Source organism: Rhinoderma darwinii, chromosome 9 (genome assembly GCF_050947455.1).
Source record: "Rhinoderma darwinii isolate aRhiDar2 chromosome 9, aRhiDar2.hap1, whole genome shotgun sequence".
NCBI lineage: Eukaryota > Metazoa > Chordata > Amphibia > Anura > Rhinodermatidae > Rhinoderma > Rhinoderma darwinii.
In genome coordinates, this window is record NC_134695.1 from 37,563,543 (window position 1) to 37,699,560 (window position 136,018).

The 136,018-nt window shown below is 43.8% G+C and overlaps 3 protein-coding genes across 7 annotated transcripts; 1 reads left to right on the forward strand and 2 right to left on the reverse strand.

Annotated features, from left to right (window-relative positions):
- Positions 1 to 41,571: 41,571 nt before the first annotated feature.
- LOC142660710 (uncharacterized) lies at positions 41,572 to 91,595 on the reverse strand. 3 transcript variants are annotated; one of them, XM_075837508.1, is made up of 12 exons: positions 91,496 to 91,595; positions 81,291 to 81,359; positions 67,339 to 67,368; positions 65,062 to 65,136; positions 61,816 to 61,898; positions 59,851 to 59,977; positions 54,224 to 54,423; positions 51,639 to 51,914; positions 50,609 to 50,797; positions 44,774 to 44,968; positions 42,871 to 43,008; positions 41,572 to 41,925 (listed from the first exon to the last, which is right to left on the reverse strand). In XM_075837508.1, the coding sequence occupies exons 2-12, from the start codon at positions 81,347 to 81,349 to the stop codon at positions 41,864 to 41,866; spliced, it is 1,434 nt and encodes a 477-aa protein (XP_075693623.1). In that variant the 5' UTR covers positions 81,350 to 81,359; positions 91,496 to 91,595; the 3' UTR covers positions 41,572 to 41,863. The 3 variants fall into 3 exon arrangements, with proteins under 3 accessions (XP_075693623.1, XP_075693625.1, XP_075693624.1); XM_075837509.1 differs by having other exon boundaries at positions 41,893 to 41,983; XM_075837510.1 differs by lacking the exon at positions 51,639 to 51,914.
- Positions 91,596 to 116,422: 24,827 nt separating this feature from the next.
- Positions 116,423 to 121,518, reverse strand: TIPRL (TOR signaling pathway regulator). Its single transcript, XM_075837511.1, has 2 exons — positions 121,415 to 121,518; positions 116,423 to 117,760 (listed from the first exon to the last, which is right to left on the reverse strand). Exon 2 carries the CDS (start codon positions 117,739 to 117,741, stop codon positions 116,917 to 116,919), a length of 825 nt encoding a protein of 274 aa, XP_075693626.1. The 5' UTR covers positions 117,742 to 117,760; positions 121,415 to 121,518; the 3' UTR covers positions 116,423 to 116,916.
- A 134-nt stretch (positions 121,519 to 121,652) lies between these two features.
- Positions 121,653 to 131,083, forward strand: CNEP1R1 (CTD nuclear envelope phosphatase 1 regulatory subunit 1). Of its 3 annotated transcripts, XM_075837514.1 has the most exons (7): positions 121,653 to 121,746; positions 122,614 to 122,736; positions 123,139 to 123,210; positions 125,446 to 125,519; positions 126,510 to 126,619; positions 129,549 to 129,603; positions 130,067 to 131,083. In XM_075837514.1, exons 1-7 carry the CDS (start codon positions 121,722 to 121,724, stop codon positions 130,106 to 130,108), a joined length of 501 nt encoding a protein of 166 aa, XP_075693629.1. In that variant the 5' UTR covers positions 121,653 to 121,721; the 3' UTR covers positions 130,109 to 131,083. The 3 variants fall into 3 exon arrangements, with proteins under 3 accessions (XP_075693629.1, XP_075693630.1, XP_075693628.1); XM_075837515.1 differs by lacking the exon at positions 122,614 to 122,736; XM_075837513.1 differs by lacking the exon at positions 121,653 to 121,746 and having other exon boundaries at positions 121,753 to 122,736.
- Positions 131,084 to 136,018: the final 4,935 nt, after the last annotated feature.

The window sequence follows — 136,018 nt, forward strand, 5'->3', positions numbered from 1 at the left end:
CAAACGAAAGGGTGGCTGTGTTCTGGGAGGGAAGGTCCCTTGAGAGAACAGAGGGTTTAAGTCACAAACAGTATCAGATTCAGTAGCAACAAGGTTTTCTCCATGATCACAGGGGTCATTCTTCAAGGTCTATGATTTGTGAGCCTTCAAAATGTATCTGGAGAACTGTCTATGAAAAAATGTATAGAGCGGGTAGTAGACATATGTAATTGTGTCAGTTATTCAAGTTTTACTGATGAAGCAGAGTTTTCATAGTGAACTTTCTACTTTGTATATTATAAAGTTAAGGGCATATAACAGCAATTCCCCATTATTCCACATTATCGGAAATATTTTTTTAGCTGTGGAATAGTTCCAATAATGACCTGCAGGGCTGCAAGTAATTTCAAATTACCACACCAGGATGGGATCCAACAGGAACGAGATCTATAATGGAAAGAAAAGCTTTGTACTTTTCTTCACTGTTGGATCCAATTTCACAAAAAAAAACTGCACTGTGTGAATCAGGGCTAAATGTATGGTTTCAAATTGTTCCTCCAATGCATGTAGATTCTTTGCTTGCAGCAATCTGTCGGTCACCAGTAAGTCACTACAAAGCCTCTGACAGAGTTTCCAATATGCGGCAACATCAATGATCTAAGATATTCCGCATGGTCCTGGGTGACATGGTACAGGCACCTTGAGTACCTTATTTGTTAAATGCAGTGCCCTTTAAGGAACTGTTCTTCCTGGACTTGAACTCTGGACTCATAAGGGTATGTGCACACACACTAATTACGTCCGTATTTGACGGACGTATTTCGGCCGCAAGTACCGGACCGAACACAGTGCAGGGAGCCGGGCTCCTAGCATCATACTTATGTACGATGCTAGGAGTCCCTGCCTCGCTGCAGGACAACTGTCCCGTACTGAAAACATGATTACAGTACGGGACAGTTGTCCTGCAGCGAGGCAGGGACTCCTAGCATCGTACATAAGTATGATGCTAGGAGCCCGGCTCCCTGCACTGAGTCCGGTCCGGTACTTGCGGCCGAAATACGTCCGTCCATTACGGACGTAATTAGTGTGTGTGCACATACCCTAAGACTTGCTATTCAGCCTTGACTGCTCTGCTACAGAGAGTTTTGCTTGCTTTAGGGCCTGTTCACATCACCGTTGCCCTTCCGTTGAGGGGTTCCGTCGGATGTTTCCGTCGGGTTAACCCCTCAACGGAAAGGCAAATGGAAACCTAAGCTTCCTTTTCTCTCACTATTGATATCAATGGTGACGGAAACGTTGCTAAAGGTTTCGGTTTGTCACGGTTGTGACAAGGTTCCGTTGTTTTGACGGAATCAATAGCGCAGTCTATCAAGTCCACAGAAAAGCAGCACAGGTAATGAAGGGGGGTGCACGTCCCAGGGACTTGACCGTAGTCCCCAATTCAATATACAATTTCAAAAAAAGACAGCACTCCCTGTTCAAGTGAAAAAATGAAGAGCTTTTATTAGCCCTGGTGCGACGTTTCGGCTCCACACACTAGAGCCTATCTCAAGCTTGAGATAGGCTCAAGTGTGTGGAGCCGAAACGTCACACCATGGCCAATAAAAGCTCTTCATTTTTTCACTTGAACTGGAAGTGCTGTATTTTTTTTAAATTGTCTATCTAAATGCAGATTTTTGTGTCATATAAATAAAGATTATTATTATTTATATCTATCTCATATATATTGATATATAATATAGTTTTAGGCTGGGGCTACACGGCGACTTTGGCCACGACACAGGTCGCATGGCCAATGTTCCGTAGCCTACATGGCAAGTAATGACAGTGAACGTGGTCGCGGTAATTTTACTTGCGATGTAGGCCACTGGACAAAGCGATTTCCCACCCTTGTAATGCTAGGCTACTCCTGCTATGATGTATCTGGCTGGTTCTGAAAAATGGGGGGGGGAACCCAAGTCGTTGTTCTGGTGCTGTATATATGTACTGAGCTTGGTTCTGGTGCTGTATATATGTACTGAGCTTGGTTCTGGGATGTATATATGTATTGAGCTTGGTTCTGGGGCTGTATATATTTACCTTATCTTAAGATAAAATTAGAAGTTAAATCTACTTTTACTTTAAGACAAGGTGAATGGGTCCGTGAAGACTACCTGGTGCCACTCAGATGCCTTCAAAAACGGCCCGAGTGGCACAACGGTCGTGTGCATGAGGTGTAAATGGTGCCAATAAAAGCTACAGCTCCTCCTGCAAAAAATAATCCTTCACACACCACTCCATTGACGTAAAAATAAAAAAGTTATGACTCTAGGGAGGCGGCGAGTGAAGATGAAAAAATAAAAAAATGGCTTGGACTTTAAAGGGGTTAAATAAGAGGGACTTTCTCTTTATATTTACGCACAGCAGATTTTTTTTCCCAGAAACCACCAACAATTCAAAGCTCCTGACCTCTTCAGGGTCTCAGTATTCTGTTTTTTCTCTTCTGTCTGCTTTTACAGCGAATTCAAAACCGTGCCAGATCTGTGGCCGCCTAAACTGAAATCTGAAAATATACGGTACAGCGTAATCAGATTGGGGTTGGGGAGGGGGGTGTGGCGCAAACTTTGTGAACTGCCCGAGGCCCATGGTACCCTTAATCCGCGATGGATAGATAGATACAAAAAGGTAGAGAAACTGCAGCACACACACGTTATCCAGGTATCAAAAAGAGGTGTCTTTATTTGACCATAAAAAGTGACGTTGCGACCCCAGTGAGGGTCTTTCTCAAGCAATAAACAAAGTGCTAATGTGCAGCTTATATATATAGGAAGTGACATCATAACTGTAATTGCAAATTTTAATACAGGTGCAGCATAATTATAAACAATAAACAAAATACATCAATAAACGTACATTACAAAACAATACATACAGTATGATCAATACCCTGGTGGATAGATGACTGGACCGTCTCACCGAGCTGTAAAAAAACAAAAACTCGTCGGTGTTAAATTTTAATGTATCGGCGTTCAGCCCTACTGCCCATCAGCAGAATTCAATACGCGTCACAGTGGCATTCCCGCTGCCTAGCGACCACTCATGTGACCGCAAGCAACAAGCCACGTCATCGAGTGCCGATCACGTGTCCAGACACTCCGAATACGTAGTAGCGTCGATTTAACTATTCATCTGCCATCATACTTGCTTCTTAATGTAGCATGCTCAATAAAGCATGTAGCCAAGAGTGTCATAGAGTAGAATACGAACGGAATTTCATGTTAATCTAGTAATTTAATAATTTGTTTTGATTATGAACACTCATTTAATAGTTTCCTTCTATATTTTAACCCATCTTTAAACTTTTGCCCATAATAGAGGGACATGGTCCATAACATTGAGATTAATGGTGATGCAAAGGGAAGCTAAGGTTTCCGTTTGCCTTTCCATTGAGGGGTTAACCTGACGGAAACATCACACGGAACCCCTCAACGGAAGGGCAGTGGTGATGTGAGCAGGGCCTTAGATACAGGGCTCATGTGCATGTATGATACAGTTTGTTGGACCCTGTATCTAAGCCTAAGGTAGGCTTAGATACAGGGTCCAGCAGACGGTAATCTTATACAGTATAAGCTGGGGCCCTGTATCTAAGCCTAACACATGGAAAACTTAAAAGGAGTTGTCCAGTCCCTAAACATTGATGGCCTATCCTCAGGATAGGCCAACAATAGCTGATGGGTCGAGATCAGACTCCCGGGACCCCCGCCAATCAGCTGTTTTGAAGGGGGTGCAGTGCTCGTACGAGCGCAGCTTCCCCTTTATTTCCCTTACTTGCTCACACTGTGAATCACTGACACGTCTGTGTTGGCGATTCAGCGTGAGAAAGTGAGCGGAATGAAGGAGAAGTAGCACTCGTACAAGCTCTGCACCCCCTTCAAAACAGCTGATTGGCTCGGGTCCCGGGAGTCGGACCCCAACCCATCAGCTTCAGCAAGACAGTAATATTAAACTTACCCTACTCTTCGGCTGCAGTGGAGGTCCTCGCTTCATCAAGTGTCGGGATGTTGTGCACAGCGCATAGTGTCGTGACGTCATGCGCTGAACACAGCGCTGTGATGTCAGAACCACCGCTGCGTTCCGGAAAGAGGGGGTAAGTACTGTCAGTGACTATAGTAACAGGGGCCCGTGTAGTTTATTACATAGGCCTCAGTTACTATAGTAACTTTTCATTGATGTGGTGCGGGGGGCTGCGGGCCCCCTGGCTTCGTGGCTCGGTCGCAATTGCGACCGCTCCAACCCCTATAGTTACGCCACTGACATAGCTCCCAACCGTCCCGCATCCAGCGTCCCGTCCCCTTTTATTAACCGCTGTCCTGGGAGGTCTGCAAAATGTCCCACTATGCCCAGTTGAGTAACAGACTCCGTCTCCCTGTGGCCAACCATGCCTCCTCCCCTTTGTAAGGTCAATGTAAACAGGGCGCATCTACCATGAGGCGAGTTGAGCCTCAGGCGGCAGCCTGCAGTCTCTCAGAGGAGGCAGCATTACAGAGCTGATGGCTGAGTTTCCCTCCACTTAGCAGCTGCAGGATGTGCAGCACATCTCTCCTGTGCCACCTTAATAACCCCTCCCTCACCCCCTCCCCTGCTCGCCACTCTCCTGTCGCCATTGTAATACGATCCTGCTCAGTGTCAGGACGGAGAGGGAGGTGCGCAGCGTGTCTGCTCTGCAACTGAAGGGAAATCCTGTGATGGACTCACCAACACTAAGGCCCCATGCACATGAACGTAAAAACGCCCGTAATTACGGGCCCATAGACTTATATTGGCCACGGGTACCTCCCCGTATGCTTACAGGAATGTGCCTGTGCCGTTGAAAAATATAGAACATGTCCTATTTCAGGCCGTAATTACGGCACGGGCAGGCCCATAGAAGTCTATGGGGCTCCCGTAATTACGGGTGACTAAGTGTGTGCACCCGTAATTACGGGAGCGTTGCTAGGCGACGTCAGTGTATAGTCACTGTCCAGGGTGCTAAAAGAGTTAAACGATCGGCAGTAACTCTTTCAGCACCAGGGACAGTGGCTACCGATCCAGTGGTTTCCTCCGGAGCCTCCGTGCACAGCAAGAGAAGATCCATATAGGCAGCAGCCTGCACAAAAGGTGTGTGTTATGTATGTATGTATGTATGTACTGTATGTATGTATGTACTGTATAGTGCATGTCTAGTGCGTATTGTGTAACGTATAGTATATGTATAGTGTGGAATGTATGTATTGTATAGTGTGTAATGTATGTAGTGTGTAATGTGTGTATTGTGTAATGTATGTATTGTATTGTAGTGTGTAATGTATGTATTGTGTAGTGTGTAATATGTGTAATGTATGTATTGTGTAATGTATGTAGTGTGTAATGTATAGTGCATGTGTAGTGTGTAATGTATGTAGTGTATAGTGCATGTGTAATGTGTGTAGTGTGTAATGTATGTATTGTAGTGTGTAATGTATGTATTGTAGTGCGTAGTGTGTAATATATGTATTGTAGTGTATAGTGCATGTGTAGTGTGTAATGTGTGTAATGTATGTATTGTAGTGCATAATGTATGTACTGTAGTGTATAGTGCATGTGTAGTGTGTAATGTATGTACTGTAGGGTATAATGCATGTGTAGTGTGTAATGTATGTACTGTAGTATATTGTGTATGTGTAGTGTGTAATGTATGTACTGTAGTGTATAGTGCATCTGTAGTGTGTAATGTATGTATTGTAGTGTGTAATGTATGTATTGTAGTGTATAGTGTGTAATGTATGTACTGTAGTGTATAGTGCATGTGTAGTGTGTAATGTATGTACTGTAGTGTATAGTGCATGTGTAGTGTGTTATGTATGTATTGTAGTGTGTAATGTGTGTAATGTATGTATTGTAGTGTGTAAAGTATGTATTGTAGTGTGTAGTGCGTAGTGTATGTACTGTAGTGTGTAATTTATGTAGTGTATAGTATAGTGCATGTGTAGTGTGTAATGTATCGTACACCGTGACTCATCAGCTGCCTGCGCCCAGTTTGATTACGTCGCTCGGTTGTGTGTCCGGAGTGAAGGACGTGCACTCAAGAGGCAGCACGGCACTGAGCCACCGGTCACTAAAAAACAGACAGACTACTGTGAGTAGAGAAAAGTGTGACAATTGGAGTAAAAAAAAAAAAGCACAGAGTACTCGGAGACACTAGCGGAATGAATGACATTTATTTTATGATTTTAGAAACGCAAGTTTTTTCAGGCACTGGCTTAAATATAAAAAGGCCTGAGTGGATCGTGCCCCATCTGGAGTTAAAGGGGGTTTCTCACAAACATGTTTCTCTAATCCACAGGATAGGGGATACATGTGTGATCGCTGGGGGTCTGACTACTGGGAACCCCCAGCGATGAGGAGAACGGGGAACCGAAAGTCCCCCGAAGTGCTCCATAAGAATGGAGCGCTAGTGCGCATGCTCGATCATTAATGGAGCGCAGGCCGTGCATGAGCACCAGCGCTCCATTCTTATGTAACACTTCGGGGACTTTTGGTCCCCGGTTTTCCTCATCGCTAGGGGCCCCAGTGGCTGGATCCCTAGCGATCACACATTTAACCCATTATCCTGTGGATTAGGGCAACATGTGTTTGTGGGAAAACCCGTTTAATTTGTATTATATGATGTTTCAGATCCTTAATTGGTCACGTGCCGCTGCATCCAATAGCTGGCCTCAGCGGTGATGCTGCCATGAACGGCACGTGACCGCTGAGGCCAGCGATTCACTGCAGCTATGGGGGTATTATACTGTATAGGGGCAGCTATGGAGAACTATACTGTACGGGGGCATCTGTGTGGGCATTATACTGTATGGGCGGTACTATGGGGGCATTAGTGTGTCCCACACAGTATATTGGGGTATTATACTGTGTGGAAGGCACTATGGGGTATTATACAGTGTGGAGGGTCAGCTATAGAAGTATTATACTGTGTAGGGGGTTCTATGGGAGCATTGTACTGTGTGGGCTGAATGGGCGGGATTAGAGGCGTGGCCTAACAGGGGAAAAATTTGCTAGGCGCGCCGCTTCCGTTGTCCCTCTTTATGAAACTGAAAAGTTGGGAGGTATGGCCACTGACCATTGCTCTCCAGTGTACAGAACTCTGCATACATTTGACAACTGATGATCTCTAGCCCCTGTGTACCAAGCCCTGAATACGACTGACTATGCCTGACTCCTATTTTCCGAACTCTGCTTACAACTGACCCCTGCTTATCCCTCTCTCAGTTGTACTACTTCACCTGCAGTCAAGCTGTCATTTGGGTACTGAGTCCCCTTGTAACAAACTCCAAGTTCAGGTTAAAGACCAGGGAATTGCTTAGACTGCAACCTAGGTAAGCCTGCACTAAAACAATTAGGGTATGTTCACACGCTGAGTCAAAAAGTCGGAAAATACGGAGCTGTTTTCAAGGGAAAACAGCTCCTGATTTTGAGAAGTTTTTTAAGCCACTCGCGATTTTCGCTGCGTATTTTACGGCCGTTTTTAGAGCGGTTTTCAATAGTCCATGAAAAACGGCTCCAAAAACGTCCCAAGAAGTGTCCTGCACTTCTTTATCGTGGCCGTTTTTTTACGCGGCCGTTTTTCAAAACTGCTTCTGATTTTTCGGCCGTTTTTCGTGCGTTTATGGCCCAAAAAACATCTGATAATAGGCCGTGTGAACATACCCTAAGGCTAAGTTCACACTGAGTTTTTTGACGAGTTTTTTGACGCGAAAACCGAGCCAAAAAAACGTCAAAAACGGCCCGAAAATACCTCCCGTTGATTTCAATGAGAGGCGGTTTTCTCCCACGAGCGGTAAAACGGCCTCGCGGGAGAAAGCAGCGACATACCCTCTCTTTGGCCGTTTCCGCCTCGGACCTCCCATTGACTTCAATGGGAGGCAGAGAAAGCACATTTCGCAGCGTTTTATGCCCGCGGCGCTCAATGGCTGCGGGCGAAAAACGTAGCGAAAATCGGCGTGCAGAGAGAGGAAAATCTGCCTCAAACTTCCAAACGGAATTTTGATGCAGAAATTCCGCCTGCAAAATACTCTGTGTGAACATAGCCTAATAAGGGTATGTTCACACGCACTATTTACGGACGTAATTCAGGCGTTTTACGCCTGGAATTACGGCCGAAAATACTGCTTGAAAGCGTCGGCAAACATCTGCCCATTCATTTGAATGGGTTTTATGATGTACTGTGCAGACGGTCATTTTTTTTACGCGCCGCTGTCAAAACTGCTCCGTAATTTCAGCTGTAACGGACGTGCACGTGTGAACATACCTAATAGTTCACATGCTTACTAAAAAATGTCTGAAAATACGGAGCTGTTTTCAGGCGTTTTTGAAGTTGAAAATGAAGCTTCTTTTAATTTGGAGCTTCTTTTGAGGCTTCTTTTCAGGCGTTTTTTGAGGCAAAATTCATAGTGTTCAATGGAAAATCAGCTCCAAAATACGCCTCAAGAAGTGACATGCTACTTCTTTTTACAGAGCGTCTTTTTACGCTCCGTTATTTAAAACAGCGGCGTAAAAAGACGCCCCGTATGAACTAAATCCTGTTTTTCCCATTGATTTCAATAGGCAGATGTTTGTAGGCGTTCAGCTTCCGTTTTTTCAGGCATTTTTTGAGGCGTAAACACCCGAAATTCGCCTGAAAGCACTGCCTGTGAACATACCCTAAGGGTATGTTCACACGGCCTATTTACGGACGTAATTCGGGCGTTTTTGCCCCGAATTACGTCTGAAAATAGCGCCTCAATAGCGCTGACAAACATCTGCCCATTGAAAGCAATGGGCAGACGTTTGTCTGTTCACACGAGGCGTAATTTACGCGCCGCTGTCAAAAGACGGCGCGTAAATAGACGCCCGCGTCAAAGAAGTGACCTGTCACTTCTTTGGCCGTAATTGGAGCCGTTATTCATTGACTCCAATGAATAGCAGCGCTATTTACGGCCGTAATGGACGCGGCGTTCAAGCGCCTGCACATGCCGGTACGGCTGAAATTACGGGGATGTTTTCAGGCTGAAACATAGCCGTAATTTCAGCCGTAACGGACGCCCTCGTGTGAACATACCCTTACATTTATTCCTCCTTCCAGCTTGCTGCATTACAACTTCTTACAACTTCTTGAAATACAACTCCTACAGTGCTACGAACGTTACATTATCCCTGACTATTGGATTCCAAACCGATAACCAACATCGCTACCGCCGTGTTCCTGGTGTCAAATTGTACGTCTGCATTAAAATACTAGAGGTAAATAGAATCATCTGTACCTGGCCCCTGTAGGTATAAGGTTCAATCTATGTCTGTTACCTGATGGTCATTAGTAAAGTCAACATCTGATTTCTTGCGTCTAGGGGATGTTTTTGGTCCCAGATAGTCAGCACCTGGATTTCTGCATTGATTACTAATAAAATGGGGTTTGATTGTTATGTAGACCACAATTATAGACTAACACAATCTAACTAAACTAAAAACACAAATACAGTTATACTGTTCATGTCTTTTATTGAGCACATTAAAGGGGTTATCCATCCTCAGGATAGGCCATCAATAGATGATGAGTCGGGTCCGACTCCCAGGACCCCCGCCGATCAGCTGTTTTGAAGGGGGTGAAGCTCTCGAACGAGCGCTGCTTCCCCTTCATTTCTACTTGCTCACTGTGAATCATCGACACAGTGAAGTTGCAGCAAGTCACAGGTATTGCAGCCCTTTCTCCCATTGAAGTGAACAGGAGAGAAGGCTACAATACCTGTGAATCACAGATACTTTTGTGTCGACGATTCACAGTGAGCAAGAAGAAATGAAGGGGAAGCAGCGCTCATTCGAGAGCTTCACTCCCTTCAAAACAGCTGATCGGCTGGGGTCCCGGGTGTCGGACCCGGACCGATCAGCTATTGATGGCCTATCCTGAGGATAGGCCATTAATTTTTAGCAGCTGGATAACCCCTTTAAGTAAACATCCAAAGTGCAGAGAGAAAAAGTTAATGAACCCTTGAATTTAACAACCTTTAGATCCCCCTTTAGCAGCAATCATTTCCACCAAACGATTTCTAGACCTGAAAACAAGTTTTGCACAACATTGAGCAGGAATTTTGGACCATTCCTCCCTCAAAGGTTTTTCAGTTCATCAATATTTTTGGGATGCCTTGCGTGCACAGCCCTCTTTATGTCATTCCACAGTAGCTTGATAGGGTACAGGTCAGGACTTTAGCTTGGCCAATCCAAAACACAAATCTGCTTCTTTTTCAATCATTCTGTAGTTTTTACTTGTTTCTTTGGGTCATTATCTTGTTGCACCACCCAACATTTCTTCAGCTTGAGGTCATGGACTGCTGCCCTTACATGCTCCTCTAAAATATCTTGATACACTTTTGAATTCATTGTTGCCTCATTGATCGCAAGTCGTCCAGACACTGAGGCAGCAGAGCAGCCCCAAACCATGATGCTTCTTTGGTCATTTTTCACAGTTGGGATGAGGTTTTGATGTTGGTGTGCAGTATTCTTTTTCTTTCAAACAAAACAGTTGCATATTTGTCTCATCTGTCCTTAGAACATTTTTCCAGAAGTATTGTGGAACATCCAGGTGATCTCGGGCAAACTTGAGACTAGCCACAATATATTTTTGGACAGCAGTAGCTTTCTTCATGATGTTTGTTGAGTCTTCAGTAGGTCTTTTGATGTTACCCTTGGGTTTTTTCTCACTTATTTCGGCATTAGTCAGAATTGTGCTCTTTTGTGACGATTTTAACAGCATGCCCACTCCTAGGGCAAGCAACAACAGTCTTGAATTTTCTCCATTTTTAGGCAATTTGTCAAACTGTGGATTGATGTACATCCAGGTCTTCAGCAATGCGTTTGTAGCTTTTTCCAGCTTCATGCATCATTTTTTCTTATTCTTGAAGCCTGGTCCACACTAACCAATCTTTCTTGAGAAAAACAGATTTGTCAGTAACCAGGCTTTGTGTGCCTTTATTTAATAGACAAAGCACCTGTGAAACTTCCAATCTCATCTTCCTAATTCAAACTTTTTTTTTTGCAAATTAGCTCTTGTAGAAGTCATTAACACAGATGTTCACTTAATTTGCACTGTGGATGTTTACTCAATGTACTTAATAAAAGCCATGAATACTACAACTGTTTGTGTGTTATTAGTGTAGTTAAATGTGTTTGTATATAATTCTGATTTAGATAACAATCAGACCACATTATATTAGCAATCAATGCAGAAACCCAGGAAATTCCAAAGGGTTCATTTACTTTTTCTTGCAAATGCACCTCATTGCAACTCCTATTGGAACCGACAGGTCCCTTGTAATCCCTGGTGATCTAGTGTAGTGAGGACGGTTTGCAATCCCTGTTGGCCTAGTGAAGGTGAGGAGGTCTTATAATCCCTGACTGTCTAATAGGGATTGTTTTAATTATTTTTGGTCTAATGGGAATAGGTGGATAGTAATCCCTGTTAATCCAGTGGAGTTGGGGGGTGCAGTGATTCTTGGTGATCTGGAGAAAAATCTTTTTATACTTGACCATGCATTGTAAAACAAATGTATGCTGTATGAAACACATAGGATTTAGAATATATTAGAAATTATATCCTACTTTTAACTTAAAGCGGTTGGCCATGGAAAAAATATTTTCTAAAAAGTGTCCCCCAGTTTTGGTTTGCCTTCCCTAAAACCTCCTAGAAACTTTCTAACCAGTTTCTGTTTGATCTCAATTGTCACTTCTGCTCTTTCTGTTTGTTTACATCCCTTGCTTATGGTCCTGGCTGTTTTCTGTTTTGTATATAACCCCCATCATCCCTGTGTATTACCCCCATCATCCTATACCGGGATGATGGCAGTTATATACAGGAATGATGGGGGTAATAGACAGGGATGTTGAGGGTAATAGACAGGGATGTTGAGGGTAATAGACAGGGATGATGGGGGTCACATACAGGGATGATGGGGGTCATATAACCCCATCAGCCCTGTATTTATGTAACCATTGGGGCACGCAGAGATTGAGAAATAACAATGCCACCCCCTCCTCCTTCTACATCAGAGAGTAGAAGGAGCAGGGGGCATGTACTAGGAGAGACGACGCTCCGTGTCTTTGATCAGCCAGCACTTCCGACTGAACAGAGGCACGGCGCGTCTTCAACTACGTCTACAGGCGCTGGGACCATGAAACATCCGCCCGGACCACTGCCTGTAAATGTAGTTGATGACACGCCATGCCAGGAAAGTCACCGGAATAGAGATATTTACTCTGGGTGCGGTCACGTGACCAAAAATTATAAGTAGGTAACGCTGCCATATATAAACAAATATTATGTTAGAAAAGTAATTGTACATGTCACATCAGGTTAAAATAAAAATACAATTTATTCCTGGCCAACCCCTTTAACATGTACATAGATCTGGGATAGTTAAATTCACAAACCTACTGATTCACATAGAACAGTTCATGACAAATGACCTTTTTCTCCATGTGCTCACTGTTATCTCTCTCACCACATAGAGCATCACATATAGAGAGAATTACCATACATTGTAATTATACCTAACCTTTTAAAGAAGGAAAAAAATTAAAGGGAATGTGTCGCGAATGAAAGCTTTTTTTTTTTAAGTAAGTTACTTATTTTTATTATATTTTTTACGTTTTTTGGTGTATTTTTTTTTTTCTTCCACACGGTGAAAAGTATTAAAAATTAAATAATAATTTGACATGTTTTCCTATGTCCGCCACCAGAGGAAGCACTTCCCAGAATTACAGCAAGGTGAATAAGGCAAAGCAACCTGACTCACAGCTGCCGTAAATGTGGGATGGAATCTCACAATTACTCCTGCAAGCCAGTAAAAAGTGTCTTCAAATTGCTAAGCAGTGTCCGGCTGCCATATTGTGTGTGATTGTACAAATGCAGCTGGCAGAAGCTATAGGACACACCAAAAGGCTAAGGGTATGTTCACATGCTTACTAAAAACGGGAAAACAGCTCCTGATTTTCAGCCATTTTTTAATCTAACTTGAGTTTTTGTGCGGCATTTTTTACGGACGTTTTTGTAGCTGTTTTTCTATAGAGTCAATGAAAAACGGCTCCAAAAACGAACCAAGAAGTGATATGCACTTCTTTTTGGCGGGCGTCTTTTTACGTGACGTTTTTGGAAATCGGCCGCGTAAAAAACGCCCCGTCGGAACAGAACGCTGTATTGGGCAGATGTTTGTAGGCGTTCCTCTGATTTTTCAGCCGTTTTTCGGGGCATTTGCAGCCCGAAAAATGACTGAAAACACTGCGTGTGAACATACCCTTAGAATGATGAAAGTGAAGTGAATGACTTTTCAGTTGACAGGTTCACACGGCGTGTATTTGACACGTTTTTTTTTGCGCATTTTACGTGACAAAAACCGCATCAAAAAACGCTTCATTACGCTTGATTTTGCATGTTTGGGGGCATTTGTGTGTGTGTGTGTGGGGGGGGGGGGGTGCTCACCGCTGATTGTTCAAAACAGCTGATAAGCGGCTATGAAGTATCAGCTGCGCCCATGCATACTCGGCTGCAAAAATATAGGTCACAGCTCTGCTGCGCACACTACGCACAAAGCTCTTCCGCACGAGCGCACACACACACACAGCACTGCTATATACAGACACACTCAGCACTGCTACACACACACACACACACACACACTCAGCACTGCTACACACAGACACACACTCAGCTCTGCTGCACACACACACTTAGCTCTGCTACATGCAGATACACTCAGCTCTGCTACACACACTCAGCTCTGCTACATACAGACACACACTCAGCTCTGCTACATACAGACACATACTCAGCTTTGCTACATACAGACACTCAGATGCGCGCACACAAACTCAGCACTGCTACATACAGACACATACTCAGCTCTACTACATTCAGACACACTTAGCTGCATGCACACAAACACACTCAGCACTGCTACATACAGACACATACTCAGCTCTGCTACACACACACACACACACACACACACACACACACACACTCAGCACTGCTACATACAGACACACTCAGCTCTGCTAAACACACACACACGCACACACACACTCAGCTCTACTACATAGAGACACACTCAGCTCTGCTATACACAAACACTCAGCTCTGCTACATACAGACACACTTAGCTGCACGCACACAAACACACACTCAGCAATGCTACATACAGACACATACACTACCGTTCAAAAGTTTGGGGTCACCCAGACAATTTTGTGTTTTCCATGAAAACTCACACTTATATTTATCAAATGAGTTGCAAAATGACTAGAAAATATAGTCAAGACATTGACAAGGTTAGAAATAATGATTTTTATTTGAAATAATAATTTTCTCCTTCAAACTTTGCTTTCGCCAAAGAATGCTCCATTTGCAGCAATTACAGCATTGCAGACCTTTGGCATTCTAGCTGTTAATTTGCTGAGGTAATCGGGAGAAATTTCACCCCATGCTTCCAGAAGCCCCTCCCACAAGTTGGATTGGCTTGATGGACACTTCTTGCGTACCATACGGTCAAGCTGCTCCCACAACAGCTCTATAGGGTTGAGATCTGGTGACTGCGCTGGCCACTCCATTACAGATAGAATACCAGCTGCCTGCTTCTTCCCTAAATAGTTCTTGCATAATTTGGAGGTGTGCTTTGGGTCATTGTCCTGTTGTAGGATGAAATTGGCTCCAATAAAGCGCTGTCCACAGGGTATGGCATGGCGTTGCAAAATAGAGTGATAGCCTTCCTTATTCAAAATCCCTTTTACCTTGTACAAATCTCCCACTTTACCAGCACCAAAGCAACCCCAGACCATCACATTACCTCCACCATGCTTTACAGATGGCGTCAGGCACTCTTCCAGCATCTGTTCAGTTGTTCTGCGCCTCACAAATGTTCTTCTGTGTGATCCAAACACCTCAAACTTCTGTCCATAACACTTTTTTCCAATCTTCCTCTGTCCAATGTCTGTGTGCTTTTGCCCATATTAATCTTTTCCTTTTATTAGCCAGTCACAGATATGGCTTTTTCTTTGCCACTCTGCCCTGAAGGCCAGCATCCCGGAGTCGCCTCTTCACTATAGACGTTGACACTAGCGTTTTGCGGGTACTATTTAATGAAGCTGCCAGTTGAGGACCTGTGAGGCGTCTATTTCTCAAACTAGAAACTCTAATGTACTTGTCTTGTTGCTCAGTTGTGCAGCGGGACCTCCCACTTCTCTTTCTACTCTGGTTAGAGCCTGTTTTTGCTGTCCTCTGAAGGGAGTAGTACACACCGTTGTAGGAAATCTTCAGTTTCTTGGAAATTTCTCGCATGGAATAGCCTTCATTTCTAAGAACAAGAATAGACTGTCGAGTTTCACATGAAAGCTCTCTTTTTCTAGTCATTTTGAGAGTTTAATCGAACCCACAAATGTAATGCTCCAGATTCTCAACTAGCTCAAAGGAAGGTCAGTTTTATAGCTCCTCTAAACAGCAAAACGGTTTACAGCGGTGCTAACATAATTGCACAAGGGTTTTCAAGTGTTTTCTAATCATCCATTAGCCTTCTAACACAGTTAGCAAACACAATGTACCATTAGAACACTGGAGTGATGGTTGCTGGAAATGGGCCTCTATACACCTATGTAGATATTGCATTAAAAACCAGACGTTTGCAGCTAGAATAGTCATTTAGCACATTAACAATGTATAGAGTGTATTTCTGATTAATTTTATGTTATCTTCATTGAAAAAAACTGTGCTTTTCTTTCAAAAATAAGGAAATTTCTAAGTGACCCTAAACTTTTGAATGGTAGTGTACTCAGCTGTGCTACATACAGACACACTCAGCACTGCTGCACACACACTCAGCACTGCTACATACAGACACATACTCAGCTCTACTACATACAGACACACACACACAAGTTCTTGCCGCCTACGCTCCTCTTCCTTGGCGGCGCCTCCGCTTCGTTGAACATATGGCCGGAGTCATCTTACTGTCCGGCAGCGGCTTCCGTTCCACATGAAAATGGCACTGGATTTTGCTCTACAAACGAGCTTCGTTCAGTTCCCATACAGACGCCGCACGCTCCTGAGAATGGAACGGCTCCCGTTCGCATTCTCTAAGGGATTGTATGTGCCGTATAGCATCTTAGTATGTGTCGTTAATCGACACATACAGAGATGAAAAAGAAATGGCAGCCCCCATACAGAAGTAAAAGTATGAATACATTAAAAAGTTGAAAGTGACAACATAAGTAAATAAATTTTTTGTTTACATTATATAAAAAGGCAATATAATTACAAAAAAAATAAATCATGACACCTTCCCTTTAAATCTCCTCTTGCATCTTGTTCTTTTAATCCCTACCAGTTGTTTAAACATCTTAAAATCTGTACATTTTAGCTTTATTAAGACAAAAAAAAACTTTTGCCTCTCATGTGGAATAGCGCTTATTTCATAGTTTGAAACATAAAATTTCACAATAAATTCTAAACACCCTTTGATGCTGAACCATTATCTAAACCCATCATGTACAGACTCTGTCTGACCCATTGGAAGACTTGTGAGGCCAAGCTGTGAATCTTTATCTTTTTTTCCCCATAAACAGTGGCAGAATGTTGCAGGTATTGCAGGTCAGCTCCCTTACAATGATTGGGGCTGAGCTGCAATACCCGATGTAGCCCATGGACAAAAGTGGCGCCCTTTCTTGAAAAAAGGAGACACATTTTTCTAATTTACACAAACCCTTTAATTCTTACTGGACACAAGTTTGTTTGGATTTGGGGATCACAAGGGAATTTATTGCCCCCTCATAATTTCTCATTTTATCCACTGCTATCTGGACAATAGCGACTTTAAATTTCCATGCACATTGGATAACAAAGAATTGAACCCCTGTCTCCCCAGGACACCAAGGCATATTAATACCACTCCAGTAGACATCAACAGGTTGGGTATTAGTTCCTCTACTAAAAAAAAAATTACACAGTACTTAATGGTTCTCAATTATAAAAAAAAATAGAAGCTGGACCACAAGGATTCTTTTTCACTGAGACAATTTTGATACATAAGGCTTAATGAACAATAGTTAGCAGATCAGTGTAGCTGGAGTGGGGGGAGGGTATTCAACTTCCCTGCTCCTTCAATACCAGCCCCTCAGCATTACCGTTACCTTAAAGAGGCTCTGTCACCAGATTTTGCAACCCCTATCTGCTATTGCAGCAGATCGGCGCTGCAATGTAGATTACAGTAACGTTTTTATTTTTAAAAAAAGAGCATTTTTGGCCAAGTTATGACCATTTTTGTATTTATGCAAATGAGGCTTGCAAAAGTACAACTGGGCGTGTTGAAAAGTAAAAGTACAACTGGGCGTGTATTATGTGCGTACATCGGGGCGTGTTTACTACTTTTACTAGCTGGGCGTTCTGACGAGAAGTATCATCCACTTCTCTTCAGAACGCCCAGCTTCTGCCAGATCACGCTGTGACGTCACTCACAGGTCCTGCATCGTGTCAGACGAGCGAGGACACATCGGCACCAGAGGCTACAGTTGATTCTGCAGCAGCATCGGCGTTTGCAGGTAAATCGATGTAGCTACTTACCTGCAAACGCTGATGCTGCTGCAGAATCAACTGTAGCCTCTGGTGCCGATGTGGCCGACACGATGCAGGACCTGTGCGTGACGACACAGCGTGATCTCTGGAGAACACGGCTGTGTCTGCACTGCCAGAAGCTGGGCGTTCTGAAGAGAAGTGGATGATACTTCTATACACAACGCCCAGCTAGTAAAAGTAGTAAACACGCCCCGATGTACGCACATAATACACGCCCAGTTGTACTTTTACTTTTCAACACGCCCAGTTGTACTTTTGCAAGCCTCATTTGCATAAATACAAAAATGGCCATAACTTGGCCAAAAATGCTCGTTTTTTAAAAATAAAAACGTTACTGTAATCTACATTGCAGCGCCGATCTGCTGCAATAGCAGATAGGGGTTGCAAAATCTGGTGACAGAGCCTCTTTAAAATAATCTTTGTCCTATTCACATACTATTGGCTGCCATATAGAAGCCTGTATTCTGCTGAAACATTTGCAGGGCAATGACGGGAGATTTACATTCCTTAACGCCCTACGTGCGTACTATTGGAATTGTCTCACATACATACCAACATTTGAATCCCAAATCGCGTGACATTTTAAACCACGCCCTGTTCGGTTCAGAAACGCCCAATTGTAATGCAAGTTAGCAGAAACTCAACCCATTCTGTGATCTAGTTTGTGGAACAGTCAAATAAAAATCAGAATTGTTGGCAAGTATGCTTTTACTTCTAAAGGGAATCACTATGATAATGACACTATAATAGGGAATTGTTTTTATGCCCTTTATAACTTAAGCGAACTTTCTCTTGAAAGCCAGGGGTACCGTAGTCATAAAGGGGTTAATATGAAATTTGTTTCCTCAGCAATTAGGAACATTTGCCTGATATAACTGAGCAGTTAATCCAGCAACATGCACGATACTGAATTTAATCCCTGTTAGAGGAAGAATATTAATCTTTAAACTGTAATGCTGCTGGATTCAGCGGAGGAACATCACACAATGCCAATTAACTGATTTGCACCAGGAAGGGGATGCCAGATGCATGTTGAAATGAATGCACAATGTTAAATGTCCTCTCATTCTATCATTACTAGCGAAGAGAGATACATAATGGAGGTATGCAACTTGTTTCACTCAGCAGGAGCACAGTCTGGGCAAACAAGTATTACCTAAAATAATTAGTACAATCAAATAAATTTAACAAGAATAGAACGAATAAGCCATATGCTTCATCTGTGATTAGTGAGAAAGATCATTTATTTCACTTTTTGTCTCATTTCCAGATTTGACAGAGTTACATTAACCCCCTATTCCCTCTCTTATTGATTTCAATGAGATAAATCTAGCAGAAAACACAGCGAAAGATCATGGTATAAAAGCCTATGGCCCCGTGCACACAAACTTATTTTTGTGGCCGCAATTCACCCGCCAATCTGGGGGTGAATTGCGGCCCCATTCATTTCAATGGGCCCATGCACATGATCGTGGTTTCCACGGTCTGAGCATTGCCCAGGAGCCTGGACCGCAAAAAGAACGGACATGTCTTATTACGGCCGCATCTTGCGGTCCAGGATCATAGAAATGAATGCACGCGGCCATGCGCACGGCCCGCGGTTTGCGGGCAGCTCGCAGGTGACACTTCCGCGGCCATCCGAAAAGCAAATCACGGCCGTGCACACCACTACGGTCGTGTGTATGAGGCCTTATACAGACTAGCGTATTGAAATACGGAACCGATATTAAACCAAATACAAACACAATACTGTATGTATGACTGTATTGGTACATTATTTTGTATATTATTTCTCAATCCCATTGCCACAGGTGTATAAAATCAAGCACCTAGTCATGCAGTCGTCTACAAATATTTGTGAAGGAATGGATCGTTCTAAGGGTATGTTCACACGTAGTGGTTTCAGCCATTTTTCGGGTCGTAAACGTCCCAAAAAACGGCTGACAAATCGGAAGCAGAACGCCTCCAAACATCTGTCCATTGATTTCAATGGGAAATACAGCGTTCTGTTCCGACGGGGCATTTTAAAGACGCCTGCGAAAAAGAAGTGCATGTCACGTCTTGGGACGTTTTTGGAGCCGTTTTTCATTGACTTTATAGAAAAACAGCTCCAAAAACGGCCATGAAAAACGCAAGTTGCTCAAAAAACATCTGAAAATCAGTATTTTCAGACGTTTTTGAGTTTGCATGTGAACATACCCTAAAGAGATCACTGAATTCCAGCGTGGTTCTGTAATAGAATGTCACTGTTGTATCAAGTCAGTTCATGAAATTTCTTTCCTCCTAGATCTTGTGAGTTTTATTTTTGCAAAGAGGAAGCGAAACACAGCAACTCAGCCACAAAGTGCAGACCACGTAGAATTACAGAGCGGGGTCACCAAGTGTTAAGGAGCATAGTGCATAAAAGTCGCCAACACTCTGCTGACCCAATAACTGCAGAGCTCCAAACCTGCTCTGGTATTAACATCCGCACTAAAACTGTGCGCCGGGAGCTTCATGGCATGGGTTTCCATGGCCGAGCAGACGCACGCAAGCCTTATATCACCAAGCACAATGTCAAGTGTCGGATGAAGTGGTGTAAAGCCGCCGCCACTGGACTCTGGGGCAGTGGAAACGTGTTCTGTGGAGTGATGAGTCACGCTTCGCTATCTGGCAGTCTAATGGACGAGTCTGGGTTTGGCGAATGACAGGAGAACGTCACCTGCCTGACTGCATTGTGCCAAATGTAACGTTTGGTGAAGGAGGGATAATGCTATGTAGTTGTATTTCAGGGCTCGGCCTTGGCGTCTCAGTTCCAGTGAAGGGAAATCCAACGCTTCAGCATATCAGGACATTCTGGACAATTGTAGCTTCTAACTTTGTGGGACCAGTTTGAGGAAGATCCTTTTTTGTTCCAGCATGACTGTGCCCCAGTGCACAAAGCGAGGTCCATAAAGACATGGTTTGAGGAGTTTGGAGTGGAAGAACTTGACTGCCCGCACAGAGCCCCGACCTCAACGCCATCCAACACCTTCGAGATGAACTAAAACAGAGATTGTGAGCCAGGTCCTCTCCTCCAACATCACTGTCTGACCTCACAAATTTCTTCTGGATGAATGGGCAAATTTTTTTAATAGACACACTCCAAAATCTTGCAGAAAACTTTCCCAGAAGCGGTTTTTGCTGCAAAGAAGGGACCAACTCCATATTAATATCTATGGATTTAGAAGGGGATGTCATAAAAGCTCCTGTAAGTGTAATGTGGAGCTGGCCCAATACTTTTGTCCATACAGTGTATCACTTTAACATTAAACCAACCCACGATCGTAGGACAACCTTATCACAAGACCTCCAGGAATATTAAATGTTAACCTGTAACCATCCAAGATCACCATGGATAATGGATATCAATATTAACCCCTTCATTACCTTAGACCACCAGAGATATTAGGTATTAACCGCTGAGCCACTCTAGATCCCCAGGAATATTACAGGAATGCTATCACTAACCCCTAAACCACCTTATGCAAAAATATGTGATGCAGTGCAAGTAGAAAGTTGGCAAAGTGAGTAGAATCGAAAGTGGAGGAGGAATGAAGGGAATTTGGCCGTTCCTGTCATGAGCACCAACCACAATCTTGGAAATCCTCATTTAAAAATGCCTGAATTTGCCCGTTTTCTTTAGTAGAATCACAGAATAGATCCACTTAAAGATAATTGTAGATAAAGTGACAATGAAATTTCCATATTTGTCCAGTTGTGTCACTATTATCATAACTGAAATAAAACTTGTTAATTCCATTGATTTGTGTATGTAATGTAAAATACTAGAATTCTTCTGACAAAGATGATTCAGGTCTGACATTTTTTCCAGATTTCTCAGGCATCACAGCTGGTACTTTTTAAATTCACAAATGGACATTTCTATGCGAGGCATGGGACAGCAGTGTACACAGGTTTTCTAAGGCAGATGCGCCATAGCCATGCTCAAAAGAATCTGCCTCGGGCACTTTCTTTTTTTTTTTTTTGCAGGGAGAGAAATCACATCTGAGCTAAGCCCTGAAAAAAATGTTAAAGCTGCGTATGGAAGCATTGGGAATCTTAATAAGACGAGAAAGGAGATATTGGTAGGAACTGCGCTGCAGTTTTGAGACAGATTTGGCGACTACTTTTTAGAAAATTGAATTAAAGAGAATGAAGGGTTAATAAAGAATCACATTTTCACCCTTAAAAACAAAACTGGTCTATTTATAGTATGATCATACGCTGTTTCCGTAACTCCCATAGTAGTGAATGGCAGTTACGGAAGCAGCGTAGTGTGCGAGCTACGCTGTAACCGTAACTACTGTTCTGTTCTATGGAAGTTACGGAAACCGCGTAGCTCAGCGAGTTATACTGTTTCTGTAACTTCCGACCATGTAATCAGTAAGAGCGCGGGAGACAGCATGAGCATAAAAAGCTAGAACGGGGTTTAGGGGGCCCGTTCTAGAGATAGGTGCGGGTCCCAGAGGTTCCGTGGATATATCATAAATGTCTCTGATGGGAAAACCCCTTTAAGTCTGTTGAAGCTTAAAGTGTTTGTCCACATTGGGCAATCCCTTTTTAGTTGGAAAGGCCACCAACAATAAGCTGATGATAGGTGCTCAATTCCCATACAGCACCGCCACAGGGGAAATGAAGCACTACACAATGCTTTTATTAAATTTATGGTCTACGGTTCAGGGCATAATGGGCACTTATGCTAAATAGCATGCTGCCTTCAGTGCCCAGAGACATAATTTGCATAGCACCCACAAAAAATAAATGCTTTAATTCAGCAAGCCAAAAATTGGCCACACTTGGATTTCAAGGGGCACAATGTTTACTCCCTCTCACTGGCCTCTCAACACTCTCCTGCATAGCAGGGGAATCCCTATAGGGACTCCGTGTGCTACCATACAGAGCCCGTGCATGTGTAATTGCTGCGTGCATGAGATCGATGTGCACCACAGTGCTAGGGGTGTGAGCAATATGGGATGTAATGTGATAGGATTTAAAAGAATAAATGGTAAATTAGGTAATGTAATATAGAATTAAATGATGAGTTTTTAAAGGGGTTGCCTGGGATGAAGTACTAAGAATTTTGCACCCTTCATGATTGCTGAGCTCCCCCTCAGACACATGTAAAGCTGCAGCTCATGCAAATAGCTCCGTACAGTAGCCATGTCATTTGGCCGCTAATAGTAACAGATCTAGCGCTCTACATATCTATTAGATGAAGCAGCCAAGGTCATGTGGCCGCTTTACAGAGCAGGCTTAACTCAATTAGAAATGTAGTTTATTTGTAGTAACATGGCCATCCTAAACAAATTGAAAGAACTTTAAAGGTTTTTTTTCCCATAAATGTCTGATCAGTGGGGGTCCGACCGATAGGACCCTGATTGATTCAGAGAATGGGAGTCCCCGAGTGCCAGATATGAATGGAACGGTACTGCACATGCTCAGCCACCACTCCATTCACTTTCTATGAGGCTGCTGATTATGGGGAAACCCTTTTTGTAAATGTTCTAAATAAAGGGGATTGGAGTCAAAGGCCATTAGCAGAATGGAGGGCACAGGTAGGGTGCTAAACAGATGTGAGGGAAGAGATGTAGAAGGGTTCAGCACTGTGAATCAGAGCACAAAAATTTCTATATAACTCGTTGGTGCTGCAGCGGTTTTTCGCTTTCGATTTTTCCTCCCCGCTTTCTAAAAGTCATAACTATTCTTTTTCCATAGACATAGCCGTATTATGGCTTGTTTTTTTGTGGGACGAGTTGTAGCTTTTAATGTCACCTTTTAAAATACCATATAACGTACTAGCAAGCTGGAAAAATAGTTCTTTGTAAATCAAAATTGGAAACAATCTGTGATCCCTCCAGTGTATTTATTTTTTTGTTGCAGTGCTCATCGTGCGGTAAAAACAACATGTTATCTTTATTCTGCGAGTCAAAAACGGCAATATTGAATTTATATAGTTTTTTTAAAAAAAATTACTACTTTTATAATGAAAAAAAACTAATTTTCTTTTGTGTTGCCATAGTTTGAGATCCATAACTTTTTTGTATTTCGTTGACAGAGCGGTGGGAGGACTATTTTCTTTTGTGTGGCAAGCCATACTTTATATTACCATTTTGGGGTACATATGACTTTTGGATCACTTTTTATTAATTTTTTGGGGGGAGGCGAGGTGACCAAAAACAGCAGTTCTGGAATTGTGCATTTTTTTTCTGCAACACTTTTCATTTAGTGGGATGAAACAATGTTATATTACAAAAGTTCTGACTTTTACAGATGTGGTGATACCAATTATGTTTACTTTTTATATTACGTTAGAGGAAAATTAGGAAAAGTTTTTTTTTTTACTTTTTATATTGTTTATTTATTTGTACATTATTAAAACATTCTATTAACTTTTTTTTACAGAGGTAAAATACACTGTAATACCAAAGTATTGCAGTGTATTGTACTAAAAATCGATTCCTATTAAGAGCTTAACAGGAGCAGAAGGATGGCAGACCCGGCTACCATGGCAAACATCGGCACCCCGCAATCACAGGGGGGGCTATGGAGTGAGGGAGGGAGCCATCACCTCTTTCTAACAGCTTAGATGCAGCGGTCACTATTGACCTTGGCATCTAAGTGGTTTAACAGCTGGGACCTGAGTTATTGGCGATCCCCGAACTTGCAGTGAGGGATCGGCTGTAACATACAGCCGTCACTCTCTAAATATGGAGCGGGCTTAGCCTGTGAACCTGATCGATACTCCCCCTACTTAGCAGCTGTGACCTACAAATATGTGGCATGTTGACAAGGGGTTCATTCTGGACAAGAAAAGCAGCTAGTGCAATGACTGGCACAGGCACTGCCCATCGTGATGACTTCCCCCAGCCACGACATCTTTGACTCCTTGTTTTTGCAGCACATCTCCAATCCTTATACTAACATAAGCTCTTCAAAGTTCCACACACTGTTCCCCTTGGATATAATAGTACCACATACTGTGCCCGAATATAAAGGTGTCCCACACTGTCCCTTGAATATAATAGTGCCCCACACTGTGCATCCTGAAAATATCAGTGCCACACATAGTTCCCTATGAAGAAAATGTTGCCGCAAGCTATCCAACATAACCGATAAAAACAAGGGGACATATACAAAAACACCGAAAAAGGCCATACTTACAAATGGACACAGCCAGGTCAGAAACGCTGATGAAAGGGCGAGCAGGTGCTTTAAATAATAATAGCCACTCCCACTAGTCTTGAGGGGAGTGGTGTGTGGTGCATGGGATGTGTAGTAAGAAATAATAAATGAATAGTGTGTGTGCAAGTGTAATACTATAAGTGAAATATAGGGGGCAGTAATGAGTGAAGTGCCTCAATAGAAATAAATGGATAATGGGGTGCAAGTGAGTGAAACATGGAGGGATAGTGTGTACGTCATGAGGCACAACGTGTATAGCCAGGTAGAAGCCTATTTGTGACGCCTTGATAATTCATAGAGCGGGCTACCCTGCTTGCTATGCCAAACAACAACACACCATGCTCTCCCAGCATCAAAGACCCGGCTGTGTCCAAGAGAAGCAAATATACATAGTAATGAAAAATACCTGGGGTATTAGTAATCATTTTGGCCAAAAGGACGCAAGCTCGCAATCCACGACAAGGATCCCCAGACTTGCGAGTCCCTAACTCCTAAACTGGAACAGAACGTTCCTGATGCACAAACAGAACCGATAAAAACAAGGGGACATATACGAAAACACCGAAAAAGGCCATACTTACAAATGGACACAGCCAGGTCAGAAACGCCGATGGAGTGAGCAGGTGCTTTAAATAATAATAGCCACTCCCACTGGTCTTGAGGGGAGTGGTGTGTGTGGTGCATGGGATGTGTAGTAAGAAATAATAAATGAATGGTGTGTGTGCAAGTGTAATACTATAAGTGAAATATAGGGGGCAGTAATGAGTGAAGTGCCTCAATAGAAATAAATGGATAATGGGGTGCAAGTGAGTGAAACATGGAGGGATAGTGTGTACGTCATGAGGCACAACGTGTATAGCCAGGTAGAAGCCTATTTGTGACGCCTTGATAATTCATAGAGCGGGCTATCCAACATGTGCAGTCTGTACTTGGTCACTTACCAAATGAGGTGGTCGGAGCAGTGAAGCGGTTGCCTGAGGAGTCCCCTGTCTGTCCTTCTAAGAGTATGTTCACACGTAGCTTATTCACTGTAGGTTTTCTGTCTCGATTTGCAGCAAAATGACGCACCGAAAACGTGGATAAATTGACCTGCGGTGAGGATTAGTAATTGACTCGCTGTGGATTTGCTGCGCATTTGTTGCAGAATATCCCCTATGAGTTCAACGGGAAAGTCAATTCCGCAAAACAAATGCCATTGTTTGCAGAATTTGCTGGGATTCCGCCACATATTCACAGCAAATTCCGCAGGTTTTAAAAATATAAAATAATGCCTATACCTACATCTCTGCCATAGCAATGCGTCCCTGATCTTCCAGCTGTTCTGTGTCCAGGTTGCTCTCCGTGATGACGTTTTATCACGTGACCCGCTGCAGCCAACCACAGGCCGCCTGAAAACAGCAGTTGGAAGAGCAATGACGCATTACTATGGCAACGTTACGAGAGGTGAGGATAGGCCTTTTTCTTTCTGCTGGCCATTGACAATGTTCAATATGGCCGAAACCTACACGCCAAATTAAAGTACCATTTGGTGTAAATATGCGGCAGGATTTCCGTGCGTGTTCTGGGTTTGATACAATGTGGACTTTTCCGCAATGTATCTGACCCGTGTGAACATACCCTATGGTTGCGGTTTCTTGCCATCCTGCTGCAAGTTCAGATTCACAACGGAGTAGAAAATGTCATAGGTGTCCAAGACTCATTAATGTGCGTGGGGTTTGAAAGCTAGCCTGCCTGGTCTAGTCAGAAGAGCCACTGTGGCACAAATCGCTGAAGAATGTAATGCTTTCTATGACAGAAAGGTGTCAAAACACACAGTGGGGAGACCCCGTACTTTGCCCACCCAGATCAGACTACCCCCACATCAGACAATAAATAAATAAGTGTACTTACCTCACTGCTGCTCTTCTTCCCTCCGGCTCTCACTACCGGCCGCGGGTGATACAACATACTTATGCTGGGCAGCTTAAGAACGTATGAGATGCAGCACTGGTAACGTTGAGTGCTATGTCGCATATAAGGCCTTGACGCTGCTCGGTGTCAGGACCTTGTAAGAGCTGCAGCATTTAGAGGGGACTTGGACGGGAGAAGTAAAGAGGAGCGGTGAGGTAAGAATCAATTTTTTTATTTTATGTCCGGTCTGGGGAGAAATGGATGGCGCATGGCCGGGGTCCGGCACCAAAACTGTGGCACACAGCCAGCGGAAAGACGCAACAGATTTTTTAAGAGGCATGCATCTGTCATAAGGGTATGTTCACACGGCCTATTTACGGACGTAATTCGGGCGTTTTTGCCCCGAATTACGTCTGAAAATAGCGCCTCAATAGCGCTGACAAACATCTGCCCATTGAAAGCAATGGGCAGACGTTTGTCTGTTCACACGAGGCGTATATTTACGCGCCGCTGTCAAATGACGGCGCGTAAATAGACGCCCGCGTAGAAGAAGTGACCTGTCACTTCTTTGGCCGTAATTGGAGCCGCTATTCATTGACTCCAATGAATAGCAGCGCTAATTACGGCCGTAATTGACGCGGCGTTCAAGCGCCTTCACATGCCGGTACGGCTGAAATTACGGGGATGTTTTCAGGCGGAAACATCCCCGTAATTTCAGCCGTTACGGACCCCCGCCGTGTGAACATACCCTAAATGTGTTGCATTTTACTCCAGCACAGCCGATAGCTAAGACTGGCACACGTTTGGGGCTACGTAGACGCAGACCGTTCAGATTGCCCATGCTGACCCCTGTCCACCGCTACAAGCGACTACAATGGGCACATGAGCATCAGAACTGGACCATGGCGCAATGGAAGATGATGACCTGGACTGATGAATCATTCTTTCTTATTCTTTAGCATTATGTAGATGGCTGGATGTGTGTGCATCATTTACCTGGAGAAGAGATGGCACCAGGATGCACTATGGGACGCAGACAAGCTGGTGGAGGAAGTGTAATGCTCTAAGCAATGCTCCACTAAGAAATCTTGGGTCCTGGCATTCATGTGGATGTTATTTTGACACGTACCATCTACCTAAACATTGTTGCAGACCAAGTAGAACCCTTCACAGCAACTGTATTCCCTGATGGCAGTGGCCTCTTTCAGCAGGATAATGCGCCCTGCGACACTGCAAAAATAGTTTGACGAATGGTTTGAGGACCATGACAAAGATTTCAAGGTGTTAACTTTCCAAATCTCAATCCGATCGAGCATAAGTGTAACGTTTTGGAAAAACAAGTTTGATTCATGGAGACCCGACCTCGCAACTTATAGGACTTAAATGATCTGCTGCTAACCTCTTGGTGCCACATACCACAGGAACCTTCAGAGGTTTTGTGGAGTCCATGTTTCGATGGGTTCGATCTGTTTTGGCGGCACGAGGACCACCTACACAATATTAGACAGTATGGAGCTGTCGCAAAGGCAATCACAGTTGATCACTGGGCTGACTTCAATAAAGAAAGAGGTTGTTGAGACGACCAAAAATTATAACTATTATTTCATGGCTGTTGCAGGCTAAAATTCCTAATCTTGAGAGCGTTTGTGAACCATATATAAAGCTTTTACGAGGGAAGTGCAGTATGCCCAGTTTAAAGTCATGAGTCACTGCCACGGTTTTTGGATTATTAAACATTGAACATCATGGTGTGAGATGTTTCTTCTGGCTAAGCAGTCATAGTATGAAAGCCACAGGGGAATATATATAGAAGCCTATTCAGCATCACACTGTCTCCATTATGCTGTGTGTACACATTTAATATACGGGTTTCTGGATCATTTTGTATGGTGCGTCACATGAAACAGGAGTCAAAAGAACAAAAATAATCTTTCTGAAAAAACATTGCATTATACTATATTGTAGATTAGGAGGATTATAATTTTCATCACAGATTCTGTCAAAGAGGATTTATCCATTGACCCTTTTATGAAGTCAACATACCCCCTCTTCTGGTAAAAATCTAACCATGCAGTAGAACTCCTATCCTTCCTGCACAGGAAGTCAACGGGGTGATTTTCATTGCACTGAATTTGGTAGGACGACGTACTTCCTCGTCATTGGTTTGGCGCGATGACCTCATCGGTTTCTGCTGTAATATTGTGGTCAGGAAATAAAATATAATTTGATTACCACAGTAAACTTTTCTTCAGAATTGTGTGATAGCAATCATGATGTGGATTGGTCTGTTTGATATGGATTTGAGATCAAACTATTTGAGCGCTATAATTCTACGTCATTTCAATTTTTATTGGGTACTACTTTGAAGCCCTCTTATCCCTAAGATGACTGGAATCCTATTATGTTAGCAAGATATGTAATGAAATAAATTAAACAATGTTAGATTTCAGAATCTTTGTTCCTGTGGATCTATGACGATCTGCACGATTGACAAACATCAAGCGAATTACTACTTGACCACCGTTATAAGGAAATATCAGAAAACTAGATGTCTGAACAACATATGGACCCAGTTCTATACCAAGCATTGCTTCTATGGAAAAATAGCTGTAATACGGCGCCGTACGCAGATCCATACTGATGCACACGGAGTTCTTAGGCTTCATAGTACGGAGCTGCAGAGACTTCATGCGCCTGTAGACTGCTGTGCCACACGTATACGAGACCTAGGGAGCGCTTGCACTGTCCGTAGCAGTGACACGCCCCCTTGCCATTTCGGCAGACAATACAAGACTGATCTCTCGCAAGAGCTGAAGAGATGAGTGCGCATGCGCGCTCTCCTCTCCACAGCTCTGGCCGTAGCACGGACACGCCCCCTTGCCTGTTCGGATGAAAAGAATGCAATCGCACACACACTCTGGACAGTGTCACAGCCATAGTAACAAGGCCCTTTGACAGTACACGCCCCGTTGACAGTTCAGCGGGTTATTTAAATATCGGGCGCCAAATATAACGGCACCGATATCTAAATAACGAAGGGAGGTAGAAAAAAAAAATGTTAAGTGCCCAGGGTTTGTGCAGCCCTCCCTATTACATGCTGCACATGTATGGGGAGGTGAAAGGTTCTCTTTAAGGCTGAATGCACACAAAGATGCATGAAAGATACAATGGGGCAGATTTACTATTAGTGTTGCGACAGAATTCTGGCCTAAGAGGCACCTTTTCTGCGCCAATAATTTTAGACAAATTTGTCAATTAAATGTGCTAAAAAGAATAGATAATTGCAACTTTTTTGACAAGGAGGTGTGATTAGGCCAGAATTCGGTCACATCACCAATAGTAGCCATAAAAAAAGTGGACTACAATAAGCCAACTAAGAAGCGGTATAAAGAGGTGCCTAAAGGTGCATCACATTTTATTTATATAGCACGTGCCACTGTAATTTGGCACATCTAGTCTAATTCTCAGCGGTCAGAATTGAACACAGTATTAGTAAATCTGCCCCATTGTGTTATTCCTAGTGCAGGGCCTGAGGGGGCGGTGTACGGCTAACTTACAAGGGGACAACGGGAGGTAAATATATATGAACTGTGTGGATAGGAGACGGGAAATCGTTTGAATTCTTCAGATTCTTCTTGTAGTGATACCAGGAGCAGTTATTTTGGCAACATATCACAGATGAGTATAATTTTGTATTAGTTTAGGTTAAAAAAAAATCATACTCCAATTCCAAGTTAGACTTGTAAGTAAAAGGTCTATAGGATCAGCCAGACCCTCTATTGAAATCTTATGTTCTGGGAAGATTAGCTCAGACTGAATCTTTCTGGTCGGTTTCTGGGGGTCGTATCTACATAAGCAGTTGTGGAGTGTGGTGTTGGCAGCTGGTAACCTCCATAAAAAATAACATGGACATATGACAGAAGTGGGACTGGGCCATCACTATTCTAGTAAGCGATGGTCAGATTTAACGCCACTTATAACTCCCACTTGTAAGGGGAATGATCCAGGTAAGGGAATGGCTAACCATGTTTTCCACAGCACGAGGCTATGAGGGAATACGGGTAAGTGGCAGGATCAGAAAACCACCCGTTCACATTACAATATGAAGCAATGAAAGAGCAGATTTACCCGTATATGGAGAAAAGCGAATGGCCTAGGACTGAAAGTACTGTTGAGAAGGAGTGCGAGTAGTCAGCCCTGCGCCTTTGAGAACTACAGAGTCCAGCGACAGCCCTGCGCCTGTGAGAACTAGAGAGCCCAGCGACAGCCCTGCACCTGTGAGAACTGCAGAGTCCAGCGACAGCCCTGCACCTGTGAGAATTAGAGCCCAGCGACAGCCCTGCGCCTGTGAGAACTAGAGAGCCCAGCGACAGCACTGCGCCTGTGAGGACTGCAGAGTCCAGCTACAGCCCTGCACCTCCTGTGAGAACTGCAGAGTCCAGCGACAGCCCTGCACCTGTGAGAACTAGAGAGCCCAGCGACAGCACTGCACCTGTGAGAACTGCAGAGTCCAGCGACAGCCCTGCACCTGTGAGAACTGCAGAGTCCAGCGACAGCCCTGCACCTGTGAGAACTGCAGAGTCCAGCGACAGCCCTGCGCCTGTGAGAACTCGAGTCCAGCGACAGCCCTGCACCTGTTAGAACTAGAGTCCAGCAACAGCCCTGCACCTGTGAGAACTAGAGTCCAGCGACAGCCCTGCACCTGTGAAAACTACACAGCCCAGCGACAGCCCTGCACCTGTGAAAACTACACAGCCCAGCGACAGCCCTGCACCTGTGAGGACTACAGAACCCAGCGACAGCCCTGCACCTGTGAGGACTACAGAGCCCAGCGACAGCCCTGCACCTGTGAGGACTACAGAGCCCAGCGACAGCCCTGCACCTGTGAGAACTACAGAGACCAGCGACAGCCCTGCACCTGTGAGAACTACAGAGCCCAGCGACAGCCCTGAGCCTGTGAGAACTAGAGCCCAGCGACAGCCCTGCACCTGTGAGAACTACAGAGCCCAGCGACAGCCCTGCACCTGTGAGAACTAGGGCCCAGCGACAGCCCTGCACCTGTAAGAACTAGAGCCCAGCGACAGCCCTGCACCTGTGAGAACTAGAGCCCAGCGACAGCCCTGCGCCTGTGAGAACTACAGAGCCCAGAGACAGCCCTGCACCTGTGAGAACTACAGAGCCCAGCGACAGCCCTGCGCCTGTGAGAACTAGAGTCCAGCGACAGCCCTGCGCCTGTGAGAACTAGAGTCCAGCGATAGCCCTGCGCCTGTGAAAACTAGAGCCCAGCACCTGTGAGGACTACAGAGCCCAGCGACAGCCCTGCACCTGTGAGAACTACAGAGCCCAGCGACAGCCCTGCACCTGTGAGAACTAGAGCCCAGCGACAGCCCTGCACCTGTGAGAGCTACAGAGCCCAGCGACAGCCCTGCACCTGTGAGAACTAGAGCCCAGCGACAGCCCTGCACCTGTGAGAGCTACAGAGCTCAGCGACAGCCCTGCACCTGTGAGAACTAGAGCCCAGCGACAGCCCTGCACCTGTGAAAACTAGAGCCCAGCACCTGTGAGGACTACAGAGCCCAGCGACAGCCCTGCACCTGTGAGAACTACAGAGCCCAGCGACAGCCCTGCACCTGTGAGAACTAGGGCCCAGCGACAGCCCTGCACCTGTGAGAACTAGAGCCCAGCGACAGCCCTGCGCCTGTGAGAACTACAGAGCCCAGAGACAGCCCTGCACCTGTGAGAACTACAGAGCCCAGCGACAGCCCTGCGCCTGTGAGAACTAGAGTCCAGCGACAGCCCTGCGCCTGTGAGAACTAGAGTCCAGCGACAGCCCTGCGCCTGTGAAAACTAGAGCCCAGCACCTGTGAGGACTACAGAGCCCAGCGACAGCCCTGCACCTGTGAGAACTACAGAGCCCAGCGACAGCCCTGCACCTGTGAGAACTAGAGCCCAGCGACAGCCCTGCACCTGTGAGAGCTACAGAGCCCAGCGACAGCCCTGCACCTGTGAGAACTAGAGCCCAGCGACAGCCCTGCACCTGTGAGAGCTACAGAGCCCAGCGACAGCCCTGCACCTGTGAGAACTAGAGCCCAGCACCTGTGAGGACTACAGAGCCCAGCGACAGCCCTGCACCTGTGAGAACTACAGAGCCCAGCGACAGCCCTGCACCTGTGAGAACTAGGGCCCAGCGACAGCCCTGCACCTGTGAGAACTAGAGCCCAGCGACAGCCCTGCGCCTGTGAGAACTACAGAGTCCAGCGACAGCCCTGCGCCTGTGAAAACTAGAGCCCAGCACCTGTGAGGACTACAGAGCCCAGCGACAGCCCTGCACCTGTGAGAACTACAGAGCCCAGCGACAGCCCTGCACCTGTGAGAGCTACAGAGCCCAGCGACAGCCCTGCACCTGTGAGAGCTACAGAGCCCAGCGACAGCCCTGCACCTGTGAGAGCTACAGAGCCCAGCGACAGCCCTGCACCTGTGAGAACTAGAGCCCAGCGACAGCCCTGCACCTGTGAGAACTAGAGCCCAGCGACAGCCCTGCACCTGTGAGAACTACAGAGCCCAGAGACAGCCCTGCACCTGTGAGCACTACAGAGCCCAGCGACAGCCCTGCGCCTGTGAGAACTAGAGCCCAGCGACAGCCCTGCACCTGTGAGAACTAGAGCCCAGCGACAGCCCTGAGCCTGTGAGAACTAGAGCCCAGCGACAGCCCTGAGCCTGTGAGAACTACAGAGCCCAGCGACAGCCCTGCACCTGTGAGAACTACAGTGCCCAGAGACAGCCCTGCGCCTGTGAGAACTAGAGCCCAGCGACAGCCCTGCACCTGTTAGAACTAGAGTCCAGCGACAGCCCTGCGCCTGTGAGAACTAGAGTCCAGCGACAGCCCTGCACCTGTGAAAACTAGAGCCCAGCACCTATGAGGAGAACTACAGAGCCCAGCGACAGCCCTGCACCTGTGAGGAGAACTACAGAGCCCAGCGACAGCCCTGCACCTGTGAGAACTACAGAGCCCAGCGACAGCCGTGCACCTGTGAGAACTACAGAGCCCAGCGACAGCCCTGCGCCTGTGAGAACTAGAGTCCAGCGACAGTCCTGCACCTGTGAGATCTAGAGCCCAGCGACAGCCCTGCACCTGTGAGGAGAACTAGAGCCCAGCGACAGCCCTGCACCTGTGAGAACTAGAGTCCAGCGACAGTCCTGCACCTGTGAGATCTAGAGCCCAGCGACAGCCCTGCACCTGTGAGAACTAGAGCCCAGCGACAGCCCTGCACCTGTGAGAACTAGAGCCCAGCGACAGCCCTGCACCTGTGAGAACTAGAGCCCAGCGACAGCCCTGCACCTGTGAGAACTAGAGCCTAGCGACAGCCCTGCACCTGTGAGAACTAAAGAGCCCAGCGACAGCCCTGCACCTGTGAGGAGAACTAAAGAGCCCAGCGACAGCCCTGCACCTGTGAGGAGAACTACAGAGCCCAGCGACAGCCCTGCACCTGTGAGAACTACAGAGCCCAGCGACAGCCCTGCACCTGAGAACTAGAGCCCAGCGACAGCCCTGCGCCTGTGAGGAGAACTACAGAGCCCAGCGACAGCCCTGCACCTGAGAACTAGAGCCCAGCGACAGCCCTGCGCCTGTGAGAACTAGAGCCCAGCGACAGCCCTGCACCTGTGAGAACTAGAGCCCAGCGACAGCCCTGCACCTGTGAGAACTAGAGCCCAGCGACAGCCCTGCACCTGTGAGAACTAGAGCCCAGCGACAGCCCTGCACCTGTGAGAACTAGAGCCCAGCGACAGCACTGCGCCTGTGAGAACTAGAGCCTAGCGACAGCCCTGCACCTGTGAGAACTAAAGAGCCCAGCGACAGCCCTGCACCTGTGAGAACTAAAGAGCCCAGCGACAGCCCTGCACCTGTGAGAACTAGAGCCCAGCGACAGCATTTTCGCTTGTAAGGAGAACTACAGAGCCCAGCTACAGCCCTGAGCCTGTGAGAACTACAGAGCCCAGCTACAGCCCTGAGCCTTTAAGTAGTTTTGTGTGAAAAGTAGTTAAAGAGGCTCTGTCACCAGATTTTGCAACCCCTATCTGCTATTGCAGCAGATAGGCGCTGCAATGTAGATTACAGTAACGTTTTTATTTTAAAAAAACGAGCATTTGTGGCCAAGTTATGACCATTTTTGTAGTTATACAAATGAGGCTTGCAAAAGTCCAAGTGGGTGTGTTTAAAAGTAAAAGTCCAAGTGGGCGTGTATTAGGTGCGTACATCGGGGCGTTTTTAATACTTTTACTAGCTGGGCGCTCTGATGAGAAGTATCATCCACTTCTCTTCAGAACGCCCAGCTTCTGGCAGTGCAGACACAGCCGTGTTCTCGAGAGATCACGCTGTGACGTCACTCACAGGCCCTGCATCGTGTCAGACGAGCGAGGACACTGGCACCAGAAGCTACAGTTGATTCTGCAGCAGCATCAGCGTTTGCAGGTAAGTAGCTACATCGACTTACCTGCTAACGCCGATGCTGTTGCAGAATCAACTGAAGCCTCTGAGAACTAGAGCCCAGCGACAGCCCTGCGCCTGTGAGAACTACAGAGCCCAGCGACAGCCCTGCACCTGTGAGAACTACAGAGCCCAGAGACAGCCCTGCGCCTGTGAGAACTAGAGCCCAGCGACAGCCCTGCACCTGTTAGAACTAGAGTCCAGCGACAGCCCTGCGCCTGTGAGAACTAGAGTCCAGCGACAGTCCTGCACCTGTGAGATCTAGAGCCCAGCGACAGCCCTGCACCTGTGAGGAGAACTAGAGCCCAGCGACAGCCCTGCACCTGTGAGAACTAGAGCCCAGCGACAGCCCTGCACCTGTGAGAACTAGAGCCCAGCGACAGCCCTGCACCTGTGAGAACTAGAGCCCACCAGAGGCTTCAGTTGATTCTGCAACAGCATCGGCGTTAGCAGGTAAGTCGATGTAGCTACTTACCTGCAAACGCTGATGCTGCTGCAGAATCAACTGTAGCCTCTGGTGCCGGTGTCCTCGCTCGTCTGACACGATGCAGGACCTGTGAGTGACGTCACAGCGTGATCTCTCGAGAACACGGCTGTGTCTGCACTGCCAGAAGCTGGGCGTTCTGAAGAGAAGTGGATGATACTTCTCATCAGAGCGCCCAGCTAGTAAAAGTATTAAAAACACCCCGATGTACGCACATAATACACGCCCAGTTGGACTTTTACTTTTAAACACACCCACTTGGACTTTTGCAAGCCTCATTTGCATAACTACAAAAATGGCCATAACTTGGCCAAAAATGCTCGTTTTTTAAAAATAAAAACGTTACTGTAATCTACATTGCAGCGCCGATCTGCTGCAATAGCAGATAGGGGTTGCAAAATCTGGTGACAGAGCCTCTTTAACCCCTTAAGGACGCAGCCTAGTTTGGGCCTTAAGGCTCAGAGCCCATTTTTCAAATCTGACATATTTCACTTTATGTGGTAATAACGTCGGAATGCTTAAACCTATCCAAGCGATTCTGAGATTGTTTTCTCGTGACACATTGGGCTTCATGTTCGTGGTAAAATTTGGTCGATATATTCAGTCTTTATTTGAGAAAAATTGCAAAATTTACAGAAAATTTTGAAAAAATAGCATTTTTCAGAATTTAAATGCATCTGCTTGAAAAACAGACGGTTATACCACCCAAAATAGTTACTAGTTCACATTTCCCATATGTCTACTTTAGATTGGCATCGTTTTTTGAACATTATTTTATTTTTCTTGGACGTTACAAGGCTTAGAACATAAACAGCAATTTCTCATATTTAAGAAAATTTCAAAAGCCTTTTTTTTAAGGTACCTGTTCAGTTCTGAAGTGGCTTTGAGGGGCCTATGTATTAGAAACCGCCATAAAGCACCCCATTTTAAAAACTAGACCCCTCAAAGTATTCAAAACAGCATTTAGAAAGTTTTTTAACCCTTCAGGCATTTCACAGGAATTAAAGCAAAGTGGAGGTGAAATTTGCAAATTTCGTTTTTCTTTCTGAATTTCAATTTTATTCTATTTTTTTTCTGTAACAAAGAAGGTTTTACCAGAGAAATACTACTAAATATGTATTGTCCAGATTCTGCAGTTTTTAGAAATGTCCCACATGTGGCTCTACTGCGCTCGTGGACTAAAACACAAGCCCCAGAAGCAAAGAAGCACCTAGTGCATTTTGGTGGTGCTTTTTTATTAGCATATATTTTAGGCAGCATGCCAGGTTTGGAGAGGTGTTGAGGTGCCAAAACAGTAGGTTATCCCCCAAAACTGACCCCATTTTGGAAACTGCACCCCTCAAGGAATTAATTTATGGTTATTGTTACCATTTTGACTCCGTAGTTTTTTCACAGCGCGTATTTGAATTGGGCTGTGAAATTAAAAGAATGACAATTTTTCCAATAAGATGTCATTTTTGATCAGAATTTCTTATTTTCACAGGGAACAAAATGCCCCATTTTGTTGCCCAATTTGTCCTGAGTGCGGCAATACCCCATTTGTGGTGATAAACTGCTGTTTGGGCCCATGGGAGGGCTCAGAAGGAAAGGAGCGCTATGTGTTTGTTGGAGTCCAGATTTTGCTGGATTGGTTTTCGGGTGCCATGTCGCATTTGCAGAGCCCCAGAGGTATCAAAGCAATGGAAACCCACCAAAAGTGACCCCATTTTGGAAACAAAACCCCTCAAGGAATTTATTTATGGGTGTTGTGACCATTTAGACCCCACAGTTTTTTCACAGAACTTATTTGAATTGGGCTTTGAATTTAAAAAAAAAAACTTTTTTCCACTAAGAGGTAGTTTTGGCTCAAAATTTCTTATTTTCACAAGGAATAAAATACCGCATTTTGTTGCCCAATTTGTCCTGAGTGTGGAAATACCCTATTTGTGGTGATAAACTGCCGTTTGGGCCCATGGGAGGGCTCAGAAGGAAAGGACCACCATGTGGCCTACTGGGAATTTTCTGGTGCTAAGTCGTGTGTGCAGAAGCCCCTGAGGTATCAGTACAGTTGAAACCCCCGAGAAGTGACCCCGTTTTAAAAACGACACCCCTTAAGGAATTCATCTAGAGGTGTAGTGAGCATTTTGACCCCACAGGTATTGTGTAAAAGATAATGCGCAGCAGATGGTGCAGAGTGAGATTTGCAATTTTCTATATATATATGCCATGTCAGTGTCCGATATATTGTGCCCAGCATGTGCCACCGGAGACATACACCCCATAAACTGTAATGTGGGCTCTCCCGGATACGGCAATACCCTACATGTGGCTGTTATTAGCTGCCTGGGCACACGGCAGGACTCAGAAGGAAAGGACCACCATTTGGCCTACTGGAGCTTTTCTGGTGCTAAGTCTTGTACGCAGAAGCCCCTAAGGTACCAGTACAGTTGAAACCCCCAAGAAGTGACCCTGTTTTAAAATCTACACCCCTTAAGGCATTCATCTAGAGGTGTAGTGAGCATTTTGACCCCACAGGTATTGTGTAAAAGATAATGTGCAGCAGTTGGTGCAGAGTGAAATTTGCAATTTTCTATACATATATGCCAATTCAGAGTCCGATATATTGTGCCCAGCATGCGCCACCGGAGATATACACCTCATAAACTGTAATGTTGGCTCTCCCGGGTACGGCAATACCCTACATGTGGCTGTTATCAGCTGCCTGGGCACACAGCAGGGCTCAGAGGGGAAAGATGAGGAGGGGTAAGCTGTGCGAAGTGGATCAGAGCGAGTAAAACTGGGGTAAATTAAAAATAAAGGGATGGATGATAAATTTTAAAACACTCTTTCATACAGAGCTCTGGTTTTTCGGGACACGCGTCACATTGATATATTGTGTCCTTCCTTATCCCCCTCTTATAGCAGACTCTGCACCTCTTTTGACTTTTTCCCTTCTTGCCAGTTTGGGGAACTTCTCCTAAAAAGTGTTGCCCTGGTACGATGCTTGTGGCCTCGCTTCCAGAAGTACTGTGAGGCTTCAGGACTTGATCTGACAAGTCCACCCCTCCCATGTACCAATTGTAGTCCAGGATGCAGTCTGGTTTGGGGGTCTCTGTACTGGTACCTCGTACAGGTACATGGGTACTGGTGTGGCATCTCCTTGGTCTTGTACTTGACACACAATATGTTGCTGCTAGATTGTGCCCTGCTCTCACCCCTTCTGAGCGTTTGCCCTGCAGAGTCTTAGGGAGGCCTCTCAGATTTCTTCTAGCAGTGCCGCATGCCGCAGGATTTCTGGGAGTGAGGCAGTTGAAGAGCGGGACGCTGGTATAAAAATTATCCAGGTAGAGGTGGTAACCCTGGTCCAGCTGTGGGTGCACCAAATCCCACACAATTTTTGTATTAACTCCCAGTAAGGGGGGGCATTCTGGGGGCTGAGTACTGGTGTCCTTCCCTTTATATATCCTAAATTTGTAGGTATACCCTGATGCACTCACACAGCTTACACATCTTCACGCCATACCTTGCTCTCTTACCCGGAAGGTACTGGCGGAATTGAAGCCTCCCTTTCAAATGTACCAGGGATTCATCTATAGAAATACACTTCTCGGGGGTGAATGCTGGGAAAACCGGGCACTGAAATGGTCTAATAGGGGTCTCCGTTTATACAAACGGTCAAAACTGGGGTCATCTCGGGGTGGGCACGGCTCATTATGAGTATAATGTAAGAAGCGAAGTATTGCCTCATTTTTATTTTATTCTTTAGTTTCCAGCTCAGTTCTGAAGTTGCTTTGAGGGGCCCATATATTAGACACCCCTATCAAACACCCCATTTCAGAAACTAGACCCCTCAAAGTATTCACAACAGCATTTAAAAAGTTTATTAACACTTTAGGTGTTTCACAGGAATTTAGAGCAAAGTAGAAGTGACATTTAATTAATTTAATTTATTAGGCACCATGTCAGGTTTTAAGAGGTCTTGTGGTGCTAAAACAGTGGAAACCCCCCAAAAGTGACCCCTTTTTGGAAACTAGAGACCTTGAGGAATCCATTGTAGTTTTCTTGGGGTGCATGCGACTTTTTGATCAGTTTTTATTCTATTTTTAGGTGGCGTGGTGACTAAAAAAACAGCAATTTTACTATTGTTTTTTATTCTATTTTTTTTTACAGCGTTCACCGTGCGCTATAAATGACATATTCACTTTATTCTGCTGGGCGATACGATTACGGCGATACCAGATGTTTATAGTTTTATTTTATGTCTTATGGCGTTTGCACAATAAAATACGTTTTGTAAACAATCATTCACTTTTTGTGTTACCTTATTCTAAGAGCCAGAACGTTTTTATTTTTCCATCAGGAAAGTCGTGCGAGGACTTATTTTTTGCGTAACGAACTGTAGTTTCGATCAGTACCATTTTTAGGTACATGCGACTTTTTGATCTCTTTTTATTCCATTTTTTGGGAGGTGAAGTGACCAAACAATTGTGATTGTGGTACGGTTTATTATTATTTTCTCTTACGGCGTTCACCGCGCGGGATAAATAATGACATCGTTTTGTAGTTCAGGACGTTACGGACGCGGCGATACCAATTATGTATAGTTTATTTGTTTATTTATATATTTTTATTAATAATAAAGAACTGATAAGGGAAAAAGGGGGACTTTTACTTTTATTACTTTTAAATCTTTTATTTTCTTATTTTTACACAACTTTTTTTTACTTTTTCACACTTTTTTTACTTTGTCCCACTAGGGGACATGAGAGCAGGAGGCTCTGATCGCTATTCTAATACACTGCTCTACATACGTAGTGCAGTGTATTAGAGCTGTCAGCTGTTCGCTGACAGCAAGCATAGTGGGTCCTGACTTTGTCGGGACAGTGCACTAGGCTTCCGTCGATGGCGTAGCCAGAGTCCATTGTTAGGATTCTGGTTGCCATAGTAGCCATCACGGCCCGCTATCGTGTAGCAGGCCGGCGATGGCAGCTTAACCCCTAAGAAGCCGCGATCGCTATTGAACGCGGCTTCTAAGGGGTTAATCGGCGGGGACCACCGCGATCGGTCCCTGCACACTAAGCTGTGATAGCCTGCTGTCAGAAACAGCAGTTATCACAGCTCAAGCACGCGCCGTGTTTACTCAGGTCAGTAATAGTACTGACCTGAGCGCGAACGTTCTACTTAGCAGGACGTACTATTACTGACCTGAGCGCGAAGGGGTTAAGGCCCTATTTAGATCATGTTTCTGCCACAGGTTTATTGTTTATGTTGAAAAAGCTCCAGACATACAGGATAAACGTGTCCTAAGGGCTCTATTAGCCCAACATAGGCCAAAAAAGTGCCAGTTTGGCCTCTGTCGGGCTGATATATGTCGGTATACCCTATTTTTGAAGAATAGAATAACGTAGACTATGCTAATCCATCCTGTGGGATCCTGCAACAAAACTATATACCGAGCAGTATACATATTTTTAACATGGGATAATTCTATGTGTGACGGATGCCATTTGTTACAGGTATACGTTAAACATATACGTCGGGAAGTTTCAGTGACAAATATTAGAGTGAAATCTTTGCACTCTGCTTGGGGGGGTGAGAAGGGGTCGGAGCTGTATACCCTAGTATGCCTATATAGTGGGATACAATGCAGCCTTTCATAAGAGGTATAGACTACTCCCCGTGTACCTTAGACAGAAGACAATAACGGAATGTGAAGGGGGCCTAAACCTTCATAGTTTAGTAATAAAAGGCATAGGTTCATGACATACTTGTGCTGTATTTACTTTTCTTTACCCACTAACAATCCCTGCTTACTGGAAAGCTGAGCAGGATTAGATCGAGACAGTCGAGAACTTTTCCTTCTGAATATAAAGTATAAGCTTTTTTGTATGTGATACAAACTCAACAACATTTTGTAAAACAAAAATTTTATTCTCTTCCAAGAAAAATTCATGAGGGGGAAAAAAAAAATACAAACAAAGTAGTTCTCTTGGCGGCCTGCATTGCACTTGAAATTGACTTTCTGCTTTCCAATCAGTAACAAGCTAAGGAGGAACCGTATATATATCACATCATAAAAAAAAAATCCTTTAGGAATGTAGGGGACTTTACAAATATCACAATCCTGCTGCACTGCTCTAATACTGAATTACAAGTACAACTGGGTATACAATAGATACTGACAGGAGTAGATCTTCCATCCTTACTTCAGCAAAGGTTTGGGCTTTGTCGGCCAGAGAAGTGAAGAGGTGTTCACGGATACAGCTGTCCGGAGAGGAAACACGACGCATATGGTTAGATCAGTATGATGCGCGTCCCTGGACTATAATCCCACAAGTTTATTTTACCGCAAAGTAAATGAGACCAACAGGGTTATGAGAAATGCAGTACAACTCTCGCCATCCCTCCTAATGCTTTAATAATTTACTAGATATCGCTATTGATATCCAGAGCAATTGTTTACAATCTTAACTAGGACGTGCAGAATCAGAACATCACAAAATGTAACTTACATCATCATAATATACCAGATATATACACAGGCACATGTCCTCGCACTAACCAACATTGTCGAGGTTGCCATGAAGACTAACTAGTCGTTAACTTTCATAAATCTGATGTGATCAGTTTATTTTGGGAGGATACTTCTATAAAAATAAAAAATAAAAGAGTCTATAGCAGACCACCACTTTAAGGCCCTGTTTCCATGGAGTTTTTTTTCAGGCGCAAAAATCTGCCTCAAAATTCCTTCAGGAATTTTGAGGTAGATTTTGACCTGCCTGAACTCTCTTTGCCGGTTGCGGCCATTGAGAGCCGCGTTCAAAAAATGCAGCGAAAACTGCTTTCTCTGCCTCCTATTGATGTCAATGGGAAGTCAGAGAAGGAAACGCCTGAAGAAAGGTGATGACGCTTCTTTTCTTCTCTTCCCATTGAAATCAACGAGAGGTGTTTTCGGACATTTTTTGGCACGGTTTCCGCATCAAAAAACTCTGTGCAAACTAGCCCTAAGCTATCCATGACTATGTAATATAATATAATAGACTAAAAATAGTGCCCGAATAATAAAAATAAGCATGGTAAAAAAAAGTAGTGACTTGACCTACCAATCACTATTACGATCAGCACCTATACAATATCCAAATGTTTAGAACCATATTGAGGTTCTTTGTAATAAAATTAATAGTATAGTGTCATGTGAATAATACTTACATGGGGTTGGAAGCAGACCAGGTTTGTCCCCTAGCAATGGACGTTTTGCAGGTGAGTGAGGTGGAAACCCAAGTAGTGGTGGTCTTTTAGGAGGCATCGCCAAAAGAGGTGGAGGTTTACCTTTTGGAGTAGACATTCCTAACAATAGAGAAGACAATTAGATGCAATTAGACAAGAGCCACAAAACAGAGAAAATACAGAATATGCTTAATTAATAGTTTCTAGACATTACATGTAACACATGGATAGCACAAAAAAGGAGGAGGATTCAGAAGTCACATTGGGCTCCAGTATCACACACATAGTAAAAAAACAAAAACACTATTTTATTACGTTAGGACACAAGGTTATAAAAAGATGTTGATTGAAAGAAACCAAATTTGATGTATTGGTGTGTATATATTACATGCTCAGCCTATACCACAACTCGCTTTTAATTATCTATAGAAAAAAAAAATGAAATCGGAAAAAAAAAAAGAAAAAAAAAAGGGACTATAATTTAGGCGATCGTAAGAATCATGCAGGTTGAAGACGAAAAACTAAAGAAAACGTGTTACAGGAGACCTTTCTATGAACCGTTGGGCACCTTGTTATGCAAGACCAACTGTGTGCCAGTCCAGTAAGGCTCTATTAACACAGTGTTTGGGCACTATGTTCCTCATGCACATTTAGGCGAGATTCACACGACCGGGTCGTTCCCGAGCCCGAGTGTCGGCCAGTAAAATCGGCCATTTTGCCCGGCCGGTTTGCATTTAGTTTTGCATCCGTGCCGGGCCGGGCAGATCCGGACAGTGACATCAGCGGCAACTCCTGAAGGGGATTCCGCTTCAGGAGTTTCCCCTGATGTCACTGCCCAGATATGGACAGAGACATCAAGCGCTCTGTCCAGGAGCGGAATCCCCGAAAACACGGGGATTCCGCTCCTTCAAGGAGCTAAAGTGCGGCTAGCACATAGCAGAGCGGGGAGATACCTCCCCGCTCTGCTATAGTGGCGTCGCTACAGTAGCAGCAGCCGCAGCAGCTACTAGCGGCGCCATCGAAGGTGTCGCCGGGCCAGGGTGCTTTTCAAGCAGGGGAAGGGAGCCAGCGCAGCGCTCCCTTCCACCTGCTGTACACCCCGGCCCTGCCACACAGTGTACAGCGATGCCATTCGTCAGAATGGCATCAACTCCTCCTCCTCACATGCACTCTGCACTGTGAGGAGGAGGAGATAGAGCGCAAGCTCCGGAAAACCCGGCCATCACTCGGAACACATCCCGGTGATTGCCGTGTATTACCCGGCCCCATAGACTTCTATGGGAGCCGGGCGGCCGGGTACCCGTGCGAAGATAGAGCATGTCCTATTTTTTGACGGCCGGTTTTTCCGGCCGTCAAAAAATCGGTCGTGTGAATAGCCCCATTAGGGGTCTATTATTCCTAATGCAGCCAGGTGCCGGACGATTTATGAACGGCCGGCACCCGGCCGGGAAACCCTGCCGTGTGAATGAGGCCTTAATGATTACTGGCAAATGTTTGCCCGAGACGTTTGCACCTGTATACCAATAGTATGTGTCTGCCATTAACTCCGATTGTAAGAAAATGTACAACGTGCAGTATAGATTTTGTGTGGGATCCACTTGAATTGGATCGATCAAAAAAAACAGTATGAAGCCGTGATTATGTGAAATAAAAGGACAAAGCGACACTTGTGGGTACATCACAACATACATCGGATTCTTTATTTCCCCTATTCAAACATACAGCGCTGATGTAGCCCACAAAGCGGTGTTAATAGAGCCTTGCTTACTTTTACTTTGTACTGCTTTGGAGCTTCTTTCTTGGGAGTAACAAGCAGCATTAGTCTACCTGTAGTTTGTTACAGATTCTATACACTGTACACCAATAAAAAAAGAAAAATGCCAACCTGGTGTTGGGAGAAGTCCAGTGGAGGGTCGGTCACGCAGGAGAGATGGTTTCCCGATTGCCATTAGTGGAGTCCTGCCTGGGGTAGGGAGGAGTGGTGGAGGCTTGGCCAGAGCATCAGGAGAACCAATTGTTGGCATATTAGTTTCATACACAGGACTGATGCCATCTTCTGTGTGATCGCTCTTCTTAAAGCCTAAATACAAAAACAAACGGATTAAAAGGATTCAGATCAATATTAAAAATTAACTCCGAAAAAGTGCAAAAAATATTTTTCCAACGCCATTTTTTAATGCCACAGCGATTGCATAGAAGCCCCCCCCCCCCAGCAACAATCATCACAGATCTATAGGGAAACCAGTCAGTAAGTGTTTATTGAACCTGCAGCGCCACCACATATAAAATCGAGCATTGCACAGTCCTCGATGGGTTGTCTGTGTGATGCAGGACAGGTCCTCTAGCACAGAAGACTCTCTTTGTAGTCACTCTCCACTCTGACCAAAAGATGAGGATCCTGAACAAAGGACACCCCCCGTAACTCAAAATGACCTAAAAATGGGGGTTCAAAACTAAAAAACCCCTTTAACTCACAGGGAACCAAAAAGTAAAACATTGCCAGAATTTATGGGAACTGATGGGGAAACAGAGGGGGTCACTTTTGCTCCCTTGGATTAAAGGGCTGAAATGGGGCTGGACTGGTTGGGAAGAGGGTGAAGAACGGTTATAAGATGCGGGCCCTGGTAGCGAGTAGAGGTAAAGGCCATTCCCTAGTACCTATTCTGCATGGTTTTGTGATATAGATTTAGATTTATTTAATCATCCATTCAGAATTACATAAACAAAACTTTAGATTAAATGTGAAAAAAAAGTATGTTCATGTTGTGTATTTATCTGCTCACCCTCCATATTCTAAGCGAATGCTTCATAATTTTCAAATCTATATTGGCCGGTCAGCGGAGACTGTCATTTTAGCTACTTTCATATTCTAGATAGGATCGTTGGGGCAGATGTTCTACATTATTTTGTTTGAATATTGGTAGTCCAGTAAAAGGTATTAGAGATTAAAAGTGCTCAATTATATAATGCTTAAATCCTGCCCGCTTGTGGCTACAGAGGATTGCCAACATCTGGCAGAGACAGATGCTGAGCAGCAATATTACAAATTGTTGCCTTTAAAAGGTGCATCCACTATATCTTTTTTTTATTATTTAACCTCTCATATCACATTTAAAATAAGAAAAATAAACAAATAGTTATGCTACACCATGAATGTTGTCTATTATGTATTTAAATGGAAACCAGTCAGCTCAAATACCCCCTGAACCAATCCAGCAATCACAAACGTGCTCCTAAAGCTACATTCACACGAGCGTGTCCGATATACGTCCGTAAAAAAAACTCATTGTATTTAATGTCCGTGTGCCATCAGTGTGCGTTGCGTATTGGCATCAGTGTGCTTTGCATGTGGAATGCGTTTTTTCACATCCGTGCAAGCACATTTTTTATTTTTATTTTTTTAATTCTCTGCATTCCTTACCAACTAATGCATGAAACACGGACAGCACAGGGACCACATCCGTGTGCTGTCCGTGTTTCACGCATTAGTTGGTAAGGAATGCAGAGAATTAAAAAAAAATAAAAAAAAATGGTGGTTTTCTCGCACCCATAGACTTCAATGGGCGACGAGGTGCACAAAAACACACCAATTAAGGACATGCAGTGAGTTTCACATAAAGGACACACGCTGTGTGAAAACTCATGCGTATGTGAATAGCTCCATTGAAATGGATGGGTCCGTGTGCAACGGACAGCACACAGACTAGTATTACGCTAGTCTGAATGAGCCCTAAGACATCCTTCATTTACACAAATAACAAAGTATAATCTTTACCTGCACCATATGCAAATAAGTGGAGAAGTGTCCACTGGGCTTTGCTGCAAGAAAGAAGAGTCCAATGTTTTCAGCGCTAAACCCACCAAGTAGAACGCTAAGGCTGGGCCTAGACTTTTGTTAGGTAGTGAGCGATAAATCGCTGTCCATAGGAATTCATTAGGCTAGAGCGAAACACACAGAATTTTTCTCACCACAAAAACATCTCTGGCATCGCGGTGATAAATCGATGTTCATAGGAATGCATTGAGTAGCTTGAAAAACTCTTCAAAATTGCTCCTAACAAAAAATCCCTGCATGTAGTGATAAAAATCGCTGGTAAATCTATTGAAGGGACTGATATTAAAGAGATTTTCAGCTACTCAATGCATTCCTATGGACAGCGATTTATTACAGCGATTTTTGTAGTGAGATAATTAGCTGTAGCCTATTACTATGGACAGTGATTTATTGCTCCCTACAAAACAAAAATCTAGGTCAGCCAAAGGCTCCATGCACACGACCGTATTTTTCATCCATCCGTAAATAGGGTCTGTAAATACGGTCCGTAGTGCATCCTTATTTACGGATACACAAATAAACAGGGAGGAATCTAGGGTAATCCCCTGGCAATTACGGAAGCGCCCATAGACTTCTATGGGAAGTTCATGCCGTAATTACGGACAAAAAAAAAAGGACATGTTCTATCATTTCTACGACACGGGCACTCATCCTTAAAAATTCTGAAAGGTGTCTGTAGCCCATAGAAATGAATGGGTACGTAATTACGGATGAAGATTACGGTCATGTGCATGGGGCCAAAGTCATATCAAGCAGGCGGTGTAGCCAGACACAGGCTCCTCAATCAAGTTTTACTAGGCGGAGTTAGCATTAAAAAAAGGCGGGCTATGCTGTGGAGAGTGGCAAGTAAACAAACGGACAGGTTCCCTTTAACCCCTTAGTGACCAGCCCATTTTAGGCCTTAATGACCAAGCTATTTTATTCGTTTTTCTATAGTCGCATTCAAAGAGCTATAGCTTTTTTATTTTTTCGTCTACATAGCTGTATGAGGACTTGTTTTTTGCGGGATTAGTTGTGCTTTTTAATGGCACCATTTTTGGGTACATATAATTTTTATATTAACTTTTATTAACCTTTTTGGGGGGATTATAAAAAAAACCTGAAATTCCGCCATTGTTCTATGCGTTTTTAAATTGACGCCGTTCACTGTGCGACGTAATTAACATGTTACCTTTATTCTATGGGTCGGTACGATTACGGCGATACCACATATGTAGAGGTTTTTTATGTTTTACGACTTTTGCACAATAAAAACACTTTTGAACTAAAATTATTTGTTTTTGCATCATCGCTTTCCAAGAGCCGTAATTTTTTTATTTTTCCATCAATGTAGTGATTTTTTGGGCTTGTTTTCTGCGGGACAAGACGTAGTTTTGAATGGTACTGTTTTGGGGTACATGGGACTTATTGATTCATTTTTATTATGACTTTTTTTGGGGGGCAATGGAAAAAAATTGCAATTTCGCCATAGTTTTTGGCGTTTTTTTTTTACGGTGTTCACTTTGCGGTTTAAATTACATAACTTTATTAATGGAGTCATTACGGTCGCGGCGATACCACATATGTGTACTTTTTTTTTTTTTTTTACACTTTTACTAAATAAAACCACTTTTTATGGAAAAAAATGGTTTTATTTATTTTTTTACTGTACTTTTTATTAATAATATTTATTTCACTTTGATGACTGATTTTATTAGTCCCACTAGGGGACTTTACTGTGCGATATTCCGATCGCTGCTATAATGCTCTGGTATACTTCGTATACCAGAGCATTATTGCCTGTCAGTGTAAATCTGACAGGCAAACTGTTAGGACGTGCCTCCGGCGCGTCCTAACAGGCATATTGCCAGGGCAGACCTGGGGGCTTTTATCAGTCCCCCGGCTGCCATGACACCGCATCGGAGACCCGCGATTGCATTCGCGGGCCGCCGATGAGTGAGAGAGGGAGCGCACTCCCTCTGTAAACAAAGTTAAATGCCGCGGTCGCTATTGACGGCGGCATTTAACGGGTTAAACGGCCGCGATCGAAGTAAACTTCGATCGCGGGCGTTGGAGCAGGAGCTCAGCTGTCATCAGACAGCAGAGCCCCCGCACCAGCCTGCACGGGAGACCCGTGCAGGACTTAGACTAGGCTGACGTGAAAAGGCGTCAGCCTAGCCTAAAGCCCAGTAGTGAATGACGTTAAAAGGCGTATTAGTGGTCACTAAGGGGTTAATATGTCCATGATGCATCCTAAAATGGGATAGGTGGTAGAGGTGATAGCAGGTTTTTTTTTTACACTGGTTAATTTCAATAGTGTGTCTTACATTGTTTAAGACTATTAGCAAAGATGTAAAAGAAACGAAGAAAGCACAAATTATGTCAGCAAAAATGCATGTAACAAACGGCATTAAAAAAGCCTAATGTTTTAAAAACGGTGAAGAAAAAGGTCTTCAGCTGCCCCCCCCCCCATAAGAGTAAGCGTCCTCTTACATCGGCCAGCATGGGCCGTGAAAACGAGCACCAATCAACAAGACAGCTCGTTGATCGGCGCTCGTTTTCTCCTTTCACAAGGAGCTATGATTAGTTATGTATGGGGACGAGCGATTGTTACTATGATCAGCTGTTGATTGAGAGTTTCATCGGGTGATCGTTGCCCTGTTTACACATTTGAACGTATTCATATGAACGCTCGTGTGCCTAATTCATTGGCCCGTGTAAAAGGGACTTAACTATGGTTTTCTTAAGGCATCTTTTAAAGTGATCAGCCCTGCTGACCTATTCCCTCATTTACTTTTCTAAGTATTGTAATCCTTCCATTTCCCAAGCATAGGAGTAGAGGTAGGATAGAAACTCAGATGTTAGTATCTATTAAGCAAGAGTAGGCGCACGCACGCACGCACGCACAGAGAGAGTAGGCAAAAACTTTTTATAGGTTATACTTTTTCTCTTACCATTGATCCTGCATACATAAAAATCATGATTGGCAGTGATATCAGTAAATATAAATAATAGCGCCAATTACAATAAACATGCCTGCCTAGCACAGGGCTCTCATCTTTCCCTATTTCCTTTCTTTTTCTTTTTTGCTCATAGTAGAAATCAATACCTTAAATCATATTAAATGTAACACGTGTGGGGCGTCACTATTTAGGCCAGGGCTACACGGAGACTTTTCGTAAAGCTACTGACTGATTTTAACTATTTAGCTACAACTTCAGTCCACATCGATACATTGAGTTGCATGCAATCTTTTGGACTGCAGCGGTCACCAAAGAATTAAAATCAATCAGTAGAACTCCAAAAAGTTAAAAAGAGTAGCCCTGGGCTTAAGGTGGCCACACACATTAGATGTACATCAGCCAATCCCGCCGACAATCTGATGTGTATGGCGGCGTCCCAACTCTTCCCCGATGGCAGATGTTGGGGGAAGACAAGGGTCGAGCATGTTGAACTTCAACACGCCAGATCCTGTAGTTTGTTTGGAGACAAGCGGCCACCAGGAGTCTGGCAGAGGCTTTCTTACTTCTCCCTATAGAAAACAAACGCACTCTCGGCCGAGCAAAGCGCGAATATTAAGGGGGAAGTCGTTAGTTCAACAGACAGCTATGTTAAATATATGGCCAGCCTGAGGATGGATTCAGGTCGTAAAGCAGCTGAATTTTAGCCTCCATATGACGACTGCATCCCTCTATCTCCCACGGTTCAACTGAACTTAAATTAGATCACCATAAAACTCTACATAGATTCCAAAGGGTCTTTAGTGGATACATGACAATCTAATTATAAGTTACATCTATGAGGTCATTTTTTTTTTAGCTGATGTGTTTTGAGATTACCAGAAATTTCTTCAGGTCATTATTTTGAAACAGCATTTTAAAGTTAGACATGAAAGACGCTTCTCACCTGGTGTTGGAAGAAGACCACCGCCTGAAGGTCTGTCACCAAGCAGAGACGGTTTAGGTTGTGGTATATAGGAACTTCTGGCGGGAGTGGGAAGGAGAGGAGGCGGCTTCTCCAGGAGATGGGTTTTAGCGCTGGAGTGACTTTCATACGCAGCATTAGCCTGTTCTGTGGTATCCGCTTCTTCAAAGCCTAGAGTTTAACAATTATGTTAGGCAGAAAAAAAACCAAGACACAACGTGTGACAAAAAGGTAACAACAAGGGTAATCCATGACAAATCATCAAGAAAGCACATTTTGGATACATATCGAAATCATTAGCCGTAAACCAAACCACAATACTACTTTTTTTTAATTTATTAAACGATGAATCCACAGGGTTCACGTTAATCGTTGGGGATTGTTTGACTGGACATTGTAATAACTTACACTAAAACTAACTGCAAATGTATTTTTAAATCACCAATGTAAAGAGGAGGTGCAATTAATTGTGTCAAATGAATCTGCTAATACGAAATCAGCTTGTTTGGTGCGGTATGTATTTACTTTTGTATTGCCATGTCATCCGGTTTTACAGAACGATTTTATCTGCTCTGGTTTATTTACATTTTAGTGCAAAGTTTTTATAATTAAATTAATTTGAAATGTGATTTTATTGGGGGAGGAGGAGGTGGAGGAGGATCGATAACCAAACTAATTTCTGAAGTTATCCTTAAAAAAATTATATAAAAGAGGACATAAGACGTGTGTTTTGTTCCCCTACTCAAAAGTTATAAAACTGAAACAAATCCAAGATTCCCTACATTTATATCTAGGGTACAAAAGGGCAAATTGGAAAAAGTGGAAAACCGGTAGCCCGAAGAACACAGGCAAGAGCTGAGTGTTCTTGAATTACAGCACATACTTTGACAAGTGATTGAGTAGGACAGTTACAGAATCACCGTGAAAATGTGGTTCCAGTGCAGATGGAGCAAGGGAGAGGGGACTGGGTCGTGTACGTGTGGTGGGGTCAAGATGGCAAACATAAGTATACCTTCCAGCTCAGTTATCCTGGTCTTCACATAGTCACTGATTGCGTTCAGCTCTTCAGAATATAAATATTTGCCATCGCTTAAGAGGAAGAGAAGGTGTCTAATGTCCAGAGGGACATTATAAGATTGATAGAGTTCCCTCTCCAGGTAGTCATCCGCCAGATCAGCCGCTTTGTGTGAAATTTCATTACGCTCCTGCTGTTCACGCTCGCCAAAAATTTTCCCAAATGCCTTAACTACCAAAGCCAGGGCATCCTCCATGGGCATATTACGGTGTACTACAGAGGAGAGACATAACTTACTGTGTCAGTCAGGAGCTCACATCTATTAAAAGCATTTAAAATCATGTAACGAGTGGACGCAAAATTGTGAAACGTAGATGAAGAAAGCGTGTTGGTGTATTTAAAAAAAAAAGTGCTAATGATTTTTTTCTAGAGTAGAAAAGTTACATATAATCCTAGGACACAGGACGGTTAGAACATGCTACTTGGGGAAAAGTTCATCTATTTTTTTTTAATATGAAAAAGTTATTGCTTTTATGCATTAATTTTACATTGGAGAATAATTATGTTAATATCGGAAACAAGAGTGTCTTGTGTAAAATAGCCAATAATAAAAGAGGGACGTTTAACAGTGTTCAGAATTAACATTACAGGAACAATATATATATTTCTCTAAATTGGTAAGCCCATTTCCAAATTCATTGTTTTCTATGTATATGTAGACTGGTGACAATGTTTTCAAGATTTTAAAAGTTTAAAGAAAGTTTGGGCGGAATTTTAGAATGGCAAATAAGTAGCAACAATCAAGCTTAAGTCATTGTAAATGTAACTCTGGGTGTTCTGAAGATTTATTCTAGGAATCGGTAGTAATTTGGAGATGTGGCATTGCATGTTATACAAAAAAACATGCCTTTACCACTCCTGCTGTGTATTCACAAGTAGCTGTAGTAAGGATCAGGTAGGGAGATTACAGCACCATGTCGATATTCATAGCATAGTTTCCATACTGCACAGTGATGAATGCAGTTTTAATGTGTATCCAGTATGCCATTTCAATATGTTTTTAAAGCCTTAGGCTCTGTTCACACAATCAACTTCAGTTTAAATAGATCGAGCATTTTTGACAGTAGAAATAGCACTATTCTTGTCCTCAAAAATACTAGATAGGCAGATGGAGACCCTGAACGGTAGTGTGACCAGAGCCTTACACTCCCCTGTGGACAGTAATGTCCCCCGACCTCCCCATAACATGTATGTTTATTTCACTGGGAGATAAAACACGATCAGACACATCTGACAGGAAGCTTGTCACCTGGCAAAAGGATCGGATTGTTCAAATCCAACTTACCCGGTACTCTGACCTTTGCCATCGAGTGGACAATTAGTGTTGCCCCCATGCACATTCAATTTTTGACCATATTCGCTGACATTAATATAAGTACGGGAGGCTTTACAATATTTTGTCAAGAGATTTTCATCAATCACCTAAGGATCAATTGATGAGCAGTTACTAATAAACTTAGAGTCTCTGTCACCAGGTTATAAGTGCCCTATCTCCTACATAATCTGATCGGCGGTGTAATGCAGATAACAACAGTGGTTTTTATTTTGAAAAACGATCATTTTTGATCAAGTTATGAGCAATTTTAGATTTATGCTAATTCGTTTCTTAATGACCAAGTGGTCGTGTTTTTACTTTTTACCAACTGGGCGTTGTACAGAGGAGTGTATGACTCTGACCAATCAGTGACCAATCAGCGTCATACACTTCTCATTGTTCCAGGCCATTGTTACAGTGTGATTGTGCAGTGAAAGAAGCTGGGCGGGAACAATGAGAAGTGTATGACGCTGATTGGTCACTGATTGGTCAGAGTCATACACTCCTCTGTACAACGCCCAGTTGGTAAAAAGTAAAAACACGCCCACTTGGTCATTAAGAAACCTAATTCACATAAATCTAAAATTGCTCATAACTTGCTCAAAAATGATCGTTTTTCAAAATAAAAACCACTGCTGTTATCTGCATTACAGCGCCGATCAGACTATGTAGGAGATAGGGCACTTATAATCTGGTGACAGAGCCTCTTTAAGCCCTGAATTGTTCCCTTCTATGTAGTGGTTAGAAATCCTAGTTAACCCTTTCTGTAAAAACTGGGTGACAATCAAGGAGTCTGTCATTACAGCTCTTGTATGGGTGCTTACCCAGCCTTTAAAGAATACAGAATGCCAAATCTGCTTGACTTTGCAAAGATGTCAGGGATGTGTCATGTTATAAACTAGGCAGACTTGAAGTTGACAAGTCTGAAAAAGAAGGTGACAACCCATGTTGCAGCTGTAATGATGATTACATTGGTTGTCACCCATATTTACCAATAACAGATATAATTATAAAATGGTTTACAGAACAGGACAACTCAAAAACCTATATTTATGGCTTTTTTCAGATTATAGGAGGTCATTAAACCACAGCTGGACTGTTGAAGATCGTGTGTGTCTTTAGGCGGGTTAATCTTTTGTGCAGTGCGGTGGACAGTGTTGAAGTACTTGCTGTATGTGGAATAGTCTTTATGTATAGCTACACTTACTTTTGATAGAGTCATGAAGAATGATTGCAGTGCAAGAGGACAGAGCTACATTTGACTGTTCAACTAGTATGCAAAACGGGGAGCCATCATTTTTAACCTCCTGGAGGGCGCGTGTGAGGCCAGACTCTGATGTCAAGTATATCATCTCCACCACAAGGCCATGATCCTGTAATCGATGGCCTATGGCAGTGGCATACTCCCTTTAAAAAGAGAAAATGATTGTTATTGGCAAAAGACAGACGATATGTTTTAAGCAGTGAGACCAGGTTGTGTGATGCGGTCCTACTGGGACAGTTGTAAACATGTGTGTCATTACTATGGTAGATTTTTAATTGTGTGCAAAACTAGATATACACTTTTCTATTATATTGACAATATTGTTTTAAAGGGTTCTTTGATCATTTTTATACTCTGTCTGTAGTATACTCGTGTTTACAGGAATAAGGCTATGTTAACATCGTGGCTCCCATTTAGAACAGCAGCCACAAAGCCACATGAGTTCCAGTGGTGCACGACGAATCCTACTGATTTATAATGGAGTCAGTCTATTGTTTTGACACCAAGAATAGAGCTGCATGTGGAGCTATTCTTTCCGTCAAAGGCTCCGCAAAGACCCTCCAACAGTGTGAACACCCTCACCTCCCAAAAAAAGAAAACCAATAGAATGTTCCAGATGACCACCTTTTTAGTCAACAGTAAATATGTTCAAGATAAGTGGCACTCATAGCCAATGATACCTATAGACCGTCGTATATTCTCACCGTAAAAAAAAGAATCTTTTGTTTGAAAGAAGATTCTATAAACATGCATGCTAGGTAGGGAGTACCAATGCCATACTGCTGCAGTACAAGCTTATCTAAACAACGCAGTCAATTTCCTTGACACAAAATCAAAGTCATCTTACTCAAGTGTAAGATGACATAAAGACTTTGCATTTCTTGATAAAGTGGTCCAGAAAAAGCAAGAATCCCCCAATGTTTATGCACGCTTTAAATAGGAAGCAGGTGCATAGTATATCAAATAGTGAAAAGCCAAGTGTAGGCCCCTGAACAGCACACCATTTAATAAATACCTATTAAAAAAAATAAAAAAATGAATCCTCTCGGAATACACAGCGAAACCTCCAAGATGACCACCTAAAATTGTACTAACAAATGTATTCTAGAGGGTGGTCCGATCATAGAAGACGGCCAGTATCAATAGTATATGATGGAACTGAAAATCTGGTCTTTATAAAGAGGTTGTCTTTTGGAGAGGTTTAACTACTTTTTTTTTTTTAAATATCTATTTTAAGCTAAAAAAAAAACACAACATTATATAACACTTCTATGATGGAGAAAAAATATATAACTTTCCTATTAGTTAAAATTTTCTTTCAATTTTTTCCTCATATTGTGGCCTAAGATTGTTGAAGCGGAGATGTGGGAAAGTGCAGGTTAATTAGGATTAAATTAAAAACATTAAAAGTTAAACTATCTATTTCTTCAAACTCCACTTCAAATGTGAATAAAAATATTGTCATGGTTGTTTCTCCTATGACAAAGTAATGCTTCCATCCAACGTGTGAAGGATTACAACCCTGCGTAGAACGTTTCTACATTACCAAATCCAGACTCTGGAATATATTTTCTATGTTCAGAAAAGAACAAATGTATGCACAGTCATGTCCGGTTTAAAATCATGTGCAGAGATTCTCGGGCAACTTAAACATGTCTATCAGGATCTCCAGAAAATTGTGTTTTACAGGATTTAGTGGTATTAAAGGACTGCCAATGCTTGACAGGTTGGCGATAAATGAAAACAGAAAAGCTTAGGCCAAAGCAATGAGTTATCAAGGTGATAAAAATGTGTGGAAGTCTTTTTTTTTTTTTGTATATGTGGTAAATAAGGTCTATAAATGTCTACTGTAAGGATACAGCTTTGTTTTGTTGGTTTCATTCTTGGTGCTATAATAATTTTCTATTGTTTTATTACTCTTTCCACCATTTGCACCCAACACAACTTATACAAAATGTGTTTTTAATTTATGTAAGTGTTGTAAACGGATTAGGTAAGTTAATGTATCAAGATTGAAGCAAGTGTAAAACAGTGAGATGCTTAAAAAGTTAGGGAGAGGTTCAAAAGTGAACGCATGCTCCATAGTCAAACGCATCATCCAATAGGTTAGGTGAGTGTTCTTCCGAGCAATGCAGTGATAAAGGGGAAGGCAATGCATAACTATACAGATTTATCCTCCGAAAAGTCTTAAAACAATACGTGACAACCTTCACAGGAGATGTAATGGCGGATATTTCCTGTTGTCACTTTTAGAGACCACGGACGGAGGAAAAAGTTATAACAGAAGAGAATTTTTATAAACTCAAGGGAGTTTTCTCATAATCATCACTTATCCACAGGATAGGTGAACAATGTCTGACCGGGGGTTGTCTGACCACTGGGACCCCCTCTAATCCCGAGAACGGGGGTCCCCGAGTACCCTATGTGAATGGAGCGGTACTGCGCATTCTCAGCCACAGCTCTCTTCACTTTCTATGGGGCTGCTGGAGACAGTCCTGCTCCATTCACATAGGGCACTCCCCGTTCTCTGGGTCAGTGGAGGTCCCAGCGTCCAGAGACCCACCGATCAGACATTTATCGCCTATCCTATGGATTGGTGATAAATTATTAAGAAAAACCCCTTTAAAGACATTGACTCACAGGCTTTTTGATATTTTTTGGGGATTATTGGTAAAAATGATGTTGTGATGGAGAGTCTATTGGTGAAGTCTGTTATTTCAGACCATCACAGATTTCCAGTGGAAAATGGTGCTTTAGAGCGCTCAAAGTGGCTGTTTCATCAAGAAGTTTCTATATGGAAATAAGGCAAGCTGCTGTTGATGGATTTTATTATAGGTTGTATTGGTCTCTAGTTCTTCGAGTGCATAAGAACGTACTGGTCTGAATTTTCTTTAGGTCTGATAAGCGTACTGCCTGGCTTCTCTAACCTTCATTGCTTCATCCAGTAATAACAGACGATTACTGATTGGCCACTCAGAAAAAATGTAGTATTAAATGGCACACATTTCAATACATTGTCTTGGCGAGACCTCCAGTGCCACTCTTACTAGCAGTTGATCTTTCGCTTATAGGTGTTACCCCCTTCCCCCTCTTCTAGGAAATCCGTATGCTCAAATATGGCATATGGAAAGAAGGTTGTAGCCGTGCCTAAATCCTGACAATTTGCTCATATTCCGCTGGCAAGAAGCGTAAATGGGGTATTTTATGCTCCATTCACTTGCTCCAGAAAGAAAAATCTGCGTGAAATAATGAACACCCCATGGATTTTAAAATTCACAGCGTGTTCATTATTGCGGATTCCATGATAAAAAGTTGTGTATTATGTCCATTAAATTACAATGGAACCAATCCGTGTACCGATCCACAAGCCAATCCGCGGAAGATCTGCCCGAGGTCAAATCTGTACCGTGTTAACAAACCCTAACAAAGAGGATATGTACGGTGCATTCGGAAAGTCTTCAGGCCTTTTCCCCTTCTTATTATGTTGAGGCCTTGTGCTAAAATAAAAATTCAAGTTTTTCCTCATCATTCTGCACTCAATACCCCATAATGACAACAACATTTTTGCTAATTAAAAATGAAAACCTCAAATTTCACATGGACATAGGTATTCAGACCCTTTGCTATGACACTTTAGCTCTGGGGACCACCTATTTCTCTAGATCATCTGACATGTTTCTACACCTTGATTGGAGTCCTGCTGTGGTAAATTCACTTGATTGGGCAGGATTTGGAAAGACACACTCCAGTCTATATAAGGTGTCACAGCTGACAATGCATATCAGAGCGAAAAACAAGTCATGAGGAGGAAAGAACCTGTAGAGTTCAGAGACAGGATTCTGTGGAGGCACAGATTTGGAAAAGGGTACAAAAAAAAAAAGCTCAACTGAAAGTACCCAAGAGCACAGGGGCCTCCATAATTCTTAAATGGAAGACGTTTGGAACAACCAGGGCTCTTCCTAGAGCTGGCCAACCCACCAAACTAAGTAATCGGGGGAGAAGGACCTTGGTAAGAGGTGACCAAGAACCCAATGGTCACACTGGCTGAGCTCCAAAGATCCTGTGTGCAGATGGGAGAGTTTTACAGAGGGTCAATCTGCAGCACTCCACCGATCCGGGCTTTATGGCAGAGTGGCCAGAAAGAAGCCTCTCCTCAGCAAAAAAAAAAAAAAGAACTTTTTGGCCACAATTCTAAGCGTCATGTCTGGAGGAGACCAGGCACTGCTCAACTCCTGCCCAATACATCCCTACAGTGAATAATGGTGGTGGCAGGGACAGGGAGACTGGTCAGGGTTGAGGGAAAGATGAATGCAGCAAAGTGCAAAAATATTCTTAATAAAAGCCTGATCCAGAGTGCTCTGGACCTCAGACTGGGCCGAAAGGTTCACCTTCCAACAATACAATGACCCTAAGCACACAGCCAATACAACACAGGAGTGGCATGAGGGCAACTCTGTAAATGTCCTTGAGTAATTTTAAAACATAAAAAATAGGACCATCGGCGCTGCACGGATGAACAAAAAGATGGAAGACTTAGATAACCATCATGGCAAAGTTTAAATGGAAAGGGCTACGCGTTTCAACACCGGACTGGTGTCTTCATCAGGCCAGTGATGAAGACACCAGTCCGGTGTTGAAACGCGTAGCCCTTTCCATTAAACTTTGCCATGATGGTTATCTAAGTCTTCCATCTTTTTGTTCATCCGTGCAGCGCCGATGGTCCTATTTTTTATGTTTTAAAATTATCTTCTGGACAACAAACTTCGTTTGATGCGATTTGGACCTGGCAGCAGCAGCCCTACTACTCTTTTGACACTCATTGATGTCCTTTGGGCTAGGTGAGCTTATTCCTAACAAAGTTTGCTCCCCTGCCCTATCTTACTTTTACTTTGCACCATGTGGCGCCGTGTCTCTTTTTATTTCCTGTTTTAGTTTTTAATGTCCTTGAGTGACCCAGTCAGAGGCCTGACTTGGACTCAATCGAACATCTCTGGAGACCCGAAAATGGCTGTCCACCGACGGTGCCCATCAAATCCGACAGAGCTTGAGAGGATCTGCAGGGAAGAATGGCAGAACATTCCCAAATCCATGTGTGCAAACCTTGTGGCATCATACCCAAGAAGACTGGCGGCTGTTATCGTAGCCAAAAGGTGCTTCAACAAAGTACTGAGTAAAGTCTGAATACTTATGTCAATGAAATATTTTACTTTTTCCTTTCCAATAAATTAGAAAAGATTACGAACATTCTGTTTTCACTTTGTCATTACGGGGTATTGAGTGCAGAATGATGGGGAAAAACAAAATGTGAAAAAATTTACAGGGTCTGAAGACTTTTCGAACACATTGTACGTACATTATACCATATTGTATTTAATTGCAAGAAAACGAGCCCTGAATGATCAGTGGGAAGATCTAATGCTTACCTTTTGCTGCAGTCAAAGGAAGACCATCCAGGTTCCTAGCGCACATCTAATATGTCAAGGCAAATAAATCTTGCCATATCAAAAACATTACATGACCCTGGAAAGTAGGCAGAGAGCCTGGTACATGCGATATTCTAATAGACTTACATCTGATCCTTGCTGATAGCAACAATCACACAGTCTGAAGGCCTCTCTTTGTGGTATTCATCTTGTATCTGCTGATAAAACTTCAAATAAAGCTTCTCTCTGCGATCATCAGAGTTGTACTGATTGCCTACATTATGGGAAAAAAGTTTACATTAACACAATGCCTTATTTATCAAGACCGTCTAAATGAAAAACTGACCTTGTTGCCCAAAGCAACCAATCACACTGCTTCTATTTCTCAAAGTACTCTGGAAAAATGAAACGTGTGATATGTTATGGGCCAGTTTTTCTGTTAGACACATTTGATAAATGGAGCCCACTGTCTTAAGGGGTTTTCCCACAAAACACATGTATCCGCTATCCACAGTATAGGGGATACATGTGTGATCTCTGGGGGTCCAACTGCTGGGATCCCCAGTGATGAGAATGAGGGCCAAAAGTCCCCTGAAGTGCTCCATGAGAACGGAGCGCTGGTACGCATGCTTATCAAGCGCTCCATTCATTTCTATGGGGCTTCTGGAACCACTGTCTTCGGCAGCTCCATAGAAATGAAGGGAGTGCTGGTCGAGCATGTGCACCAGCGCTCCATTCTCTTGGGAGCACTTTGGGCGATTTTCGGACCCCCGTTATCGCTGGGGGTCCCAGCAGACACAGACCACCAGTGATCACACATGTATACCCTATCCTGTGGATAGGAGATACATGTGTTTGTGGGAAAACCACTTTAAAGAGGTCATGGTAAAACACCTGTACATGAAACTCCTTGAGAAGACCACAAGTAAAGTTATGTCGAGGAGCAGATTTAGAAATCTGGTTTCCGGACTCAAAATAATGCTCAAATATAAAAAAATGTTATATACTTAATATTTAAATTCTGATTTAATTATAGTTCAATGACTTGTCATACATGGATGCAGCACACGGTCACTGCGCCCAGCGATTGACTGACATGGTCATTGTGCATGGAAAAAGCGCAGAACTTAAAATCAATAAATATACTAGATTTTGTTTTATTTAGACACTTGGGTCTCAATGGACATCACTCTCAGGGGGACCAAAAACCCCTTTAACCCTATTGCTGCCTCCACACTTTTCACGTACACAAATAAAACCAGAATAAAAATATATTATACGCCATTACCAATTATTTTCTGGAAGTAGACACCTGGCACAATGTGAAAATGCCACCCAGAACTTTACACTCATGATCGCCTTCATGCAATATTGCATCAAAGCCAAGGTTGCCAACCAAAAATCACGGACAGCAAACATTTTTTCTGGACAATTTGGAAAATCACAATGAATCGTAAAGATTATACGTAATATCGATCTATAGCTTAGAATAGCGATATTAACGCATTAGCAGCATGTACTGTAACCTCTCTACCAATGATAATTACAATTCCAATAATTTATCAAAGGGTAATGTTTTGCAGAGCTTCAGATCCTCAACGTATTTAGCAACACTTAAGCGCAAGAGAATTAGAGGAATCTTTTTTGGTGTAAAAATGATTGATTAAACCAACTACTTTAACAGAACGTGACAATATTAGATAAAAATAATTTTTTCTAAATAAAACCTACAAAATAAAAAAAGGGATATCAGTTTCCATTTTAAAAATTAAGAAAACCCTATGTGTCCACCAAAATAAAATAAAATAAAAATTAGGGTTAAACTAGGAAAAACACAAAATTATAAAAAAAAAAAAAAGATTATTTTAAATAAAACCTGTGAAAATGCAGTATTTTAAAAGGGTAAAATTTTGCTCTGGTAATTAAAGTAAAACACCCATGATCATGAAAGGGTTAACTTAAAATAGCACCATCTTGAAAGATTCCGCGCATCGTAAATGAATGAAAATCACAGATAACATTACATTGGAATAAAATATTGGAGCGTTGAGTAGTGTAACAAAACAAATACAGGGTAAGTCTAAGAGTACATACTAAGCGCCCCTGACTTACTGTTTTGTGAGTATTGGTATCTCTCACAGTATTCCTCTGTTCCAGCAGTAAAATTATATTTCTTTCCAAATAGTTCCTCAAAGCTGTTGAAACACAATATATTAGTATATAACACAATACATACAGGTAGAACACGTAAAAAGGTTTTGGACTGCTTGTAGATCAAATACTATATTAATATAAATGGTGCTACAATGTTATAAGCACAATTCATGAGTAGCCTCTGGACAGCACCTTTAATACTTTCATTGTTAATGGCCCCGCGGTAAACTGCCGGTTAGATGCACAGCCACGTGGCCCATTAACCATAAAGTGCTTTTAACTGCAGTCAATTTACAAACTGCGCCGCCGACTTGTAGATCTTCATGTTGATGAGGTTTTGGCTGCGGTGCATCCGCAGCGCGAGAACCCAGGCAAAGAATGTTCGTTAAAAGGGGTTGTCCACTTTGTACAATCCCTACTTGTTAGAAAGTTCCTTTGACAGTAAGCTGATCACAAAGTGTTCTTCCAGCTATCAGCTGAATTCTGTGGGAAAACCCAGAAGTGTTACATCTCCCTGCAGCGCCACCACAGGAGAAATTAGTGTGCCCATTCAAATCAATGGGTTGTCTGGAGAACCCATCCTAAATTACACAGAGTGTCGCCCTTGAAACCACTTTCCACTCTGGCCAACAGATGAGGATTCTGAAAAGAGAGTGCCCTTCGCTTCATTAACTCAGAGTGCTCTAAGGGTATGTTCACACAGAGTTTTTTGACGCGGAAACCGCGCCGCAAAACTTGCCAAAAACCGTCCGAAAATGCTTCCCATTTATTTCAATAGGAGGCAGAGGCGGTTTTCTCCCGCGGTTTTCATGCCCTATCTTCTCGCGATTACGCCTCTGACCTCCCATTGACATCAATGGGATGCAGAGAAAGCGTATTTCGCAGCATTTTACGGCCGCGGCGCTCAATGGCCGCGGGCGAAAAACGCAGCGAGAGTCGGCGTGCAGGCAGAGGAAAATCTGCCTCAAACTTCTAAACGGAATTTTGAGGCAGATTTTCCGCCTGCAAAAAACTTTTAGGGCTTATTCAGACGAACGTTATATACGTCCGTGCAGACTATATTTGTCTATGGGGCCGTGCAGACAGGTGCGTGATCTTTACGCTGCGTGAGTCCGCAGCGAAAAAGTCACATGTCCGTTCTTTGGGCGTATTTCGCGCATCACGAACCCATTGAAGTCAATGGGTGCGTGGAAATCATGCATGCCACACGGAAGCACTTCCGTGGGACGAGCGTGATTCGCCCAACAGCTGTGAAAAGGATGAATGAAAACAGAAAAGCACCACGTGCTTTTCTGTTTACAAACATCCAAACGGAGTGTCATAATGATGGCGGATGCGCGAAAAGCACGCAGCCGCGCATCATACAGGGCTGTCACACGCAGCTGTCAAGTGCCTTTTGCGCGCGCAAAACGCACACGCTCGTGTAAATCCGGCCTTAGGGTAGATGAAGGGTACATAACATCACAACGTTATGCATAGGATCTGTATACAGAAAACAGGACGACATTTTGCATCAAGGCATGTGTAGCCATGGGTAAAGTTTTACACTACGGGAGTAATTTTTTGACAAGTTTTTGGCGCGGAAACCGCTCCGCAAAACTCATCAAAAACCGGCCGAAAATGCCTCCCATTGATTTCAATGGAAGGCGGACAAGTTTTTACATGACCTATCTTGAGGCGGTTTCCGCCTCTAAAACCCCATTTCAATCAGTCAGAAACGGGAAAACACCACCTCGACGAGTGTTTTGACGAGTTTTTGTCAAACCACTGTGCAAAGAACGTCTGGAGCAGTTTTTGCAGGAGGAATTTTCCTCCTGCAAAAAAACTGTGTGAACACAGCCTTAGGCCCCATGCACACGAACGTAAAGACGGCCGTAATCACGGGCCGTAATTACGGCCCGTGATTATGGGCCCATAGACTTCTATTGGCCATGGGTACCTCCCCGTATGCTTACGGGAAGGTGCCCGGGCCATTGAAAAATATAGAACATGTCCTATTTTAGGCCATAATTACGGCACGGGCAGGCCCATAGAAGTCTATGGGGCTCCCGTAATTACAGTTGACTACGTATGTGCACCCGTAATTACGGGAGCGTTGCTAGGAGACGTCAGTAAATAGTCACTGTCCAGGGTACTGAAAGAGTTAAGCGATCGGCAGTAACTGTTTCAGCACCCTGGACAGTGACTTCCGATCACAATATACATCAACATGTAACAAAAATAGAAGTTCATACTTACCGAGAACTCCCTGCTTTTTCCTCCAGTGCGGCCTCCCGGGATGACGTTTCAGCCCATGTGACCGCTGCAGCCAATCACAGGCTGCAGCGGTCTCATGGACAGCCGCGTCATCCAGGGAGGTCGGGCTGGATGTCGAAAGAGTGACGCGTCAACAAGGCAACGGCCGGGTAAGTATGAATTTCTTTTACTTTTACCTTGGAAAGGGCTGCCTCTTCTCTCTATCCTGCACTGATAGAGAGAAGGGTCTGCCGATTAGTGCAGCGCAATTTTGCAGCGAAAACGTGCCTGTAAATACGGGTGGAATACGGGTGACACCGGACCCGTATTTACGGGCATGGGTCCGTAAATAGTGGTGCAATGCGGGTCGAATACGTGTGACCAAGGACCCGTATTTACGGGAGGGAAAAAATACATTTGTGTGCATGAGGCCTTAGATATTTACCGGTCTGTACCCAGGACTACACATGCCTTGATGCAAAATGTCCTGTTTTCTGTATACAGATCCTATGCAGTGGTTCTTCTTTTTAACAGTCTCTCATTTTGCGATTATGAATTGTATTTAACTTACATCTAAAAAAGATTTTCCATTTTTGCAGTATGCATGGATTATTCTTTTACTTGATTAAATTTGCCTTACTTTTTTTACTTGAGACGTATTCGAGCAATAGCAAAAAAATAAACTAAAATAGAGTTGCAAAGGTGCAACGGCTTTTAACACAACACCTGCCGACTGATAAGGAGACCATGTGGAAAATAGTGACGGTGAAAACCATGGCAAATCAACGGGAAAACTGATGGACGGGGCATGCTGACGCTTAAACCACAGCTTGACATGAATGTCAGAAAGTCTTCTGCTGCATTGTGTGAACTGGACTTTAAAAATCATGTTACAAACATAAGAAAAATGTGGTACATGTGAACATAGCCGAAGATTTAGATCTGTATGGTATAGAAGAAAAGGCTTACCTGTTCTGCTCTTCCAAATCTCTGGTGTACTGCTCTGAGAATGAAGCTTTCTGGCTTGACTTGTATGGATTAATGCTAAAAACAAAATAAATAGTATAAATATCCACAGTAAAACTGCCGTCTGTAAATAAACGCACACCCCAATTCTGAAATAAGCTGGCTATATATACCACTTAAATTACTTATACATAGAGGGGTGTTGGCATCACTTCAGTGGCAGACATTTTACAAGGCTACCTATACAATCATCTTGGATTATCCCATGGGATCAAAAACATATTTTCACCTGGTTTCTGAGTTTCTTCCCTCCTCAGAGAACATGGTGAATAATGTATAAAGTAGGGTCATTAGATTGTAATCTCAGTAGAGCAGGAATCAATTTGAAAAAAACTCTACCATGCTGCAGAGTATATTAGCACAATACAAACAATTCTACAGAATCGTGCAATTTTATCAATGGACAAATCCCTGGAGATAGAAATTTGCACCAGACTTTTCTATTTATATCTATGAAGATTACAATGGACAGTACCTAAAAATTAGGTTGTTATACTTATATAACTGGCTCCTTAAGGTGAAACTCCTGTTTTACTGTTCCCTACAATGCAAGTTTCCAAGGTGCTCTGTACACTATAGGTCCATGATCCCACAGGCAATAACTGTATGTATGCGGCTGGGTTGTACAGCAGAAGTTGCCAAAACGACACCCGACTGATATTACTGCAGGTATTGGCTGAAACTGCACCTCACAGACTTCCTGCTCTGCCCGCCCCCTTCATGTATTCCGCATAAAGCCCTGAGAGCACTTTGTTCGCTTTAAAAGGGAAGGTGTCATGAATTTTTTTATCAAATTGCTTTTAGTAGGATATTAAAATAAATTTTATTTATCTGTGTTCTTGTGTTCTACTTTTTACTTACTTTTACTTCTCTATGGGGGCTGCCATTTTTTTTTCATCTCTGTATGTGTCGATTAACGACACATACAGAGATGGAATACGGCACATACATACCCGTAGAGAATGCGAACGGGAGCCGTTCCATTCTCTGCAGCGTACGCCGTCTGTGTGGGAACGGCGTACACAGACCAAAATGAAGCTCGTTCGCAGAGTGAAATCCAGTGCCATTTTCATGTGGACCGGAAGCCGCTGCCAGACATTAAGATGATGACGACTTCCGGCCATATGTTCAAGTAAGGGAAGGCGCAAGGCATAGGAGCGGAGGCGGCAGGAGCAGGTAATTTATGTTCGTATATGTGATGGGAGTATTATGTTCGTGTTATACTGTCTGCGGAGCACTGTATCTAATCCTCCTACACTGTGCAGTCGCTCAGAATATGGCGGCACACAGTGTAGGATGTTTGAAGATTCAACCACCTCGTTCTCCTGGCACTAGCCAGAATAAGGGAGGGGGGATTGTGTGAGGACACTAGAGCGAGTGTGTCCACCCCAAATTTGCAGCATAAAGCTATGAGGTTGCTTTACCACATTGACCATGCTGCAATTTTGGGAACTGCTCCCTCTAGTGCCCAGCACATGGAAATGTTATAAATTAGAATCTAATTTATAATATTTCCTGACTTGTGAAAAAATGTAAAAAATTAAAACAATATGTAATCACTCAAATAATAATTGTTTAACGAAAAAAATAAAACATTTCTAGCGACACATTCCCGTTAAGCTATTTCACCCTGATTTTTGGTCAAGAACCAGACAGCTAAAATGGAGCAGGGAGCTCTCAATATTGACAGTATTATAAACACATGCAGAGGACAAGCAATTAACGGACGTGGTGTGTTAAAGGGGTAGGCACACAAAAATCATAGGTGATAAATGGCTCACAGGATAGGTGATAAATGTATTATCGCTGGGCGTCCAACAGGTGAGATACCGACCAAACATAAGGGTCCCATGTCCCCCATTTGAATGGAGTAGCGTTCACACGTGCGCACTACCGTTTCACTCCTTGTCTATGGCACTGACGGTGATAGCTGTGCACTTTACTCGGCTATCTCAACGAGTTCCACATACCGTGAATGGAGCAGTAGTGCGCACGCGTGACCGCCACAATTCAAGTTCAAACGAAGGAAACGGGACAATGGTTCTTGCTCCAATTTACAAATAATGAGGAGTTTCACTTTAAGTCTACAGCATTTTATCCATTCCCAGGTTTAGAAGGAGGCCCCAGCATCTGATTCTATCTATTGTCACACTATTAGAATGAAATTGGCCACAAGTAAAACATAAATTTCTTTCTAATACAGAGAGGACGAGAACTTACTCTAGAAGACGAGGAATCCAGCTTGGCTTTCTGAGGAAACAAAAGAACAATTAATACTTTGGCTAATACTGATGTTTTCAACAATGAATGAATTATAAGCCTGAGCAAACAAGAGCAGTAGTGAAAGTTCACTCTGTAACGAGCCGATCCCTACATATGAACAGTTCACCAAGCAGGAGATATAGGAGATGTCAAAAGAAGTCAGTCACATTAGTGCATTTCAGACACAAAAGCAGATGGTGACAGACGACAGCAAGAATCCTCAAGATGTTGCTGCTCACCACGACTTCCCCTCCTACCAAGAATCTCCCTTGTGCATCTAGCAAATGTCCCATGTCCTGTTCTTTGAAGAACGCATTTGCTTAAAGGGAATGTGTCATCAGGAAAACTATTATTTAAATCAAGATTTTTGTTAAACCTATTTTTTTTTTTTACATTTTTGGTGATGTTTTTCTTATTTTCTAAGTCGTTATCTAGATTAAAAAAATAGTCTTGAAATATTGTACCGTATTTTTCGACTATAAGACGCAGTTTTTAGCAAGAATAAATCTTGCTAAAAAGTCCCTGCGTCGTATAGTCGGCAGTCAGGGGACCCGGCAGCGCCAGGCCCCTGACCGCTCCTTACTTAATCCCTTCCCGACCCATGATGTGCCGGCACATCATGGAGCGGGGAGGGGATGATGTCTGGAGCAGGTGCACGCGCTGACCCCGCTCCATACACTGCAGGTGTCAGTAGCTGACACGCTGCTCTAACGGCCAGGAACTGTGCCTGGCCATTTAACTAGTTAAATGCTGAGGTCAATAGCGACCGCAGCATTTATAGTGGGTTTTCCCATGAAGGACATTTATGGCATATCCACAGGATATGTAATAAATCTCAGATAGAGGCTGGTCCCACCTCTGGGACCCGCATCTATCTCTAGGACGGGGCCCCCAAACCCCGTTCTATCTTACCCGGCTCCGCTGTCTTCCGGCCGCTTCACTTCCTGGTTACATGGTCGAGTTACGCAAACAGCATAACTCGCTGAGCTACGCAGTTTCCTTAACTCCCATACAACTGAATAGTAGTTACGGAAACAGCGTATGAGTGCTAAAAAAATTTGTATTGCTGCGTCCATAAAAGTCTGAAACTATTACAATATACCATTATTTGACACAGTGAACGGCGTAAACAAAAAAAATGTAAAACCCCAGAATCGTTGTCTTTTGGTCACCATAGAGCTAAAAAGAATGTAATAAAAAAGGGATTAAAAAAAAATCGTATGTACCAAAAAAATGGTGCTAATAAAAACTACAGCTCGTCCAGCAAAAAATAAGCCCTCGCACCGCTCAAACGATGGAAAAATATAAGTTATGGCTCTCACAATGTGGTGAAACTGAACAAATTATTTTTTTAAACCAATAGTTTTTTCTTTGTAAAAGAAGTAAAATATGAAATTTATTCCTATTTTCTGTTGTCTAAAACCTGCGTGCATCTTATAGTCCGAAAAATACGGTAATTTTCATACTGACCACTGAGCCTCACAATATGTTGTATTTTCCTGTTCTGCAGAGATCACTTTCAGCATCTTCATCACAGGCAGGATTATAATGAAAGGTAGCACCTCTGTACAGATAACATCGGATCCACCATTGGCGATAGGTTCCCCTCCTATCCCTTCCTGCACAATGACCTTGGCACAGGTCACAGAGCATGACTAGAAAACTCTCCCATAGAAGTCAATGGGTCAGCTCCAGAGTATTATTTCCTATGGTCCATATGGCTACTGTAAAGCACATCTCTAAATGTTTTTAACAGCAGTTCAGGCAAAATGGCTGCCCCCATAATCATGTATATACAGAGAATAAAAAAAATAAATAAATCTAGAATTAAAAAAAATCGAAATAGATTAGAATTTTTTTTTTATTTATTTTTTACTACCTGGTTATAATTAATATCGAGCGTTTGCTTGTTCATCTGCAGATCGCTGCCTTTTTTACACAGGGCAATTCTTGGCAACGAGCATTATATGGACGCTCGTCTGCCCGATACTCGTCCTGTGTAATACCCCCTTAACATGCATGTTCAGGCTAGCCAAATGTTATCCTGGCTGGTCAGTGATTTCTGCCACACTATTGCGGGTTTCTGTGACAACGGACAAATTGTAGAAGTATACTTCCGGCACTCTAGCTGTAAAGCTAAACATTGAGCTCACTCAGGTGCTGTATTTAGCACGTTTTGTGGCAGGGATCGGATCATTTTATCTCCCGGTCACTTCAGTGGGATCAAGCCAATACAGCTATTTAATGGCAGAGGACTATACAGCATGAGCTGCCAATAAAGTGGAGGATGACCAAGCAGATTTTTTTTTTGTGAGCTTGGAAATCAATTCATGATACATGGTACTGGCCACCAGCCCTCCTCGTTACATGACGCTGGTATAGGATTTGACCACGGATCTTACAAATTGTAGTGGCAGGGGAGAAATCTGCTGCAAAACCCATCACCTTCTAGCAACAGAACGGAGAATGCTGAAAATGTAAACATCTGCAACAAGCCCTAAATCGACACCGTTTTTTTCCATCATGTGTGTATGGGTTTTTGAAGACCTTATTCACATGCATTTCACTGTATGAATACAGCCTTACACATTTGGCAAAGCTGAACACGCATGTTATTAGAAAAATGGTTGTGAAAATGAATGCAGGTGTATGGCCTATGGTTTATCGATGTATCAATAATCAAATTCAACTAGAGACTTTACTTTTATAATGAAATTAAATTCAGATATGGACTTCCTACAGCTTTATATGAAATCCTACGTCATTCTGTAGAAAAAAAAATAATGAATGAGCTAAATATAAACATTTTACAATGCATCAAAATTATCTTTACCGATCTGTGTAACGTAAAATGTGGTGCTGTCAGGCACAGGGGAACAGCGCCGCACTCCAGAGTAATTATTATATGTGTAATACTGGACGTAAACATTGTCGCGTCACTCACAAAACCGCATTGTACTAGATAAACTGGTTTGGTTGGAGGGTTTGTTGCCATGGTGTTACAGGAGAGTAAAGCCATGGGCATTGTGGTTGCTACAGCAACGTCTCCAGGGAGCATCTTTCCAAGAGTAATTCCCCCTGGAGAATTGCAATTGGTTTTTCCCAAGATGTGAACGGATAGACCACACATAGGGAGTAAAACCAATAAAAGGGCCATAGCTGACAAAAGGACGACGTGAGGGTTGTTTAAATTGAATAAATATATGATGAATAATACCGGTACTTTAGGAAATCTGGGGAATAGATAACAAAATGAAGCATTGGGAAAATATACATCCTTGACCCAATTTCATCAGACTACGACTGCTTACACACGGGCATTATACAGGTGCTATTTTGTGCCCATATTGCAGACCCAACACCCAGACCTCCAATGGTTTTCATCAGAACCAGAGTGAAAGTCCTCTTACATGGCCTGACATGGGTCGTGTAAACGAGTGCCGATCAACAGGACAACTTGTTGATCGGCACTCGTTTGCTCCTTTCACAAGGATCTAGTATGGGGACGAGCGCTCGTTACTACGATCGCTTATCCCCATACAATTCTATTACGACGGCAGCGAGTCTCCCTGTTTACACAGAGGGATGTGCTGCCGAATATTTTTGCCATTTAAAACTATAGAATCAGCCGATGAACGAGCGTTTGCTCATTTATCGGCTGATCGTTGCCCTGTTTACACAGGACAATCATCGGGGATAAGCGCTCTGTGGAATGGTCATTTGCCCAATAATTGGCCGGTGAAAATGGGCCCTAAGAGCACCATAGGCTGACCTGTGGGAGGTCTAGGGTTGCACGATGCATCGAAACTTCGATACCGTGCACCCTCAAACAGATCAATACCGATAATTCATGTATTTCATTACGAAGCCGCGCAGCTTAGTATAGTAACACATTAATGTAATCAGAGTGGGGCTGAAGTTAATACAGCCATTGCCCCGCTCCGGAGTCCTGACACGTGTGCGTGCGATCAGCATGATGTGATGCGATCAGCGCTGCACTAATGATTGTCGGCACTGAAGACAGAACATGGCGGGCGCACTACACAACGCCCCCATGTTTTGTCTTCAGTTTCGCAGCTGAGGCTCATTAATTCAGCGCCGGCCACATCACCTCATGCTGACCGCACAAGCACACTTGTTGTCCGGAGCGGGGCCCGTTCTAACGGCGAAAAGCAGAGAAACCGCTGATCTCCGCTGTTATTACCCTGAATCCTGCGATCAAAGCTGACCGCAGCATTCAAGGGGTAAATGAGAAAGGGGGATGCCCTTTGGATTGCGTCACAAGGAATCCCTGTGATGCGATCGAGGGACATACCATATATGGGCAGACAGCTCAGGGACCATTGAAGGACCCCAGGGCTGTCTGACCATATTTCCTGTTAGGGCATACTGAGGTCTGTCCTAACAACTGCCTGTGTACTATCAATATATAGATATATGGCAGTAGATTAAAGTTTCAAAATAAGTCAAAATAAAAATAAAGTCAAGTTAAATTTAAAAAAATACACACATTTTTTGACAACAAACCTTAAAGGAACAGTGTCACCAAAAATATTTTTTTTATATCAGTTTGATGTTAGTGTTTTATTAAAAACGTTTATATTTATTTGTGTGTTTGTGTGTTACTTTTTTTTATTTTTTTACTTTTTCTTCCCTATGGGGCCTGCCATTTTTTTCCCATTTCTGTATGTGTCGATTAACGACACATACAGACATGGAATACGGCAGCTACAGTCCCATAGTGAATGCGAACGGGGCCCGTTCCATCCACTATGGTGTACGCCGTCTGTGTGGGAACTGTGCGCCGTCCGGCGCCATTTTCCTGTGGACCGAAAGTCGCGGCCGGACAGTAAGATTACTACTTCCGGTCGCGGCTTCCGGACTTGTGCACTTGGAGCAGCGGCAGCAGACGGAGCGGACGGACCGGAGGGAGCGGCGGCAGCAGGAGCAGGTAAGTTATTTCTATGTATGTTCGTGTTTGTGTGTGTTTACTACTGTATGTAAACCTACTACACTGTGTGTTAGCTCAAAAAATGCCGACACACAGTGTAGGAGGTTTGACCGTTCAATCCCCTCGTTTCTCCCGGCACTAGCCAGGATAAAGGAGGGGGGATTCTGAGAGCTCACTAGAGCGAGGGATTTTTTTCCAATTTTGCAGCATAAAGCAATGTGGTTGCTTTACCACATGCAATGCTGCAATTTTGGAAATTGCTCCATCTAGTGACCAGCACTGGGAAATATTATAAATTAGAATCTAATTTATAATATTTCCTGACTCGTGAAAAAAAAAAAAAAAATTAGAACAATGTTTAATCACCTACACACTAATTGTTTAACTAAAAAAAAAAATATACACATATTTGGTATCGTCGCAACCGTAATAACAAATTTATAGCGTCATTTATGAGGTTTACGCGGTTATAAAGTCAAATTAAAAACTGCTTTATTTCACTTATTATTGTGAGGCACGAGGTATTATGAATTTTGAACCGCCATGTGCGTCACAATAGTAATTAACCCCATGATGTACCTCGCACATTAACCCAATGTTGTCCATTATGACTGTGAAACATGATGGGGCTAATTACTATTAATGTGAGGCACATGGAGGTTCAAAAGTCATCACACCACGCGCCTCATATCTGAAAACGGAAGAACTTTTTTTGTTATTATTGTTGGCAAAGTATTGTTTTGGTATAGAGTATCGCAATACTACACGAAGTATTGTTATCGAAGTCCAAATTCTAGTATTGTGACAACCCTATGAACATAAAAGGCCTAGCTCACACTGAGTTTTTTTTTTGCAGGCAGATGAGGCCGATATTGAAATGCAAGAGTTGTTTTATCTGCGTGTTTCACCCGCCGCCATTGAGGTTAGTGCTAGGACCGCGGGCAAAAACACTCAAACAAGCGCCGCAGGTTTTTTCTGCTTCCCATCGATTTCAATGGGAGGTTAGAGGTGAAAACTGCGGCAAGAAAAAGCATGCCAATTTTATTTACAGCGAGCGGCCAAAATCCGCCTGGGGAAAAAACCGCCTCTGCCTCCCATTGAAATCAACTGGTTGTTTTTTTTACGCTGTATCCGACGCAGTTTCCGTGTCAAAACGTGTGAACTGATCCGAATAGACACACACACATACATACATACATACATACATACATACAGCACTGGCAACAAAATTCCAATAATGTTGCATTTGTTAGACCAGGCAGAGACTTTAGGCCCTGTTCACACAGAGTTTCTTTGCAGGCTGAAAATTCTGCCTCAAAATTCCACCTGGAATTTTGAGGCAGATTTTGATCTGCCTGCACGCCGTTTGCAGCGGTTTTCCCCAGCGGCCACTGAGCGCCACAGGGAAAACCGCTTTCTCAACCTCACATTGATGTCAATGGGAAGTCAGAGATGTAAACGGCTGAAGATAGGGCACGATGCTTCTTTTTCCCGCGAGCCAGTTTTACCGCTCACGGGAAAAAAACACCTCCTCATTTTCGGACATTCTTTGGCGCGTTTTCCGCATCAAAAAACCTGCAAAAAAACTCTGTGTGAACAGGGCCTTAGTTGGTTAATTAGGGTACTTCCCGAAAGTGAAGTGTAGATGTACAGAAGCTAGTTCACATGTTCTATGTAGAAGAATAGACTACTGTATATAGGAAAGCTCTTACTAGACTGTATAATGGCTGTATATGCAGAGGAGAGGTAAGACTTTCTACACACTCAGGAAAAAAAAATGTACTTCCAAGTTTAATGTGTAAATAAAAAAGTTAAAGAGGTTTTCCCATTAAGGACATTTATGACATATCCACAGGGTATGTCATAAATGTCAGATAGATGCAAGTCCCACCTCTGGGATCCGCACATATCTCTAAATCAGGGCCCCCTAAATCCTGTTCTACCGCTCTGTGTTATGGCTGAAGTGTGATTTCTGACCATGAAGAAGAAAACAGCTGAGCTACGCTGTTTCCGTAAGTCCCATAGTAGTAAATGGCAATTACAGAAGCAGCGTAGCATGCGAGCTATGCTGTTTCCATAACTACCAATCAGTTGTTCTATTAGTTAAAGAAACCGCGTAGCTCAGTGAACTACTCTGTTTTCTTCTTCATGGTCGAAAATCACACTCTTCAGCCGCAACACAGAGCGGTAGAACGGGGTTAAGGGGGCCCCATTCTAGAAATAGGTGCAGGTCCCAGAGGGACCCGCATCTACCGACATATCCTGTGGATATGTCATGAATGTCCCTAATATGAAAACCCCTTTAAACTCTTTCTGGGAGGGAATGGGAAAAAAGACAGAAATTCTAACATTGATTTTTGTGTTTTGAATTTACACCGTTCACCGTGCTGTGGAAATAACATATTACATTTATTCTATGGGTCGGTATGATTACAGCGATACCTTAACCCCTTAATGACCGGGCCATTTTGCACGTTAATGACCAAGGATTATTTTTTGTTTTTTCACGGTCGCATTCCAAGAGTAATAACTTTTTTTTTATTCCGTCGACATAGCCGTATAAGGGCTTGTTTTTTGCGGGATGAGTTGTATTTTGTAATTGTACCATTTTTAGATGCTTATAATATATTGATTAACTTTTATTAACTTTATTTTAGGAGAGTATTGAAAATAAGCAGCTATTCCAGCATTGATTTTCACGTTATAAATTTACGCCGTTTACTATGCAGCGTAAATAACATGTTAACTTTATTCTATGGGTCGGAACGATTACGGGGATACCAAATATGTAAAGGTTTTATATGTTTTTTCTACGTTTGCACAATAAAAAGCCTTTTAGAAAAAAATTACTTGTTTTTGCATCGCCGCATTCCAAGAGCCGTAACGTTTTTATTTTTCCGTCGATGTGGCCGTATGTGGGCTTGATTTTTGCGGGCCAATGTGTAGTTTTCATTAGTACTATTTTTGGGTACATAGGACTTATAGATTAATTTATTTAATTTTTTATGGGGGAAATGGGAGAAAAGAGCGAATTTTGCCGTTGTTTTTTGCGTTTTTTTGGGATGCCGTTCATCCGGCGGTTTAATTAATGTGTTCATTTTATTGGTCAAGTTGTTACGATCGCGGGGATACCATATATGTGTATGTGTTATTTGTTTTGACACTTTTACTAAATAAAACCACTTTTTGGGCAAAAAAAGTAGTTTTATTTGATTTTCACTGTAATTTTTTCATTTTATTTTTCACCAACTTTATTTAACTGATTGACATATTTTTTTTTAGTCCCACCAGGGGACTTCACTATGCGGTCTGCTGATCGCATATATAATGCTTTGGTATACTTAGTATACCAAAGCATTATTGCCTGTCAGTGTAAAACTGACAGGCAATCTGTTAGGTCATGCCTACGGCATCGCCTAACAGGCAGTTGCGGAAGACAGACCTGGGGGTCTTTGTTAGACCCCCGGCTGTCATGGAAACCCGACGGCGACCCGCGATTTGTTTGCGGGGGCGCCGATGGGGTGACAGAGGGAGCTCCCTCCCTCTGTCAAACACATTAGATGCCGCTGTCACTATTGACAGCGGCATTTAATGGGTTAAACTGCCGGAATCGGAGCGCACTTCGATTCCGGCAGTTGCAGCAGGAGCCAGGCTGTGTATAACAGCCGTGCTCCTGCCGCTAATCGCGTGGGTACAGTGACAGTACCCGCGCCATCACAGGACGGATATATCCATCCTCCTGCGCGAACTAGCAGCTGCTGAGGACGGATATATCCGTCCTTCGGCGTTAAAGGGAATGTGTTGCCAGAAAAACATGTTTTTTTAAAAAAAATTAAACATTTAGTGTGTGGGTGATTAAACATGGTTCAAATTTTTTTTATTTTTTTCACGAGTCAGGAAATAGTCAGGAAATATTATAAATTAATTCTAATTTATAATACTACCCATTTTTGGTCACTAGATGGAGCTATTCCCAAAATTGCAGCATTGCAACAATGGGTTAAAAGCCCTCGCTCTAGTGAGCTCTCAGCATCCCCCCCTCCTTTATCCTGGCTAGTGCCGGGATAAACGAGGGGTTTGAACGGTGTAACCTCCTACGCTGTGTGTCGCCATTTTTTGAGCTAACACACAGCGTAGTAGGTTTACATACAGTAGTAAACACACACAAACACGAACATACATTGAAATCTCTTACCTGCTCCTGCCGCCGCGGCTCCCTCCGGCCCGTCCGCTCCGTTTGCTGCCGCTGGTCCAAGTGCACAAATCCGGAAGCCGCGACCGGAAGTAGTAATATTACTGTCCGGCCGCGGCTTCCGGTCCACAGGAAAATGGCGCCGGACGGCGCCAATTTCGAATTGGACTGTGTGGGAGCGGCGCATGCGCAGTTCCCACACAGACGCTGTACACAGAAGTCAATGGGACGGGAGCCGTTCGCAGTCCCTATGGGACTGTGGCTGCCGTATTCCATGTCTGTATGTGTCGTTAATCGACACATACAGAAATGGAACAAAAAATGGCAGCCCCCATAGGGAAGAAAAAGTGTAAAAATAAGAAAAAAGTAAAACACAAACACACAAATAAATATAAACGTTTTTAATAAAGCACTAACATCTTTAACATATTAAAAAATAATTTGTGATGACACTGTTCCTTTAAGAGGTTAATATGTATAGGTTTTTTATGTTTTACTACTTTTGCACAATTAAAGGCTATGAACACCTTTGAAGGCATTTTTTTTTTGATAGACTAGTCAGTGTGTTTAGTGTAGAGTTGCACGATGCATCAAAATATTGATACTATCACCCTCAAACGGTTCAATACAGTCATATTTAGACACTAAATTGTGCGGCCACACAGCTTAGTATTGTAAGACACGAATGTAGTCAGAGCGGGCTGTGGCTGTGTAATATTGCCCCGCTACTGACAACAAGTGTACGCACGCAGTCGGCATTATATGAGCGTTGGCACTGAAGACAGAGAACATGGCAGGCGCAATGCAAAACATGTTCCGTCTTCAGTGCTGCATCACATCATGCTGACCGCGCGCGCACACTTGTGGTCAGGAGCGAACGGCAGAGATCAGAGAAACCGATCATCTCCGCCGCTATTCCCTTGAATGCTACAATCAAAAGCTGACCGAAGCATTCAAGGGAAAAATGAGAAGGGGGATGCCCCTTGGATCGCGTCACGGGGAATCTCTATGACGCGACCAAAGGACATACCATATATGGACGGACAGCCCAGGGTCCATTGAAGGACCCCAGGGCTGTCTGACCATATTTCCTTCTGTTAGGGAATACTTAGGTATGTCCTAACAACTGCCTGTGTACTATCAGTACACCGGCTAATGTACTAGCATATAGATATCTGCCAGCACATTAAAGTTTTTAAAAAATAACAAAGAATAATGTTAAATAAAAAATATATATATTTTTTTTTACAATAAACATTTAAGTCTCAATCCATAAAATACACACACATTCGGTATCGTCGCGACAGCAATAACCTGCACAACAAATTCCAGCGTCATTTATAATGTGAACGCTGTAAAAAAAAAAAAAACAAAAAAAAAAAAACAACTTTCACTTATACATGGTAATATGAATTTTGAACCTCCATGTGCCTCACATTAATAGTAATTAAGACCATCATGTACCTCACACATTAACGCAAGGTTGTCCATTATGACTAAGCACATGGAGCTTCAAAAGTCATCACACCACGTGCGTCACATCAGAAAATTGAAGTACTTTTTTTAATTATTGTTGGCAAGGTATCGTTTTGGTATTGAGAATCGCAATACTACACAAAGTATTGGTATCAAAGTCCAAATTCTGGTATCGGGACAACCCTAGCTTAGCATAACTTTGTAATTCGTCTTTAGTAAAAAAAATATTTACTTTTGGAGATACAGCTGTTCTATATTCTCTATAGAGAAGAGCAGCTGTATCTAGAACTTTACACTGAATCAGTCAGTCCCGTTTATATGTGATCGATTACAGGTGGTTCCAACCCGCCGACACTGAACCCGTCAGGTCTGCGGGACTGACTGATTCAGTGTAAAGCGCGAGATACAGCTGTCCTGCATAGAGAATATATAACAGCTGTATCTCTAAAAGTAAAACTATTTTTTTATAAAGACTAATTACAAGGTTACACTAAACACACTGACCAAATCTATTAAAAAAACAAAAACTCAAAAAGGTGTTCATAAACTTTAAAGGGAACCTGTCACCAGCATTTCACCTATTGAACTTTACTTATCCCTCACTGGCCGCTGCTATAAATAGTTCATTGCCGTTATCCCCTCTCCTAAATTCCTCCTCCGACTGTAAATAACGGTCTGTAAACATTTTGTGCCTTTTATCGTAATAATCCGGTGTCCCTTTGTGCGCATACCCCAGAAGAAGACATCAATGCACAATCGCGGGATTTTGTGAGCTGGGGGAAGGCGAGGAGCTGTCAATCAAAATTAAGGAGACGGGGTAAACTCGGAAAGACTTGAGGAATGAAGATATGACTCTTTTCAAATGAAGATGTGACTCTTTTATGCTCATTAGCATGCGGTGTGGGAACACTAAAAAGCTGAATACTAAAGCTACAGAGCCGACTAAGAAGACAATTATAGGTTATATAGAAATGATTTTTCACCCACTACCACCAGGTATTGCTGGTTTAATAGGTGAAATGCTGGTGACCGGTTCCCTTTAAAGCAAATATTTTGTTTTTGTGTCGCCGCTTTCCAAGAGCCATAACTTTTTGTATTTTTCTGTCAATGTGGCCATATGTGGGTTTGCTTTTTGCAGGAGGAGATGTAGTTTATATTGGTATTATTTTGGGACGCACAAAACTTCTTAATTAATTTTTTTTTTCCTTTGGAAACGGTATATAAATAATTATAAAAAAAAAAAAGCAATTCCAATTTGTATTTTGTGTTTTTTTTTTACACCGTTCATCCTGCGGTTTTGCGTAACGTGTTAGCTTTTTTGTTCGGGTCATTACGATTGCGGTGATAACGTGTTTTTTATGCTTTGTTTACACTTGTAAAAAATAAAACCACTTATTATGGAAAAAAATGTTTTGTTTTTAACTGTGCACTTTTTTTTCTAATAATAAACTTACACAACGTGTAAAAACTACAGAAAACTCAATGTAAAAAGAAAATATACTCCCTGTTACAGTCCTGTTCTATTAAAAAAAAAAAAAAAACAACTCCCATGTTTCCCTCATCCACCTCTTCATATCAGACAAGTCTCTACCTGGAAGGGGACCTGCAGCAGCAGAAACCTCCCCCCCCCCCCTTAAACTTTCTGTAATGAGACAAGACAAGCCCACCTCTTTATCGAAGACACACCTTCAGTCTGTGACCAGGCAAAATTGACTGCTGAAAGTCTCTGACATGTAGGTGTTTTCCTTCTGTTTGTTTGTTTCTGAACTTCATTCACTAGACTTGTGACCACATTTAAATTTTATGTAAAACCAAGTATTTGCTTCTTAGTTTCCCATAAAATGGAACTTTTCCTTACTAGTAAAGGCCCCTGAAGAAACATAAATGGTAAACTTGTGTGGCCATAAAGGAATTCAGTATGTGCGTCATAATGGTCTTATTTAAGGGTATGTTCACACGACAGCGTACGTAACGGCTGAAATTACGGGGATGTTTTCAGGAGAAAACATCCCCGTAATTTCAGCCGTAACGGCATGTGCAGGCGCTTGAACGCCGCGTCCATTACGGACGTAATTGGCGCTGCTTTTCATTGGAGTCAATGAATAACGGCTCCAATTACGCCCAAAGAAGTGACAGGTCACTTCTTTGACGCGGGCGTCCATTTACGCGCCGTCATTTGACAGCGGCGCGTAAATATACGCCTCGTGTGGACAAACGTCAGCCTATTGCTTTCAATGGGCAGATGTTTGTCAACGCTATCGAGGCGCATTTTTCGGACGTAATTCGGGGCAAAAACGCCCGAATTACGTCCATAATTAGTGTGTGTGAACATACCCTTAGCAGCACCTTCCCCAGTAACACTCATATGAGGCAGTTCTCAGATCTAGGACTTTTAGTATCTTATTAATACTGTGTCATACTTTACTGCCCTGCCACAGATTTATTTTTATAATTTTTACGTATGGCGGTCAAGCAAATAAGCAATATTTTCTATAATCTGATAGGAGTCCTCTGCGCACACTCACACAGCTTTTCACATTTCTTTATAGATGTATCGAAAATCCTGTAACCCACATCTGAACCACTCCAAACCTTCCGCCCCCAGGATAATGCATCTCTCCCCTTGTTCTGCCTAGACTCACATCTGCATGGAAGATTCTGTTGTCCGGCAAAATGACAATACCGTAACGGAAACCCAATGGAATGCATTAAAGTCAACGGGTTTCGTCAGGCACTGATGGTTTCAGATATGCGATGGATCCAGAGGCTCCAGTTTTTCGTTGTCCTGCTTCTATGACTGAGCAGAACAGAAAACCCTAGACGCAAATGTTAGTAGAGCCTAACGCTTCTCCTCCGTCAGTCCCCCCAGTGGTTACCCATTGACCAGCAAATTCATGTATTGTGTGAATTCAAGTACAAACAATGACATACAAAGCAGTCTACAACTTGCCTCCTCCATACATCTCTGCCCTAACCTCCTGATACTTTCCAGTCACTGATGTACTAGGTCTCATACTCATGGCAGAGCAGTGAGAAATGCTGTATAGAGGCAAATGGAGTCCCTATGGCTCCATACTACAAAGCTGTAGGCACTCTGTGTGCCAACGTATGCTACTCTGTACTAAATCGTCTAACAGATTTATGTTGAAGAAATGACTTCCATTAAATCAAAAAAATGTAACTAATAAAATTATTTAAGAAAAAAAAATTAAAAAAAGAGGACAGAAAGCAGAAAACTCTGAACACTTGTATACCAAACATAGCAATGTATAAACATTTTTCAGGACTCACTTTTTGCCAGCTGCGGGTTTCTGTTGCTGGCCCCTTGTAACTTTCACCCAAGACGACATAGTAAACCACCTGAAAAAGTAACATTTTATCAGAGACATAGCCAACAGAATTTTGGTCCTGCAGCGATCACTATGTGTTAGTTAAAGCACAGGGGTGCAGCATGTGATAGATGAAGAGCCACTCAGGAGATCAAAATGTCTGATTACAAATAAGGTAGTCGAAGATTTTTATTTAACTCCTGGGTCCCAGACTCACCAATCACTAACCACCCATACAGGGTAAGCTATGTGGGTGGGGAGATCACCCACCGGACTCGCGGACACCGAGAAGCTAGAACGGGAACCAGGATTTTAACCATTAGCAGCTACTAAACTTTTTCCAAGTGTCAATAGATTCGTACAATACTTTTGTTTTACCACTACTAAGAGTTGGCTTTCTTCACTCTGAGTTATTAAGAAATAATGGACTCCTTGCTTACCTTATAAAATATACAATACAAATAATCAAGATCTTTTTTTATACTACAAAAATATAAATAATGGCTCTAAAATATGATATGCTATTCTAATTTGGAGGGGCAGACATACCGCCTGTGAAGCAGGTTCAGCAGCACAGGGGCCCGGAGAGGAGAGGGCTAATCCCAGCTAAAGAGCAGTAACTGCTCACAAAAATCCAGGGCAAGGCTGGATGGCATGTATAGATTATATACTGTAGTTGTTCTTTTGGCCACTACAATTGGGGGCATGGATTTTCAGAAAAATGAGCGGAGCCTAACTGTGCTATGGACCTGATCAAAGCAAGGATGACCGCGTCTTTCCTGCAAAAGAAAGCAAACAAGTACTATTACAGTGTAATTGAAGTGTATCGGTGATGTTGGTAGTGAGAATGAAACGTGCATGGTGTATGAGTAAAATATGTACATTTTGTGACATGAGTGCAGCATGTACAGAACGCGTGAGCGACATGTATATCATTTCATACTATCAGGGTATAGATGATCTTTGTGTTTCCTGCATAACACTATATACAGAGCAGTGATTTAAATGGTAACTGTACAATGATATACATACAGAATCTATGTCGCCTGTAACCCTCTGAAATCCTGTGATAATAGTAATGACGTCATGGTTTCCTTGGCAACTGCCCGAAAACGAATGCAAATGGCATTCACATTTGGGCACACAGCTAATCGCCGGGCTGGCTTCAATTGAAAAAGGGGTTATCGGAGACAACTACTTCAAAGTATGCACGCTCTTTTGCTATTAGTTGGCTTGTCATCTGAGGCCACCCATACAATTTTTCCCCACAGTGAGGAATACCTGAAATAACCAGGTCGACCAGAGAGAGACCAGTCTTTGTTAGCGGCTCTCTGCTCTGGCTAATAGATCCCGAGTGGTGCCCCCCTCTATGTTATCAAGATTGCTCTAATTGGGTGTATGAGAAGGGGTTGTCTTAAAGACCTTTTACACGGGCCAATTATCCGGCAAACGTCATATGAACGCTCGTTCCCAATCATTGTCCTGCGTAAACAGGGCAACGATCAGCCAATAGACAAGCAAACGCTCATTCACCGGCTGATCTGCTAGTTTATGACGCAATAAATATCATCGCTGTCGGGAGCACATCTACCTGTGTAAATGGTGTAGTAACGATCACTCATCCCAATACATAACCGATCATTGCTCCTTTTGAAAGGAGCAAATGAGCGCCAATCAACGAGCTGTCTCATGGATCGCCGCTCATTTTCACGGCCCATATCGGGAAGTAATAGGACCCTTAGGCAACCCCTTTAACCAATTTAGACATTTTTAGTACATGTCATTTTAGCGTTCCCACAGCAGCTGCAGTTACAAGGGAAATCAGCCCTGTTGCAGTTAGGCTACGTCCATATGCAGCAGAAGAAAGCTCTCCTCCTGGTTATCGCAGTAACATGGCCACCAGGACCAATAGTATATTTATTTCTAGCTAAGTACTGTGTGTGTTAAAATAGAGGAGACAAAAGCAATGGAATTCTGGGTCTCCGGCCGTCTTTCATCACTCGGGCAGAGGTCTTAAAATCACTCCATAAATATGGATTTGTACATGTTTAAAGAGACTCTGTCACCACATTATAAGTGCCCTGTCTCCTATATAAGGAGATGGGCGCTATAATGTAGGTGACAGTAATGCTTTTTATTTAAAAAAACGATCTTTTTTCACAAAGTTAGGAGCGATTTAAGTTTATGCTAATGAGCTTTCTTAATGCCCAAGTGGGCGTACTTTTACTTTCGACCAAGTGGGCGTTGTACAGAGGAGTGCATGACGCTGACCAATCGGCATCATGCACTCCTCTCCATTCATTTACACTGCACTAGCGATATAGTTATATCACTATGTGCAGCCTCATACACAAACCCTAACATTACTACAGTGTCCTGATAATGAATACACATGACCATCCAGCCTGGACGTCATGTGTACTCAGAATCCTGACACTTCTGACTCTTTTTTGTGAGATTCCAGCAACGGATACGAAATCTCGCGAGATCACGGAGCTAAAAGAGATTTGGTGTCACTTGCCGGAATCTCACAAAAAAAGAGTCAGAAGTGTCAGGATTCTGAGTACACATGACGTCCAGGCTGGATTTCATGTGTATTCATTATCAGGACACTGCAGTAATGTTAGGGCTTGTGTATGAGGCTGCACATAGTGATATAACTATATCGCTAGTGCAGTGTAAATGAATGGAGAGGAGTGCATGATGCCGATAGGTTAGCGTCATGCACTCCTCTGTACAACGCCCACTTGGTCGAAAGTAAAAGTACGCCCACTTGGGCATTAAGAAAGCTCATTAGCATAAACTTAAATCGCTCCTAACGTGGTGAAAATAGATCGTTTTTTTAAATAAAAAGCACTGCTGTCACCTACATTATAGCGCTCATCTCCTTATGTAGGAGACAGGGCACTTATAATGTGGTGACAGAGCCTCTTTAAAGGGGTCGTTTGAGATTAGAAAAACATGGCTGCATCTGCTGATCGGCCCAGGGATCTGGCTACACTCAACACAACAATTAGCTGTTGTGGCTGTGGGAAACTACACTCATGGTGGCCAGTCAAATAACGACTGTAGTTGTGATCCGTAAATACGGATAAGGTAATTATGGATAAAATTGCGGACCCATTCATTTCTATAGGCCACGGACACCTTTCCATATATACGGATGTGTGTCTGGGCTGTAAAAATGATTTGAAAAATATAGAACATGTCCTATTCCTGTCCGCAATTGCGGCACAGACTCGCCCACAGAAGTTAAGGGCGCTTCCGCAACTGCGGACAGCAAAAACCCTTACGATCGTGTGAATCTTAGAAAAAACCATGTGTGGAAGCGGCCTCATGCGCAACAGTATTTTAGTCAGTGTTTTGTTTCAGTATTTCGAAGCCAAAACTAGGAGTGGAACCCACACAGAAAAAGTATAATGGAAAGATTTGCAAGACTTCACTACTTTAAGACCCCGCTCCTGCTTTTGGCCTCATGCAACGACCGTGCTTTTGTGGCCGCAATTTATCCAATTTTTTGCAGATAAATTGCAGGCACATTCTTTTCTATGGCTAATGCACACGACCGTAGTTTACACGGATCAGTGCGGGGACCTCAATCCGAACCGCAAAAACTCACGGCATGTCATTTTAGAGTTCGGATTTGCGGATTTACCAATACTGGTGAATTGTTGTGGATCCGTGAGGCCTGGTGACACACGGATGCACATCAAGGGTTTTCTTGCGGTCTGATGGACCTGTGGTTTTGCGTCCCGAAAAACCAATTCGGTCGTGTGCATGAGGCCTTTGACTTAGGGTATGTGCACACACACTATTTACGTCCGTAATTGACGGACGTATTTCGGCCGCAAGTAGTGGACCGAACACAGTGCAGGGAGCCGGGCTCCTAGCATCATACTTATGTACGACGCTAGGAGTCCCTGCCTCTCCGTGGAACTACTGTCCCGTACTGAAAACATGATTACAGTACGGGACAGTTGTCCTGCAGCGAGGCAGGGACTCCTAGCATCGTATATAACTATGATGCTAGAAACCCGGCTCCCTGCACTGTGTTCGGTCCGGGACTTGCGGCCGAAATACGTCCGTCAATTACGGACGTAATTAGTGTGTGTGCACATACCCTTACAATTGCAAAATATTGGCGAAAATACTGGCGTGTGAAAAGGGCCTAAGGCCTCATTCACACGGCAGGGTTTCCCGGCCGGGTGCCGGCCGTTCATAAATCGGCCGGCACCCGGCTGCATTAGGAATAATAGACACCTAATGGGGCTATTCACACGACCGATTTTTTGACGGCCGGGAAAACCGGCCGTCAAAAAATAGGACATGCTCTATCTTCGCCCGGGTACCCGGCCCCCATAGAAGTCTATGGGGCCGGGTAATACACGGCCATCACCGGGATGTGTCCCGAGTGATGGCCGGGTTTTCCGGAGCTTGCGCTCTATCTCCTCCTCCTCACAGCGCAGAGTGCATGTGAGGAGGAGTTGATGCCATTCTGACGAATGGCATCGCTGTACACTGTGTGGCAGGGCCGGGGTGTACAGCAGGTGGAAGGGAGCACTGCGCTGGCTCCCTTCCCCTGCTTGTTTTAAAAGCACCCTGGCCCGGCGACCCCTTCGATGGCGCCGCTAGCAGCTGCTGCGGCTGCTACTACTGTAGCGACGCCACTATAGCAGAGCGGGGATGGTATCTCCCCGCTCTGCTATGTGCTAGCCGCACTTTAGCTCCTTGAAGGAGCGGAATCCCCGTGTTTTCGGGGATTCCGCTCCTGGACAGAGCGCTTGATGTCTCTGTCCATATCTGGGCAGTGACATCAGGGGAAACTCCTGAAGCGGAATCCCCGAACACATGGGGATTCCCCTTCTGGAGTTGCCGCTGATGTCACTGTCCGGATCTGCCCGGCCCGGCACGGATGCAAAACTTAATGCAAACCGGCCGGGCAAAATGGCCGATTTTACCGGCCGACACTCGGGCTCGGGAACGACCCGGTCGTGTGAATCCCGCCTAAACGTGTTTTATTGTGTCACACCATTTGAGGGATTGTCCAGAACATTTAAAAGACAGGCTACAGACAGGGGGATGTGCTAACATAATAAAATAAATATACTCACCCAGTAAATCCTGATGTTTCAATGGTCTCCACCTGTCTGTTTATCTTTACAGGAAGTGATGACGTCCCCTTTATATCCATGTGACCACTGCAGCCATTCACTGGTCTCAGCAGTGACGCGCCGTTCTTGCCAGCATCTTAGCAGAGGCCGGTGATTGGCTGCAGAGGTCAAATGAATGGAACGGAACGTAATCACTTCCTGTAAACAGACCGGCGGAGACCACTGGAGCAGCAGTGAGGGATTTTCCAGGTGAGTGTTACTTATTTTGTTATTTTAGCACATGCCCATCCTGCACCTTGTCTTTTAAATGTCCCGGACAACCCGTTTAAAAGATGTATTCCTATCTCAAATATTTATGGCATATATATGGGATCTGCTATAAAATGTCTGATATGTGTGGTCCCATCTCTGGGACCGGCATTTATGTCAAAATCTGGGGTTCCCCGATCCCGCCTGGTGAGACGGCCGCGGGCCACCACATACAGTTGGAGACTCAGTAGCAATGTGGTCAGAATTGCAGAAACAGCCGATCTCACTGAGCTACGCTGTTTCTGTAACTCCCATAGAGTTGAAGGAAAGTTCCACAAAAGGCGCAGCACAGCGATTTACGCCATTTCCGTAACTCCCAATTTCTGGAAACAGGGTAGTTTGCTCTGCTACGATATTTCCGTAACTCCCATTGAAGTAAATGGGAGTTACAAAAACAACAAAAAGGCATAGATCAGCAAGCTGGGCTGTTTCTGTAATTCCGGCCATCTCTGCACCGAGTCCCTACCTGCATGCGGTGGGCAGCAGAAATCTCCCCAGACAGGGACAGGGGACCCCCGATCTCGATATTGGTGCGTGTCCCAGAGCTGGGACCCACATTTATCAGACATTTATGGCATATCCTTTGGATATGCCATAAATGTCTAACATGGAAATACCCATTTAATGCTATGTATGAACATGTGCCTGCTGGTCCTGGGACAGTTTAAATCATCAACTTAACGCTCCAATCTTCGTGTATCGTGCACACCCACAACACTGAGCAGCACAAGGCATGATGGGACATGCGGCCCACATAAGCACTGAACTGCATGATGGGATGATGGTCGGTCATTTTTGATTAGACAATAGAACAATTCGTATTCGTGATCCATGTGTTACAGAGCCCAAGTACACTCGTGTGCATGAGCCCTAAGGCCAGATTCACACAGGGCAGTTCGATGCAGTTGATGATTTATTCAGACAAAGTCAAGACTGGATTCAAAAAGGAGGAAAAGTAACATTTCCCCACTTTTTTTGGCATTCACTTATCGTTTTGGCTAAAACATAGTCAAGATCTTTTTTTCAATAGCCTGGAGCAACAGCTCATAGGAAGTAATGAAATCGCATGTGACTGCTACATCACGCAACTGTCGCATGCAATTTTATTATTCAAGATAATTTAAAGAAAAGCGCTTATCTATCACTTGCAAATCACACAGGCAACATTTGTAGGGCAATTTCATGCCACTGAAGTGGCACAGACTGCCGGTGTGTAGCCCCATTTTAAAGATGGACAAAGATAGAGTTTTAACCGGTGGCATGACCCAAAGGGCGAGATACCTTAGGCCGGATTCGCATGGCAGTGTTCGGTCCGTAATATGCAGACCGTATGTCCCGGACCGACCACAGTTCAGAGAGCCGGACTCCTAGTATTAGAGTTATCTTTGAAACGAGGAGTCCCTGCCTCTCCGTGGAAATACCGTGCTGTAGAGTAATCATGTTCTCAGTATGGGACAGTATTTCTGCAGGGAGGCAGGGACTCCTAGCATCATAGATTACTATGATACTAGGAGTTAGACTCCTTGAACTGTGGGTAGAATTCAATAGTGGGGACTGAAAGGAGGTAATCCGCAGCTTTTCAGCACAGAATTTACGGCAAAAATAACCATGCTGCAAACTAAAATCTGCAGCGCGTTCATTATTCTGAGCTGATTTTTTTCCTGAGCATGTGAAATGGGTAGAAAATAGCGGGTTTTGTCACGATTTAGGTGCGGAATTTGAATCCTGAATCAAACGTTGAGTATTTGTTGCAGAATTTTGGTTGCGGAATCCAAATGCAATTCCGCAGCAAAGCACAGTAAAATGTATGTGAAACCCTTGTCACTTGCAGCGTAGAAAATCCTGAGCGAATTAAAGATATCCTGCAGATTTTCAAATACACAGCATGCCCTATCTGTTCTGGACTTGCTGCAAATTTTTCAGTCGATTTAATACATTGCAATGAGTGAAATCTGCTGCTAAAGGTGGTTTTTCCTCCTTTAACGAGCACCGACCAACAATACCGCTCGTCGATTGGTGGTCATTTTCTCCATTCAAATGGATAAATGATCGGGAGTACGGGGACGAACAATTTTACTACGATCGGTCATCCCCACACAGGAGCATCTTATCAGCAGCACGTCCGATGTTCACACAGGGAGATTTGCTGCCGAGAAGCAAGCATTTCTATGGCTGTATTCAAGATCCGATCAGCAAACAAACGAGCCTCGCATGAGAACTCATTCACCCGATTATTGGCACGTGTAACAGGCTTTATGGCGGAAAAAAAACGTTTGGGATTTGTACGTGACTTGCTGACGCACAACTATTTTAGGATGTTATATGGCTGCAAGTCACATGCAATTTAGGCTCTGCGACATTCAAAAAAAAACACTGCCATGTCGGAATTGATTAGCAGTCCCACACGACTTAAGGCCCTTTTACACCGGCCGATAAGACGCTGAGCGCCGATCAATGAGACATCGTTGATCAGCGCTCGTTTGCTCCCGTCACACAGAGCTATGGATGGGGACGAGAGACGTTACTCCGATCGCTCGTCCCCATCCATTATTATCACGTCGGCAGCGTGTCTCCGTTTACACAGGGGGATGTGCTGCTGACAACGATAATATTTTACTTTTTTAAAACGATACGACCAGCAGTTGATCGCACGCTCGCTCGTCTGCACGATAATCTGCCAGCGTAAAACCCCCTTTAGATTAAAGGGTTTGGCCACTTCTTTCGAAATGTGCTGGACAGAGCGCATAAAGTCACTAATATAATGTTGTTAGAATATCTGTGTCTGGATGAGTATAGTGCCCTTGGTTTATTCCTATCTTCTTCGCTGCCTGTACTGCTCTCCAGTCCCAACATGGCCGCTGATGGAACCAGAGAGCAGTATAGGAAGTGAAGAAAATTGGACTGAACAAAGGGGGTGGCACTATACACATCCAGACATTGGCGCAGATCTTAAAACAACATTATATTAGTGACTTTATGTGCGGTTTCCAGTACATTTGTAAAAATAAAGATAAAGTGGCCATTTAAAGGGGCTATTTTGAGCCTTCAGGATCAGACACCGTTTAGCCCTTTTTAGCGCACGTTAAACGGCTATAACTTTTTATTTGTTAGGCTAGCGGCGTGATTTTTTAAAACGTTTTTTTCGTAGGCAGTGCAGGTTTATTTTTTTTTATTCACATTCATTTTGCGGTTTTAGAATTTTCAGGCTTACAGTTTGAAAAGAATTGTGAAAAAATATGCTTTTTTATATTTCAGCTGATTTTTTCTGGTAATATAGTTTTACCCTAAAATAGACCTTTTATTTGTGATCATCATTGTCTACTGTTAATTTTGATGTATTACATGTTTATTTTAGGGTCAGGGCTAGCGTTACGACAATTATTGGCGTGGGGGAAAATCAGCCCTCTTATAGTGACTATAGTCACTATTAGGGCTGTGATGGGTCTAGTTTAGACCTAGCAGCAGTCTCTCACTAACGGCATCCCAGCGATCATGTGACCAGTCACATGATCACCAGGACCCATAGGGGCAGCGTTGCTGCCTCTATACAATACACATTGAGCGCTGCGTAGAAGCGATCAGACAAGACAGAAGCAGTGAAAACTGCCTCTATCTTCTCTTCAGGGGCCCCTGCAGTCAATACACTATGGTCCGGATTTTAAAGACCCCGACCGCCGGCCGTTTATACACAGCCGGCGGTCGGCAACCAGTTAAAGTCTACGCAGGCGAACGCGTGCAACTTGCCATTTGTGATAAAAAATCCAACAGGTTTTGATTATGTACAAATGCCGTGATGTGGTCACATTGAGGCCTCCTTCATATTTGCGCTGGAGGGTCCGTTAAGGGCCTCCGTCACCGATCTACCCTAAAAGACTATGCTGCGCTATTCTTTCCGGTAAAATTACATAAACGACGCCTCCAGTGTTTTCGTTTTCCTGCCCCTCTGACGGAGCATAATAGAAACACCAACGCAAATGTGAACATAGCGTAAGTCACGTTTCATAATGCGATCAAATTCACAATCACTACTCACAATGCCACATTTCGATCTTCATGTTGCCGTGTAGGCCTAGCCTAGACCCGCAGAGGAATCTGAATGCTACACATGCAGCGCATCTCATTGCAGATTTTATTGTGTATTTCTAGACTGGTTCAATGTAGTAATATTTACGCTGCGTGTAAACTCGGTTTTAAAAGGATTTTACTAGAATCAGAATTTGTAATACATTTGTAATATACCAACTTTTAAAATTCTGCTCCAGTCCCACCACTCCGATGTTGAAAACGAAGTTTCTAGCGATGCCACATGACTGTGGCGGCCAATCGCATGCATGGAATGTAATATCTCTATAGACAAAACGCACAAAAGCCGTGACATGAACATTGGTGGGACCGAAGCAGAACTTTAAAAATAAATGTTATAGAAATACTATTTTTAGCTTATTTTGAGGGCCTACAGGGGATTGTCCAATTCTCAGTAAACCCCCTTTAAATAATAAATGCCTCCGCAACTTGGCCTTTATGTTTCCAATTTAACCACGTGTCGAATGTGCTATGAACTGCAGCTGTGCCTTGTCCGTATATACACTCCGTGCACGGTGCATTGTCTCCATTCATGCAACACGACGGAGACGCGAACACGTTACCTGTAGACTACATTGATAGAGGCCGACAACACGGAACGTCGCTGTAGTACATGATATACATCCCTGTAGCTGCATATAACCCCGGCCCCGCATATATTTACCTCTCGGGTCTCCCTTCCACAGCCCCAGGAACGGACACAACGAGCAGGAGACACAGAAACGAACAAGATCAGAATCGCGGAATAGACAAGAGAGAGATTTAGAACGGAAGTAATTGAGCTCCAAACGAATACTGACCCCTGGCGGTAGGGAGGGTAGTGGCGCTCGTGTTATGAACGTTCCACTCATTTTGATAAACTGGTGTTTGTAAAGTGAAGCTCCACTGTGGAGCCGCGGTAAGTCTCGTGTGTGCAATTATATTATATAATGTTCATAGAAACGTTTACCTCCCAAGCTGGAGAAGTTCCAATAGGTAGTAAGACCATCTATGACCATATTCCCTATTAAATGGATGTCGTAGAGGGGGGTTCTGAGCAGGCACAGAACTAACAGTGGCTCCCACCCGTCCATGTAAGCCATTGCCTGGCGTGTAATATTACATTTCCTAAAATATATGACTAGCCGCAATGTCCCTGTTCGCTGAGGTTTTACAAGTGGCGTCACTTAAGGCCAAATGCACACGATGCATATTACGTGCAGATTTACCACATGGATTTCCTGCGACAAATATGCAGCGTACAACCATAATAGCAAAGTGAGATTTCGAGTAATGTTATGTACACATTGCAGAATTTTTCCTCACGTAAATTGACCTGTGGTGCTTATTTTAAATTCGGTGTTGCAGAATTTCAATTTATCTTGCGTTTCCGTCTAAGAATTGTATCTGAAAAGTATATTTTAAAAAACGCACCATAAACTCTGCACCTGTTGCCGCATCAAATGTAAAAAACGCATTAAAAAAAAAAGCACTGTTTATGTACGGCATTAGGCTGGGTTCACACGACCATGTTACGTCCGTAATGTACGGAACGTATTTCGGCCGGAAGACCCGGACCGAACACACTGCAGGGGGCCGGGCTCCTAGCATCATAGTGATGTACGATGCTAGGAGTCCCTGCCTCGCTGCAGGACAACTGTCCCGTACTGTAATCATGATTACAGTACGGGACAGTAATTCCACGCAGAGGCAGGGACTCCTAGCGTCGTACACAACTATGATGCTAGGAGCCCGGCCCCCTGCAGTGTGTTCGGTCCGGGTCTTCCGGCCGAAATACGTTCCGTACATTACGGACGTAACATGGTCGTGTGAACCCAGCCTTACCTGTGTTTATCTTCGGTTTTGAAGCAGATTTTCTGCGCCAAATTACCCAACTAGTGCATTGTACACGTAGCATGTTTCTCCCCACAGATTTGGCCGCAGCTTATCTGCTCCAAAATTCGCATGCAACACATTTGGATGTGGATTTTACAGAGATTGCACCCTTCTATCCGGATTTTGCAGCAGATTCACTGCAGTCACTCCAGATGTTTCTGCCGCAGATGTGCTGAGGATGCAGAAGATCCGCATTAGGATTAGCACTATTAGTGGCGTAGCTATAGGGGACGCAGTTGCGACCGGGTCCCTAAGCCTGGGGGGCCCACGGGCCCCCGTTGACATACAGCATGCTTGTTAAATTAATTTTCTGTGCCGTGAAGCCGGCACTTCCTGGTTAATGTCACATGGTACACTTCGTGTACCATGTGACCATGTTGTCACGTGACACGTCTTCCAGCCTGTGCAGTGGAAGAGCCGGTGCGGAGGACTCCAGGTGAGCTGCAGAGTCTGTATTGTAATGTGTTGTCTTGTAATGTATTGTGGTGCCTTGTAATGTATTGTGCTGTTTGCGGTGGAGACCGGGGGCCCGTTAAATTACAGCCCCCCTCCTCTCTCCACCGCAAACTGAACAATACAACACAATAAATTACACACTGTGGGTCGCGTCCCCCTGGGAATTCGTGTGAAGACCTCCGGGGGGTCGCGAGTCACTCACTGAGGTCCCGGTTCCATTCAATGCTGGTTCAAGGAGCTGACATCTCCTTGCTCCAGCATTCACTGTGACCTGAGCGGCTCGACGCAGGCTGGCGGGATGTAGCAACATCATCGCGCCTGCCTGCGCTGAGTCACTCATAGCACACACCGGAGGAGGCGAAGGAACCGGGATAGGTAAGTAATTATGCTATTTTTCTATTATGCACATATGGGGGCATTGTACTGTATGGGGGGCTGATATTGCGGGGGGGGGGGGCATTATACTGCATGGAGGCTGATATGGGGAAATTATACTGCATGGAGGGCATTATACTGCATGGGGCTGATATGGGGGCATTATACTGTATGGGAGGCATACTGTATGGGGAGCTCATATGGGAGGCATTATACTGTATGGGGAGCTGATATGTGGGGCATAGTACTGTATGGGGGCATTATACTGTATGGGGAGCTGATATGGGGGGCATTATAATGTATGGGGGCAGCTATGTGGGGCATTATACTGTGGGGGCTGATATGGGGGGCATTATACGTTAGGGGGCATTATACTATGGGGGCTGTTGGGCAAGGCGTCTGGGCATAGGCGCGCTCCGGGGTCTGATGATGATGATGGTGTTTGGGAGGGGTAGGGTGGCCCAAGCTGAATTCTTGCACCCGGGCCCATGAGCCTTTAGCTACGCCCCTGAGCACTATTGTCATACAACGGGGCTAATCCTCTGATATTCCACGCGGTATCCGCGTGTAGCATGCTGCTTATTTCCATAGGTGATTTTGTATATGGCCTATGAGGACTGTAAAGAGGTCAAATTCCCTATGACTTCCCAGCAAGTGCCATCAGCAGAATACAGGCTGAAAAACAGCACCTGCCAGGAAGTTTTGAGGAATTTTGTTTCCCCGCAGCACTGCATGGCCATTATTGAGAGTAAGGCCCCATGCACACGACCGTAAAATTGGCCGTAATTACGGGCCCATTCATGTCTACGGGAGGGTGTCCGTGCCGTAGAAGCCGGCCGAAAAAAATAGGACATGTCCTATTTTTTAATTTTATGGACTGTGCTCTTATACTTTATAATAGGAGCACGGCCCGTAAAAATGGCCAGATGCCCACGGCCGGCCGTGCCCGTAATTACGGGTTGTAATTACGGGCACGGTCGTGTGCATGAAGCCTAAGTGATTTTGATAATAAAATTATATTAGATAATTGCTAATAACCTGGACCATAGCATAATTGATGAATGTTAGATTGATGGGGACCAATCATTGGGGCCCCAACTGATCACTAGAACAGATGACCCCTGTCCCGACCCACCAGAACAGTCACGTGGGGGTTGTGCTGTAGGCATTTCCGGTTTTACTGTGATGACCTTTCAGTTCAAGACTGTGGACTGTAGCATCTTTAGGCCACTTTCACACAGTGCAGATTTGTTCAGCATTTTGCATCTGTTTTTTAAGGCCAAAACCAGGAGTGGAACCTAAACACAGAATATTTTATATATATATATATATATATATTATAATTCTACAAACTGTAATGAAGAGATTTAAACTTCTGTTTCATTGGCGCATTCTTGGTTTTGTCAAAGGCCGCGTTCACGCGTAGCGTACATTCTGTGGATTTTCCGCAACAGATTTCGTTATGCAGAATCCCGGTAAAACCCGCAACAAAAAGCAGTTTTGCGGAGGAAAAGCTGCGATTCCCCTTAAAAATCGTAACTAAGAAAAAATTAAAAATCTTATATTTACCCAGAATTCTGTGCTTCTTCGTTCAAGCCGGCCTCCTGGTATGACGTTTGAACCTACGTGACCCCTGCAGCGGTCACTTTGGATGAAACGTCATCCTAGGAGGGAGGTGTCGCCATGGCTACGGGTAAGTATAAAACGTTTTTTTAAATTCTTGTGCAGTTTTCTGCAGCGGACATTCCAGGCGAAAAACTGCACCACAACTTGGTGCAGTTTTTCGTCCAGAATTCCATGCGGCGACCAGGACGGATATGCTGTGTGCTTTTACGCAGTGTACTCGCCCTGTGTGATCATACCCTGAATGTGGAAAACGTAGCAGATTTTCCACACATTTAGACCCCATGCACACGTCCGTAGTTTTTATCCGCAATGGCAGATCTGTATCTGCGGATAAAATACTGACACATTCATTTCTATCGGTCATGGACACCCTCTCGTATATTTGCGGGTGTGTGTCCTATTTTTTGCATTTACGGACCGTGCTCATATACTTATTACCGTGAGCACGGCTCGCAAATGCGGATGACACTCCGTGGCCAGTCCGTGCAGTATTTGTTGACCCGTAAGTACTGCATGAACGTATTGAAACGTATCGTAAAGCATTGATTGTAGAAAACTTTTTTTTTGCAGCTGCAGATTTCATGCGGTTTTAACTGCAGATTCGCTGTCAAAACTGCAACAACATACAGCTGCAGATTTTTACAACAGATTTCATGCTCCCCTTACAAGTCTATGGGGGAAAAACGCAGCATCTGTGCTCAGAATCCGCAGCATAAATTGACATGCTGCAGATTATGAAGTCGCACTGCAGCGGAATTTCTGCACGAATTATGTGCGGATTTTAGCCGCATCGTGGGGATGAGGTTTGTTGAAATCTATTTTCATCCACTTTCTTACTACTGTAAACGCTGTGGGTTTTCAGCATGTTAATCCGTTGCGGAAAATACGCAACATATACGGCCCATGGAAACATGCCCTAAGGCCAGATTCCCAGTGGACGTAAACACTGCGTAAAAACCACGACGCGTATCAGACCTGGAACCCACAGGACTTCTCGTTGTGGTGCGATTTTTCAGACGGAAATTCCGCTGCGTACTAGAAACCATGACAGTTAGGCTATATTAACATGACCGGGTGTTAAATCGGCTGTGAAAAAAGGCTGTTTTTCACGGCAGATTCGCACCTGTGCAGGACCCGTTTTCACTGATCCCTCGTAGGCAGCCTCAGAGTCATTGAGGAATCCTGGAAAATGGGCAAAAATAGGACATGTCCTATTTTTTTCCGGGCCATTTACACTGTCCATTAAAAAAAAATGGCAGTGTGAATAGCCCCATAGACATGCTTTAATTTTAATACAGCCATGTGACGGCCTTTAAAAAAACTTTCCCTGTCGTCTGAATAAGCCCTTACACGATGGGGCACTATGGGGTTAAATATTGAGAAGGCTAGAATCACACACACAGGTTTTTTATGCAATTTTTAAGCCAAACATAGGACTGAATACAAAAGAGGAAACATAAATCTTTCCTTTATACTTTTCCTTCATTTTCTATCCACTCCTGTGTTTGGCTCATAAAACTGCCACAAAAACTGCATGTAATTCCAGCTAAAGGCCTTTTTCACACAGTGCAGTTTTGGTGCAGTTTTATTTATGCAGTTCTTGAAGCCACAACCAGCAGTGGTGGATCGTAAAGGAAGCGGAAGTATATAGGAAAGATTCTACTTCTCTTTTTTTTTTAAATACAATCCTGGTTGTGGCTTCTAAAAATTGCACCTAAGCTGCACTTGAATATACCCTGACATTAATACATATGTCCCACAACTGTAATTAACCCCTTCACGACTGCCATAAGGCTATATATATTCTAATTGCCGATGCCCCATGCAGTTAGCACGTGTATAGACGTAGACAGCGTGGAACGGGTTTAATGAGTGCAGTGCTGCTTCAGTGTGAGCAGCACTGCACCCTCATGTCGGCCAGGGCTTTGAGAGCCCCGGAATACACCCGCCACTGTAGATAGTGCCACCCACAACCCTCTGTAGATAGTTCCACCTAAGCTCCCTTCAGCATCGGAATCCCCGGCCAGCGCTCTGGCTGAGGATTCCCCTCCTAGAGGGAGCCCCCGCCATCTCTCCATCCCCGCTGTAGATAGTGCTACCCCCCTGCAGATAGCAACCCCCTGCTGTAGATCGCATCGCACCCCCCACTGTAGATAGCACCACCTGAACTGACTCTCTAGGAGCGGAATCCCCGGTGTCAGATCGCACTGGCCGGGGATTCCGCTTCTAGACAGAGCCCCTGACGTCACTGTCCATTTGGAAAGTAACGTTAGTGGCTCTCTCTAGGAGCGGAATCCCCGGCCGACACTCTGGCCGTGGATACCACTACTGGAGAAGCCCCGGGTGTCTGTATCCATATATGGACCATGATGTCAGCGGCCCTCTCTAGGAGTGGAATCCCCGCTGTCAGATGATCGCTCTGTGTCGGGGATTCTGCTACTGGAGAAGCCCCTGGTGTCACTATCCATATATGGACCGTGACGTCAGGGGCTACTCCTGGAGCGGAATCCCTGCTCTGGCAGGGGATTCCGGTTTTAGTGTTAACCCCTGACGTCACTGTCCATATATGGACAGAGACATCAGGGGCTTCCTGTAGGAGCGGGATTTTCGGCCAGAGGGATTCCGCTCCTACAGGGAACTACAGTGGTGCTATTTACAGGAAGGGGGTGTCATTTACAGGGGGGGCGGTATCTGGAGCGGGAATATTACTAAATACAAGGGGGATGTTGTCATCTACAGGGGGGGTGACACTATTTAGAGTGGGTGTGGTGCTATCTACAGGGGGGTGCTATATACAAGGGGTGTGGCACTATCTACATGGGTACTGTGGCATTATATTGCCACTATCTACAGGGGACACTGGCGCTATCTACATGAGCACTGTGGGCATTATCTACAGGGAGAACTGTGGCACTATGTGGACACTGGCACTATTTACAGTGGACACTATCTGGGTACCAGCACTATCTATGTGGGCAATGTGTCACTATCTACAGTGGTATTGCGTCACTATCTACATGGGCACTGTGGTGTTTTCAGGGGTTTGGGACAAAAAACCTTAACAAATAAAATTCATCCATTTTTTTTAAACGTCCATGAAAAACGGATGGCAAATGCCGGATAAAAACGTTCAGACGGCCGGGAAATGGATTCAGATTTTGAGACACATTGATGCAAAACAGCCATGAAAAACTGACAGTTGATTCGTTGTTGACTGCCATTTTTATCACAGTCGTGTGTGTATATAGCCCTCTTCACTCTCCCCTCACAGCGATCCAGGGTGACGGAGAGAGAAGACTAATTGTTACAGAGCTCTACAGTGTATGTAGATAGATAGATAGATAGATAGATAGAAAAAAAATACGAAAAAGTGTTTTTTCTTTAATTTTCACACTGAGTTTTTTGCAGGCGGAAAATCTGGCTAAAAATTTCTGTTTGGAATTTTGAGGCAGATTTTGCTCTGCCTGCACGCCGTTTTTCGCCCACGGCCATGGAGCGCCGCGGGCAAAAAACGCCGCAAAATATGCTTTCTCTGCCTCCCATTGTTGTCAATGGGAGATCAGAGACCTAAAGTCCCGAAGATAGGGCATGTCCCTTCTTTTTCCTGCGAGACAGTTTTTCCGCTCGCGGGAAAAATCATCCTCCCGTTGAAATCAATAGGAGGCATTTTCGGCCGTTTTTTTTTACACGTTTTCCGAAGCGGTTTCCGCGTCAAAAAAACTCTGTGTGAACTGGCCCTTAGTGATTTGTCTGCTCATAATAAAACATTTAAAAAAAATAATAATTAAACTAATCTAGAAAATGAAAGCCTCATAAGTCTTGTAAAAAACAAAGTAAAAATAGTTTAGATGCCTTTCTCGTTAGCCACCACTTGCTTACCTGGCACCCTACTTCTGAGGTGGGCCCCATGTTTTGTTCGGATCATGCTCCGTTTTTTTTGTCCCTTACCTTCCCTGATTCGGTGCCCAATTTTCAGTCTTGGAAGATTAATGATAATCTCTTGCGGGATGCGGTGTGTATGTCAGCTTTAAAAGATACGCTCAGCTCTTTCTTCGCTGTGCACGCTCATGACTTTACTCCGTTACCATTACAGTGGGAGGCATAGAAGTGCGTGGTTAGAGGTGTCCTAATTCAGCACGGGGCTCGCTTGAAGAGGGAAAAAGGGGATAATACTAACAAGACCCTTTTTTTAACATTATATTGCCAGACACACAAGATACCGATGTGTCTACTTTCTGCTGATGCCGAAAAGGCTTTTGATAGGGTACACTGGGTGTTTCTCCGCAGTGTCTTGACTCAGGTCGGACTTGGCTCTACAATGGTAGATAGGATTATGGCGCTATATAACAGGCCTACAGCTCGGGTGCGAGTTAGTGGTCTTTTGTCTGACTCTCTACCTATTACAAATGGGACGATACAGGGGTGTCCACTTTCGCCTCTGTTATATGTGTTGGTCATGGAACACCTGGCTGTGGCACTGCGGAATAACCCTAACATTAATGGCATTTGTGTTGGTGCTCCGCATCACAAGTTAGCACTGTACGTTGATGATCTTCTTGTGTACCTTACGAATCCTATGATTTCTTTGCCATCTTTGGGGAGTTTGAGCGATTTGGTCACTTGAGTAATTTTAAGGTCAATTATTCTAAATCGGAGGCGCTGAATGTATCTCTAGACGCTCCTCTAGCTGCTCATCTCGCTCGGGTTTTCCCGTTTAAGTGGCAATATGCATCTTTAAAATACTTGGGGATACATATCCCCACACATTTGTCTGACCTGTTTACCATTAACTACACACCTATCTTACAGCGTACCTTGCGAGAGTTGGAGTCATATGGGGGTAGGCTCATGTCGTGGTTCGGGCATATTAACGCTGTTAAAATGGATATCTTGCCTAAATTTCTGTATATATTTCAGACTGTCCCTATTGTGGTTCCTGCATCCTTCTTCAAGACCTTGCATGGGGCCATAACCAAATTTGTATGGGGCTCTTCTAAGCCTCGGATTAGATTTTCTGTCCTCAGTAGGCCCAAGGTGGAGAGGGGCGCGGGCTTACTGGACTTTAAACGTTACCAACAAGCTGCGATCCTCATGATGTTGGTGGATTGGTTCCGCTTGGTTGCGGGTAAGCAATGGGTGCGCATTGAGAAAGGTATGTCCTCTCTTGCATTGTCTTCTCTGCCTTGGTTGACTGGCTCCCAGCGACCAACGTCTTCTCTGCCTTTCCTCACACGTCAGTTTCTTGTGGTCTGGGAGCGGATCATTGGTACCCTGGACCTTGCTCACCGTCCGGGTCCTTTGACTCCTCTTTTTTGATAACCCTTCCTTCCCTCCAGCGGTGGGCGTGCACACATTCCTGTGTTGGGGGAGACAGGACGGCGGATACCTAGCTCAGACCCTTACATCCGATGGTGCTATTTTGTCACTTGCTGCGGTCTCTGAGGCCTGCCCGGGGAGACGATCAATATGGTGGTCTTATCTCCAGTTGCGTTTCTTTTTTTTTTTTCTTATAAATTCTTTTATTTTCGTTTTAAAGCACAAAGAAAAACACACAGTATACTCAGTACAAACCAAGTTGGTATTGACATCGGCCACAGGCCAGTAACTTGCATAACAAAAGTGCATAAAATTACAATAGAAGGCAGTGTATCGCTCAGAATAATAATGGAAGAAATGCAGATATGCACCCTGAATCCGCAGCGATGCATAATACTCCGTAGTCGAGCAGGGAAACAGTAAAGAGAAAGAAAGAAAAGCGGGGACAGTAAGGAGAGAGAGGGGGAGGAACTAACCTGACACAATTGGACCTAAGTAAGGAGTCAAGAGGATTGAAATCGGATCCATTCACGCCATGTTCTGAGGAAGGAGGCATGGGACGCTTTCATTGATGCCGTGAGGTCGTCTATTCTCATAATCTCCTGGATCTTGCCACACCACATGCCCACCGACGGGGGACAAGATTGTCTCTACAACGCGGGGACACACGCTCTAGCCGCGTTCACCAAGTGGCGAACAACTGAGCGCCTATACGTAGACAGAGGCATCTCACACAGGTGGAGCAGGAAAAGGCCCGGCGACCTCGGGAGGGGGAAATCCGTACATTTCGAGGAAATGCGCCACACCTCAGACCAGAAAACAGTCAAGAGTGGGCAGTCCCAAAAAATATGCAAGATCGTACCCACATGGTCACCACATCTCCAGCACAGTGGCGAAACCGCCGGAATCATTGCATGCAATCTGGAAGGCACCCTATACCAACGATACAGAATCTTGAACCCTGCCTCCTGATATCTACTGGCCATTGAGGATTTATGCGTCATAGTAAACAGACGCTCCTTTTGTTCGGGAGTGAATGTTAGACCCAAATCCCTTTCCCAACTAAGCAGGTAAGATGGGGTAGGCAGATTGGAGGGCGAGATCAGAAGAGCATAAAGTTTGGACAACGAATGGCGCACCGTGCCTGTGCATAAAAGTTCAAATGGGGAGCCACCACGCGAGTACGCCGCCGGATTAGCTAAGGACGCCAGGTAATGTAGTAGCTGGGTGACCTGCCATGCAGAAAAAGCGACAGGGTCCGTCAGAGACTGTAACTGCGCGCCAAACATCCACCTCTCCTCCTGCAAAAAGTGTACAGCACGTCCCTTACCTGCACTCAACCAAAGCAGGAAAGGACCTCCTTCCCGCCCCGGTGGAAATGCAGGGTTACCCAAAATCGTGAACAGTGGGGAGGGAGACGGTGAGATCTCTGTCCTAGGCAAGAGCCTTGCCGCAACTGCCACGGTGGGCCCGATCGTCGGGTGCGTCCGCGCTGCCAAGGGAGTATATCTACCCAACCACGGTAAGGCCTGTTGGGGGACTGCCAAAAAAGCCTGTTCCATGGACACCCACTCCTTAATCTCGCTGTGCCTAAACCAGTCTAGAATTTGAGTCAAGTGGGAGGCATGGTGGTAGGAAACAAAGTCCGGAAGACCAACACCCCCCTCACACTTCGCACGAAAAAGCATGGAACGGGCAATACGCACTGGTTTCCCCGCCCAGATAAACTTGTGTAGAAGAGACAGCAGAGATTGAAAGAACGGGCGTGGGACATGGATCGGGAGGGCCTGAAAGAGATACAGAATCTGCGGTAAAATATTCATTTTAAATATGGCGCACCTACCAAACCAAGTAAAGGTACCCGACGTCCAAGAGTCCAAGTCGCTCTTCACACGTTGAAGAAGCAAAGGGAAGTTCACCGCGTAAAGGCGAGACAGATCACTGGGAAACCGGACCCCCAAATATTTAAGCGAGTCCCTCGCCCATTTAAAGGGAAAGGACTCAGACAGGTCAGCGACCAGGGTCTGTGGCAACGAGATGTTAAGTGCCTCAGACTTCTGGTAGTTGATCTTGAAGTTGGATAATTTCGAGTATCTAGTCAACTCCGCCATCAGGTTGGGCAAGGAAATCCTGGGAGCGTGAGAAAAAAGAGCAGGTCATCCGCATAGGCAGCGACCTTATGGGCCCTACCACCCAGGACTACGCCTGCAATGTCTGGATTGGAGCGAATGTGGCACAGAAAGGGCTCCAAACATAAAATGAAAATCAATGGGGACAAGGGGCAGCCTTGCCTCGTGCCGTTAGTGATTGCGAAGGAGGGTGAGTAGTGCCCGTTAACCTTAACCTGAGCCGATGGGGAGAAGTAGAGTCCATTCATGTGCCTTCTTTGCAGGAATGGGTAACTGAAATGAACGAGATTATGAGGATGGAGGAGTTGATCGGGGGAAATCTGACATCTTTGTTCAAAATTGGTCAGTATGGTCGGTGTTTCGGGGTGGTGCTGATGGTGCTGGTTGGATGGCCTCTTTTAAACGTTTGAAAATTCACTGAAGTGATAAATGAGTAAAATGTATAATTTTTATTTCATAGCTATCTAAAAACAGGGGTACAATCACCACTGTGAAAAGCCCAACCGTGTATTTAAAAACGTATTAAACAGAATACTCCCAGTCCTAGTTCGTTTGCGAACCCTTAATGACTGGGTATGTAAACAGAGATATCAAAATATGGAATCAGCGTATAACATTGGTAAAGCAGTGGTTTGGACCCTCGTTCACACAGGAGCCTGCGTTAACCGCACCAGATTCTCCCAATGTACAGATGCACAACAATGCCACTGCCCCCTACGCAAAATTCCCTCACTTCACCCGACCCTACGCGTTTCTATACTTATCATCAGGGGTCTGTCAGTCTGGCCAGGATGCCAGCGATATATCTTCAGCAGCAGATATTCTACTGCACAACACGGAAGCATGCACGCATAGATGTCAGATGTTTCGGGGTGGTACTGATGGTGCTGGTTGGATGGCCTCTTTTAAACGTTCCTATCGCCAATTCAATGTGCTTTTGTGTCTTGTGTTTGTGTCATTTTGTGTTGGAATTAACACCTAAAAATTGTCATTCTTACGTTTTTTGGACTGGTTTCCCTACATATTGCACTACTATTAAATTTGAATATGGATATTGTGCTGTTATTTGCCATTGGATGTTATTATTTCCTCCTTTTATTATTTTTTTATGTATGGGAGAATACCTCCTACCTTTGATTTTATGTACTTGTAAATTTGTACACCTTGAATTTATTGCACTGCGTGCAAAGTTTTGAAATTTCGGATGATATCTTATTTGCTGTTTTATATTCTAATAAAAATTGTTGATCAAGAAAAAAAAAATAGTTGTGATATTCAAAGCGGTTCCAAAGATATTATCGTTTAAAGAAGTGCATATCAAAAATGGAAAATTTGACCTGGACACAGGGGCATCAATGACCCTTGGTCATAAAAGGGTTAAATATGTTTTACCATTGACCCTGGAAAAAGGCATGACACTGAACTGCAATCAGGGTTTTTTTTGTGTGTTACCATGACAGCCTGGCCCATAGCAGCAGTTCTACAAACGTTCTTCTAGAACTGTTTCTTTAAACAATTTGGGAACCCCACCGATCAAGAGAAAGGGGGTCCCAAATCCCCTTAGGAATGGAGCGGACCCCCCTTCTCTTGATCGGTGGGAACCCCCAGCGATCAAACACTTATCACCTATCTTGTGGAAAGGTGATAAGTTGTTATGGTGGGACAACCCTTTTATAGCCACACATAGAGGCCGAAGTGCAGCCATAATGCGGCTGAGAACCACACATTCATGCGGTTTTCAAATGCTTGTTTATGTCCATGTAGTGTTTGCTCTTTACCTGAAAACACCACGCACACACAAAACAAGAATTTGAAAACTGCGCTGATATCTGGTTATTCCACACGCCGAAACAGTTTTCAGCCCTCGTGTTTCATTGATACCAGGAAGCCCTCAAGCTCTGTGGCGTTACATAACGCTGTTTGATATAGAGCCATGTTCACACAGCACAATTTCAGGCGTATTCCGGAGCGTAAAACAATCGTATTACGCCCCGAAAAACATTTAAATACTCCTTCAAATAGCTTCCCATTAATTGAAATGAGAAATACGCTGTGACATATTACTTTTTGAATCGTTTTACAACCGGACACTTTAAAAACCGCTTGGAAAATACGCCTCAAAATACGATTAAAATCAAAAACGCTTGGATTCCAGAGACTGTTTGTTTTATTTTGAAATCCGCGTCGTATTTTTCACGCTGTGTGAATATTACTAATCATCTAGGCAAACATTGTACGGATGAAGATCACAACCAAGCTTCTGGACAAGCTGAGAAAGCGTCTGATTGTTAGGGCATACTGGAAGTTGTAGTTTCCCAACAACTGGAGAGTTGGGTATGCTGGGAGTTGTAGTTCACATCAGCTAGTGAGCCACAGGTTGCAGACCAGTGACTTATGGTTTTAATATGTTACAGCAGTGTTAGCCACTGATGCACGGAAAATGAGCATTTTCAGGTCCCCTTTTTTCGAGAGATGCTTGTCCAAATTTTCTTTATCCATATGTTTCCCTGCTGTCTCAGAGGCCATCATTTTACAGTTTGCTCCTATCGATGGCACCGGGTTGAACTAGTCCAGAGCTGCATTTAAAATTCTTTTGGCTTGACAGCGGAAATCTCCCAGCAGTCCTTGCTTCCTCTAACCATATAGAGATTATTCTGATAGTTAAAACGAATATAAAGTAATCTGATGTACGGAAATTGAATTCTCCCGCTGCCTGAGAGCACAGTTAAAGAGGCTCTGTCACCAGATTTTGCAACCCCTATCTCCTATTGCAGCAGATCGGCGCTGCAATGTAGATAAGAGTAACGTTTTTTTTTTGTTTTTTTTTAAACCAGCATTTTTGGCCAAGTTATGACTATTTTTATATTTATGCAAATGAGGCTTTCTAAAGTACAACTGGGCGTGTATTATGTGCGTACATCGTGGCCTTTTTACTTCTTTTACTAGCTGGGCGTTGTGAATAGAAGTGAATGATGCTGACGAATCGGCATCATCCACTTCTCTTCGTTAACACCCAGCTTCTGGCAGTGCAGACACACAGCGTGTTCTCGAGAGATCACGCTCTGACGTCACTTCCTGCCCCAGGTCCTGCATCGTGTCGGCCACATCGGCACCAGAGGCTACAGTTGATTCTGCAGCAGCATCAGCGTTTGCAGGTAAGTAGCAACATCGACTTACCTGCAAACGCCGATGCTGCTGCAGAATCTACTGTAGCCTCTGGTGCCGATGTGTCCTCGCTCGTCCGACACGATGCAGGACCTGGGGCAGGAAGTGACGTCACAGCGTGATCTCTCGAGAACACGCTGTGTGTCTGCACTGCCAGAAGCTGGGCGTTGTGTAGAGAAGTGGATGATACTCCCATTCACAACGCCCAGCTAGTAAAAGAAGTAAAAACGCCCAGTTGTACTTTTACTTTAAACACGCCCAGTTGTACTTTAGATAGCCTCATTTGCATAAATATAAAAATGGTCATAACTTGGCCAAAAATGCTCGTTTAAAAAAAAAAAAAAAATAACTTTACTCTTATCTACATTGCAGCGCCGATCTGCTGCAATAGGAGATAGGGGTTGCAAAATCTGGTGACAGAGCATCTTTAAATATTAAAAATGGTGAGATAGAGAGTCTTTAGAATCTTATGCAGCTTTTTGTTTTGTAAATTATCTCAGAATATAAAGCTTTAAAAGGCCTTATTACATCCTTGTTTGGAAGGTCCTGCGTATGGAGATAACATTAGCCAATCTTATAATTCACGTGAGCGTTTTTTTGTTTTTTTTCAAATACGTGATCTTCCATTGTAAAACACTAGGCCTTAGTAATGTATCATTAATAATGATGCAGTCGCGTCATCGATATCTACAGGAGCAGATTTTTAATGCCAATTATATAGATTTTTTTTATTTTTATAGTTTGGAACTATTTGGGAGATTTGTTTGATTGCTAAGTACACGTAGCGGAACATCTGCAACCAAATTGACATGCTAGACTTGAAGATTTGAAAAAAAAAACTTTGTGCATTTTCGGTGTGGATTCCGCACTGATAATCTCCATTTGAATTTACCCATGAAATTCTACAAAAAGGGTCATTTTTCGCCGTCTTGCATTCAGAATATTCTAGTGCATCTCCACATTTGAGATCACTTAGGGTATGTTCACACGAGGTCATTACGTCCGTAAAGGACGGACGTATTTCGGCCGCAAGTACCGGACCGAACACACTGCAGGGAGCCGGGCTCCTAGCATCATAGTTATGTACGACGCTAGGAGTCCCTGCCTCGCTGCCGGACAACTGTCCCGTACTGTAATCATGTTTTCAGTACGGGACAGTTGCGAGGCAGGGACTCCTAGCGTCGTACATAACTATGATGCTAGGAGCCCGGCTCCCTGCACTGTGTTCGGTCCGGTACTTGCGGCCGAAATACGTCCGTCAATTACGGACGTAATGACCTCGTGTGAACATACCCTCACTCTGTCTGGGACAAGCTCTTCACCAAGAAAGACCTGTGGATAGCAGTCTCCCGAACCAGCACTTAAACTATACTAGTCCTTCTCAATGAATTGGAATATAATCAAAAAGTTAATTTATTTCAGTAATTCAATTCAAAAAGTGAAACTCTCAGGGTATGTTCACACGCTTAGCAAAAAACGTCTGAAAATACGGAGCTGTTTTCAACCGAAAACAGCTCCTGATTTTCAGACGTTTCTGTAGCAACTCACGTTTTTCGCGCACGTTATTGGAGCTGTTTTTCAATGTAGTCAATGAAAAACGGCTCCAAAAACGTCCCAAGAAATGACCTGCACTTCTTTTGACGCGGCGTCTTTTTATGCACCGTATTTTGAAAACGACACGTAAAATTACGCCTCGTGGGAACACAACACCGTAAATCCCATTGCTAGCAATGGGCAGATGTTTGGAGGTGTAATGGTGCCGATTTTTCAGGCGTAATTTGAGGCGTAAACGGCCCGAATTACGCCTGAAACCACTGCGTGTGCACATACCCTTGTATAACATAGATCACTCTGTGGGTAATGGATTTATTTCCAGCATTCTTTTCTTTTAACGTTTGATTCTGGCTAACAGTTAAAAAAATTTAAGGATATTATATAAGCCCAATTTCAAAAATGATTTTTAATACCGAAATGTTGTCCTACTGAAAAGTATGCACAGTATATGCACTCAATACTTGGTCGGGGCTCCTTTTGCATGAATTACTGCATCAATGCGGCGTGGCATGGAGGCGATCAGACTGTGGCACTGCGGAGGTGTTATGGAAGCCCAGGTTGCTTTGATAGCGGCCTTCAGCTGCCAAGTCCACAGTCAGCGCCGCCATCTACCAGGAAATTTTCGAGCACTTCATGCTTCCCTCTGCTGACAAGCTTTATAGAGATGCGGATTTCATTTTCCAGCAGGAGTTGGCACCTGCCCACACTGCCAAAAGTACTATTACCTGGCTTAATAACCACAGTAACACTGTGCTTGAGTGGCCTGCAAACTCACCTGACCTAAACCCCATAGAGAATCTATGGGATATTGTCAATTGGAAGATGAGAAACACCAGACTCCACAATGCAGACGAGCTGAAGGCCGATATCAAAGCAACCTGAGCTTCCATAACACCTCAGCAGTGCCACAGGCTGATCGCCTCCATGCCACGCCGCATTGATAACACCTCAGCAGTGCCACAGGCTGATCGCCTCCATGCCACGCCGCATTGATGCAGTAATTCATGCAAAAGGAGCCCCGACCAAGTATTGAGGGCATATACTGTACATACTTTTCAGTAGGCCAACTTTCTGAGGCACTACATTTTGGGTTTTCATTAACTGTTAGCCATAATCATCAACATTAGAAGAAAAAAATACTGGAAATAGATTGCTCTGTGTAATGAATCTATATAATATATAGATTCACTTTTTGCATTGAATTACTAAAATTTACTTTTTAATGATATTCTAATTAATTGAGGACTAATATATACATCTTTTTGTCTACCAGGTTGTGGTGCCCTCAGCACGACACCCCTAGTTGAGTGTACACCTCACTTTCCTGCCTCTCCTATTTATCGTGAGATAATGCCCTGTGTTGTGTCATTGTGTGCTTTTATTCTTTAACCCCTTAATGACCGGGCCTGAAAAGACCTTAATGACCAAGCCAGATTTGTTAAATCTGGTATGTCTGACTATCAGAGAATAACTCTGCGAAAGTTTTGAATATTCAAGTAATTCTGACATTGTTTTTTCGTCACATGTTGTACTTTATTTTAGTGGTAAAAGTAGACTGATACGATTTGCGGAAATTAATGAAAAAATAGAAAAATTGAAGAAATTTTGTAAAAATTATAATTTTTCCCTATTTTTAACTGCAATATGTCACATATGTACATACTGTACAATTTTTTTTATTAAATATATATTTCCATCGCTTTACTCTATTTTGGCAGCACTTTTGAAAAAAAAAAATTTTTTTTTGAGCAATTTAGAAGACTTACAAGTTTAGTAATGATTTTATAAATTTTGAAGTACATTTTGTTTTCCTGCACCAAGCCAGGTTTTCAGAGGCTCATAGGTGTCAGAATGGTGGAAACCCCCACAAGTGACACCATTTTGAAAACTACACCCCTTAAAGGTATTTATTATGGGGTGTTGTAAGTATTTTGACCCCACAGTTTTTTTGTAAGAATTCATGCAAAGCAGGCGTAAAAAAATATAATTTCACTTTTTTCATAAAAGTATCACTTTGAAGACCGATTTCTTTGTAAAGCGACCATGAGAATGAAGAAATGCACCCCAAAATCTATCACCCTGTTTCTCCTGTTTTCGAAAATGCCCACATTGTGACCCTAATGCGTTGCCTGGACACACGGCAGGGCCCGAAAGGAAGGGAGCAACCGGAGGCATTCAGGTCTCATTTTTGCTTGAAAATGTTTTAGGCCCCACTGTACATTTGGAGAGGTTTTGAACTGCCAGAACGATAGAAACTCCCCATAAACGACCCCATTTAGAAAACTAGACACCTTAAGGTATTTATCTAGGGGTGTAGTGAGTATTTTGACCCCACAGTTTTTTGCTAAAATGTAATGTATACCAGGTGAAATAAAAAAAAAAAAAACAATTTTTATATAAAAGTATCACTTTGAAGACCGATTTCTTTGTAAAGCGACCATCAGAATGAAGAAACACACCCCAAAATCTATCACCCTGTTTATCCTGTTTTCAAAAATGCCCCCATTGTGACCCTAATGCGTTGCCTGGACACACGGCAGGGCCCGAAAGGGAGGTAGCACCCGAAGACTTTCAGGACACACATTTTGTTTGAAAATGTTTCAGGTCCCATTACACATTTATAGAGGCACTGAGCTGCCAAAAAGATAGAAACTCCCTATAAATGACCCCATTTTGAAAACTAGACCCCTTAAGGTATTCAGCTAGGTGTGTACTAAGTATTTTGACTCCACAGTTTTCGCAGGAATTAATGCAAAGCAGGTGGAAAGAAAATTTTATTTCACTTTTTTTCACAAATGTGTCATTTTAAGGTCAGATTTCTTGAACAGAGGACATGAGAATAAGGAAATGCACCAGAAAATGTATCACCCTGTTTCTCCTGTGTTCAAAAATATCCCCATTGTGGCCCTAATGTGTTTCCTGGACACACGGCAGGACCCAAAAGGAAGGGAGCACCCGGAGGCTTTCAGGACACACATTTTGCTTTGAAAATGGGAGGATTCTACTTTTCTAGATTGAGAAATAGATGTCCCTAAGGCCTCATTTACACGAACGTATTATACGCGCGTGCGACGCGCGTGCTTTGCACGCATGTCGTACGCACCTATATTAGTCAATGGGGCTGTTTAGACGATGCGTGAATTGCGCTCAGCGCGTGTGCGCAGAAAAAAACTCACGACATGTTCTATAATCGTGCGTTTTTCGCGCACTCACGCACCCATTGAAGTCAATGGGTGCGTGAAAACCACGCATGCCGCACGGAAGCACTTCCGTGCGAACTGCGTGATTCGCGCAAGAGCTGTCAAAAGGATGAATGTAAACAGAAAAGCACCACGTGCTTTTCTGTTTACAAACATCCAAACGGAGTGTCAAATTCGAGATGAGCGCACCGAACTTCACCGGGTTCGGCCAAACTCGTTTTGACCGAAACCGGTAAAAAATGTTCGGGTACGCGACGTCAGGAGACAGTCACTGTCCACGGTGCTGAAAGCGTTAAACTGGTTCAGCACCATGGACAGTGACTTCCGCTCCGAAAATCCATGAACCTGTAAAAAAAAAAAGACGTTCTGACTTACCGATAACTCCGGTCCGACCTCCCGGGATGACAGTTCAGTCCAAATGACAGCTGCAGCCAATCACAGGCCAAGCACAGGCTGCAGCGGTCTCATGGACTGCGGCGTCATCCTGGGAGGTGGGGCCGGATGTCAAGAGAGGGACGCGTCACCAAGGCAACGGCCGGGAGCCCGGACTGGGGGAAGCAGGAAGTTCTTGGTAAGTATGAAAGTCTTTTTATATTCACAGGTTGGTGTATATTGTGTTCGGCATTCACTGTCGAGGGTGCTGAAAGAGTTACTGCCGATCAGTTAGCTCTTTCAGCACCTTGGACAGTGACGGGCGTCGACTAGCCTCATCTCTATGATGGCGGCTGCGCGAAAATCACGCAGCCGCGCATCATACACGGATGACACACGGAGCTGTCAAATGCCTTTTGCGCGTTTAAAACGCAACAAGGCTGCGTATACGCAGTGCATACGCCATACAAACGTGCGCAAAACGCAGCGTTTTTTGCGCGCGCAAAACGCACACGCTCGTGTAAATGAGGCCTAAGGCCTCATTTACACGAGCGTATTATACGCGCGTGCGACGCGCGTGCTTTTCACGCGTGTCGTACGCACCTATAATAGTCTATGGGGCTGTTTAGACGATGCGTGAATTTTGCGCTGCGTGAGTGCGTTGCGTAAAACTCACGACATGTTCTATATTCTTGCGTTTTTCACGCAACACGCACCCATTGACTTCAATGGGTGCGTGAAAACAACGCATGCCACACTGACGGTCCTGCGTTGCATGCGCGAAAATCACGCAAGAGCTGTCAAACTCCTGAATGTAAACAGAAAAGCACCACGTGCTTTTCTGGTTACAAACATCCAAACGGAGTGTCAAATTAGAGATGAGCGCACCGAACTTCACCGGGTTCGGCCGAACTCGTTTTAACCGAACCCGGCAAAAAATGTTCGGGTACGCGACGTCAGGAGACAGTCACTGCCCACGGTGCTGAAAGACTTAAACTGTTTCAGCACCATGGACAGTGACTTTCGATCACAATATACATATACGTGTAAAAAAAAACAGAAGTTCTGACTTACCGATAAGTCCCGGCTCCTTCCTCCAGTCCGACCTCCCGGGATGACAATTCTGGCCAAGTGACAGCTGCAGCCAATCACAGGCCAAGCACAGGCTGCAGCCAATCACAGGCTGCAGCGGTCTCATGGCCTGCCGCGTCATCCTGGGAGGTGGGGCCGGATGACAAGAGAGGGACGCGTCACCAAGGCAACGGCCGGGAGACCGGACTGGAGGAAGCAGGCAGTTCATGGTAAGTGTGAACGTCTTTTTTTATTCACAGGTTGGTGTAGATTGTGATCGGCATTCACTGTCGAGGGTGCTGAAAGAGTTACTGCCGATCAGTTAGCTCTTTCAGCACCTTGGACAGTGACGGGCGTCGACTACCTCATCTCTATGATGGCGGCTGCGCGAAAATCACGCAGCCGCGCATCATACACGGATGACACACGGAGCTGTCAATTGCCTTTTGCGCACGCAAAACGCAGCGTTTTTTTGCGCGCGCAAAACGCACACGCTCGTGTAAATGAGGCCTAACAATTTCTACACCCTATGACTATGTCGTGCTAAGAAAGCAGCTGTCCTGAGATCATGTCAGTCCATAGACATTATGTATATCAACCCGCTCTGATATATAGTAAGTTAGAGTGGGAAAATGTATTCAACTGTTGGCGGAAAAAGGCAATATATCCAAAAAAAAGGAGGAAGAATGTATCCAGCTATGTGGAAAACTAGAGCATGTTCACAGGATGAAAGAAAATTTGTAGGGCTGTAATGACTTTATTATTCAAAGTGACTGGTCATACAACGTCTCTTTAGCTCCATCAATCCCTATATAAGGGACGAATGTGCCAAGTGACGCGGTACACCATAACAAGCCCCTGCCCGGCAAGGTAGGAACCGCCATGTGCACAAAACAACCAATCACCTGTAGAATATATAAAGGGGCAGTGTCCCACACCGTATGTATAGATACAGTAAAGGACCACTACTCCCCAAATTAATGTCGCTATTTCTAGAAGTATTGTCGGGTGTAAGAGGTCCACCAAAAACCCGAACAAAACTGTAATAAAGCCCATAGTGTATTGATAAGGACAAAACAGGGACTTATGCATAGACCAGGGTTGGAAGGACAAGCGGAACAATAATATCGTGACTCATTTCGCTGTCCTCGTTTGCTGCAGACCCGACACCGTTTTTTGGGGTATTTTTGGTTAGATGTTGAAGGGATGGGGTGTAAAAAATGTTTTTCAACAAGTCGGTGTACATCCTCTGACTCATGGACTACTCTCTGGTCTGCAGATTGAAATAGATCTTCAATCACTTTCTCCTGAAATTCAAAGAATGTCGCCCTGCCCGCTGATTTTTTGTACAGGACAAATGCGTTCTGCATCGCAACCTGAATTTGTTATAGCCGATGACACACACAGGCTTTTGTCTATCTGCAGAGGCCCCACGTTCTCTAATAGTTGCTATTGCACTTGAATGGACAGTGCTGATCATGTAGACGTCCTTGCGGTCACTAAATTTTAAAGCCAGCATCTTCTCTATTTGAAAAGCGCATGACTCCCCCTTTCGTAGTTTTTTATCCACAAGTTGACGTGGGAAACCTTTGCGATTCCTGCGTATTGTGCCACAGGCTCAATGTTGGCACAATGAAGGGCGCTAAACAATGGCACACTGGTATAAAAACTGTCCGTGTATACATGATACCCCTTGTGTAGGAAAGGGCCAATTAAATCCAACACAATCTTACCAGTGGTACCAATATTTGAAGGGCACCCTGGTGGATTAAATTCACTGTCTTTACCCTCGTAGATCTTAAATACACATGTGTAGCCAGTAGTGCTTTCACATAACTTGTAGATCTTTACCCCGTATTTTGCACTTTTTGAGGGTATGAATTGACGGAATGAGAGACGCCCTTTGAAATTTGTGGGATTCCACAACCTGGCATTAGGTGACGAAGGCTTATTGGCAATGTACTGCCTGGCATACAAATTTGTTTCCTGCACAAAATGTTCCAAAACTTGGTCCGTAATAAAAATATTAAAATAATTTAGTGGTGAAAAATTACTGACATTGGGACTTATGCCAGGAGTAACAATAAAGTAATTTATGGTGGGAGAAAATAAACTCGTGGGTTCCCACACTAACTCGGTTTGGTGGGGTTGTGCAATTTCAGGGGCTGCACTTTGAACGGACGTTGTGGCAACTGCGCCGTCTCCCATATCACTGGTGCTGGGTCTCATATCCATAGAATCCCTTGAAGCGACACTTTCGCTGTCAAGTAAGGCTGGGTTCACACGACCTATTTTCAGACGTAAACGAGGCGTATTATGCCTCGTCTTACGTCTGAAAATAGGGCTACAATACGTCGGCAAACATCTGCCCATTCATTTGAATGGGTTTGCCGACGTATTGTGCAGACAACCTGTCATTTACGCGTCGTCGTTGGACAGCTGTCAAACGACGACGCGTAAAAATACAGCCTCGTCAAAAGAAGTGCAGGACACTTCTTTGGACGTTTTTGGAGCCGTTTTCTCATAGACTCCAATGAAAACAGCTCCAAAAACGGACGTAAAAAACGCAGCGAAAACCGTGAGTTGCTCAAAAAACGTCTGAAAATCAGGGTCTGTTTTCCCTTGAAAACAGCTCCGTATTTTCAGATGTTTTTGGTCACTACGTGTGCACATACCCTAAAAGCTCAACTTCAGAATCCGTATCTGAGCATAGCATCTGATAGGCTTCCTCAACGCTGTATCTTCTGGCAGCCATAATGATAATACAGTCTAAACCGCAAATAATAAATGGAACTAGCGGTTTCAATTTTTTTTTTATCAACTAAGGCCTCATGCACACGACCGTAAAAACACCCGTTATTGCGGGTCGTAATTACGACCCGCAATAACGGGCTCATAGACTTCTGTTACCCACGGGTACCTTCCCGTTTTCTCACGGGAAGGTGCCCGTGCCGTTAAAAAAATAGAACATGTTCTATTTTTCTATTTTACGGGCCGTGCTGCTATACTTTATAATGACAGCACGGCTCGCAAAAGCGGCCGGCTGCCTGCGGCCGGCCGTGCCCGTAATTACGAGTCGTAATTACGAGCACGGTCGTGTCCATGAAGCATAATCAACTAAGAACACTAAAAGAATGAAACTTTTTTTTTTTCAAACCTAAACCCTACGCCTAACACAAACCGTAAACCCAAGCCCAGAACAGCACCCTACGCCGTCTAAAGCCCCATGCACATGAACGTGTTTTTGCGGCCGCAATTCCCCCGAAAATCCACGGGAGAATTGCGGCCCCATTCTTTTCTATGGGGCCATGCACACAACCGTAGTTTTTGCGGTCCTTGCACGGCCCGGGAGCCCGGACCGCAGAAAGAACGGGCATGTCTTATTACGGCCCTGTTCTGCGGTCCGGGCTCATTGAAAACAATGGTGGCGGCCATGTGCATGTCCCGCGATTTGCGGGCGGCCTGCAGCTGACAGTCCGCAGCCGGCCGACCCAAAAATCACGGCCGTGCACACGGCTACGGTCGTGTGCATGAGGCCTAACAGCGTACACGCCGTCTAACAGCGTACCCTAAAAAGAAAGTAGTTTATAGTACGAATCTTAGTATATACAGTAAATATATTTATATATATGTATATACTATATACTATAAAATACTGAAAAAGTGTGGGGACACTGACAAACTTGTATCTGTTTCTCTCCACAGCTAGAACAGTGAGGAGAAACAGATACATGTTTTTACTTTTATTTTACAGTAGTGATCACTATGATTGGATCTCATAGTGATCACAAAAGATCAGGAACCAATACTATTGGCTCCTGATCACTGCTCTAAGAACAGAGCTGCTAGCAACAGCTCGTTCTTAGAGCAGGAGCTGTCATTTAGACACTCCCGGCGGCTCTGTACGCAGTAACAGCATGTGACCGCTGTGATTGGCTGTCACAGCGGTCACATGCTGTTACGACGAAATCGGCAGGTCCTGATGGCTGCACTAAGAACCGGACCTGTTACTTACAGCCGGTTTTTAGTGCAGATGTCACCAGGGTGCCGTTAAACCCCCTCTACTACAGCGACGCCAAAAGGCGTCGCTGTAGACTGAGTACCTGCACCGCCTGACGTCAAAAGACGGTGGGCGGTCGTTAAGGGGTTAAAGTGATTTATTTATCAAAACGGTCTAATAGAAAAACTGACTTTGTTGCCATAACAACCAGCCACAGGGCAGCTTTTGTTTCTAAAGCAATTTGAGAAATTAAATATGAGCTCTGATTGGTTGCTATGGGCAACAAGGTCATTTTTTTTCTATTAGAATGTTTAGACCGGACCTAAATATGAAAAGTTATAAAAGTTTAAATTTATATATACTTTATATATTTTGTTTCGTTATTTTCATGGAAGAGTTGTCACAAACCTAAAATATCATACATGGTGGATAATAAGACAAGTGAAACACTATTATTTTTCTCCATTTTTTTTATTAAATTCTTTTTATTGACGCTAGGGGTAAGCAGGTCTTATCAAACCAGCGTGAGTTTGTCAATACTTTTCGGAGCGATATGTTGATAGAAGGACTTAGCTCCTGAGTACAAGTCATCAGATTTCAGCACAAATTTAACAACATTTTGAACCAGATGTAATCTTTGAGCAAGCATATGAATACACCGCTCAGCTGACATTACATTGAAGTCACTTATGTCATGGGTCAGCAAGCTTTCCTTTCATATCACCTTTCGGTCTCTGAATATTTCCATGATCCGTGGATTACTCATGAAAATAAAGAGGGAGACAAACTAAGGCATCTTGTAAAACACATATGTACGATCTTGATGTGAGCATTCAATTATTATGTGGTAATATTTACGGGGCGAGAATATTCACAGTGGACGATTGTGCTGTGAATGTGAGCTCACATCTATCTACTCCTGAAGACCCTCAACTAACTACACTCTTTAAGGTGCTGGTTGGCTTTCTGGACCAGGAGTGTCAGACATTTCGGTCTCTAGTAAGGTAGAAAATTCTAACTTTTCATAAATAGTTTCCGTAATGGGCAAATACTGAGAGATTTCATTGGGCTCCGTGTAGAGGGGAGCGGGCACATGACTTAGGTTGCCGATTTTACTTTCTCTGGATGTGTATTCCCTCAACATGAAGGTCTTGTCAGACTCATGGTAAAGACGAGTGTCATTCATTCGGATAAGAACTCCATCCACCCTGAGAAAAAACCTGAGGAGAAGAAAAAAGCCGGAAGGCATGACTCTGATCTTCACACTCAAGCTGGACACTCCATGGTCATGGAGCTCATCTTCAAACAGGAGGACTTCCTCAAAAAACATGATCTGTTCTCTTGTCTTGAGTTTTTCTGTATTAATACGTTCGGTTGTTGGAACAGCATTGATGGTCAGGTCATTACCCAGCAAGGTTCCCTTATAATCAGTTGTATATGTCCAGTCATAAGGCTTCACGATTTCTTTGCTATGCTCACTCTCTGACCTACTTTCTTGCCATTCTTCAGCACAAGCAACTTTAACAATCCCCTGGTTCTTATTCACCCTTTTAAGTGCATCCTTGGCCGTGAACTCAATACCAAAACCAGAGGAGTGTTGAATTTTTAAGACATTGTCCCCAAACATCATCTCAGGAAGACAGGGCATGTTCATTTCTTCCGCCAATTTTTCCACATCGGCTGACTTCATTATGTGTGTTTTGATGGCTGTGACTTTCCATGGTCCAAAACTAAAGTCTTGATTACTACTTTTGAAACCGTGAATCATCATAGCTGGAGCCGGTAAAGGTCTGAAGACAGAAAGGAGTAAGTGTTAGCATCACACTGAACAAGATCTGGAATGTTTTAGGGTATGTTCACACAGCGTTTTTTTGACGCAGAAACCGCGCCGCAAAACTCATCAAAAACCGGCCGAAAATGCCTCCCATTAATTTCAAGTGGAGGCGTCTTTGTCCCGCGAGCGGTAAAACCGTTTCGCGGGAGAAAGAAGGGACATGCCCTATCTTCGGGCGTTTACGCCTCTGACCTCCCATTGACATCAATGGGAGGCAGAGAAAGCGTATTTCGTGGAGTTTTATGCCCGCGTGGCGCTCAATGGCCGTGGGCGAAAAACGCAGCGAAAATCTGACTCAAATTTCCAAACGGAATTTTGAGGCAGAATTTCCGCCTAGAAAAACTCTGTGTGAACTGTAATCATGTTTTCAGTACGGGACAGTTGTCCGGCAGCGAGGCAGGGACTCCTAGCGTCGTACATAACTATGATGCTAGGAGCCCGGCTCCCTGCAGTGTGTTCGGTCCGGGATGAGCGGCCGAAATACGTTCCGTCCATTACGGACGTAATATGGTCGTGTGAACCCAGCCTTAGATGTTAAACTTTCTAAAAAGTGACATTACTAATGCCTGCACAGATTCTACGTTACAGTGAGCAAAATCCCTAAAATTATCTCTGTCATGAGCATGTCATGTGATGAGCACTTTATATAAAGGCATCGAGAAATGCCCACAAAGGATTGAACGAGTATGTGCAACAATCAGTGCTTGGGGGTTCTGTATTCCCTGCCTGGCATCAAGCTAAGGAGGGGCACTATGCCCTGTGGGTCAGCTGCACTTAGCCAATCAGCAGTGATCAGAATACTCCCAGTGACACTGATGAGCTTGGGCTCTATTCACTCCATGCTACAACCCTATAGATATGTCGAATGTATTCATAGGCCTCCATTCACCCAGAATGTGCCAAAAGAGTGTCCTTTTGGCATATGCCAGGCCAGTACGCAAAAGCATGTCTTTTTCCGCTATTCTATGCGGTAAAAATATATACCGTGCGGTATGTTGTTGTTTTTTTTGCTGTGGGAGCCCATTAGTGACGTATACTTCTACAGTGGCATATGTTGCAGCCTTCTGTCTGAGCTATGTAAGGTGATCTTCCAGACATATACCTCCAATGTAGCGCTGTGATGTGAACAGAGCATCTGACAAACAGGACTATTCACTCCTCCTGAATATCTATTTCAGCTGGTTGCCTGGCACAAAATAAAGGCCTCCAAACTCTGGTTCTGGAAGTATAATGGAGCTCTTTGTACCATCTCATAGATGCTCGAACGCAAGATGCGCAGATGTGACTCAACCATTATCAATGAAGTGAAAACTAGGGTTGGGTACACCGTCTGCATTAAAGGAGCAAAGACCCACAACACACAAGTTAGAAGAGATTTATTAGGTATGAAATCAGAGAAGCACTCTGGGGAAACCTTTCTTTTCCCCCTCCATTTGTCAATTTGGTTAGGTAAAAGGAAGTGATATTTTTTTTTTTTTTTTTATTGGGCACTTTATGTTTTTAAGTTTAGGGCGATCTGTTCCACTATTCAGTCACATGACCCACACCATAAGGCGGGATTCACACGACAGGGTTTCCCGGCCGTTCATAAATCGGCCGGCACCCGGCTGCATTAGGAATAATAGACCCCTAATGGGGCTATTCACACGACCGATTTTTTGACGGCCGGGAAAACCGGCCGCCAAAAAATGGGACATGCCCTATTTTCGGCCGGGTGCCCGGCCACCCGGCTCCCATAGAAGTCTATGGGGCCGGGTAATACACGGCCATCACCGGAATGTGTCCCGAGTGATGGGCGGGTCTACCGTCGCTCGCGCAATCTCTCTCCTCCTCCTCCTCCTCACAGTGCAGAGTACATGTGAGGAGGAGGAGGGTATTTTATTGCTCGCTGTAGGAGTCGGAATCCCCAATCCCCGGCCGGGGATTGGGGATTCCGCTACAGGAGAAGTGCGTGACTACACTGTCCATATATGGACACAGCGAAGTCACTCACTTCTGCAGCGGAATCCCCGACTCTATGGCCGGGGATGCCGCTACAGGAGAAGTGCGTGACTTCACTGTCCATATATGGACACAGCGATGTGACTCACTTCTGCAGCGGAATCCCCGACTCTATGGCCGGGGATTCCGCTACAGGAGAAGTGAGTGACTACACTGTCCATATATGGACACAGTGACGTCACTCACCTCTGAAGCGGAATTCCCGAGCTGTGGCAGGGAATTCCTCTCCAGGAGAAGTCAGTGACTACACTGTCCATATATGGACATTGAAGTCAGTGACTTCTCCTGGAAGGGGGGGGGGGGGATGGGTGCAACCTACAGGGGGCTGTGTGGCATCACCTACAGGGGACTTGGTGGCATCACCTGCAGAGGGCTGGGTGGCATCGCCTGCAGGGGCCTGTGTGGCATCGCCTGCAGGGGCCTGTGTGGCATCGCCTGCAGGGGGCTGTGTGGCATCGCCTGCAGGGGGCTGTGTGGCATCGCCTGCAGGGGGCTGGGTGGCATCGCCTGCAGGGGGCTGGGTGGCATCGCCTGCAGGGGGCTGGGTGGCATCGCCTACAGGGGGCTGGGTGGCATCGCCTACAGGGGGCTGGGTGGCATCACCTAACGGGGGCTGTGGCAACAAATTTAAATGAAATTCATCTGATTTTAAAACGGACAGGGAAAAAAACGGATGCAAATCGGCCGGTAAAAACGGCAACTCGGCCCGGAACGGAATCGGAACGGATGCAAACCGGCCGACACTCGGACCCTGTCGTGTGAATGAGGCCTAACTCCCTGAATCATACAGTATTTGCTGTGGGACTCGTATCGTGTAAGTGTGGGTCACATGACGGAGCGGCTAACTTTAAAAATAAAAGCACCCGGTAAGAGAATCAACGTCATTACCATTTACAAGGATGGCGAAAAGAAAGATTTCCGTAAAGTGCTTCTTTAAGCCACCAAGGTTGGTTGCTGTATTCCACATCAATATTTTGCACCCGAAAAAATGGCGCACACCGTTACTAAATCTGCCACATTTTACAACTTTTCTCAGCCTCTTTTTCTAGACACCTCTCACAATTGTAAAGGAAGTGCATGTGCCATGTGTCTGATGTTCTGGGCAGCAGGGACAAAGTCTGCCCCCTCCTCCCTTTACTACATGCTGTGATGACAGTTATCAGATGAGCAACCAATCTAGTTCAAACTCTTTTTTCAGAGGCCTTTTTAAAAATGAAAGAAGCAGCCTAATTGGTTGCTATGGGCAACTAGTCCACTTTTCATTTGCACCCGGTTTGATAATTCCCCCCCGTGTAGCAATAATCAGCGATTAAGAATATTCCAGAAATGGCATGATTGAAACCAAAGACGCGCCAATTATTGCTCATTTCGGCAACTATAGTGTGAATAGTACATAAAATAGGCATAAGAGAATTTTGCTACAAAGGATAAAACATTGTAGGAAGAGAAGGAGACATAAATAAAGAGACCCGGCAGGTAGCATGCCGCATCGTACACCCCTACAGCTGCGTCATACATGCACACACCACAGCCGCCATAAATAAAGCAATTGTAACAATTTTACATCATTCCCCCATTACGGCCTGTAAAACCACATCACCATACTGACCATCCGCAACGCTGTCCTCCTTTCCTGCAAGATAACCCACCCTGCTACATTCCAACCAATCACGAATCGTCTTCCGGAGACTGACAGCCGGGCTCTCCAATCATAGGGGTAACGGACGTTCGACAACTTTGACAAAGAACCTAGCGTGTGACGTAAAAACAGTTATCCAAACAACATCTACGGAAGGCTCTATCGGGGCGGAGCATATGCGACCAATCAGTTGAATGGGTTGGTGAGAGTTGACGAATCACTGAGGCTGTTACATAAGGGTTTCATAAGGGGGCTGAGAAAGCAGGAACAGTCAAACATGAATTCCCTGGAACAGGCGGAAGGTGCGGCATAGTGGGGTTCAGGGTCTGGGAGAGATTGGGGGTTGTTGATGGACCAGGTCAAAACTATATGTATGAATGCTGCCATGGAGACGCGCAGAGCTGGACCCCACACGTGTCTATTATTTTTGTTGACAGAATGACGCTTTCATATTCCTGTCATGCGGATTAGATTTGGAATTTCTAATTAAAAGTATTCCATGAAGGGAGTGTGACCTTATTAGATGTTGCCCATGTGATCACCACTTGATATACGTTATCATTAGTAATGTGCGTAATATGTTGGCGCTATATATAAAGATTTATTATTATCAGGGCAAAACTTGCACAGAGTCCTCAGAAATCTGTCACGTGACCTAGGAGCACCCGCAATCCATCGTGTGGATATGGGGTGACCATACGGAGCGGCGTTGTTTAGTATGTGTTGTATATTACGCCGCCAAATATTGTCTTACGCATTCAACAAGTATGGCGCCTTTTATATAACTGACATGTTTTGGGGGTGTTTAGTAGGAATCAAGGGGTGCATGTACTAAAGAGGCAGACTGTGCAGCTGCTTAGGGCCTTTGGAGAGAGGGGGCCCGGCCCTGGTAAGTTTCATCCTTTTGGCTAATGGATGGCGAGGGCCTGTGCAAAAAAAGGGAAATTGGCATGGAGGATGTAACACCACACACCTGCCACTTAACGTGCCACCATAATTGGGGACTCAGTTGGATCTGGTTTTGGGGGCGCCCCCTCTTTTCTATACGTCACTGGTATGAATGAGGCCACATGATGTCCACTTTCTTTCTAATGTGTATGGCCAGCTTTATATCAAACAGGTTGGATTTTACTTATGCGATTCTATTGTTTTCCTGGGGATATGCACAGAGGTTACTGTCAGCCACTCCTCTCCCCCCACTCCATTGCTCCACCCATTGCCCTCTGACTGCGAATTGTCAGCTGTCAGTGGATGGCGGCAGACGGACGCAGCAGGAAATTATAAATCTAGAGGTCAGTACATTCAGATAACTATGGTTATTACATTAGGCTTTTCTTGTAATGGAAGTATGGTAGGGAAGTTCAGTAAAAGCAACTTTATCAAAATTGGTGCAAAGGCAAGTGGAGGATATGCCCATAACAACCAGATTGCGGCTGTCATTTTTTTAAAGGGCTTTTGAAAATATCTGGAATCTGATTGCTATGGGCAACTGCTCCACTTTTCCTTTTGTACCAGTTTTAGATACATCTCCCCCCAACGTTCATTATGCAGTGTTAATTGGCAAAAAATTATTGGCAATGGACAAAAGAATGAAAATGCCCTATTATGTTGGTTTTTATTATAAGTGTCTTTTATTTTAGGCTTCCTTTTTTGTATAGTGCAATTATATACATAAAACTTTGTTCTCTGTCTAGATCTAAAGGCTTTTGAGCGAAGGCTTACAGAATACGTTTCATGTTTACAACCTGCAACTGGACGCTGGAGAAGTAAGTTACAAGTGTTGTCGTATTTGAAGTAGTTGTCCAGGCGGTTTTTCACACTGATGAAATATCCACAGGATAGGTTATCAGTATATAATCGGTGGGGGTCCAACACCCGAGCCCTGCACCAATCAGAAGTTTCGGCTACCGGTGCCTATCAGAATTTATGCAGTGGTCGGTGCTGGAAGGAGGTGAATACAGTCTGACGTTCTGGGTTACTGCAGCTATAGATCATCAGTACTGCAGCACGGCCGTTATACTGTGACCAGAGCCATCTGCTTCCGACACCTGCATGGCTTCTGATGGCCGGAGGCAGCTGAAACAGCTGAGCGCTCCGGGTGTCGGAGTCCCACCGATCATGTACTGATGGCCTATCCAATAAATAGATCGGCTGGACGATTATGATCGAAATCACGATTAAGATTATTGAACAATTATTTAGGCCACCCCCCTATTTGTATGCTACGCCATTGAGTTTATATTTATCCCCTGAGCCTGCTGTATACTATATAATATTTCCTGACCCTGCCCTCCACACACTCTAATGCCCCTATAGCTGCCCCCACACTGTATAATGCCCACACAGCGCCAATAGTGCCTAATAATAATAATATACATACTTACCTAACCCTGTTCCAACGACTAGTGGAGATCCCTCTGGTCTGTGCCGCTCGGTGCGATGACATCACTGCCTCGCGTCCCACTACTGTAGCATTGGATTCAACTGTATCTGCGTCCTGAAGAGGCAGATACAATTTAAACCGTGAGAAATTGAAAAAAACGTGGTTTTTTTCGATTTTAATTGCCCAGCCATAGTCGTCAGTATGAAAAAACTCCCCATGCCTAGACAACCCCTTTAGCTACTTGGTGCAATATAGCATTCATGTGCATCATCAGCGCAAGATCGTTCCCACACTATTCTGTACACGTGGGGCATATTGATCTCGCGCACATGGCGACTGTCATTGCAATTACTAGTGGGAGGCCAGCTGCGATTTGACAGACGCACTACCAAACTATTAAACCGTAAAAAAACACCAACTAAAAAGTTATGCCATGTATTTAGGTAAACACCATGAAATAATTACGCTGTTATAAAATATATATATATATATATATATATATATATATATATATATATTTATTTTTTTTAAAAGCTGTCATATATGTTCCCTAAAAAAAATCTACATCTCATCCTGCAAAAAAATGTACTACACGTCTCCTAATGCCTAAAAGCAGCATGGAGCGCTCTGATCTGCAATCCCAGCAGACTTGTAATTGGTGGATTTGGCTCCTGTAATAGAATATATTGGACATCTGGCACAATACAATTTTGGTGTCTCGTTAAATAGGTTGTAAATTTGGCAATGTACGGAACAATTGGCCCCCAATCTGACCAGCTTTACAATCTTTATCACTATTGGGATACTGATTTGTTAAAGGGGTTGTCCAGTAAAATAAAATTGATGGCCTATCCGACAGAATCCCCCCTCCTGGTCAGCTGTTTGAAGGGATCACTGCTTCCCCTTTATTGCACCACTCCAAACTGTACAACGCTGACCAATTCATAGCGGCGGAGCACAGCATTACAGATTTCTCCCGTTTTGGGCTTCTACACTTGTTGCTTATGCTCATAGACTTATCTAACTTTGTTCTGTCTACATACACTACCACATTGATACATATAAAACCACGAGTGCATATCTTCTACTTACCCAGGGTACAGGTATCCATACATACGAAGAAACTCCAGTACAAAAACCACAAAACAATTAACATTCCTGTCTTATTCTGAAAGGTCAGTTGACATTTTAAAACACCCCATAAAGCGATTAAAGAGGACCTATCTCCTCTCCTGACCTGTCTGTTTTAGTAAATACTTGTATTTTCTATGAAATAACATTGCTGGAGCAGCTTCTTTTTTTTTTTTTTTTTTTTTTTTTGCATTGCGCTATTCCTCTGGTATTCCTCCTGGAAATGTATGAATAAATTGACAACTGGGCGTTACCATCTCCTTTTGTCAATAGGGTGTGTCCCTACACAGTCTGACACCATCAGCATTGACTGGTCCGTGTCATTGTTTAAGGACACACCCCATTGATGAGGCGAATGCATGTGCACTAACTCATTCTACTGTAAATTAAATATTTGCATTGAAATAAGCAAACATATAGTGTAGGAAATGTGTTCATAAATAATTGAAATGCTCTGCTTTAATATGCTGCTTCTCTCTTCTAATAGTGATTCTCATTGTGGTATCTGTTTGTACTGCAACTGGTGCATGGAACTGGTTAATAGACCCGGAGACGCAAAAGGTATATTCTTTTCTTAAAGAGAACCTTTCACCTGCCTGTACATGTGCAGCATGTAATGGGCAGGGCTGCACAAACCCTGGGCAACCTTAAATTTTTTTCCCCTACCCTCCTCTGTTATTTAGACATCGACGCTGTTCTATTTGGCGCCCTATATTTAAATAACCCCCTGAACGATCAATGGGGCGTGTAATGGCAAGGGGGTGTGTTACTATGGCTGTGACGCTGTCCAGTCAGCCACGGACAGTGCCACAGCAAGAGCTGGAGAGAGGAGAGCGTGTGTGCGCGCGCACGCTCCCACTCTTCATCTCTCGGCAGACCAGTACAAGGACAAGACTGTGATCTCTTGCGAGTACTTGTCTGCCGAACTGGCAAGGTGGCGTGTAAGGGCAAAGAGTTGTCACTGCTACGAACAGTGCAAGAGCTGGAGAAAGGAGAGCGTGTACGCTCTCACTCACTCTTCAGCTCTCGGCAGACAAGTACAAGACTTTCTTGTACTTGTCTGCCAAGAGCTGAAGAGTGAGCGCGTGTGCAGCTCCGAGCTCTTTAAAGCAACTTTGCCTTGTATATAATCCTTTCACCCTGCGTCCTTCATAGATGGCATGGAGGCGTGTAACATCGCAGAGCTGGTGAGAGAACGTATCCGCGCGCGCGCTCTCACTCTTCAGCTCTCGGCGGACAAGACTCTGATCTCTCGCGAGAGATCACAGTCTTGTCCTTGTCTGCCGAGAGCTGAAGAGTGAGAGCGTGCACGCGCACACGCTCTCCTCTCTCCTGCTGTGGCACTGTCCGTAGCTGATTGGACAGTGTCACAGCCATAGTAACACGCCCCATTGACCGTTCAGGGGATTATTTAAATATCGGGCGCCAAATATAACGGAGGAGGGTAGGGAAAAAATTTAAATTGCCCCAGGTTTTGTGCAGTAGAAATATCTAATCAAAGACATTTCCAATAACTGATGCATTTTTTTTTTCCTTATTCCGATTCTGCAGGTTTCATTCTTCACATCATTATGGAATCATCCCTTCTTTACAATTAGCTGCATAACACTAATAGGGCTGTTCTTCGCTGGTATACACAAGCGGGTGGTAGCCCCATCAATGTATCCTTTTAAATGGCCTTTCACATTTTGGAGTAGAAAATGCAGCAGAGCAGGCTGCGGTGTTCTAAGGGAAGCTTTCAGCAGGACACAACACTTAAACTTCCTCCACTGCTCTGACTGCAATAGGAGACCATGAATAGAAGAAATCATGAAAAATTAATACCTGTGTTTTCTGCAAGATTTCTAAAAACTATGTTCAAGGTCCCTGTACACATTGGACTGAATGAACTCGGCCGACAGTCTAATGTGTATAGGCCCCACTCTGTTGTCAAGGAAAATAAGTATCAGGCATGTTGGATTGTAACCTGCCCGAGCCTTTGTTCCCATGGTAGATCAGCCTCAGACAGAGGTGTCTGGCAGCGCCTTATTCGCCTCTTGATTGAAATAAGTATGCTCGCAAGGGGGAACATAACTGTCAGACGAATGAGCGAGAATAGCCACCTTTATGACTCATTCACATTTGTATATTTTGCATCCGTATTTGTAAGGCCAGGTTCACACACCATTTTGATGCAGTTTTTGGGTCACTTTATTTAGTCAAAGCCAGAACTGGGTCCAAAAGGAAGGAAAGGTATAAAGAAAAGACTTGTACATCTCCTTGTGTCCACTTCTGTGTTTGGCTCAGAAAACTGCATCAAAACTGTGTGTGATCCTGGCCTAAGCCAAAACCAGAAGTGGGCCCAAAATAAGTAAGGCTTCGTTCACATCTGCGCTAGGGTCCCGTTCTGATGTTCCGTCTGAACGGGACCCTGACTGAAACAAACGGAAACCATAAGTTTCCATCACCGTTGATTTCAATGGTAACGAATCTGGTGCCAATGGCTTCCGTTTGTCTCAATTGTGCAAGGGTTCCGTCGTTTTGATGGAATAAATAGTGCAGTCGACTACGGTATTGATTCCATCAAAACGACGGAACCCTTACACAACTGACACAAACTGAAACCATTAGCACCAGATCTGTCACCATTGAAATCAACGGCGATGGAAAAATATGGTTTCCGTTTGTTTCAGTCAGGGTCCCGTTCAGACGGAACGTCAGAACGGGACCCTAGCGCAGATGTGAACGAAGCCTTAGAGATGTAAATCCGTCCTTTCTAGTTTCTCTCTGTTTTGTGCCACTCCTGGTTTTGTCTTACAGATAGTAATGCAAAATGCTGAGCAAAATGCGCCTGTCTGAATGAGACTTTAGGGTATTCGCACACGTGGCGGATTTCTCGGCAGCAAAAATTTTTCCCTTCCCTTGGTTGAACTTGATGGACGTGTCTTTTTTTTTTTTTCAACCGTACTAACTATGTAACTATAAAAAATCTGCGTGTGTTACGTGTGGATTTCGCAACAGAATTAGCATGTGCGCATTTGAAAATCCACAGCATGCTCTGATCACCGTGCAGGAAATTTTTTGCAGTATGTAAATGAGATTTTTTCAAATCTCCTCCACATGGCACGGACTGTAATCCGCAGCATTTCCATCTCATGTGCAGTGAACCTTAGTCTGTGGACTTTACTGCATTTTTCTGAAACAACAATTAGACCTTCCAAAATAATTTTTCTAAAAGGCCCATTAGTGTACACAAAAATATGTAGACTTTAAGGGGTTGTAACAGGATCGATACTTATCACCTATCCACAGGATAGGTGATAATTGTTTGATCGCTGGGGGCCGCACTCCGGGGATCCTGAATCCCCCGCCAGTTACCCCCTCACTGCAACAGACTTCTCCCCCCCGCGCAGTGAGAAGGAGCTTGAATGGAGGAGGGGTTGTGCATGCACCTGCCTCGCCATTTAAAGAGGCTCTGTCACCAGATTTTGCAACCCCTATCTGCTATTGCAGCAGATCGGCGCTGCAATGTAGATTACAGTAACGTTTTTATTTTTAAAAAACGAGCATTTTTGGCCAAGTTATGGCCATTTTTGTATTTATGCAAATGAGGCTTGCAAAAGTCCAAGTGGGCGTGTATTATGTGCGTACATTGGGGCGTGTTTACTACTTTCACTAGCTGGGCGTTCTGATGAGAAGTATCATCCACTTCTCTTCAGAACGCCCAGCTTCCGGCAGTGCAGATCTGTGACGTCACTCACAGGTCCTGCATCGTGTCGGCCACATCGGCACCAGAGGCTACAGTTGATTCTGCAGCAGCATCAGCGTTTGCAGGTAAGTCGATGTAGCTACTTACCTGCAAACGCTGATGCTGCTGCAGAATCAACTGTAGCCTCTGGTGCCGATGTGTCCTCGCTCGTCCGACACGATGCAGGACCTGTGAGTGACGTCACAACGTGATCTCTCGAACACGCTGTCTGCACTGCCAGAAGCTGGGCGTTCTGAAGAGAAGTGGATGATGCTTCTCGTCAGAACGCCCAGCTAGTAAAAGTAGTAAACACGCCCCGATGTACGCACATAATACACGCCCAGTTGGACTTTTACTTTAAACACGCCCACTTGGACTTTTGCAAGCCTCATTTGCATAAATACAAAAATGGCCATAACTTGGCCAAAAATGCTCGTTTTTTAAAAATAAAAACTTTACTGTAATCTACATTGCAGCGCTGATCTGCTGCAATAGCAGGGGCTGCAAAATCTGGTGACAGAGCCTCTTTAATGTCTCTAGAGCTTCCGAAAACAGCTGCCATGCTCCCGTTTGGTGGGGGTCTCTGTGATCAGACAATTATCACTTATATAGGTGATAATTGTGGATTCTGGTACAACCCCCTTTAATATCTTCTAAATGATTACGTGAAGTTACAGGCCCAAAGCTCCAGACTCAAATCCGAAAGCACTAGGTTCCCATTTGTTCTTATTGCCACAAAAAGGAAGATGTTTTTTTATTTTTTTTCCTAGAATGTAGGGAGAGGAGAGTTTCTTATGTGTATTATTGTATGTCGCTTCTGTAAAATTTTGCTTAAAATTTATTTTTCTTAACCAAATGTTCAGAATAGCAGCAAGATGTCGAACTGTACTAGCAGAATACAACATGTCGTGTGATGATGTACGTATACACTTCAGTATTGTCGCTTCTGCCATGACATTACTTTGGGTCAAGTGACAGGGACGACGACGACAAATTTTGTTCTGAAATCGGCATAGTTTCCACAGTCTCATGTGCTGTTTACTACTGTGTAGGCGCAATGTGTGAAGGTTTTTGTGTGTGTTTATTTGCACATGGTGTGGGGAATATTTGCGCCACTGGCCATTTAGTGTGTGTTGGACATCTTAGAAATAATTCTGTCAGCTCCGGCATTCAGGTGGTTACAGTACTGGCGAGACTCACAGGGTGACCTATGAATTTTGAAAAGGAAGACCGCTTATGAGTCTCCGTACCTGTTATTTTACAGCCGGTAGTACAACCATTTTTGCCATGTACAGCAGCAAATAGTGTGTGTATACTAATTATATATATATATATATATATGTGTGTGTATATATTTATTTATTTCCTTTTTCTTTTGCAGACGGGTAAATTAATTCTAAAGCCAAGGCCGCATGTGCAGTGACATCATCTTCCGTGAAATAATAATAATAATAATAAAGCTTGATTTTAAACTCTTCTGGCAATATATTCTCTATTTTGGAGATATTTATTGATGAAACGCCAAGTCAAGTTTTTTTTGAACTTTGGAACGTTGATCCAGGAGGAGATACGATTGTACAGCTTGTGCTGGGCCCGGTATCTGCAGCAGAAGTTATCTGAAGTGTAATCCTTGCTTAGGCCTGTGTATTAAGAAGAATGGTTTGTGTTCCCCTTGCGTTGCAAGCTGCAGGATTATTTTTATTTTTTTTTATTATTATTATGTTGCCAGCATATACAATATATTCTGCAGTTTTAATGGGTTATTTGTGTGTTTGTAGAGTGACAAAAATCGGACATGGATGCACAAACGAAGATTTTAATAGTACAATTTTTTTAATTTCATTTTGAGGTCTAGCCAATTGTGACCTATACAGAAGAGGAAAGTTTTTAATACAATTCTAACATTGTGTAATAATATCAAAGCAGATTTCCTAGCTATCCTTACTATACCTCTCTGGTACCCATGGTTATAGCTTCGGGTGGTGATTTTTGTTTTTATGATACAAATCCGTTCAAAGGTGCTCCGCTCTCAATGACCCTCCACCACGTCTTCCTCCTGCCCTTTGCCATGCAGGGCATCAGACCTACAACTATATGTTCTTTTACTATAGTTTTTGGTTTTTGTCAGAAGGCAAAAATGTGCGTTCAAAGTGGATTTTTTTTCCACCACCTAAGATCGTGGAGTCTCTTAAACATCGGGACTGAACACACAGACACCCAAGTCATCATTGTATATTTTGCAGGTTTTAAAAAAAAAAAAGACTTCTCTAAAATGTTGTCGTACATTTAGCAAAGTGTGATTTTTGTTTCATACTGAAATAAAAAGCTTTTATGTCAAAAGTACTTTTCCGACTGGTCCTCCAAGGATGAAGCTAATAAAAATGAATTTTGTATGGTTTTCCTTATTGTCAGCCATTTATCATAGAAGTGAAGATACCTGAGAATTTTCAGATGCTCATTGTATTGAGTAATAAATTGCTTGTCACAAGAAAAGCTAACTTATTTACTAGGAACGGTTTATTAACCCCTTCCCTCTTTGGCCGCTTTTGACCTTCCTGACAGAGCCTCATTTTTAAAATCTGACATGTTTCACTTTATGTGGTAATAACTCCGGAATGCTTTTACCTATCCAAGTGATTCTGAGATTGTTTTCTCGTGACACATTGGACTTTATGTTACTGGCAAAATTTGCCCGATACATTCAGTATTTAATTGTGAAAAACACCAAAATTTAGCGAAAAATTGCAAAAATGTGCATTTTTCTCAAGTTAAATGTATTTGCTTGTAAGACAGTCAGTTATACCACACAAAAATGTTGCTAACTAACATCCCCCATATGTCTACTTTAGATTGGCATCGTTTTTTGAACATCATTTTATTTTTCTAGGACGTTACAAGGCTTAGAACTTTAGCAGCAATTTCTCACATTTTCAAGAAAATTTCAAAATGCTATTTTTACAGGGACCAGTTCAGATGTGAAGTGGCTTTGAGGTCCTTAGATATTAGAAACCCCCAATAAGTCACCCCATTTTAAAAACTGCACCCCTCAAAGTATTCAAAACAGCATTTAGAAAGTTTCTTAACCCTTTAGACATTGCGCAGGAATTAAGGCAAAGTAAAGGTGAAATTTACAAAGTTCATTATTTTTTTCCAGAAATTCATTTTGAATCCATTTTTTTTGTACCACAGAATGTTTTACCCAAGAAATGCAACTCAATATTTATTGCCCAGGTTCTGCAGTTTTAGGAAATATCCCACATGTGGCTCTAGTGTGCTACTGGACTGAAGCACCGGCCTCAGAAGCAAAGGAGCACCTGGTGAATTTTGGGTCTCCTTTTTATTAGAATATATTTTAGGCACCATGTCAGCTTTGAAGAGGTCTTGTGGAACTAAAACAGTGGAAACCCCCCAAAAGTGACCCCATTTGGGAAACTACACCCCTCGAGGAATTTATCTAGGGGTGTAGCAAGCATTTTGACCGGCCCATTTTTTTGCAGACATTTTTGGAACTAGGCCATGAAAATGAAAATCTACATTTTTTTCAAATAAAATGTAGGTTTAGCTAATTTTTTTTAATTTCCACAGGGACTGAAGGAGAAAAAGCACCATAAAATGTGTAAAGAAATTTCTCCCGAGTAAAACAATACCCCACATGTAGTAATAAACGGCTGTTTCGAGACACGGCGAAGCTGAGAAGGGAAAGAGCGCCATTTGGCTTTTGGAACTCAAATTTAGCAGGAATGGTTTGCGGAGGCCATGTCGCATTTGCAAAGCTCCTGAGGGGACAAAACAGTGGAAACCCCCAACAAGTGACCCCATTTTGGAAACTACACCCCATGAGGAAATTATCTAGGAGTACAGTGAGCAGTTTGACCCCACAGGTGTTTTACAGAACTTATTGGAAGTAGGCCGTAAAAATGAAAATCTACATTTTTTCAAATAAAATGTAGGTTTAGGTATTTTTTTTTCATTTCCACAAGGACTGAAGGAGAAAAAGCACCATAAAATTAGTAAAGCAACTTCTCCCGAGTAAAACAGTACCCCATATGTGGTAATAAACGGCTGTTTGGACACACGGTAGGGCTCAGAATGGAACTAGCACCATTTGGATTTTGTATAGTGTCTGGGCGCCATGTCACATTTGCTGAGCCCCTGTAGTACTAGTACAGTGGAAACACCCCAAAAGTGACTCCATTTGGGAAACTGCACCCCCTGAGGAATCATCTAGGGGTATAGTGAAAATTTTGATCCCAAAGGTTTTTTGCTGAATTAATTAGAATTAAGCTATGAAAATGAAAAATATTTTTTTTTTCCAACAAGATGTAGTTTTAGATCAACATTTTTCATTTTTACAAGGAATAGAGAAGAAAAAGCACCCCAACATTTGTAAAGTAATTTCTCCCGAGTACAGTAACGCCCCATATGTGGGTATAATCGGCTGTTTACGTATATGGGAGCATTCAGAAGAAAAGGAGCGGTATTTATCTTTTGGAGCGTAGATTTTGCTGGAATGGTTTGCGGACGCCATGTTGCATTTGCAAAACCCCTGATGTACCAAACAAAAGTGACCCCGTTTTAGAAACTACACCCCTAAAGGCATTTATCAAGGGATGTAGTGAGAATTTAGACTCCACAGGTGTTTTTCAGAAATGAATACGCAGTGGATGGTGCAAAGTGAAAATTGCAATTTTTCCACTGATCTGCCCATTCACTGCACAAGATGTTGTGCCCCTGGAGAATGTTACCCCATAAATTGTTAAGCGGGTTCTCCCGGGTATGGTAATGCCTTACTTGTGGCCATAAATTGCTGTTTGGGCACGCTGTAGGGCTAAGAAGGAATAGACCGCCATTTTGAGCATGGATTTTGCTTGGTAATAGTTCTGTTTTGGGGTTTTGCTGGTATTTCAGTTTATAATGTGGGGGCATATGTAATCTGTGCGGAGTACATCAGGGTATATGTAATCTGTGCGGAGAATATCAGGGGTATATATAATCTGTGCGGAGAACATCAGGGCATAATAAGGGTATAATAATGGGGTAAATAATACAATTATACATAGGTGTGTGTTACGCTGTGAAGCAATCCGTTATGCACAGGCCGGTGTCACACTGATAAACGGTTTTCTTTCTTATCCCCCTTTTGTAACGCTCTGCACCTTTTGGGGACTTTTTCTCCTTCATAGTTTGGGAAATATTGCTGGGAAAGTTTTGCGCTGGTATAATACGGGCGCCCTCGCTTCCAGCGGATGTGCTGTGTCCATTCCCTTTCCTAGTTCCTAAATACTAGGGCCCTGAAACTGAAGGAATGTTCCCCTCCGGCCTGCGCATTGAGATGTTTTTTCATCACCGCATTACTAGTGCCGTAACTTTTTTGTTTTTCAGTTGATTGAGCGGTGTGCGGGCTTGTTTTTTGCGAGACGGGCTGTAGATTTTATTGGTATCATTTTAGAACACATACGACTTTTTGATCACTTTTTATTTCATTTTTGGTAAAGGAAATTACCAAAAACAAGCAATTCTGGAATCGTTTTATATTGTTTTTTTTATCGGCATCCACAGTGCGCCCTAAATTACATGTTAGCTTTATTCTGCGGGTCGATACGATTACGGCGATACCAAATATATATCGTTTTTTTATGTATTGCAGCTTTTGCACAATAAAATCACTTTTTTTATAAAATCATTTGTTTTCTGTGTCGCCATATTCTAAAACCCATAACTTTTTTATTTTTGCGTGCACAAAGCGGTGTCAGGGATTATTTTTTGCGGCACGGATTGGCGTTTTTTATTAGTACTATTTTGGAGTAAATGTGACTTTTTGATCACTTTTTCTTGCATTTTTTGGAAGGAGATGTGACCTAAAAACAAAGATTTTGGCGCTGTTTTTCATGGTTTTTTTTTACGGCGTTCACCGTGCGGGATAAATTACATAATCATTTTGTAGTTTGGGTCGTTACGGACGCGGCAATACCAATTATGTATAGTTTTTTTAATTTTTACGGTTTTTCCCATAATAAAAGACTTACTATGGGGAAAAAGTAAGTTTAGCTTTATTTTTATTTGAAATGTGTGTGTTTTTATTGTTTTACCACATTTTTATTAACTTTTTTTTACTTTTCTGACTTGTCCCACTAGGGGACATGAGGGCCTGATGCCCCGATCGCTACTCTAATACACTGCACTACATACGTAGTGCAGTGTATTAGCGCTGTCAGTTATTCACTGACAGCAAGCCTATCAGGACCCGCCGCAGGGGCGTCCTCATCGGCTCCCGTACAAGGCAGACTCGGACGCTATTTTCTGGCGTCCGATTGCCACAGCAACCCAGCGATCTATTGAGCGCAGCATCTGAGGGGTTAATCTGCCGGATCGGAGAGTAGCTCCGGTCCTGGCAGTTACAGGAGGGTGCCAGCTCTGCTTCTGAGCCCGCACAATCACTGCGCCGTACATGTACGGCGCTTTGCGGGAAGCACCTCCCAACAGCGCCGTACATGTACGGCGCATGTCGGGAAGGGGTTAAAAGTGTTCCTGCATTTACATGACGATCCAATCTTGTTTTTGACACTATATATTTGGCTTTCACGCAAAACTGCATTACAAAGGTGTGAATAAGCCTTTATTTTGTAAAGCAAACTGTTTTTTTCTTTTCATGTAATCTATTAGATAGATTTGGGAAGCTACCTGTGCATGGGTGGATGTTGGCGGTGATTTGGAGGGAATGTGTCGCTAGAAATGTTTTCTTTTTTTTTTTAGTTAAACAGTTAGTGCATACATGATTAGACATTGTTTATAATTTTTTCACAAGTCAGGAAATATTATAAATTTAGATTCTAATTTATAACATTTCCCTGTGCTGGTCACTAGAGGGAGCAATTCCCAAAATTGCAGCATTGGCATGTGGTAAAGCAACTATATTGCTTTATGCTGCAAATTTGGTGTAGACACCCACTCGCTCTAGTGTGCTCACAGAATTCCCCCTCCCTTTCCTGGCTAGTGCCAGGAGAAGGAGGGGTTTGAATGTTCAAGCCTCCTACACTGTGCTGCCATTTTTTGAGCGAATACACAGTGTAGTAGGCTTACATACAGTGGTAATCGCACAGTAAAACACGAACATACACAGACATAACTTACCTGCTCCTGCCGCCGCCGCTCCCTCCGCTCCCAGTGCTTGCTTCTGAACACATGCCCGGAAGCCGCAACCGGAAGTAGTCATCTTACACAAGAAAATGGTGCCGGATGTCGCTCGGCCGAAGACCTTCCATTTGGACTGGGTGGGAGCGGCGCATGCGATGTTCCCACACAGACGGCGTACAGCATAGTGAATGGAACGGCT

Coding starts and splice junctions, on each gene's coding strand:
- LOC142660710 (XM_075837508.1), bottom strand. CDS start 81,349: ATGTCGTCTTGGGTGAAAGTTACAAGGGGCCAGCAACAGAAACCCGCA. Junction 65,137..67,338: donor TGGATTCCTCGTCTTCTAGA/GTAAGTTCTCGT, acceptor TTTTGTTTTTAG/CATTAATCCATACAAGTCAA. Junction 59,978..61,815: donor ATACCAATACTCACAAAACA/GTAAGTCAGGGG, acceptor CCCATAATGTAG/GCAATCAGTACAACTCTGAT.
- TIPRL (XM_075837511.1), bottom strand. CDS start 117,741: ATGATGATTCACGGTTTCAAAAGTAGTAATCAAGACTTTAGTTTTGGA.
- CNEP1R1 (XM_075837513.1), top strand. CDS start 122,505: ATGAGGCCACATGATGTCCACTTTCTTTCTAATGTGTATGGCCAGCTT. Junction 122,737..123,138: donor AGGAAATTATAAATCTAGAG/GTCAGTACATTC, acceptor TTCTCTGTCTAG/ATCTAAAGGCTTTTGAGCGA. Junction 125,520..126,509: donor TAGACCCGGAGACGCAAAAG/GTATATTCTTTT, acceptor CCGATTCTGCAG/GTTTCATTCTTCACATCATT.